Below are 128705 nucleotides of genomic sequence, written 5' to 3'. Positions count from 1 at the left end.
AATAAAGAGGAATTCTCCCATCTAGGAGTAGCAATTTAGCGTTTGTGTGTGTGTGTATTGTTGCAAGTATTTAAAGAGATGTATAGGATCGATGCAATATTCCTTTTCAGTCTACCTAGCACAAAAATGTGAATTTTGAATTTTCAACTACCTCCCAAGACAAAATATAGACATGAGTGTCCACATAGTACGTATTGAATCTTAAGATGTGACAATATGAGGAAACGAGTCAACGACCTCCATGTAGTAGATGCAAAAAGATTGGGCACGACAAAAGCACATACTCATTAACACTTCCTCCGTCGTCATGAAGGGTATAATAAGACGTGCGGGAATGGAAGTAATGAATTTATTTATACAGTTGGGATGTGCTTATTCTGCTCTATTCCTAGATAGCAGCATTGTCATCTTTGTAGATGGCTGTTGTTTATCTCAATTTGCTGTCTCAGTTTGCTGACTCAATTCTATTATCTCTTAAACCGGAAATAAAATTAAACATTAGTCGAGAATGGCAATGATGAGATGGACTACATGTTAAGGAAGGTAAAAGAAAAACGAGAAGATTATGTAGATGGAAAGAATAAGAGGAAGGAAGGAAACAATGATGAGAACAAGAGAGAGGAAGGAGACCAAAACTGCTACGTATCCTATGATGTGGTAATGCCGCATGAGCGACTCAGCGTATACACCCAGAGGATCCCTTCTTTTTTTCTTTCGATCAGAATAAGAGTTGAACAATGTGAACCATATTTAAAAGAATAGGATTAGACATACAAGTCAAGAGAGCAATGAAATATGTCGAAGAGAAAACAAGACATAAAATTTCTAATATAATAATTTTTCCAATATAATTTTATTAATTTTTTAAAAAATTAAGTTTTCATGCAATTTTTTTTTAGTTGATTGGATGAAGTTAGAAGTGACTATAACGTCTTCTTCTTATTGTATTAAGATGGGGTATATAAATGATGAAAGTAATTCGTACCGCACTATTTCAATCAAATACCGCTGGCAGATCCTGGTAATTATTATCATTTAACTGGCACATCTGTTCTTTGCACCTCTCCATATGTATGTGCTTTAGTCCTGATTACATAATTTCATTTATTATAGAATAGAAAGAAAAAGAGATTCATCTTGCTTATTGCTTGTTTAGATTGAAGTGCGTGCTCGATGCTTCTGACCTAACCACTCTTTCTTTCACTAAAGATGCTGTTCTATTCTATTGATTATATAAGGTTCACATTCTTCAGTTCAGGAAACCGCGATTTCGTACCGAATTATACCGAATTAGGCACTATTTAGGTGCTTGTGAATATAAGTAACTCCAGCACAATCAAGTCAAATAAAAATAAAAAACAAGTATAATATTGCAACTATGTAACGAATAAAAATAAACAATAAATATAAAAGTAACATCATTCTATCTCTTTCTAGATATGGCTACTACACTTATTCTTCGGTCTTGAAACTTATTCTGCAACTCTTGGCTAATGCCAATTTGGATTGATGGCCCCCTCTCCCCTCTGTTAGTCTGACTTTTCTCTCCTCATCTCTATCTTTACCTCGGCTGCCGCCTTCTTCTTGTTGGAGATCTCACGCGAGCCATACCCCGGCAATGCCAGCGTCAGCGTCAGCCTTGACGTCAGATTGTCCTCTCGACTCTCATTGGTGGTGTCGGAGACCTTACGCGGATCCGAGCCATATCCCGGCAATGCCGGTGTCAACCTCGTCATAAGATCGTCCTGTCCGCTCTCGCTGGCAGCGGAAGATGATCCAATCGTCGCTGGCGGATGCTGTGATGAGACAAAGAAATCGCTGCAATTCGAGCTATATGCCGGCAACGCTAATGTCAACTTCGTCATAGGATCGTCCTCTCCGTTCTCATTGGCAGTGGAAGAAGATCCAACCGTATGCTGTGATGAGATAAAGAAAAAATTATTGCGATTCAATTCCAATGGGATTGTTCGAGATCTCTTATGGCCATTGTTGGAGAAGGTGGAGGTGCATGCAAGATCTCTTACGACCATTGTTGGAAAAGGTGGAGGAAGAGCAGGCGGAGAGATGGTGATTGTTCATGATGGCGTACTCGGTGCGACGGGAGAGGAGGTGGACGACGGCGGCATGGTTGCGTAAGCGTTTTATAGCGTTCAGATATATATTTTAAAAAAAAAGAAAAACAAAGAAGGAACTGACTTCGTGTAGAACTGGTTGGTGTTCGTACTATATTTGATCTACACGTTAAAACAGGGAAAGAAAATTAAGAGGATTCCTAGCTAATTCTGATAGGAATAGCAGCGACGTAGATAGAAAGAGTACTGAGAGAAAGGAAACAATAACGAGAACCAGAGAGAGGGGAGACCAAAACTGTGACGCGCTCGGGCATAATCTCTTCCGTTTCGTTGCTTATTTGGTAAAGCCATGCAAGCGCATAAGCCTCGCGCATCTTAAGCATAGGCATGGCTGCAGTCTTAGAGATCATGATGCTTTGTATTTTGGCCGAATTACCTAATTTAACCGGCCAAGACCAAGACCTTGGTTAACCTTGGCACCCTCAAAGGAATCCAGAGAAAATTTGGCGTGCTTCGAGCGCTTTTAACACGGGCACGTCATATAGCCCCACCCTTTGATAACCGTTTACATATTAAAATATTATTATTTTGTATAATATTATTATAATATAATATAATATAATATTAAATACTATAACATAATAATATAATATAATATGATATAGTAATCCATCATTAATAGTACAATATTACTAGCTATAATATAATAATAATAATATTATAACTATATTATAATAAAATATAATAATATTATACTATAATATAGCAATATAATATAATATAATGGGTTAGAATCTAATCTAATAATAAATTATATTATATTATAATATAATAATATTATATTGTTATTATATATATATTTAATAACAATATAATATTATTATAATATAATCATATAATATAATATAATATAATATAATCTACTATATTATCTTTTATATAATTAAATATAATAATAATAATAATAATAATAATAATAATAATAATAATAATATAAAATTATGATGGTAATTGCATGTTATATTATGCTTATAATAAATTATGGGAATATATTATATTATAATTATGTATTACTACAATAATATAATAAATTGTACTATTGTAATGTAATAATATAATATATTATTAATTTATTATATTTATAGTATAATAATAATTATGATATAATATGATATAATATAAGATGTAATTATGAGATTTGTTGGTGGGTATTTTGGTCATCAGAAAAATTTCATTAAAATTAAAACTACTTTTGAGGAGAAGCTCCAAAATAGAACTTTTTCTAAGTAAATCTTTTCAAATTTCTGACAAAACGAAAATAGCTTCTTGATTTTTTACAAACACCACTATACATCCAAAAGTGCTGCTTCCTGGTTTCCAAAAACTTTGTTCAACTGGGCCTTAACCAAACTGGGCCTAATTCTTCTTGCACATAGACAGCCAGCTTAGATTCATGTGTAATTTCTCAACTTCATCCTTATTGATTAATACTTTTAACAAACTTTTGATGTATACTTGGGTATGTTTGATGAACAGCCCGAGGAGCAAGCTCGTTCCCCTAATGTGGCATGGGAGGGTTAAATGATATTTCTAGATTTAGACTCAGGCACACAAAAATTCTCTCTGTATTTGTACTGAAGTAAAATTGAGCAATTGCGAGAGCTCTCTCAAGAATTTTCTCAAGTTATTTTTGTGTGGCAGTAAATGGCTTTTTGACATTAGAGCATGTACATGGATAAATTAAGTCCACAGAAACATCAAAATCCATTGTAACAGATTTTATGACGTCACACCAGTTGTTAATGACCTAATTACTATTTCTATTATTTTAATCAAATTTATTTTCACATTGCGTCTGATGGTGCCGTTGCCTATATATATATATATAGCGCCCCTACGCTTGTTTTCGTCCCCTCTCCCACTCTCGACTCCTTGGTATTTTTCGTCCGCTCTCCCACTCTCGACCCCTTCTCTCCCGGCGATCAATCAGAATCCGGCGATCGAGCCGAGGGCCAGAGGACAAGAAGGACGGAAAGGGGCAAGCCATCTGCTATTGTCCTTCGCCACCGCCAGAGGACAAGAACGACGGCAAGGGGCAAGCGATCTGCCGGAAGACGAGAACGACCGCAAGCGGGAAGCAATCTGCCATCGACCTCCGCCACCGCCGGAGGACAAGAACGACCACAAGGGGCAAGCAAAAATCCTAGGGTTTCTCTCTCTTTCCCTACCTTATTCCCCTGGTCCTCCATGGGGGGCTCTCGCAGTCAGGTCAACAACGCTCACAAGAGCCGTTTCGCCTCCAAAGCTTCTCGCCAGGTCCACAAGACCTCAGGGGGCCACATTTGCTTATGTAGCTGCATGCACCACATTCTAAAACCTTGGAAATGGTGCTCGATCCTTTATGGGAATAACGACAGGAGTACTGCCTGTTAGAATTATCCAGGTTAAATACTTGAGAAATTATGCTGCCAAGATTTGAACCGTAAAACCTCCTTCATATGGAGGGGTTTGTTCGTTTTTCAAAAGCATGATTTCCATGTCTTTTAGGATTCAGATTGTACTTTGAAGGGCAAAAATTCACTTTTTCATAAACTGAAAGTGATGTCATTGCTTTGCATTTTCAATTTTTTCTCTTGCGTGTGCAATATGAGCAAATGGTCACAAAATAATAAAGTATAATGAGCAACCCCTAGAATCTTCATTTTGTATGCTTCTGCATTTTGTCCATTGATGTCATTTTTGTTATGGCTTTGTTGCAAGTTAAAGTGTTCTGCTTCTTTTTGTTGTTGCAGTTACCCCCAAAGAGTACTGTCAAAGTCAAGTCAAATACTGCTCTCAGTTTAATAGCATGCATGGTGTTTTGACTGGTGTTTCAAAGTGAGACCATTCTAATATATTTTTCTAATTTCTACAGCCTGTAGATGTCTGGACCAAATGTGGTCGCCATGGTCGGATAAAGGAACCTGTTGGTACTCACGGTAGGGTGCTTTCAATTCGTTGCAACAATAAACCTCAAGTTTTAAGTGCGCACTCTTACTACAACAAAGAAAAGAATAATGTGCAGTGTTTCTTTTTCTTTCTTTTTTTTTCCAGGAGCTATGAAATGCGTCTTTAATGGTGTGATTCAGCAGCATGACAGTACTGTTTGCATGAGCTTGTATAATCGTGCATATCCTAAGTGGCAAGAACAACTTTTCCCGTTATGAGACAGTACGGTGGCGTCGGTCATTCTCTCGTCTCTCACTGAGAATGAAGCGTTGGTTCAGATGTTAGCTTTTATCTGATGGTAGCAACTGCAACCTGGTCTTGTGTGCAGATACTTCTGATGATTTTTGTTTGAAATTTGATATGATGCTCGAAGATTGTCGACCTCCTTTCAGCTATGTGACTTTCTCATCCAGTTTTGTGCCTTAATATCCGCCCATGATTTGTGGGAAGTATAGCGATCATGAACTTGGCTACTTGGTGTTGGCATTGGTGCTGATGCTGAAAATGGCAGATGATTTTTGTGTCAAACTCGTTACATTCAGTATATTTATCAAAAATTTATTTATTGGCCGTGTTTTTGTGCCTGGAATAATTATGGTCTTGGGTGTCTTGATGGCTTTTCTCAAAAATAGTTAAGATTTTTCAGTACTGTTTCTTTATTTTGCTTTATTTTTCATAGATGATGGTTAGGGGAAATATCAGCATCCCTGTGCCCATTCGTGTTTGGGGTCGTACGCAATGTGATGTCTCACCTTTGATAAATGTTAGCTAATGATAACATCATTCCAAAGGAAGCCATGAAATTAAGATTTGTCATTTAAATTCACTGCGATTTGGCAGAGTATCAAGGCTTAGGGTCTTTGAATATATGCCCTCGCCGAGGGTAGCACCTTACAGGCTTTACTGGGGTCGGTCTGGAGAAGATAATGATGCCGCAGAAAAAAAATCAAGGACAATATTAACCTCGAAAAATATTAAACATGGCACATTTTGGCATTTGTTGTTTAGCTAAATAAAGAGAAAAAAAGGAAAAAAATTAGCTCCAAATTAATTAGTTTTTATTTCACAAAGAAATCGCAGTCAAAATTGCTAAGAAATACCATTATAATGTAATAATAGAATATAATATAATATATTATAATGTAATAATATAATATAATATAATATTAATTTATTGTTATATTATATTCTATTTATAGTATAATAATAATCATGATATAATATGATATAATATAAGGTGCAATTATGAGATTTGTTGGTGTGTATTTTAGTCATTAAAAAAATCTCATTAAAATCAAAACAACTTTTGAGGAGAAGCTCGAAAATAAAACTTTTTCTAAATAAACCTTCTCAGCTTTCGGACCAAGATAAATAGCATTCTGATTTTTTACAAATACCACTACATCATCTAAAAGTGTTGCTTTCTGGTCCTTCAAAAACTTTGTTCAACGGGAAGCTTCTTCACTCCTGTGAGCAGTGCCGGCTCGAGCCTTAGGCGACCGCCGGCCCCCGGCTCATGGAAGGCCCCCGCCCCGCTCTGCCCGTGGACTCGTGGAGAGTTTTTTTTTTTCTTTTGAGCTTTCACATCCGAAAGCTGGCAGAGTAGCAGGGTGACGGGCAACGGCTATGCTGCTGACCCGCTACAGTGCGTCCCCAATCCCCATCTCCCCGACGAGGCGACAGCTACGCTGCTGAGACAGGCTACGGCTGGGCGACGGGCATAGCTACAAGCCTACGACAGCTGAGACAGGCAACGGTCCTCCCCCTTCTCTCCGACTCTTCCCCCTTCTCCGCTAATGTTTTTTTTTTGTTCAGAACCCTTCAAAACAAAAAAAAAGAGCGTACCTTCCGTTCTCCTCTCCGGCTCTCCCCCCGGGCCCCCAGTGCTTCTTCACTTCAGTTCTTCAGCCCTTCCCTAGTTCCCTTCTCTACCGGCAGCCGGGAGGCTCGACCGTCGACGGCTTGAGGCTCGACCGCCCCTGCTTCAGACTCCGGAGTCCGGATCTCCTCTCCAACTCTGCTCGCCGTCCTCGGCTCCGCTCTAGCCTCTAAACTTCTAAAGGCCACCGTCCTCCTTGGCTCCTCCTCCGGCTCCAAGAAGGCAAGAACCCAACGACGGTGTCACGGTGGCGAGTGGCGAGCCGCCGGCCGGATCTCCTCTCTAGACTCTAGCTCCGACCTCCGGGCTCCGCCGCTCCGCGGCTCCGGCCTCGTCGGCTCCTCCGTTAGCATCCCCATTCCCAAATCCCAATTCCCAAAGGCCAAAAGCAAATCCCAGGCAGTGTCGCAGACCGCAGTGGTGAGTTTTATATTGAATTATTGACTAATCACTATTCACTAACTATTTCACATAAAAATATTTGTTGATTGTTATTTTATTATCTAATAGTACTGTGATCACCAAACAATTATATATAAAGGGATTTCTTTCATATGCCATCGGTTGTTGTTATTGCCTTATTGGCTTATTGCAATTAATGTTATACAATAATGAAAAAAGCCAAGAGAATATATGGCCAACTGATTAATTTTTTGGTCCAATTAATTTTGATTTAGTCAAGTTAGAGACACCACAATTATTTTTTTGGGTCTAATTATAGGTTGGTTGTGATTTCGGCGGTTCGGCCTCTTCTCCCCATCAAATTCGGCACTGCTTGTCAGAACCTAAGTTTGTTTTTTTTGACACAATCAAATTTTATCATTTTCAACTTTTTTATATCTTAATTTGTTTGTGGTGTTTTTTTAATTACTTTATTTGATAATATTATTTTTAGATTAAAATATCTAATAGAAAATATGAATGTGGGTATGAAAAACTCAAAAAGAAAAGAAAAATCGATAAACTCATTCAATCTCAAAAAGGAGCTCTAGATAGATTTGTTGTCATAAACAAAGAAAAAACCACATCAAATTCAACTCAAGAATTAACAACAGAGCATGCATCTGAAATAGAGTTAGAAAATGACATAAAAAGAACAAAACAAAATAAAATTGACAACCAAATTCATAGTAGTAGTCAAACATCTATTGAAACAATATCTAGTGAAGAGCACAATGAAGAATCAGATGGAGATTGGATAAACAAGGAAAAAGATTGTGAAAGTAGTTATATTCCTACAAATTTATATGATTCTGCTCAATGAAAAAATATTGATACAAAGTTGAGAGACTTAATAGTGGAAAAAGGTCCAATTAGACATTTATGATCTTCATTTTCCTAAGGATGAAAACAATAGACACTTCTCTACGATACATTACATTCGTAAGTTACCTAATGGTGAAAAATATGATAGAAGATGGTTAGTGTATTCGAAGGATTTGGATAGGGTATATTGTTTTTGTTGTAAATTATTTGATTCAAAGCCTAGCTAGCATGAGTCAATTAGTCAATGAAGGAACTAAAGATTGGAAAAATTTAGGTATCAAGCTCAAAAGTCATGAAATAACTAATGAACATATCATTAGCATGAATAGGTGGATTGATTCAGAAGTGAGATTACTAAAAAATAAGACAATTGATAAAAGTCTCCAAGAACAAATAAACCAAGAGAAAGATCATTGGAAAAAAGTTCTATTGAGAATTATTGCTGTCGTGAAAAATCTTTCAAAAAATAATTTAGCATTTCGAGGAAAGAACAAAAATATCTACCAAAACAATAATGGAAATTTTTTAAGTCTTACTGAAATAATTGCAGAATTTGATCCAATTATGCAAAAACATGTTTGACGCATTCAACATGGTGAAATTCACAATCATTATTTAGGTCATAATATTTAAAATGAATTAATTCAAATATTAACATCTGAAATTAAAGCTATAATAATTAAAAAAATTAAAGAAGCAAAATACTTTTCTGTAATACTTGATTGCACTCCTGATGCAAGCCATCGGGAACAAATGACCTTAATTTTAAGATGTGTAGATACTTCAATAAATCCAGTAAAAGTATAAGAATATTTTTTAGAATTTTTAGAAGTAGATAATACATCTGGAAAAGGCCTTTTTAATGAACTTATAAATATAATAGAAAAATATAAACTTGAAATTACTGATATAAGAGGACAAGGGTATGACAATGGGTCTAATATGAAAGAAAAACATCAAGGTGTATAAAAAAGATTATTAGATATAAATCCTAGAGCGTTTTACACACCATGTGGATGTCTTAACTTGAATTTAGTATTATGTGATACTGCTAACTCATGTTCTAAAGCTATATTTTTTTTTGGAGTGATACAACAGATTTATACCTTATTTTCTTCTTCTACAAAACGATGGAAAATTTTTCAAAATAATATATCCACATTGACTCTTGAACCCTTGTCACAGGTATGTTGGGAAAGTTGTATTGAAAGTGTCTAAGCAATTAAAAACCAAGCTCCTAAAATAAGAGATGTTTTAGTTCAAGTAGCGGAAACTAGTGAAGATCCTAAAATAAAGAGTAAAGCCACATGCTTAGCTATATATGAGATTGAAAATTTTGAATTCTTATTAGGCATGAATATTTGACATGATATATTGTTTGATGTTTACTCAGTTAGTAAGATTTTACAATCTGGAGACATGCATATTGATGTTGCTATACATCAATTAAAAGGTCTTCTTTCTTATTTGAAAAGTTATAGAGAAAATGGATTCATGAATGCTTTGAATTCATCTAAAGAAATTGCAAATGAAATGGAAATAGAACCTACATTTCATGAAAAACGTATGATCTGTAGAAAAAAATATTTTGATAAAAATAGTGTTGATGAACAGCAAGATCAGCTGAAGAATCTTTTAGAATTGATTACTTTTTATGTATAGTAGATCAAGCTATTTCTTCAATTCAAAATAGGTTTGAACAATTTACTATATATAAAAATATTTTTGGTTTTTTGTTTAATTTTAGAAAGTTAAAATCTTTGAATGAAGATGATTTGAAAAAGTGTTGTCTTAATCTTGAAAACTTTTTAAAGCATGGTGAATATTCTGATATTGATGGTCTTGATTTGTTTTCAGAGTTAAAAGTTTTAAAAGAAGTTTTACAAACAGAAACTAGTACCCCTATTGATACTTTAAGTTTTATAAAAAAACAGATTCTTTTCTAAATGCATACATTGCTTACAGAATATTGTTAACAATACCTATAACAATTGCTTCTGTTGAAAGAAGTTTTTCAAAATTAAAGTTGATAAAATCTTATTTGCGGTCAACTATGTCACAAGAAAGATTAATATTGTTAACAATTATGTCCAGATGCATCACCTGTGCTTGGCTTGGCTCAAGGATACTGCTCACCGCTGTTCTTGATTTTCTATCTAGGAGTATACTGCTCATCGCTTCCTCCATCATGATACTGCTCATCGCACGAGTTTTCTCGATCGTCTCTCTCTTCCCCTACCTTACTCCCCTAGTCCTCTATGACCATGGGGGGCTTCGTTCTCACCTGAATGTCGTGAGCAAAATGGTACGGCAAAGATGTAATCCGTCCTCTAACGAAAAAAAAAAAAAGTATTTCGTCAAATTTATGTTAGAAAGATATTGAATGATAATGAGAAAAAGATCATTAAAAAAAGTTTGGTTTCTGTTAGTAATCCGGTCCACAAAAGGAACATAGTTTAGAAAAAGGATTCTTAATTTATTCAGTTGAGGTGGCTGTCGAATATATTGTTCAATACATATAGACTTGCACACACAAAAAATGTCATAGAAAAATAATAGTCAAGTACAAAATATCTTTTTTCTGTTTAAAAGGCTCATATCAATTGGTTTGTTTGCTGTTATATAGTTTATTTGGCTAATGAAAATTAGATTGGCTGACACATATGGGTATAGACCAACATTGGTATGATTTAGTAGGGTGTTAATATGTGTTATGTTATTATTTTGTTTAATTAATTTGTGTTACTGGTATGTCTGAAAGTCTTGCATTGGATTTTATCATATCAAGATTTCATCAATATAATCTTAAAACTTGTGATCTATCTTTTATATTGTTATTGACTAAGGTTTAAAAAGTAAGTCAGAAATACCTTTATGTAGGTTGTTTGTTAATATGTTCATCTCAAGTAATCAGGATGATAACTTTTATTTGAATTTTACGCTAATTCACCTTTAATGAATTAGGAGTCCAGGTTTACCACTAACTTTCTTATGTTTCTATTTTGATATAAATGAATCCTATTGTTCATCATCTCCTTTTTAATATGGGATAATTTGTTGCCAAGTCTTAGTTGAGATTGGACATGTTTCAAACAATTGATGACTTTTAAAACTCGTGAACCATGAGATCACTTACTGCCTTACGGACATGATGTCTTTCAACAAGTTCAATAAAAACATTTTTTAATAAACTGATCACCCATTTGACACTACAGTTCTTTAAGTTTTGATTTTTCTAGTAACTTGGTTTTTGGAAAATTAATTGTCACAATCTGGTTTAGCTTAATTCAACTTTAGATTCGGATCTACATTTTGGGTTGATCGATTTTTGATCTATCTTGAATCCAGTCCAATCCATATCTGATTTGACCCAACTCGATTGCCATCTCATGATCTACTTGGATCAGAATCATCTAGTAAATTTAGTTCATAACTTAATTATAGACTAAAAGGTCTATAATTGATCTCCAAAAAGAGAGGCCTCCGACGAGAAACATAGTCCGGATGGTTTATGTACTATAACAAATTTCATAGCCCTTGTTGCAGTGGGATCATTTTTTCTAAGATGATCCTAAGTTACATGTGAAGGTAGGACCACACTTTGTCACTTGGTTCTCCATTTTGGGGCTTCCTATTTTTTTTTCACATTGTCGTCTCCTTAAAACTGGAAGAATGTTGATTATCAAGTAAATAGGTTCTACTCGAATAGAAACAAGTGAGAAAGCTTGTATTCATTGGGTCACTATCAGTTTTGTGCTTCAACAGTTTCATTTTGTAAAGTGATCTTGCACTGACTAAATGTAATTGAATTCTCTTAAAAGCAGATGTAAGAAATCTTTTAAATGGACTTTGTACAATGAAATTATGTCTTCTCATAATTTTGCTTGAATTTTACTCCTATCTCTTTTGTGGATTTAGCTTTGCTAAAGGTAATTTGTCTAAGTGAAAAATAGACCTTGCCACCTAGTTTGCTCCTCTACGAATATGATGAACCTATACGAAGTTATGAAAAAAAAATACCAATAACTAATGCTATATTTTTAAAAATATTAATATATTTTTTCTTAAAAAATATAATATATCAAAACTAAAAATATTTATTGATATGTATTAACTGAGGATTATATATGGATAGGATTCCCTTTGAAAAAAACTGTTTATCTTTACATTCTTTACTTGCTTCTTTGTCAAACCACCCTATAAAATATCTAAAAAATATAAAAATCAATATGACAAACTTTTATCCAATTAGGAGAAGAATGGAGAAGGAAATTAGTGGAACAAATGAAAGATTTCAACTCTATTAATTTTATTTCATAACAAGAAAAAATCAATTAAGATACTGTAAAAAGAACCTATGAAAAATATTTTTAAAAAATAAAGAATAATCTAAAAAACTTACTTCCAAGCATTGGGAAGGAAATTAGGGGAAAAAATGAAAAATAAAAAATTAGCATGCATATTACATATCTGTTTACTCCAACATCTTAACAAACAATTAATAATGACCAATAATATTACATACAACATTCACATTTGTAGTTGAAGCTAGTTATTTTCTAACTGAAGTAAAATAGTCTAAGAAGAATTATAAGTAGGTAGTGCCACAAAAAATGTGTGATGTGTATTCACTGCAATTGCATTAGTCATATTAGTTGCATGTAAATAATTAAGCTTTTTATGTTTAATTAAAACATTGTAGTTTGACTTCTAGTAATAATCTAAAGCCAATTATGGTAATCAAAATTGCATCAATCACATGTGGTGAATGTATAGTGTTTCCAGCTTTCTTTCCTATCATTTTTCTTAATTTATAATTTGTATAGAATATTGTTATAAGCAAACATTTTGAACACCCGAAAAAACTTTCTTAATAGGTGAAAGAGAATTAGCTGAACTTGAAAAGCCTGATCAAACCTAATTTTCTTTTGGGTCAGGCAAGGGCAAGGATTTCTTAGTTTGGGATGGGTATGGGTCAAATTTTTTTGACCTAAATCTTAAAATGGCTAGATATTGGTCAGAAGTTTTGACCCATTTGGGGCATAAGGGTCGAGCCCTTTTCAAATTTGGGTGGTTTAGACATGTTAAGAAGCCATGAGCTCAAAGCACTCCAAGCCTTCCCTGCACAGATCTCAAATCAATCATTGCGCCTGGGTACCAAAGCCAGCCTCTTGATCCATCCTGTCAAAGCCGCAGGTTTTCCCCCCCGAATCCTGCATAGGACCATAACAAGAGAGAGTTGCAACCACTGAAATATTTTATCTCACATTGATATAAATATTTTGCTTCACAGGAGCAGTAGTACTGTGGCCTAAATTTGATCAAGGTCCCCCAAGATATCAATGTCTCCCGGAGTCTTGCACCTTTTGATAGGCCTACTCTTTTCATGCTAAAAAATCCCTGAAATGTTGTTCTATGTTGTTCCATGCAGATACCATACTTTTTCACCTTAATAATTTAAGTCATGCTTGGATATTCCTAAATAATTGGGCTAAAAATTCTTAAAAAATCAAGCCTGTTGGCCCATCTAGCTTATGTTTTCTAAGAGTCTATCTAAACCCAGATCAAATCCCAACTTTTGAGATAGAGGAAGAAAAATAATATATGAAGGCTATTTTTATTTTATTTTATTTTATAGGATTTAGGCTAGGTGGAGTTTGGTTGATACATGGTGATACTTAAAAGCTCAATCTATGAATTCTACAAAATTTTTAGCCTGATCTTGTAGGAATATCCAAATAGACCCTAATTATCTTGAAGGAGGGACCATTTTTGATGGGATAGTAATGTAATGTCATAGAAACCTTGTGCAAGCTAGAAAAGATTAATAGCTATCCAGTTGATCCTGTCAAATGCCGTTGTTACATTTATTTTCATCTAGTCAAGAATGGTGCCAGGTAAATATATAGATGAGAATAGGCAACATCAAACTGCAAACACTCGCATGCGACTTGTTAATCCAATATGAGGACCATGCAATAAGAGAGATTTACTAAGTCTTTTGTTGGTCAAACTTAATAAATTTGGCCTCAATCTTTTACACAATATAAAGGATTATGTTGGTTATATGCATCAACGCAGGTGAAAAAATAAATTTCTTAGCCCCATAAATGACACATTAATTCCATGTTCGGGCTGGCACGTATCTATGTTGTTACAGATTTAATGGCCAATATTGCTATTTCTCCATGGTGATCGGAAATCAATAAATTCATTTTATGCATTAATTAGAAAGATAATCAACATATATTCATCTTGGTATGAGGCACCTTCAGGATAACTAGAGGATCCCTTCTTTTTTTTCTTTCTCTCTCTGAGTCAGAGTTGAATAATGAGAAATGTATTTAAAAGAATAGGATTAGACATAGAAGTCAAGAGAGCAATGAGGATAAAACATATACAATGTCTAATATAAGAATTTTTCTGATATAATTTTATTTATTTTAAAAAATTAAGTTTTCACGCAATTTTCTTTGCAGCCAGACATGCACTTAACTCTCAAAATTATATTAGAAGAATATCACTATTTAGCTGCGTGTGAATACAAGTAACTCCAGCACAATCAAGTCATATACAAATAAAAAAACAAGTATAATATTGCAACTAATAAATAAAAATAAAAATGAAATATAAAAATAGCAGCGTTCTATCTCTTTCTAGATATGGCTACTACACTTATTCTTCGGTCTCGATACTTATTCGGCAACTCTTGGCTATGCCAATTTGGATTGATGGCCCCCTCTCCCCTCCATTAGCCTGACCTTTCTCTCCTCATCACTTCCTGCCGGCCAACTTTTTGGGAGAAGTCGCCTCTATCTTTACCTCGGCTGCCGCCTTCTTCTTGTTGGAGACCTCACGCGAGCCATACCCCGGCAATGCCAGCGTCAGCGTCAGTCTTGGCATCAGATTGTCCTCCCGACTCTCATTGGTGGTGTCGGAGAGCTTACGCGGATCCGAGCCGTATCCCGGCAATGCCAGTGTCAACCCCGTCATAAGATCGTCACTGGCAGCGGAAGATGATCCAATCATCGCTGGCCGATGATTCGAGCTATATGCCGGCAACGCTAGTGTCAACTTCGTCATAGGATCGTCCTCCCCGTTGTAATTGGCAGTGGAAGAAGATCCAACCGCATGCTGTGATGAGATAAAGAAAAAATTACTGCGATTCAATTCTAATGGGGTCGTACAAGATCTCTTACCACCATTGTTGGAGAAGGTGGAGGTACGAGATCTCTTTGGAGAAGGTGGAGGAAGAGCAGGCGGAGAGACGGCGCTTGTTCATGATGGCGTACTCGATGCGACGGGAGAGGAGGTGGACGACGACGGCCTGATTGCCAAGAGTTTTATAGCGTTCAGATATATATTAAAAAAAAGGAGAAAAAAAGAAGAAGGAAGGAACTGACTTCGAGTAGAACTGGTTGGTGTTCGTACTATATTTGACCTACACAAAACGGGGAAAGAAAATTTAGGGAATTCCTAATGCTGATAGGAATAGCAGCGACGTCGATAGAAAGAGTGAGAGAAAGGAAACAATAACGAGAACGAGAGAGAGGAGACCAAAACTGTGATGTGTCAATGCCATCACCCGCATCACGCACGCGCTCGGGCATAATCTCTTCCGTTTCTTCGCTTAATTAAGCGCATAAACCCCGTGCATCTTAAGCGCATGCATGGCTGAGATCTCAGAGCTCTTGATGCTTTTTAGTAGCAGCTTGGCCGGCACTCCACTGAATCTGTGAATGGCTTGAAGGCTGTTGCCTTGCACTGGAGACTCTCGAGTGAAGTGAAGGCATGACATGTAGTTCTCTTGAGGTAGGAAAATGCTGCACGAACATTGATGTTTGCATTTTATTTTGACTGTGGAACAAATTACTCTGTCGCCTCTTTCGCTCTAAATATAACAGCTTTTCATTAGATCATTAAGTTGTGTCTAAGTTTTAGTTTTAAGAGTCATGTCAAGAGCTTAGGAATGACATCCTTAGGAATTATCTTGGGTACGATGCTACATACAACTGGATCGATCGGATTGTTTATCGAGCATTTGGGATATTTTCATAAGTCATAAACTGATAGCTTATCCATGATCCATCGAAATCTCTGGGATAAGACACTGGAAATGCCGTATCAAACCTCTTTTAAATTGCTTCCAAGCTAGGCTTTATAGTCTATCTCACTTTGTCCTCAGCCTATTCCACTTTATCCTTTATATGGATTTAGTGCGTGCACATTAAAGTTACTATACAGGGTGTCAGCAGTACCAATATCCACAAGTAATTGTAAATTTTCTAGTGTAATCAAGATACTAGGCATTGTGGTTTTATTTGAGAACAGCATATTATTTGAGAACAGCATATTATTTGAGATACTTTTAATCATTAACAAAGAAACTTTGAGTATAATCCTTTTTTTTAATTAAGACAAAACATAAAACCACATTAAGACAAACAATAAAGTACAAAATATGCAAAATTGCTTGGAACACTACAAGAAAAAGGAGCTTTGGCAACGCTTTTTGAGGCTTTTATCGACGCTTATAAGCGTCGGTAATTTTCTTCCCGACGCTTTTCAAAGTGTCACTAAAGCGTCGGCTACGTCGGAGTGGAAAAAAAATTGCTGACGCGTTTGAAAAACGTCGCTAAAGGTTATTTTTAGCGACGCTTTTAAGCGTCGCTAAAATTCCTAAACCAGTTCAATTAGCGACGCTTTAAAGCGTCGTCATAAATTTTTTTTATGGAAAAAAAAATATAAAAATACCCAAGAAAACCTTGCTGTCCCCTGAAAAAAAAAAGAAAAAAAAAATTACTGGGCGGCCTCAGCGATGGTGCTGTTGGCACAGAAGTCGTCGCGGGTGGCGCCGTTGCCGCCGGGGATGAGGAAGTGGGCCAGCTGGCCGGTGTTGGCGACGAGATTCTCGTTGCAGAGGAACTCCTCGCTGCACACCCGCTCCACCTCGCGCTCGTAGTCGTGGACCAGCACGTCGGTGGGCCCCGGGCCGGCGGAGCGGGCCATCACCGCTGCCGTGAAGATGGCGGACATCCTCCCGGGGGAGGTGGAGGCGTGGCCGCGGGGCCCGTCCACGAGGATGACGTCCCATGGGATGTCATAGAGGGCGTTGGGGAGGTCGTTGAGGGCGAGGCGGCAGTCGGAGAAGAGGAGGTTCTGGACGGGGCGGCAGTCCCCCCGGCGGCCGCGGCGAGCGGCGGCGATGAGGTCGGGCATCTCTCGGGCCTTGGTGGTGTAGGCGATGTCGTAGGCCTCGAGGCCCGGGAGGCGGCCCTCGAGGTGCGCGATGTAGTACTCGTTCTCGTCGAGAAAGACGGTGCGGCCGCCGTGGTTGAGGGCGCGCCAGAGAGGGGTCTCGTGGCCGAGGCCAAAGACGAGGAATTTGCAGGGAGCGCAGCAGCGGAGCACGGCGGCGATGGTGCGGAGGTCGGCGTCTCCCATCTTGCCGCTGGAATTTGAGGCGGCGGCGTAGTTGACGAGGGCGTCAAAGACGGGGTCGGGGAGACGGGAGTTGTGTCGGAAGGAAGAAAGGGCATGGGCAAATTGGTTAGAGGAGGAGAGGCCGGGGTCTCGAGGGGTGGTGGTAGTGGTGACGAAGGCGAGGAGGGCGGCGAAGGTGAAGAAGGAGGCGAAGGCGATGAGCCAGAGACGGTGATGAGACCCCAGGAGATACAACATGGGCGCCGCCGTGGATCCACCGCCGGCGCCGGCGCCGCCTCCGCCACCTGCCTGCTTGGCGGACTGCAGGAGGATGAGCTTGGCGTTGTTGATTCCCTTCATCTCTTTTGTGCGCTGCTCTAATTTACAATAGGAGGAGGGATCGGGGGCTTGGGTGGCCTGAGAAGGCATGAAGCCGACGCCGGAGAAGAGGGAGGAAGCTCCATCGAACTCCATCGACGCCGGAGAAGAGGGATCAGGGGCCTGGGTGGCCGCTCTCTCTCTCTCTCTCTCTCTCTCGCTTCTTGGAAGGAATCTAATCAAGAATCGGGAGGGGGTTAGAGATTTGTAAGGGAGGGGGTTTGAGGGATCGGGAGAGGGGAGGGGATTTGTAGAGGGGAGGGGGGAGGGGGCGAGCGGCGGAGAGAGAATTTGCAGGGAGGAGGGGAGGGGGGGATAATGGCCTCCGACGATAAGCGTCGTTGGGAGGAAAAAAATAAAAAAAAAAGGATTTTTGCTTCCGCCGACGCTTAAAAGCGTCGGCCCAAGCTATGGGTTGCGACGACGCTTATAAGCGTCGGCGGAAGCCAGACTTCCAAAAAAATTGATGACGCTTCTACTTAGCGTCGGCAGACAAAAGTCGGGAAAGATAGTTTTTCTTGTAGTGGAAGATGATCATGGCTCATCTTATAACCAAGCACATGTCGAGCACCTTTGGCTTCTTTTTTTTTCTCAAAAAATATTTTTTTAATTTAAAAATTGTAAAAGTATTATTTGAGATATACCTGACGAACCCTAGGCTTGAGGTAGGCAACAAACTAATCTACTAATTCCATCTATCATATCAAGCACGAGCAAAGTTGAAACAAAAAATGGTCTACAAACTGCTAAGGCTGCAAATGGGTCGGGTCGATTTGAGACCCGACTCGGCCCAACCCGCGTAGACCCGACCCGATCCGAATTTTAGGACCTGCGGGTCCGGATCGGGTCCTAAAATTAGACTCGAATCATTTTTTGGGTCGGGTCTGGGTTTACCGAACGGATCCGATCCGACCCGAATGGACCCGAAGAGAGAAAGAGAGAGGGAAAAAAAAGCAAAAGAGAGTTTTTTTTTTCTTTTTTTTTGTGTGGGTTGTGGCACTATTGGTCCGTCAAGATCCTCTCTCAATCTATTACACTGTTGATGCCTCTGGTGTCTCCGTAGCTGGCTTCTTTTTTTTTTCCTTCTGTTTTTTTGTTTCTGTTTTTTTTAAGTGAGGGAACGCTGAACTGAATATGGGTCATGTGCCAGTTTTCTGCAATGGAATTGGATTTTGGAAGAAGGTCTGGATTTTTTTTATCCTCGTGAGAGGGGAGCTGGGAGACACCAAGTTCCGTCCAATCAGTCATATGGACAAAAAATAGTGTGATATGAAATTTGGCTTGTAGACCGACTTACTTAGTAAGTTAGGGGTCATCTGTCCTGGCTGGAGGTCAATTGCAAGTCTTTCAGGGTCACCCAGCACCTCATAATTATGATATGACCAAATTAGATTTGCCCAAATTCTTTCTCAAAAGCATAAAAAAATTGGACCCGGTTCGGACCGAACCCGACCCGACTCGAATCCGAACCCGACCCGAACCCGACCCGATCTTCAACCAGGTCGGATCTGGATCCAAAATTAGAACCCGAACAAAAAACCAGATCGGATCGGGGTCACTCAGGATCCGACCCGACCCGGCCCATTTGCACCCCTACAAACTGCAATGCGTGCAAGATAAGTAGAAATAATACTTTTGCTAGATAGCAAAATTAATCTACCATTTTTCTTTAAGATACTAGGTGTGAGTAAAGTTGAAGCATGAAATGATCTATGATGCATGAAAAATTGCAGGTCATAATTGCTTGCTTTGTATGTTTCGTATCATAAAGCACTGTGTATGTTTGATTGATAGATACCATTTCGTCCATCTTGAAAATGAACAGCTGCCGCTCATCTCTTAATTTGTGGTTTTTTGCATCCGAATTGTATTTAGCATGCCAACACCGATGTGCAACATGCATGTACAGCTTACCCATACATGTATAGCCTTTCAGCCATTCAAAATATGCACCGTAGCCGATCCAAACAGAATAAACATTATGCACAACCCTAAAAATCCAATGTGCGAATAATATTCTCCGCTCGCCAACTGCTTCCCTCTATCATATCAGGTGTGAACGGAGTTTAATCAGGAAAAAGGAAACGAAAAAGTCAGGTATGAACACAGTATTTAGAAGAATCACAGAGATCCTGCACTAATCTCTCTCAATTCCCGTTGCCGGACTAATTTGACCGTTGACCAACGAAACTTAAAAGATTACCCCATGATTCTATTTTATGGACGTTGGCAACTTACGGTTTGGAGGTCTTCGCCTCTTACTCTGCCCCTAATTCAACATCAGTGTACTCTCTTATCTCTTTTTATTGCTATTGGCTGGTTTCTACGAGCATGATGACGCTAACTTTAATTTATGTCTCCAAAACAATTTTATATTGTTATTTTGTATCAAAAGAAATATATGTTTTGTTGTAACGTGGCAAACTGACACGTTCAAAGGGAAGGGGCAGCTGCCGCGAAGCTTCATGAAGGTGGGAAAAGGAAAGGTCAGTGGGCTCTCCCGCAACCAGGGCTCTCGTGGATTACGCCCACTGTCCACGTGGAAAGCCCTTATGGTTCCCGATCGACGCTGACCGGGGACCAGTCTTATGCAATCTAGTGGAGATCTGATATCTTGGTCGGAATAGCAGAGTTGCTATGAGGCAAATAAAAGTGGGATGATTAAATTTTTCTGCCGCATGGATGAGAGAAGATGGTAAAAGATAATTATGGAGGTATTTGCTGTCTTTCTCACTGGCCTTTGTCCACCCCTTCCATCATTTTCCATGCGGTTATCGAGTGGATCCAGAAGAGACTGAGGGATGAGAGCACAGACCACCCTCTGATCCAAAATATAGAGATGATGAGAAGAGATAGGATGGCCGTCCAGACCAAACATGTATTTAGAGAAGCCAATAGGGCGGCCGACTGGATGGCTGCCTATGCAGCTCACCATTTAGGGTACATCTTTTGGGCAAGGAAGGAAGAGCTGCTACTGGCACTCCGCGAGTTAGTGTTTTTTGGTTTTATTGAATATATTCGTACACATATACGGAGAACCTATTTTCAGCCCAAAAAAAAAAAATCCTAATGATTACCCTCTGGTTATAAACTAATATATCCCAAAAATATCAGTACATACAAATATTAATATATTATTAGTTGAGAGATATCACAATTACTGCTAAACTATTGCAATACTACATTACCAATTTCTAATACCGACTAAGAAACCACCATTAAAATTTCTTTACATTTCTATTATCAAGAAAAAATATACTCTACACGGCACTCTGCAGTGGTGCACGATATTAATCATAACCACTTATTTCTATAAATTATAATATTTTTATGAAAATATGAGGTTATAATTGGCCGCATATACTTAGGATATAATTATTATTTTTTTGGAGGTTTGTGAGGATTTGGCCCACTAAACTTATTATTTTCTTCTTTACTTTGCTTAGATGGTAGAATTTTTTTATTTCATACATATCTATTTCTCAACTTTTTGGAATAAATAAAATAGCCGGAGTTTTTAACAGGTCTGCTTCTGTTGGTGGGATAGAAGCGTGGAATGGTAGAGAAGACCATACCTTACTTAACGCTGGTTAATTCCCTAATATATACTATATACTGCTGATGTTGACTTTGTCTGTGGATGGAGAGTGACTCCATTGACCGGAGATTTCCAGGGCCAATTTCTTCCTCTTTTTCCTCGTTAATGCCTTCAAACCAGAGAGGGAGGAGAGAGAGAGAGCTGCTTTCTCTTTTCTTCTTATAGATCCGCTATCTCGATTTCTTATCTCGTATACTTTTGAATTCAACTGTCGACCAACGATGGGAGCGGCGCCGGAGTGCCGAGGGCCGAGGGGGAGGAGTGGGGGCGGCGACGGCGTGGAAGACGAGGGCGCTGCGGGGGCGGCGCTGGGGGACCCCAAGTGGTGGCCGCCGGGGTTCCGCTTCCACCCGACGGACGAGGAGCTGGTGCTCTACTACCTCAAGCGCAAGGTCTCCCGCCGCCGCTTCCGCCTCCCCATGATCGGCGACGTCGACGTCTACAAGTGCGAGCCTTGGGAGCTCCCTGGTACTCAAACCCCATCTTGTTCTTCTCTCTTGCTCTTCTTCCATTATTTATTTCTTATTCGATCTCGAATTCTAATTTTTGGTGGACGTTACTCCTTCCAGGGGATAACTGGATGTCCATGATGATTCCTTTCTCCCCTTTCCTTGTTCTGAATCTATTTCCTTTCGTTATCAAGGGAGAAGGGAAAGTGAATCGGAGAGGATAGGATTTCTAATTCTCGGTCATATGCTTCTATTCCCTTTGGTTTGCACAATTCCATCTGGTGCCTTTGTCGATAATTTGGTCATATGCTTCTAATTCTCATGTATTAAACATGATTCTTGCGTTTTAAATTTTGCTTCTTCTTCATCCGCTTCTCATTGTTCTTGGCTACTTTTGCTTCTTTCTTTATTGCCGAGCATCTGAACCAGACTTCTTTGCCCTTAATTCATGACGCAAGCTTGCCGAGTCTGCTTCCTTTTGCACCTACCGTTGTTTATGATTTGTTCAGTACCTATACCTATTTCAGTTAATTCGGTCATTCTGATATGGATATAAGGGCAACTTCTTTAGTTTGATTTTATCGTATTCATTAGCTCGTGTTGCTGACAATTTGAACTACTATTCTTTACCAGGAATCAGTAATTCTCGTAGATGCAGTTGTTAAAGACCTCTTCATTATCAGAACCTAATTTTGTTTCTCCATGTTACGATTCTGAGATATAGATATGATTCTTTTCTTGCAGAAGTAGAAGCATCTGTATCAATATTACTTTTCCCTGCCCCCTTTTTTTTTCTTTTACTTCATTCAGATAATTCAGTCCATTGCCGCATTTTATTTTGATAATTCTACAACGGCTAGTAGTGCGCACTCTTTCTCTTCTCTCTTATCTCTCAGTTATTCTTTGCTGGTCTTGCCAAGCACCTGAATTGTAATCCTTTACCATGAAATAGTGAATTCTTTCCTGATCACTGAAGCTTGCTGAGTTAGCTCTTTCTTGATCTAGGACATTATTTGCAGGATGAGAGTTTATCCTTGATGGCTAACTTGATTCTGAAATATGACTTGTTGATATGTGCAGAGAAATCAGTGTTCAAGAGTGGTGACAAGCAGTGGTACTTCTTCAGTCCAAGAGACAGGAAGTACCCTAATGGATCGAGATCAAATCGAGCTACCAAATATGGCTACTGGAAGACTACAGGAAAGGACCGGGCCATCTCTCAGAAGTCAAAGGCTGTGGGTAACAAGAAAACCCTTGTTTACTACCATGGCCGTGCTCCTAGAGGAGAGCGCACCGATTGGGTCATGCACGAGTATACCTTGGATGAGCAGCTGCTCATGAGCTGCAACAGCGTGCAGGCAAGTCACTGCTAATGCAACATCAGTCTAAATATATTTACTGTCCATTTAACTTAAATCTTCCATAAAGGTTTTGCCAGTTTCTCATCTATTGATCTCCACCTTTGCAGGATTCTTATGCTCTTTATAAGGTCTTTAGGAAGAGTGGACCTGGTCCGAAGAATGGGGAACAGTATGGTGCGCCTTTCATAGAAGAGGAGTGGGAAGATGATGGCGAAAATAATAGCTCCAGAAACCAGAACAGCAAGGAAGACACAGCATCTGAACATCCTTATAGTGTAAGCTCTGCCGGCATGCCGGGTGATGAGGGGAGTAGACTTCCAATGGACTTTCTTGAGGACTTTTCGCTACAATTGTCTAATGAACTGCAACCTTCCAAATGTTCTGCATATGTTTCAGAGGTATGCTGGTCCCTCTTAACTATGATATTGTCCAGATTCAACTGTTTGCTTGGGAAATGCCTTTTGTATTAATATCCGGATTTCCACATGAACCATGATTGTATGATCCCCAAATTCATCTGAGAAATTAATAGACATGGAAACGTCATGCTATCCATTAGCCATTCTGCCCAGCATTTTATCAGTTTATATATTTAGTGAGAAATTCACAACACATGCACACGAGTAGTCTTTATTGCATTTGCAAACAAATTTTAAATATAGAAGTAGCAATGAATATAAAAGATATCGCTAAAAGAAAAGAATAACTATGAATTCCTCTAAGATCGGGCTGATTGGTAAGGAAGGGATTAGAGGGGAAGGAGGCCATATATCTTACTGGGAAAAGGAAATGCGAGACAAAATAGGATTGGGTGAATCCAGCTTGCTTTAGAGTTGGAAATGGATGACAGCAGTGAAAGATAAGCATGGAAGATGTAGTTAAGTAAGTGGATTTTTCCCCCTCATAACTACAGTATTTGCAACATCCATTAGCCCCTTTCCTTTTGGTATAATGTTTTATTTAGAAAATTAATGGCATTTTTGTTAGAAAAATGACAGATCCACAGACCCAATTCACTTGTTTTAACTGAATAAAGTTTGCTTCCATAAGATGTTGGACTCCTGTCCATTGTTGTTGATATGGTTGTCTGATTCCATTGAATTTGTAATTATTGATGCAGATTAATGCTGAAGCAGAAGTTGGAAGCCATACTGCAGTGCCATGTCTTGTAGATGCTAATTTTGGTGAACGAAATCTCAACTGTTGTGAGCTGAGCGGCGAGGAGCAACAATCTGAGATTGACAAGCCAGATCCAGCTTGCATGCAGCCTGCCAAGGATCCTGCGATAACATCCATTTCCATTTGTTCTGAGCAGGACCAATTCAGAGTTGATGAAGAGTTCTTGGAGATCAAAGATTTCAACGACCCAGAGTCTGTAGAGTGGAGAGTAGATGATGTCATCAACACGGACATCATTCAAGATGCTGGTGGATTATATAATTCTTATGATTATTTTGATGCACCCATGTTTTTAGCTGAAGATTTCGATGCTCTTGATGGAGCAGTCCAGAATCCATATTCCTATGAAACCCGAGAATCTGATATCACCAGTGAGCTCTGGACATATGAGCAGGATTTCAGTGCGGCGACTGCTGCCGAGTCAAATGATGTTATTGTTGCACCACCAGCATCAGGTGCTTAATCAGTTTATGCATGCACGCTTCTTCCTGATTCCTGAAAGGTCAGGATGCTGTTACTCTAGCTATCGTTCTCTCATTTATTTGTGCTATTTGAATGATGTAGGTGCTGTATATGCTAGTACTCCATCGAATCCTGGGGATAACACCCAGGGGCAGATTAGTCCTGTTAGAAGTGCCTCAGACTCATGGTTCGGTTCGGCACTCTCTGCTTTGTTAGAGTCTGTACCAAGCAGTCCTGCAATAGCCTCAGAGAATGCTTTGATAAGTAGAGCACTTCGACGCGTTTCAAGCTTCAGAGCAGGGCAGAATGGAGCCCAAGAACCAAATGGAACCACAGGTGGAGGCACTTTGGCTTCTGGGAGGCAGAGAGAGAGCCACAATGGTGGGTTCCTATTTACCTCATTCCTGGTTGGCCTTGTTGCTGTCTTTTGGGTGTTGACAATTGGAGCTGCAGTAAAAATTTTCAAGGGTTTATGGGACAAGTTCGTATTGTCATAGGTACATGATATTACTGGAACAACCTTAATCCATCTATATGCTGTTTGCTTTACTGATCTATCTTTGTCAATCTTTGTCATTTTCTATCTATCATCAAAGAAGTCATATGTTGGCTCGAATATTTACTCGGAAGGAAAGGAGAAATATTAGATATTATAGCGGCGCTCAGGATGGTGGCTGTGCATCATTAGAGGTGAGCAATGCTGCCAACTTCCTGGTCAGCATCATGCTAAGTTTTTTTCTGCAATGCTGATGGAGGATTCGCAGAACGAATTCTTTCCACTGCACCAGTGCTATCGAATGGTTCATGTATTGATCTGCATCTCATTCTCTTTGTTCACAGGAATGTTTATTTGGCAGATCATTTGTCCACAAGATTCTTGTTGGATAATACATGCCAAACGAGATTAGCCTGCAGCATATGCACTAACGGTCATGTTTTACACTTGAATTTTACTATTTTAAGGTACATTTGGTGCCATACACAACCCTTTGCCCATGGAGGCTTGAGTCCTCTCAACCCCATGAATTTTACATTGTTGGCATGGGTTGTGGTGGAGAAGAGCAGTCATCTGACTCACCACTTTAGCATCCGAATTTAGTCACTTTAATTGCCAACATCTTGTCATTTCTTAAATCTCTTTTCGGGTCATTAGGTTGCAAAAATGCTACATTAGTTCGTATATTCCCTACTACAAAAATATTGATCCAGCCTTGCGGTTATAACATGAATGAATGCTTGTGATGGGGAAAAAAATGGAGAATATTGGAGCTTACCATATTTTATGCATTTGAATTTTCAAAAACCATGTGTGTGGTGTCATCAGACTCCATGAAGCCATGGACATCTATACTTTCAATCTTATCAAATAACAGGATCTTTTCAATGAAAAAAATAGTTAAACTGGACTGATTTTATTGAAAATCCAGCTATTGATGTGATGAAAGTTCGGTATAAAAGTTAAACTAAATCCGTTTACATCCTGTAATCAACATGATAAAGGTTGGGTTTGTGTTCTAGAGAGGGAGAGGGGGGGATGTAAAGGGAAAATAAGTAAGGCAGAGGAGTTTTCTATTTCATTATATTTTATTTCATTGCTTAGTTTTATTCTGAAGAGAAATTTTAGTTCTCTGCTTTATGGTGCTTTGTATTGAATGTAGATGGAAAAGTATCAACATTTGGTCATGCTAAATTATCTTTTTCTCTAGTTTTTCTTCTGATTTTTTTAGTTTATATTTATTTAGAGAGAGATGATTAAAATGTTGATATGCTGGTGCAATTTTCTTTTGACCTGTAATTTTCTCCTTTTATTTTTGTTTTTCTCATATATTATTGATGATGAAAAAGCACATTTTGTGTTGGAAATCTAAGGACAAATACAGATGTAAGTTCGAGGCACCTAAAATTGACTTGAAAAAAGAAAATGTTCATCAAATATTATATACATCTGATTCTTTAATTAAAAAAAAATATCTATAAATATTCGAAAACTGATACATCAAAACAGAAATTATGAAATTTATGTTTTCTTATCTAAGCCAAATCTTATTTGGATTTCATCAGAAGAATTATTTTGGTGCTCAGTGATCCTAGTTCGAACTATTGATGGAGATATGGACACAAAAGACATTTTTTTACGATCTTTATCAAATTAAAATGGTACTTGAATGTATGTTTTGCTTGCAAAGTTCTTCAACCATATTGTGCTCCATTTTTTCATTATTGAGATCTCTTAGAGGGTCTAAATGCTCAGCATTCTATGACTCAAATTGGATAGCTACAGCTCAAATTATATGGTAAGTTGAGTTGATCGCTCGGCTGTAGCTTAAGATTATTTTATGGTTAGTGAACTTACAATCGAAATGGCTGTAGGATGAGTTGCAGTCGCTCAAGTATATATCTTAATTTTAAAAAAAAAAAATCTCTCTTTTCTTCTTCTCTTTCCTACTCTGCCTCCTTCGTCGTTGCCCATTCGCATCTGCCCTTTTCTTTCACTTTCTTAGTCTTCAGCCTTCATTGCCACCTTCTCTCTCCCCATGGGTGCCTAGGTCCATGGCATAGCTCGCCACTGATAGCTTCGAAGTCGACCTCTTCAACCAAAAGTGTTCCAATCTGACGCCCTGTTCGCCAATCGCCAATCGTGTTCGAAAGCATGTTTGTCAGAGAATCTTCTATTTTTTCAAGCCTCTTCCTCAAACATTAATCGGTTATATCCCAAATAGATCAAACATTATCAATAACCAGTTTGATTAACCACACATATATAACATCATCATCAACAACATGGATGATTACCTGTACAAAATTATTAAAATGATTTTTAATTTTTTTTTTTAAAGTCAAAGAGGCTTAGAAAAAAAAAATGTTAGATTAATTTTGGGTCACTTAAGCTTCTTTAGAGTAGGTACATGGTAGTCCTATGTAATCCATAGTGGAGTAATTTTCTAAGCCTAGCGTAGTAGGAGTAACTTAAATTCAAATTGAATTGGGTTTATTTAAGGTTAGATATGATCGGTGGTGAGTGAATCCACTCCAGTTGCAACTCTGACCATGAGAAGGCAAGTGATACGCTGACCCAAACAACAATGGAGTTCTATATGTGGAATTCTCCAACACTGTCCTCTATCAGCAAATGTAAACTCGACCAACCATCCATGAACGTAAGCAGATCCACACGAAGGAGGATTTTGCATGATGGCTAGCCAATTCTATATCATGGGAGTGAAGGTTGCATGGGATACATATTTCAATTAATAAATGGGACTCTCCCTCTCTCTCTCTTCCCCTCAAAAAAAAATAAAAAATAAAAAATCCAACACCCATCCAAAGCAAACCGGTGGGGAAAAAACAACATTTTGAAAGAAATAACATTTTAATATATCATAATAAAATGCCTTAATCATAAACCATGTTTCTTCTATAATAATTTTTTTTGGAAAGTATATTATATATTGTGATGCTCCACATCTAGAGTATGACATGGCCGTGCTACCGAGAGATACAACCCACGATAATACGAAGACAAACGTTTCATTTAGTTTCTAAATTCATCTCAAACAAAATAGGATAAATAAGAATCCAATTTCATTATCTATTAAATGTAACCATTATTGGTCCAGAGCTTCTAAATCCAAACATAAATACCAAATACATAATCTTCAAATTTTAGAAAATTATTAAGCTACAAATTCATCATCAACTGAAAAACTAAAATTTCGCCATATAGATCGCCAAGTTTGCTAGCACGAACTCCAAGCCTAGACCATCCTTTGTTCCTATTAATCCATTCATCTGGAGAGAAAAATAAAAATAGAGATTTATGAGCGATGCGGCTTAATAAGTAAACTTTTCACAACCTTACCGGATCAAACATGAGGTTTTGTATAAATCGATGCATCATAATGTAAAAATAATAATTATTGCAAGATAGAACATTACATAGTATCATATGATAAAGTCAGTCATGCATGCAATATCATCAATATGTCATAAACAAGGTTCCAAGTGTATAGCATAAATAAAATTATAAATTATTTACTATTTAACTATATCATTGATCAAATTACTTCTCTCAGACTAAATGTTAAGGTCACTATTATATCCATCATAGAGCTGTAATCGTCAAATACCAACTACTATTATCCATTGGTAGAGTCATATGCCAACTACTACTACCTCCTGATAGGGTCGTATGCCAACTACTACTACTTGCTGACAGAGTCGTATGCCCACTACTACTATCCGCTAGCAATGTCGTATGCCAACTACTTTTACCAGCTGGTAGGGTCATATTGCCAACTACTATTATCTGTTGGCAGGGTCGTATGCCTTCTACCATTACCCACTGGTAGGGTTGTATGGAACTGGATGTTGATCTACCCCACCTTCAAGGACCATATATAGCGATCTAAGAGCTTTTTTGCCATAGTTCTTAAAACAAATTTTCTTAAATCATATTTCTTAAATTATATTTTTTTGAATTATATATGAATAAAACATTAAATGGCTTTATAGAGTTCATAGTCCATAAATAAGCATTTAACCGTAGAATGAATAATTAAAATTATTCTTTTCATAACAAAAATATAATTTTCATAAATATAAAATTCATAGTTTATAAAAAAGTCATCAATATTAAAATATTTATAAAAAAACTATTATTTTGTAAAAAATTATGAGTTTCACAATATCGTATGCTCGATCTTTAATTTTAAGAAAACATGATATCATCAACATTTAGTATTATAAGCATGGAAAATATGCAGAAATTTGAAAACGAATAAGAAGTGTTAGGTTTACTTATAAGTTTGAAAACTAGTAAAAAGTATAAGTTTACTTACCTCTTTTATCTTAGACCGTCAGACTTCGCTAAGGCGACTCCGCTAGACCTATTTAAAATATTAACAACAAAATTAATTTTTTAATTGATGACTTTAATCAAATAATACGAGAAGATTTGACCAGACATACGGTGGTTTCATATGTGTCAGGTTTAAACGATTCGCTCAATAAATTGGACTCAATTAGAGCTAAGATTAATCAACATGTTCATCAATGAAGATTTAAAAAATATTCAACAGGGTCGGGGTGATCGCTCCAGTAGGCAGCCTAGGCACCAGGGCAGATCAGGGCCCTATACAGGGGACAACTCGAGTTCGTAGATCATATCGACAGGACCCAATACTGGATTCCATAGATCTTTTAGAGAGAGAAAGTAGAAAAAGAAATAAAGAGAAGAAAGAGAAAATAAGAGAGAGAAAGATAGGGATGGTTCTCTCTCCTCTTCTTCTTATTTTTTTTTCTTTCTCTTTTTTTCTTCTTTCTTCTTTTTTGGCAAAATAGAAGGGAAAGGGGGCGGCCGGTGGCTTTGACCGTGATGGTCCGGCAAAGTGACAGTGGTGAGTAGCAGAGGGCAGTCGACAGCAGTGGTCGGTCGGTCGAAATTGGTGGAAGAAGACCGAAACAAGGGTGCCCTGTTTCGGAAGAAGTTTCGGTGATTGCCGGCTCAAACCAAAGGGAATGAAGGCCCAAAACATCAAAGAAAGAGGAGGAGAAGATAAAGGACTCTTCCCTCAATCTGGCGAGGTGTTCCGATGACTCTTCTCAGCAGAAATTGGAGGAAGAACCTCAAAAAGAATTCTCGGAATCGACGATGATTTTTGGCAATTCTGGTTGTGAAAATCAAAGAAGAAGAAGACCTTAAGTAGATGATTCCCATAGTTTTTGGCTGGTCTTTGGATCGCTTTAGTACTCCCAGGGCTTGCTTGATCTTAATAGGCCTTGGCCTCTCGGGCCGGCCCATTAGCCTAAAAAAACCTGGCTATTACATATATTATCTGATATTGCCGAATACGAATGATTTATCCCGTATATAAAACTATATTCTCGTATCCAAGATACTTTCCATAGTGATGCGTAGACAAACGCACCTTATATACTATAATTTTTTTGAGAAACAAGTCAAAAACAGAAAAGCTAAAGGAATCCTAGTCTGCTTAAATTTCCGGATTATCCGATAAGAACAGTTCGTTTAGAATTAGAAAAGGAGAGGAGCAAAAGGTAAGAAGCTATTTAAAGAGAGCGATATATAAGAGTGCATCCATTGTGGATTGATATTACGAAACATGGGTTCATCAAGCTCTCGCCCGCGTGCCAAGAACAACCATGGAGGAGAGCAGAGAAGTGCAGCAGGCGCTTCCGAACCGGTTGGACCCCACCATCTTCCTTCTTGTCTTTGCTCTGTTCGTATAATCTTTGTCGTGATTGTTTTCCAAAGCTTATATTTAGATAGATTTTATATGAAAAAAGTATAAAGAAGAAGAGAGATTTTATTCATGTTCGGTTGCTTGAAGAGAATATGTTCGTCTGCTATCTTCTTCTCTCTTATATGGGCAGTGATTTTGTTTGTCTGATTGAAAACAGAGGATCTTGGAAGAAGGACTCTCCACCTTCCTTCTGCTTGTTACAGATACCAATCAAACAAATATTTTGGCAGATTTTCCAGACAAAATCATTGAACAAAGCAATAATAATTTTAATTATGTCTGCAGTGATTTCAGATTTGTGGTGGATCATACTTGATCCATTAGGCCAATCTTACCATAAGTTCTCTTCACTGATCATTGATGACCTAATCCTTTTTCCTTTCCTTAAGGAAAAAGAAAAAAAAGAAGATTAGGACTGATTCTCAATATATGCATGCCATCCTGGTCATGCCTGAAAGACATATTATGAACCATCGTTCAACGTGTATTAATAGTCGCAATCTGTGATTTCACAAGTAGTAAAAATCATTATTAGTATCATTTTGACATGTCTTTAGTTTTTTTAGATTGCACAAAGGAAGATATAATCCATAATGATAGGACTACAGGTGGGTTGCATGAGAACTCTACAACCTCCACAAATGTTTATGGGAGCAATGTAACTTTTTTCTGTGGAGGAGACTGTAAAAGATTCTCCTTTTAAGAATATCACATTGTGGAAAATTAATACTGCAATATACGAAAAAATTTCACATGGTTTGTTAGATGAATAGCTCAGTCTTGCCTTCCTGTTAGGATTAAACATACAGGTATTTGATTTGATACTGAACATATTCTGATTGGTGGAAATCTTGACCGTTGTTATGACAGTATATAGTTACCCTTGTTTTTGTGTAGCACGATAAATGAGCTTACGTTATCCAAGTATTCAATACTTCTCCAATTTGAATAGCTTGATGACTGCTTGCTGATCATAACTAACTTACTTTCTTGCTTTATCTGGATTCGTGTATAGCCTATTCAAAGATCAGGGAATCAGATTTCGTCATCAAATCAAGGTTTGTAGGTTTGCTAGAAAAATTTGATAATTGATGATAAAGGCATTTCCGATCACCTAAAATCATAGCACAAATTGTTTTACAGATAAAACAAATAACGAACAACCATATCAGCAACAGTTGATGAGGTCTGATGAGGCCAATGTAATGGCAGCAGAAAGTTTTTCTGAAATAACAATCAGTGGGAATGCAACTCAAAGGACTGAACCACTGCACACAGAAAGCAAGAATGAGAAAATGGTTTCTTCAACCCACAAGGGTGACACTACACCACAAAAGGAGACTAGGAGAACTGATGCACAGCCTTTATCTGGTGATTTAGATGATAAAGAATGTCCTATCTGTTTGGAAGGTACATTAGCAATATAAGTTTCAAATTTACTTGGTGGATCTACAGCTTCATTAACTGCAAAACAAAGGAAAAAGGAACTCCACCTCTAAATTTCTGTAAAATACACTAACATAAAGTTGCATATGCATATGAACCAGATATAATGATCACCACCATGCAAAGTGACAAATATGACCATACAACTAATAATCTGTGAAGTATGAAAACAAAATTACAAGTAGATGCGGACCACCCAAGAACGCATCAGATCTAAGCTAATATGTGGCAGTTTGTGCTTAATTCTTGAGAATCCAGTATTTAGGATGCTTGATCTACTTTTTAATTCCTTTTCCCATCTTTCTGCCAACCTTTTGCCTTTTTCTCCCTTTAACTTAAAAACTCTCTTATATGTAGGGTGACCTCCTTTCTCCTTAATCGAACAAAACTCCCAGATGCTTCAATTTCTTTTTTTCTAGAAAAGTTACAAAAAACAATATTTAATCTCAAGAGAATATTTCTCAGAGATTAAATCTTTCATCAATGAACAAATATCCCCTCTCTTGTGAAAAAAATAAAATAGAATGATCAAAATTAACACTATTTAGTCTATGTGCTTAAAGAACTGAAGAAATGGCTCAAGAAATGATTTCAGATAAATTCGGTTGAACTACTGAAACTGACCAAAACTGAGTTTCAGGTGTCATTTCAACTGAAACTTCAATCTTGCATGCAATGTTTGTACAGTAGAATCTTAACTGTCTTTCAATTCTATCCACTTAACTGCAAGCATGATCTTTTGGAATTTATATGGTTAATGATCCACACATCTAGGTGTTCCTCATCCCTGACTAAGTAGCTTTGTACAATATTACGGAGTTGCACCATTGTCAGTGAAATGCAGGCACAATATTATGCTTCTGAAACATGCCTAACCAAAATACTATAAAGTTAACTATAATGGTGGCATGCATTTCTGAGCATAGTTAAGCGTAGCCTTTGTAGAAGTTTCATGTTCCCTAATCCTTCCTATGCTTTGTTTCTCTTTACAGATAATATCAACTTGCCATATTTGTTGCGATACAATTAAGCCAATAATACTAATGACCTGTACATCTGACATTGATGAAGCAAGAAGTGAGCTACCTTTGTGTTGACAGATTGTGAGTTTTGCAATCCAAAGCTTGCCAAAGCATGTTCATTTTACCATTGCCCGTAGAAGAGACTAGAACTTCAGGCCATTAATTTTGTTATTAAGTAAATGACTTTGCTCCCAATTGATAAACATATCATAAATCCAACAAACACCCTCAAATGAATTAGAAACTCTTGCACTATAAAATAAAGTCACGAAGATTTCTAGATAACATCTATAGAGTAAGAGGACTTGGAGTGCCACAGCATGTAGAGTGGTTCTTGATGATGACAAGTCAAAACTCCTGCTTTGTGTAGCTGGGACTTGGGAGCATAGGTCAGTGTAGCCAGGTTAATATATAGCCAATATATTGATAGTGAAGTTAGATCATGAGTGATTCTTCATATATTCTCGTGTAACAGCTTAGAAACAGCTTGATTATATTATTAACACTATAATAATAACACTATTATTATAGGTTTAAATTAACACTATGTTATGATCTCACTTTCCTTTTAATGAGAAGATTATACTATTCATGCATTTCCTTTATATGTTTTTCCATGGCAGAATATGATATAGAAAACCCAAAGCTAATTCTCAATTGTAGACATCACTACCACATGCAGTGTATCCTTCAATGGATGGAACGAAGTGCAACTTGCCCTACTTGTAACCGAGTATATGCTGTTCCCCACTTATAAATTACTACTCTATCTTCTTCCCTTCTTGCTTCCGTGTCTGCCATTCTGACAGTTACGATAATCTGATTATTGATATGCTTCTTCTGTATCATTAGGTAATGACTTTCGATGAGATCTTTTACAACCAGCAATACTGACCGATACCAAGGATGTATTTGGCAAGAAAGACGACATCCCTTGCACAAGTAGTGAATGCCAGCAGTAATTCTATCTTGTAAGGACTAAAGTCCAATCTTTGCAGATGTTTGGCTTGAAAAGATCAACAGGGCATCCTTTTTCTTTTTGTTTTTTGTTTTTTGCTTTCCATATTTAATCCTTGATGCAGCTTTATAGTATTGGTTTCCTTTGAAGCAGAGATCAAAAAATATATCATTGGCAAATCATCAAGAAAATGATATATGATTTAAGCACCCAAATAGTCTTGTTCTGCAGCACCAGATAATTGGATAAAATGCAGAGACTGATATGCATATGTCTTAGATCTAGATAAGTATTATATCAAATACTTCCGATATGGCCAAAGTTGCAATGGTTAAATCCTCAGTTCAGCAACTCATCCTATTATATACTTGGCTGCTTGCAAGCTCGATTTAGAAAGATTTACAGTATGATTGAGAACACAAGCACACAACTGAAGATGAAGGAGAAGGTAAAAAAGAAATTTTTTTTTCTATTCTTTTCAGCAACTGTGGCATCCCTTTCCAATCTGGCTAAATAAGAAAAGATCTTACGCAAATATGAGCTTGTGACTCTAGAGAGAGTTACATTAACTGTTAACATATAATGAGCACATAATGCAGCACTATATCGAGCAGCCCAGCATCAAAAATAACCTTACTTTGCCTGAAAAATGGAGAGCAACCCATCAATAAAATGTCACTGAAGAATTGGTGAATGCCGCTGAGAGGTCGCAATCATGAGTCAGAAGCTACGCTGGTAGAGTGCTGCTGGTGAATCTGCTGGAGGAGCAGGGACCGTGCGCGGTTGACGGCGAGGAAGAAGAGGCAGATGTGTTCGTCGAGGTCCCGGAGCTGGTGGAGAAAGCTCGGGTGGTTTATGCGGAGCTGCCGCACCACCCCCTCGATGGGGTGGCGCTGACCCCGCCCCCTCTCCAGCACCAGACGCACCAGCTTCTTGTCGCTCTCCACCGTCTCGTGGAGCCGCGCCACCAGCCTCTCGATCGTATCCAAATCTTTGTCGAGCACATAGGTCCCCCTCGCCGCCGCGTCCAGCTGCGCCATGTGCTCCCTCGCCTGCCGCCTCCGGCCCGCGAGCAGGTCACCCGTCGGCAGGCACACGGCAGCCGCCGCCGCCGCCATCGCCGCCAGCGCATGGGTGGCAAGCGCCAGCCCGGCCACGGCGGCCCCCGTGGCAGCGCCGATCAGGCAGGCGGCCGCGCCGCGGGTGCCGTGGCGCAGCAGGCGGTGGCGGCGGCGGGCCTTGCGGAGGCGGGACTCGAGCTGCTGCCGGAGCTCGGGGAAGCATCGGCGCATGCCCTGGAAGCCGGCGGAGGGGGCGGGGAAGGGGTTGTCGGGGCGGTCAAATTCGAGGAAGGTGTCGAAGGCCAGGTCGCACTGTACCGGGGTGAGGAAGGAGCCAGGGGAAGAGGGGGAGGTGGAGGTGGAAGGGAGAAGATCGAGGAGGGTGGTGATGGGGGCGTAGATTCTGCGGGCGCGATCGACGGCGCGGTGGAGAGAGAAGCAGAGGGCGGAGGTGCTCTCGCTGCTGTCGAAGTAGTGGGAGACGAGGCGAGCAAGGTGGGTGGGCGTGGCGGCGCCGAGGGCCTCCTGGATGGCCGCGCGGTCCGGCTGTAGGACCCGCGCGACCCATCGGGCCGGCGATGACTCCACGGTTTCCGGCCCGTCACCCGGGTGGATTTTCGCCCAGATTTCGCTGTAGGAGTTGGTTTGCATCGCGAGGGTGTACTCGCGGCTGAGGTTGATGGTGGAGCCGGAGGAGGTGGTGGGCGTCTGGGAGGTGCTCGACGTCGGGCTCTGGTGCCGCCTTCGCCGCCGGTCATTCCGTCCGGCGTCCTCGTCGTCGGTCTCCGTCTCGGTTGGTGAGGAGTGAAGCCCGGGCGAGGATGATGGGTGGGTTTGAAATTTGGAAAGAGGAATGCTTTGCTTTTGTTTCATTGAGTGCCGTTAACTTTCTCTATTTAGTCGAGGGGGGAAAAAACGAGAAGGCGTTAAAAAGGGATGTCGGTGATGGTGATGTTGGGGACCCTCCGGCTGGTCTCCACTGAAGCAGTTGAATCGATTGGAAGAGGTGGCGGTGGTTAGTACAACCACTCAGCTAAGTATCCAATTTGGCTGGTAATGTTGGATCCGTTTTGGATTTTTGGAAGTCCGGGACTCAAATGAGAAGGAGAGGGTCGGCCGTCGGCCATCTCTCTCTTTGCATGCGACACGAGAGAGGAGGGTCTTTGAATCCCGCCGCAAGAACAAGTGAGGCAGTGCAAGATAAAATGGCCATCGGATTAGGCTTCAAGGTAGTTGTTATAGTCTGATTTTATTGCAAGTGTGCCAGAGAAGACATTTTTGGTTATAAGCTAGCTTGGTTGCGAAGCAATTCCAACTGGAGCCAGAGAATGCGCAGAAATGTTGAAGAAACTAATCAGAAAGCAGAAAGCAAATGAAGATACAAATCAGGCGAGAAAAGCTACACTTTGGACTTGCCAGTCTTGTCTCATTGTGCGAAAATACATTCAGACTTTACCCAAGCTCAACCCAAGAACGACTGCAAATGTCGAGCCAGAATGGCTATAAATGTTTGAGTATTCAAGCTTGATTGAGTAATTACTGAATGAGCTGGAACAGCATACCGTCATGCAATACCGCTGCTACTTTTGTTCAGAGAGCCCATACTGTTTTTGAGTCATTAGCTTGCGATGAGGCTTGAGGTTGGCATTTTGACTTTAACAAGCTCAAACGATGACAAAGGCAATGCTCGAGCAGCATCATTACTAGAGCGAGAAAAAGCAACAGAGCTTACATCAACCTTCAAGAGGTCAAACAGGGGCTGGGAAATCACTATACTAAAATCCCAGCTCCCTCTCGAAGAACAAAGTCTGTCATTTCGCAGCACTCGAGCTATTCATGAAGAGCTTGGCTTGTTTGTTGTCTCAGAAACAAGTGGATTGAGGGAAAAGCCACTTCATGATGTACATAATTAAACTAAAATGCGTTCCCATTGCATCTCCCCTGAAATGCAATTCGGCATTGCCATCCATGAAAGAATAATAAGAAAAACAGAATATTCACCAAAAGTTTGTTTCCAGATACAAACACAAACACAGTATAACATGAGTAACAAACGCCTCATAGGCACCATCTACAAAACAGAGTAGTATAAACAGTAGTTTACCTTATACAGAGAACAATTCCATCCTTCAAATACAATCCGAACCACGCCTTTCACACTAACACATCTTATAATGGAGCAGTAGGACGACGTCCATTTATTTGTGACATCCTCTATGAGGATCCGATGAAGATGGCCAACTTCATCCTTCGCAGATTAAGAAGAAGCAGATTTGCCAGATGGGTTGAGAGCCTTCTGTTCAGCACAGTCAAGATTTTCTCCAGAGGACTCGCGCCCGACCCCCATCAGGTCCAGGTAATATTGGTAGTGGGATATGATGGTGTTCATGGAATCAACGAAGCCCTGACCGCAGACAAGATCCCCATACAGAATGTTCATGGTCATCCCGAAGCCAGGTAGCCTCTTCTCCAAGGTATCATTCTTCGATGGCTTCCAGTTGCCCACAAACACATCATGGGCCGAAGGCTGCTTCTTCTTCATCGGGGTCATCCACCTCCACATGGCAGCTTGGAAAGCCAGGGTAGCATTCTGCTCTAGGTATTCTGGATGATCCAACAGAGCGATCTTGAGTGCCTCCCCAACAAGTCCATAATTGTAGTTCCTGAAAGTCATCCAGCAAAGTATAAGGCGAGGTTCCGTTAAACTTATTATTAGAGCTCATGAAAGATGGAAAGATGATATTTGCATACCAGTACACAGGAAGAGCACCGCGACCATAGTACTCAGCACCCGGGGTGCAAGGGTACTTGTAGTCATCTGCACAATAGGACTGGCTTGGGCTCATTTCATGGTTATAGCAAAGTCCCCATGCAAGGGGGCCGCCGGTGGCAACACCATACCCACCTGCAAAAGGCAAATCAGGAATCAGAAGACAAATGGTAATTGCGCCGCCGATGGCGGTGACCATCAAAAATTTCTTCAGCCTGCATACATCATGGAATAAGTTCAGTTATGTAAGGTTTGATAGAAATTTTCCTAAGAAGTTCATTAAACCAACGGGTAACATCTCGCGAACAAATTTGGTTATAAAGATGAGAAAAGTTGCATCATATTTAGGATATGCTATGGCCTCAGGACTCCAAGAGGCACCGATAATTCTAATGTTGGCATGATGTCTCAAGAGTATTTTCTCGAAGCAATCGTCGCTAGATCTGGTCAAATTTCTTCATCACATGGAAGAATATACAATCATAAGAACCCTGCATCAAATTCAATAACCTAACAGCAATAACACCTTTGGTCTGCATCAGACTCTTTTTTATTCAGACTCCAATATCCATCATGAATACTTGACAAAGATGAACACCTGTTTTAATCAATATGAAGAAGGAAGCCACCTAATAAACACACATATACGATGCGGATCTGGCGCAGAATTGCAATGCAGATCCAATCTATCAAGACTCTGCGAATGCGCATGTTGGCACCAAAGAATGCAAAGAAATGCAAGTCCAGTTCTTGAATTTCTCTTCATTCTCTTGGCAATTCCAGCTGCATGTATTTCCATCTCCCCCAAATAATCCTTGCCTTTTAAACAAGACAGCAATCCTCAACAATAATCATTTATTAAAACCTTTCCATAAATCTAAGGATGCATATCTAGATCTATTTTAATCGACACCCCTCCCCAAAGTTCGCTCCAATCTATTCCCCCTTCCCTCTGTAAGAAAAGAGAAATTAGGTTTCCCAAAATTGGAAAGGGAAAACTATCAGATCCATCGATCCCAAGCCATCAGCCTCCAAATTAACAATCTACCACCAAGAATAGAAGCAATAGGGTAGGTGCATTGCATTCATCGGAAGAGAAATCTTACAGGAGGTCTTGCTGCCGACATGGCCGAGGAAGGCGGCGACCTCCTTCATCCCCATCTGCTTGCCGCCGGTGGTTCCGAAGCCGAGGGGCTCGTACACGGAGGCCGCCGTGATGAAGGAGTGGTAATCCCAGAACCCGACCGCATGGGCGACGGGCGCATTCCTCTTGCTGAATAGATTCTCGAACTGATACACCTGGAAGTAGTCGGTGATCGTCTCGTTGCAGCAGTATTTACTCCCACTGCACTCCCACCCCTTATTGCACACCTTCTCCTTCGACTTTTTCTTCCCCTCCCCCACGCTCACCACCACCAGCAGCACCACCATCGCCACCACCACCGCCGACAACCTCCCCATCCCTGCCGACGACCCTCTTCTACTCGTTCGACGCAATGCCTGAGAGAAAAATAAAGAGAGAAAAGAAGAAGGCAGCGTAGATCTATCAAAAGGAAGCCAAACTACGGAGAGAGGAGGAGTCGTGGACGCGAGGAGAGAGAGCGGGGTGGGTGGAGGTGAAATAGAGGGAGAATACCTTCGGATGGAGTCGGTGGCGAGGGTGGGGCTTTTGGAAGCTGCCGTCGTTGTTAGGTGGCAAGAGTTTTCTCGAAGAGAAACGCTTGCTCAAGAAAAAAGCCACAAGGTGACACGAGACACCCTGGAAACGTGACACATCAGCTTTGTTGCCCGCTGTGAGGTGTCTTTGTTGCATCATCCGTAGTAGCTTTGTATTTTTTTTTTTTTTTTTTTTTTGTGCAGATTAGAAGGCAATTCCAAGGTTGAGATTCTTTCCCACTCTTTTTTTTTTTTAACATGACTCACTATTTCTTATATGTATTCCCCAAAAATTCACTGGAGTCCTAATACTGTGTGGTCCTCGACACATGCAAGCTTGGGAGGGTTTAGATTTTTAAATGGTGAGGACAGGTTGGAGACAGCAACCTCTGACCCACCATCCTTTTCCGGGTCCTTTTCTTTTTCTTAATCACAAGAATAAGGAATTGTATTCCATTCTTTTTTTCCTCTAGTACTGCAACTGCAGACCAGTTTTAGGTATTCTAATAACATTTTTCCTCAAGTTATTGAAAACTGATAATATACAAGAATTTTTTTTATTATTATCTAAGTTTTAAATGTTCTTAGAAATATATATCTTCACTTCATCAGAAAAAAGAAAAAAAAAGTTGCCCATAATCTAAATGTTATGCACTTTTAAGGTCTTTATTTGATATAAAACATCATCATCAACTCACCTTTTCTTCTACTATTATTATTAATTAGAGAAAGTTTTTACATTGGTTGGCACTCTCTCATTCTCAAGTGGAGGGGATGTCCCAACCTACCATCGTCTCTCTTGTTCGTTGAGAATGGCGGATCTGCTATCTCTACACCAAGAGGAGCGGTGGAAATCAATTATCGAGTGTCGGCAGGGTTGTCATCCCACCGTCCTCCTCAAACACCGACACTGATTGTTCCTTTATGGTTTTTTTGTAAAGTCCGTCAGCTTATACTTCAAGTTAAATTATAATAAATGAACAGTCTAATTGACGTTACTTTGTTGTTTTACAAATTGTTTTTTACTGAAAAGATTTCGTGGTCACGAAACACGTGTACACGCTTGTACATACATCCAGACACGATGGAGTCTGCGTATCTCCCATTGTTACCAAAATTTCCATCTTGGATAATTTACACAGTCATTATAATTATATATATATTGGAAAAATAGCGGCCTGGAAAAAAGAAATAATGTGTTTTTATGAAATGAATAGTGCTGTTACTTTTATTTTTCATTGTAATATTATTATAATAGTAGTTTTTTAAATGCTAAGGAAGCTTGAATACTACCCTTGAGAAGGAATAACTGCCAAAACAGTCAGCATGACCATTATGCCACCATAATGCCATTATAGAAACCTTAGTAGAACCCTGCATTCCACATACATGGAGGTCCTGATTTAAGGAGCTGGATTTGGTTCATCCCTTCATGCTTCACAGCTGCAGCTTTATTTTTTCTTTATAATTGCCAAATTGCATGCAATGGAATATTTGCTCACACCCCTGTGGGGTGGCTATGGGGAAAGACCTTCCAAATCACAGGGGGTAAGAAAAAAGCAAAAGAAACAAAAGAAACTGCATAATTTTATAGCTTTTCTGTGCATTCCATCAACTAATCACTCTTGAATCAGCCACACGCGTCCCATGTGGGATGGAGGCGTTGAAGAATTCTGTTTATTTGTAATTAATTTCAAGGCCACTTGCTGTGGAGCACGCATGCTTTCATCTTTGCATCATTTATGTTCTAATATTTCCTTCTTAATGAGTAAACCCTGTTCGGTTGACTCCAGCATCAGATCCCAATGGTCAACATCTTGATCGATCGCTCTAATCTTCCCGACGACTTAAAACCTAAGCCAAAACTTGTGCATCTGATTCATTTCTCATCATAAGCTTGTCCGCTTTGCCCATGATGCCCATTCATTGGAAGCATTCGGTTCTAAACATTCATCTGAAATCCATGACAATGCTGCCTCCAAACGAATAGGCCTTATTTTAAGCCCCTAAATTCACAACTTTACCTGAATTCACCAAACAAGCCCATCTGATGAAGCCATGATCAAGCACTTCGATCATATCATACTCATCTACCAAACTCTAATTCCCATTATATCACATATATTGCACCTACCATCTACCAATCACTGGTTGCTTCACAACCATTCACCAGAATCAGACATGATGAGCTATAGTATGTACAAGCACTAATCCACCGCAATGCAGCATAAGGCGATACGCTTAGTGCCAAATATATCTGCACTTCCTGCTAACAGATCTGCACTTCCTGAAAAACAACTGACAGCAATACAAAGCCAAACAAACATTTCTGAAGAACCAGTGGCAAAATGCTGTATCCTGGCAAGCCATCATCATTTTGCCAAATGATCCTGCACCAAGGGAAAAAATAAAGAAAAAAGTACCAGAAACATGGCTTAGTTTGGTAAAGCTTCTAAAACAAGCAAGATTTATGCAATCATGCAACATTTCTTGCACAAAGTAACAAGAGATGCTAAATCATGAACCAGGAACGATCCAACTATATACATACAATGACCTCTTCCTTCTATAGCATTATAAAAAAAAGGGGGAAGCCACACAAAGAAACCTCTGATGTACAATGCAAGTCTCGGTGTTGCTGGCCTAGTATGACATGGGATGTAGAACAAAACCCACCCATATAAAAAGCACAGAAGGGGGGGTTGCACGCTGAACGGACCCACGGCCAGCTCCCTTTGTATAAATAATGCACATTGATGACAACAATATAGGAGCAAGGGCAATCCAACTACCAAACTACTAACACAAGCAAAGCACCCAATGAATGAGCTTTTCTGATACCAGAAATGATAAAATACAAGACGATCATATGGCTGGCCGGCTTCTCCACTACTGCCTGCTGATCAAGGATGCCTATGCGCACCAGGAGGTGCAGTAGGCATTGGGAAGTTATAGGTGTACCGAGCACCAGCAAACTGCGGGGCCTCCACATATGGGCTCTGGCAAATAAAGAGAATTTTTTTCAATCATCTACTCACTAATTTTTTTCTTGAGCATGGGAAGATTAAAAAAATGCAGAGAACCAAGGCTCCCACTCAATGATGGCCCAAACTGTAGATATAGAAAACGGAGGCCAACTAAATTATAAAGATTTCCAATCAACAACCAAGCATCTCGAGCGGGACCAGTTCTTTCGCACATATTGAAATGATAATGGATGAGAATGGCTACATATGCATACCTGCGGAGCAGGCGGAGTTGCATAAGGTAGCTGCTCGATGGGAGCTTTTGGTGATGCATCAGAACTACCACCGTTGGACTGGTCATTTCCATTTAACTGGTTTGGTACTCCACTTCTCAGTGATGCTTCGCTCTCACTTGCACTGACAGACTTAACCCTCTATACAATAGAATGCATACATAATTAATTATATATAGGAAATAAGTAACTAAGTAATTCATGGTATGGAATCATGAAAGATACCTGAAATATTTTTCCAAGAGTTTTCAACCCTTTGGCTCGAGCTCGGAGTTCCTCTCTCTTGACACTGTTGTCTTGGAGAACCTGAAATAAGTTTATCACCATAAATTCAACCCAAAAGGTTAAGGTGAAAAAAGACAAGATCTTAAAAAGGAAGGAGAAGGCAGACCATCTGACAGACTCGGGATAGGGTAGCTTCAATATCAGCAACATTTAGCTTCCACAAGGAATCCACCATTAACTTTTTGTGAGTCTGCATATAGTCCTCAAGTTCTTCCTCTGTAAAATTGCCCTCAGCACTTAGTTGCTTCTTCAGGTCCTCTTGCAGCTGCATTAGAGCAATGGCACCTGCAAATCCAAAAATCAACCACTACTTTCAAAATCTGTCATATATTATATGTTCAATCAGGACTCTGAAGAGCATAAATACATGCTCTGAACACATGAATGCACAAATACCAAGCGCTTGCTAAATGAAAGCAGACAGAAGAAGAATCATAAAGGCCGAGAATTAAGTAAAATGTGCATTTTCGATGAGCCAATTTAGTTGTTCACCTGTCACAGCTGTTACTTGGGACTTGATAAAGTGGCCTTTGTTTCTGAACCATTCAGCAACAAATGGCACACCTAAATATATAGCTTTTTTTCCAAGCTCTTTTGCTGCCTGTCTTGCATAGATGTAACCAATAGTACTTAACATATCCGCTCCATAAGCTGTAGCAATCATTAGATGGAATTAATTAGAAAGAAATCACCAGAAAGAAATTATATGGAACCAACATTTCAAATGCAAATCTAGAGAAGGTAGGCACACAATATGGGGAAAAAATTCAAGTGTGCACCATAAAGATGCCTATATTTTTAACCATTGACACATATAGAGATGGTCAAATAATAGAGGTCTGGCATATAGTCCTTTGTCATGAACAAATATCTAGAAGGGAAACTAGATGGTGTCATAAGACCATGAGAAGCTGCTGAGCAATCCAGGCAAATTGCATCTAGTTGACCAGGTGATGTGCCATACAGGTAATGCAATTCGTGCATGTTTCATTGAGTTATACTTTATATCCACCTCTGGAGACTCCTGAGACAACAACCTCTAACTGACATGTAGCGCCATTGTGTGCTGGGCCATATGTGCCAATGGAAAGGGGAAGCATTTAGTGTTCTCAGAAGTCAGTGTATAAGGCATCTTTTTCCAATCTAGTTCCCTGATTTTAACGGCTATGCTCATTTACTTTCCTAATCAATCTAAATTTTAAGAAATTTCTCAGAACATAATATAATAAAAATGGGATCCAGGCATGTGTTTGTGCTCATGGCTTATGTCCCTGAAAATAGAAGGATGAAATGCATTTATAGCTACATGCTAGAAAAAAGATAAGGATTTTATAATATCAAAATTAATAATTATCTGTAATTTTTAGGAATACATTAAGACTTGCATGTTTGTTTATGCTCATGTCAGGAAGTTACATTAAAAAAAATAAAAAAGGATTTTAAAAGTTCACTATAAATATACATATACATATATATATAATATATATATATATATATATAGAGAGAGAGAGAGGCAATCTATTACCTCTAAACTGCTTACACACCAAAAATTGTATAATTTGGAGATTCCTAACCTATATCAAATAGTCAAAAAATAAAAAAAAAGTTTTGCATTATTTAAACTATCCCATTTTTTTGACTACCTAGGGGTCTCTAAAACACATGATTTTTGATATGTAAGAGATGAAAGGCCAAAGGAACATGAAAAAGAATTCATGAAATGAGGAGTCCTGCTAAGAATAATAGATGGTGAGAAAAGGACAATGAAAAAGTTGCATGGAAGTCTATTTAAAGAACGTCATGGTTGGGGATTAGATGCACTTAAATGACTTGAGTTGGATCACATGGAGTCAATTCTGGAAAAGGAGGGAGACATGAATTGTGGTCCTTCAGAAGGAAAGTAATTACAAACAGATAAGATGGGTTTAGTAAAAAATCTAATGGCTCCAAAGTCACAACAGCTCTAGGTAGACATGAAATTGGTGCTATCATATAGTAGCTTTAAATGATGCAAGGCCTCTTGCCTACTATAATCAGGATACGTAGCAAATGAGCAGCAAAGTGTCATAATAATCTAAGATGTTTCTGGAAAAATTCAATGATTCTGTTCCCACATTCTTTATAGTTAATGATAAATTGAATTTTGAGATTTTTTCAAAGAGAAAACAGAGAAACCAACAATATACATTATTACCTGCATTAGAAAGTCTCACCGCCTCAGCCTCAGCATGACTAATAAATTCATCTTTGTGTCCTTGAACGTAAAGGTTAAGCCGGTCTTTCAGTATCTGTGCAAGTTTGTCCTCTCTTTCTTTTTGAACAACCTGTAGTTGGGGAAGCAAAATATCATTAGCAAATTTTATAAGATAAATATAATACTGAATGGTAGAATCTTATTTTGACCATCAAACAACTAATTAAAAGAGAAAAATTGTATGAACTTTAAAAATTAATAAGTAGAAAAGTAAATTAAGACATAAAAAAATGGACCAAAAAAAAAATGTCAGTATAACATCTTAAACTTGCATAAATGAACCCAAAGCATGCAATCAGGTTTGAACCATGACTAGACAGATGTAAACACAGAAATGCTGGAGTGCTAATATATGTAACTCGATATTCATTAAGAGTTGCATGTAAAAACCCCGAGTTATTTCATGTAAAATATACATACATATATATGCAAACCCCAAGTTAAATATCAAGCCTTGTCCCCAATAAATCCTATAATGGTCTACCTCCCTTATCACATATCTGAATTTCCATATTTCCATATCCATTATTTCCATATCTGAACTTCTTTGCCTGCTTTATTACATTATCACTTATTATGGTTGGTCATAACTATCTTATTCCACAAATCTTCACACTAGCCAACAAAATAAATGACCTACACCTATGGGGTATTATCACCAGAAAAATCCAGGAGGCTCCTAATACATATGGCACAATATTTCATGGAAGGATTCCACCTCCATCTGTTTGCCATATCTTCTAGAAGCCCATTGGTGAAAGCGAGAAACAAAAACAAAAAATAAAAAATTATAGACTAACTGAAGGATTATGCAACAGGAGATCACTAGTTGAAAACAATACCCTCATCTTCTCTTGTAACATTTTGGCATCAACCTGTTCCCCTTCAGTGAACATATCAAGTGAAGCCATTGATGCCATGGCAAGTTGACCAATGTAATCCTCAAAAAGCTCACTACCAAATAGCATAGCAAAGATTGCAGCAGGATCGATAATTTTTTCCCTACAATGTCAGCAAAAAACGAAATATTAGCACATAGTATTCCCAATGATTATTTAAACATAACAAAAAGATGAAAGATTGAAAGTGGTGAACCCTTTTTCCTTTGGAACTGCATATAAACTAAAAAAAGAGCATTTCATTTCCCCAAATATTCAGTTTTTCCCCTTTTCTTAAAGGGTACATGCTTAAACAGAGAGCATACGTTGAAATGCCTGATTTTCCATAAGTGTCATAAGCTTGGCGCTGTGCTGGATCACTAAGCACCTGGTAAGCCTCCCCTAAAACCTGAATCACAATAGCACTAAGAGTGAGTAGCGAATACGTTAAATGAAAAACTGATGGTTAAAACTAAAAGTTCCCAATAGGCAAATATAGTACAGCAGCATCAAGCAAATCCATTACAAAATTTAAAGACAATTACTAAGCTTTTAACACACAAGAGGTTGATTCGTGTTTTGAACCAATAACACCCAGGTCACAGTGGAGCAACCTTAAGTTAAACCAATGCTCGTCCTCTAACCAAGATCTATGATGTTTACATTAAATCTTCTTCTTCTATCTACTTGATGTTTCCTTTTGAGGAAACATGACTGATGTTTTCCCATTCTTTCTTTTTTTCTAGAACCTTTTCGCTTCTTTCAGAAGTTAACCATAGGTTGAATTTCCATTTTTTTAAAAAATTCTTCCTATAAATATAATTGTAGCATAAAAGAGACAATGTCGCTTGCTGGGAATTTAAAATATTATCCTAATTACCTATAAAATGTCTGCAGGTGAATGGAAAAGAATTCTAAGAATATATCAAGCAACGACTATAGGTAAGGAACAGATAACTGCAATCATCAGTCAGAGAAACACCAAGTGAGCCAAACAGCTACTCCATTATATTGCTCAAGCATGATATACAATGATCGTCAGGTAATTTTTATAAGGGGTCTGTTGGATGCTTCCCTATTGATGAGTTGGAAGGGATCCCTATTGATGAGTTGGAAGGGATGGAAAGACGAGACTGCACGAGGCAAAAAAAAGGGGGAAGTTTTAAATCAAGTAATGCCAATACATTAAGGATATTATCATCTTTTTAAAAGGTAGGTTGCAGAATCCCAAGATTTCCAGGATTGTGGAATCTAGTGGTCTCCTTTGATTTGCTTGTTCTCCCCTTTCCCCCTGCACAGATTTCTACTTCCTACCAATGTGAGGGATATAAAATGAATAGGTGTCATCCAAACAGGCCCAGCTTTACTTGGCTGTGGAGTACGTGAAAGAATGGGAAGTTAGAGAAGAATCTATTGCCCATTGTTTCATATGCTAAAGAAATTTCAGAGAGAAAAACAAATAGATAATAAAGAATCAAAATTTTGTCGGCCAGATGTAAAAGTTTTTCCTACAAAAGCTAGAGATTTTGAAAGAAACTAACAAATAGCCAAGTGGTTAAAGATAATCGTATCACAACCAAACTCTACAATTTTCTTAGTTTAACTAACCAAGAAAATTCTCCATATTCTTTTCTTTTACTTTCTTCTGCTGATTTGCTTTTCGTTTCTTCAATTATATTGGCAACCAAAGAGAGTCTGAAGGAATTCTTCAAAAAAGCATATATGGCTAAGAGGAGCAAAGTCAATGAACAAGAACTTTCCCCACTGTCTCAACCCTCAACTAACTAACAATAGCTTAACGGACGAGTGAATGAATATTGCTGAACACCAGCAAACATAGCCTGACCATTCCAGAAGCTGAAGTGAAATATCATATAAATATTAGACTAAGAAAAATATAGGACTTGCCTGAAAATTTTGTGCTGCAAGGGGATCATTTGGATTTTTATCTGGATGGACCTGCCTAGCCTACAAGTAGCAAAGAAAGCATATAATACAAAGTTAGTACGTCTAGCTTGAATAATTTATTCAGCTGCAAGAACAAAAGCATTCTAAATACATACAACAGGAAAAGTAAATGAGCACTATACAAACAAAAAACTGCAAACGACAAGGCTGTTAGAGGCAGCCATCTAGATGCCTGCTGGGTTGTTAGAGGAGTGCACCCTTTAATTAGTGGAAGGGTTGATCAATGCATTTTACTCTTACTGCTTTCTTTTATCTTTGCTCCATAGATTCTTTTGAGAGCTTCCGTTAAGAGCTTGGCCTATCAAAAATAACCCTTTGCCCCCTTCTCATGGCTACAATAGCATAGCATCTAGGAATGATTCCACCATGCCATTTGCACTTCCCATTTAACTTGTACTTGGCACATGCCATGCATAGGGAAGGACTTAAGTCTTCTGCATGTAGGGTCAGGTATATCTGCTTTATGTCCTTAAAATTTATTTTTGTAAAAAATAATATTTCATGGAATTCACCTTCTCCTTGAAGAACTGTAAATCCAAGATAATTCCTATATTAGTAGAATATATGATAAAAAGCTACACGTGAAAGGTCTTGGAATTTGGCATGGCGCTACACTCCAAGCCTTTAATATTACATATAAAGAGAAGTCAATATTAGCAATTTCTTGTTTTCCATTTAAATTTGCATGTCAGTGGTAGCTACTACCAATTGAAAAATGATTTGAAGAAGATAATGGCTTGCTAGGAATAAAGATTATGCTAAACAAATTTGACTTCAAAAGGAAGAAAAAAAGAATTTAAATTATAAAGAGCAGCAGTAGAAAAGGTCATCAATCTTTAGTTACAGGAGCCTTTCTCATATTGAAATTAAATAAAAAAAAATGTTATTCATATCAATGGCATGCCCTCATCAAAACTGTGATCATGGAGTATAAGGTAGATTGAACTTACCAGTACAGTGTTTAGCATGCAAGAAATTTTCAGAAAGATGTATGTAAAAAATGAAAAAGGGAAGATTCTCTACAACAGGGAATATTGATCCGGTGGATCCTTAAAATTTTCGCTTTCAGCCAATATGTTGGAGTCTTTAGTACATATCTTGATAGCCACATGTCCAAATTGGAGTCTTTTCCATTAAATACCAGACCATACAACACGGATACCAGATTATCAGCCTATCCATGCATTTAGCCTATCTATGCATTTCAATCAAATACACGCAAGCAAACACACCTCACAAGCATAGATAATACATTATTGCTGTCTTTTTATTATTTCAGCCAAATTCAAATTATTGTAATGCCCCCTCTACTGATTTACTTCCAATCATTACGTCCATCAAATGTTGAGCGAGTCTCCTAATTAAGGTCAAGAGGAAAAATGAAGATACAGATTAAAAATTAATCACATCTGGTAACTGATTTTTTTTTCAATAAATGGTAACTGAATTTTTTAAAAAGTTTGCGAGTGAAGCTAATAGCATATGGCTCTGACTTCCATCCCGAGGACCTGCAGCACTACAAAGCAACTTCATGCACAAGATTTTTGAAAGTTCAGAACAGACTGACAAAAATCAAGCAATTAAAAATGCTGACGTGGCCACCATCACAATAACTAGGAATTCTTACACAATCGAATGGACTTCAAATTAAGCACATATTTTGAAAAGATCACAGTCTAAGTGGCCACAGCCGAGGTAGTCGCTCTAAATCTCCGGGAAAAATTTGAGGACACTAGATATCAGTCCCATCATCATAGCAGAGCCACGATCGCATGTAACTTGCATGATTTCCATGAAATTCTTTAAATTTAATGGAAGCGGATGGGTTTTTATCGATGTCCCTGTCTAGTTCCCAAATAACCAGGACAGAGAGTGGAAGGTACAAAGTGGAATTTAAAGGAGATCTGGCTCCAAAGCCTATCATCATCAGATCTGGCTCGCCGATCACAACCCTCGCGATGACTTTCTGCCTCGACTCAGTTAGGGAAGATAAAATGGATACTCATTGCATGCAAAGAAATCGACAAACATCCTTGTTCCAATGCAGTTTTCACTATTTTCTTAAGTGCAAATCTAAACCCCGATCGTGGAGCATCCGACCGCCATTAAATGTAAGAATTGAGCGAAAGAGAAAGGAACCGACGAAGGGCACGCCCTCCGATATCAAAAGCGCCCGTACTGCCCCAATTGAAGAGAATCGGAATGCCAACAATGTTGCCCAACTGCTAGACCTAGCCAACAGATAGGGACAAAGGAACGCAAACCAAAAAAAAACAATTTTTTATAGCAACAAGAGGAAGATGAGAGAGAAGAAACAGCCACACTTATCTCTCTTCTGGATCTATAGATAACCCACAAAAAAAAAAAAAAATTCACGGAAACAGTACCGATGAGAAGCAACACCAGAATCGGAAGACTGAAAAGCCCTAATTCAATCGCATATGGAAAAAAGAAATTACCTTGACGTAGTAGGCCTTCTTGATCTCTGCCTCCGTAGCCGTAGGGCTGATGCCCAGGACGTCGTAGTAGTCCGTCTCCTTCACCATCTCCTCCTCCTCCCCTTCCTCTACTTCTCTCTCGCAAAAGAGATCAGATCGAGCCCAAAGAGACGAGAGCGATGACAAAAGGCAAGGAACAAAGAAGATCGGATTCGGCCTGAAACGTTATTCCCCGTGGGAGGACGGAGGAGAACTCTCTTTTTTTTCCCTATTCTCGGAAAAGTCGAAGTGAGACGCAGTGGCCTTGGTCTCGAGTCTTCCTTTTGACGACCCACACGGCGGACAAGGGGCAGGCGGCGGAGAGAAAGAGATGGAAGGAGAGAGAAGCAAGTCGAATCGATTCCTCTTCAACAAAAAGCGCGTCTGATTTCATTGGAGAGAGAAGAAGAGAAAAGTTTGGTTTTTATTTATTTTTTATTCGTTGGGGGTTGCTGACCTCGGAGGCTCTGACACGACCCTCGCGGAGAGATTATTGCCCGCGCTGCATGCTTTTTGGCGATGCAATCAAAATAATCCGCGGTTGTTATTGGCTGCGCGCACGGCCACGTGGTGCACGCGGTGTACGCAATAATTTCACCCCGCGTTGCTTGCGCGTGCGTGCGTGCGTGGTGCTGGGGCGGCCTTCGTGACTTCCTCTGCCTTTCCGCCCCACTTTCACACGTCCCTTGTCCTCTAGCCTTTTGACCTCTTTCTTCCCGTCCGCGGAGTTGGTATCAACTGCCTTCGTATATCTTCTGTATACTTATTTCCGCCTGTTCCTTCGCATGAATGACATCAACTTGAATGGACGGCGGATTTTGAGTTTTTGACACGGTGAATTAACAATTTTTTTTTTATACACTAAAATGGTAGTGCGGTGGGAACGGAGATTTAATTTTACTAAAGTGGCTCAGAATCGAAACGCGCGGACCTCGATTAAATGCGAGGATCGAATGTCTTCCTGGTCTACCAGTACTTAGATGGTGCTGGTGTGACGTACTCACATGGAGATATGACTGCCATGCTAGTAGGGCTCTGCCACAGATGGGGAGGGTATGAGTAAAAAATATTCTATCTGCATCGAACACTCTCCAGCAGGAAGAGGGCCCAGTAGGGGTTGCTATGCACGTGAGGTTCTCCTCATCCTCCTCTTCCCTTTCCCCAAGCAAAATAATAATAATAATAATATTTTTTTGGTACAACAGGCAACGAATATGAGCGCAGCCAACTGAATTAAAAAAAGATGAAACAGTATTAAAGAACAGATACCAATGCAGTATAGTGGGCTGCGAAGAAAGCCACCCAATCAGCAGCGTTATTTGCCTCTCTGAAGATGTGCGAAGCTTGTGATAGTCGACACTTGGCTAAGAGTCTACGGATGTCCTAAAACAACAGTCTGAAATCAGCACCACGTCTTCGACCTCGTATCTACTCGATCACTATGGCCGAATCATCCTCAAGAAAGATGTGGTCCGCCTCCGGTCTCACATAGATAATACCCTCCTATGCAGCTCTGAGCTCGACGAAAAGTTAAGGCCCAAAAGATTTCCGCGTGTGTTATTTGAAAACAAATAAGTTAATAATTGCTATTTTTAAATTATTTGTCGAAAAGTTATGTTTACCAGAAAAATCATTATTTTTTACATAATTTTTTATTTCTTTAACATATTTGTGATTGAGCCCAGAGATTTATTTTTTAATAAATTAGAAAATAAAATATTTCAGAGAGAGAGAGAGAGAGAGAGAGAGAGAGAGAGAAGCATATTCGCACGTCTACAATCCCTCGTCAAATGCTTAGCCATAAAGATACAACCTAATCCACTAAGAATGTAATTTAATCCGTCGTTTTGTTGGCTTTTCAATAAATATGACTAGCTTGGAAAGTGATATACTTCCCATCATACCGCCAAATAACTTAAAACAGGGAGGGCAGAGGTTAATAGTTTTTAAAAATAAGTTTCATGACGTAGCTTTTAGCAATCTTCTATTCTTTATTTTTTAACATATAAAACACGGTTTGCTGGTGTCAGATTTTGAGTGGAAATCGAATTCTACTTGGTAGTCTCGTTCCATGTTGAATACGGCCGAGTTATACTCATTTGTTTGAACAAGCTTTCTTGCTATTAGATTTTCGTTCATGAAGAACGGTGTATGCAAACAAGCTTATATTTTGGAGGAGTCGCCAACAAACTTGTCTACATTCTTTCAAAGGAGTATATGATGCAGGGGAACTGCAGAAAAGAGAGAAAAGAAGGAAGAAGAAGAAAAGAGGAGAGAAAGAAGAAGATCCAAGGGCTCGGGTTACAAAATAACAAAAAAACCTCTAAAAAAAATAATTTAATAAAGATTCTAAAATGACAATATGCAAACAAAGCCAATTAATATAAAATAAAATAAATTAATTCACTCACAACGAAAGTTGTTAGACCGTTCTTTTGTGACGATCGTGGCCCTATATATCAGATGGTCTGGTACTGATGTCGGCACGAGTACATGATTAGTAAGCTAGGTTCAAATCCATCAGCCTTCAAGTTATATTAGAAAATAAGAATCATCGGCATAAAAACCATTGATGGCAGATCTGACCCATCATTTCACCTCCGTGTGAAAAATAGAGTGCATTGTTGACTAAATGTAACCATTATCTATTTATCTACCATATATGATCAGGTTTATGAATCTCAAAAGAGTACAAAGTTCCAATTCCCCATCATATGCTCATCACAAGGATTTTTTTTTTTTAAAAAAAAAAAACCATACAAATACATTCATAAAAAAAGTAAGGAAAATAGTGCAACCCAAAAAAAATTTCGAGATAATTGTACATGCTTAGTCAACGGCTTTAGTTGTAGAGGCGAAAAAACTTTATGTTGCATGTTCCAATGCCGTGCACATGCATTTTAGGTATCCAACATACAATCTTAATAATTTATTTGGTTGTTGAGAATGTGAATGAATTTTGAAAGAGAGTGTGTCCCAAAGGATATAAGATCTACAAGCAATATTGTTATATGGATCTAAAGATCAAGGATGCACCATTCCATAATTGAACATCAATCTTTGGTTGCTAAATATATAGAGTGTGCGACCGCTAAGACGAACACCAATTTACATAAATTTGTTAGCGAGAGAATGGAAGAAATTTCTTTTTCTGATGTTCAAGGGTAAGAAGAAAGTTCAAAGAGAAAAATCCAAAGAAAAATACATGGTAAAAAAATTCCTTAAGAAGTTTGTTTTTTTATTCAAAACATTGCAATTTAGAAAAAAAAATAATAAGAAGGTGAGCAGTTCAAAATAACTTAATAATCATATACCTTAACCATTTTCTTAACGACTTTCAATACAATTTTTTTAAACTAAACAAAAGAAAATACTCAATTTTCTTTTGTCTTCTCTTCTTTTCTTTTATTCCACCGATTTATCTTTCGTTTCTTCTATTTGATTAGTGATCAAACAAAGCTTTAAATTTAAGCCATGGCAATTTGCGTATGGCCACAATCCAAATAGCTCATTTCTCTGGAACTCATGCTTCGATTTTTGCTTGTTTTCAGCACATAAATTTTATCAACATCCAAAAACCATCTCTTTCTCCCCTTCCACAATCCAATGCACACCCTTTTTTGTTATGGCTGCTGTTATAAAGCATGATAAAGCTAGATGGGACCAACTTCGAAAATAGGCAGTATAATGCTCACGGATGAGAGGCCATACAAGCTGACAGCCTAGTGCCTATTTTTCATCTTTTCCGGTGCCTAACCGCTAATACCAAACAACAAGGATTACAATTTCAATAATTCTAAATTACTCTAAAAAAATCTACCAAGTTCCATTTGGCAGAGCTTTTAGTGGGCCAGAAAGTACTTTCTGACCTTCTAAAAGTACTTTTGGATGAAATAAGGACGTTTGGTAAAAAAATCGAAAATTATCTTTGCTATAAAACTAAAACATCTTCTTGGGAGAAGTTCCAAAAATGGTGCTTCTTCAGAAAAACACTTTTAGCATACATCGAAAATCTGTTTTGATTTATAAAATTTTTTCTTTATAGATCAAAATATGCATAATAAAATATTATAACTACAAAAAATTAGTTCTTAAAAATATTATACTAATAAAATATTAATATATAATAATAATAATTATTATAATATTTTGTATCTTAATTATTGTATTATACTATAAATATTATATTATATTATATTATATCATTGATATGTTATGTTATATAATATCAAGTTATGTTATATTGCCTATACAATATCATATAACTATATTAAAATAATATAATATTATATTGTATCATATATTTATATATTAATATATATTATATTTTATTATGCTCTAATATATAATACTATGCAATATTTTTGATGATTATTTTATTATATTAAAAATATTTTTAAATTTATTTATCAAGCATTCTACGTTATTTTTAAAAATATAATTACAAAACAGTGAATATTTTTTTTTTATAAAAGTTCTACTCTTTAAAAAAAAAAAAAAATCTACACTTAACACTTCTACCATCAACGGTCTGCCAAACGGGGCTTAATTCATTCGTACCTTTTTAATTAGATGTAGCTGGCAATAAATGCTAAGGACAAAGGAGATAAAAAGTAGGTGACGAGCAACGGACGAGCCAGCTCTTTCCCAACTCCCAACTTCTTGGTCTGGCGTGTGGACGGCGGCGTAGATGCGTGGTTGTCGCGGAAGCCGTTTCATATAACTCCCATCGCACCGCGCCGACACCGCCGACGCCGGAGGAGGATCGGAATCCATCATGTCCAACGCTTTGGCCAATGGCTTCGCCGGTGCCGGCGGAGGCATCATCGCCCAGATCATCACTTATCCCCTCCAAACCGTAACAAGCCCCCCTTTCTCTCTCTCTCTCTCTCTCTCTCTCTCTCGGTGTTTCTCATGCGCTCCCTCTCTTCCGTCGCTCTCCCTGACTTCATTTCGTTCTCGCAGGTAAACACTCGGCAGCAGACTGAGAGGACCGCCAAGAAGATCGCCGCCGACGGCGCCGCCACCGCCCCGCCGGGCGGTGGAACTCTCTTCCAAATCCTCCAGGTCATCAGAACGGAAGGCTGGGGAGGACTTTACAGCGGTCTCAAGCCATCTCTCGTCGGCACAGCCGCATCGCAGGTGTATTTCCTTTTTCCCCACCTTCGATTCAGAGAATTCAATTGCAATTGCGACCCCTATTTCTTGAAAGGAAAATCTTTAAGCTTCCGCTGTCGCTGCTGCGCAGTAGACTGATTTTTACCCAGTTTGTGGTCTTTTATGGCGATGTCCAGGGCATATATTATTACTTCTACCAGGTGTTTAAGAACAGGGCGGAGGCGAGAGCGGTCGCCCGCAAGAAGAAAGGTCTCGGCGATGGCACTGTCGGCATGTTCTCCTGGCTTATTGTTGCAGCGGTTGCAGGGTGAGATCATCCTTGTCTACTGCTTTGTTATACAAGCTGCTGCTAGTTGTTTAGCTTCTCACGGGAATGCAGAATTCCGGGATGATTCAAATTGCAACAATGGGGCATATATGATAATCGATACAAGTCCTGAGATACTTAGGTGCCGATTTTTTTTTTTCACCATAAAGGAGGCAGTACTTTCCCTTTGGTTTAGGGATCGAACACAACCCATGGATCTTACCTCAGAAATTAGTGAAGTTCCTGATAGCAGAATCTCACCTGCTTGTCCTTGTCTAGGGCATTATGGAGAGTTAACACCTCATGGTTATGCGCAGTCCCTGATCTTAAGCAAACTGCTTTCCATGTTTTTCAACACCAATTCAGGCAATATATATGTGCTTTCCAAGTTTTTCGACACCAATTCGGAAATGTCTATGTCAGGTGGACTTACAACCTAAAATGTCTTAAAATTTGATGGAACATACTTAGGCATCTTAAGCAGACTGGCTGACCCCACAATCCATGGAGATACAAGGCTTGTCGGTTGAGGCTGATATACAAACTGATCCCTTTTTGATCTCCTCTTGTGAGATCCATGTGGGCGTGTGTTTGGTCCCACATTGGCTATGCACTAGTAAGATCTTGGGTACCTATACGTGGCTAAGGAATCCAAATAATACCTTTGATTAGCCTTTTTGGGAGAGATCTTGGGTTGTTACAAATGATGCCAGAGCAAACCTAGCTCATAGCCATATGGACTAGGGGATACTGCAACATGAGTCCATTTGGATTGACCATGGTTTGATCGTGGTTTTTGTGATTGGATTTGTTATACTTGTGATGAGATTTGAATAGATTTGGACTCTTAGCCCGACGAGAACATTGAAATTTAAACAAGAGGAGGATGTGAGGACCCATGAGGGTGTATATTTAGTTCCACATTGGCTATGTACTAGGTAGATCTTGGGTATTTATATAGAGCTAAGGAATCTAAATAATACCTTTCGGCTAATCTTTTTTGGTGAGATCCTAGGTTATTACACCTCTTCTGAGGATATATCGTTCTTCTTGTTTAACTTTGGAGTTAGTGCTCTTATTCTGGGAGGGGGAGTAAGCCAAGATCCTTTATGGGATTGGTCAAAATAATTTTAACATAGCTATATTCCCTAAAAGGAGAATCTATTTGTTTATTGCTGACTATTGGTCTCTGTTTATGGTTTTACAGGTCAGTGAATGTCCTACTGACTATTCCGATATGGGTTCTTGTGACTCGTATGCAGGTACGTCAGGAACTAAGTTCATGTATGATCTACGATCATGTGTATTCTCCATGGGCGCCAACCCAAAAACAATGCTACCATATTGGCATAGCGATGTGGATCACCGTAGACAACTAATATTTTTTAACATACTTTCTAGTGTCTATAACCAATTTTCCCTCCAATGTTGAAATATTATACATAATCATGCCTGGAAAGCATCATCTTAGGGTCATCTAAGCCATAACCAAATTGAACTTCAAGGAATAAGACTATTTCGGAGAATATTGTTGAAGATTTGTTTGCTGTGTTTGCTAAGTCAACAGCTACTTTAGGTTTCCATTCAAAGTGGGTGCTTGCCCTGATGGATTACACAATGCTGAAGCAATCAGCTGTAAGTGGTTTTTACATGCTGAATTCTTCTGTTATTAGGGGAATTCAGCAAATCTAAAATCTGATCGCCATCTTCAGGTTTGAAATCAAATTTTGAGATCTTTCAAATCACTAACTCTATTCCAAATGAGTGTAAATATTTGACACTCTCGATTTTTTTGTAACATGCTCTCTATTGCCCATATGGATCTCATCATGCATTATGTTTTCTCTATTACCATGTGGTATTCACTTATGCTTTTATATTTCATTTAAGGCTGTCATAATCTCATGGGATTTTGTTCATGGTTAGTTCCAAATATGTTGTATGAATATACCGACTGGTCTAAGTGATGAACAGCCAAATGCAAGTCAATCTTAAGTCAATATCCATTCCTTCTGTTACTAATAATCATAGCTTTAAAATCAACATAGTAAGATATAATTGTCATACTTCTTTGTTTCTGTCAGACTCATACACAAGCAGAAAGAAAAATCATGGAGGCTAAGAGGGAGGCTATTCTGATGGAAGCATCTGATGCTGATGCCACTGATATTGAAACTCTTAAGGAAAAGTTGTCTGAACTTGATTCAGTCAAACCTCGTCCCTATGGAACCTGTCATGCGGTTGGTATATCATACATATTAATATGTGTCTGTATACTTCTAGACATCTTTTGTATGTATTTAAGTTAGAATCATTACCCTTTCTATATTGCATGGAATTTGTCAATGCTTTATTACTTAATGTAAGCTCTAGAAGTAATAGAGACTATGCATGGAATCCATACCTTGATATCACTATTGGCCTTCGAACATGAATACACACATTTAGAATAATCCTTGACTATTCAAATTCTTATCAGCCTTACAGATCTTCCAATCACCTTCCAAGGACCAAGTTTTCCAAAACTGAGAGTTATATAGATACATTGTTGTTGTTTCGCACTTTTATTTGGCTTTAACTTACATGGGAGACCTTATTGGGGTCCTACGCTACACATGCCTTTAGCAAATTTTCTCTTCCAATCTCTAGTAAGCTGCTTCTCAAGCTTCAAACTCTTGGTTGCACTCCAAGTCCATGTATTTCATGTATTTCATGTTTTGCAACTGGTAACATACCTGTTGCATCTCAGAGATATGCTAGCCCAAAACCGTGTATTATATGCAAGTTCAGTGTCCAAGGGAAAGCAATATTTTATGTCTAATGATCCTTAAAGCAATAGAAAATTATCGATACTACAAACTCAGATTACATAAGTACAGGTTTACTGGTTTACATGCTTCTGAGACCTCAGTAAACAGAATGCACCAACTATTCATATCATTTATTTGGTTAAAAAAAGAAACGTTATAGAGAGCTTGTCTTGCTCTACAACATCATCCTGCAAAGTTGTTGTTTTTTTTTTTTTTTTTTTTTGGTTGACATCAAAATGGGGTCGGCTATGGACCAAAACACTAAGTTGCGAAGGATTTATGGAATGATTGGGTAGATCTTTTGACCAATTATCACAAGACGTCAACCCTTAAAGGACATGTGCCAATATCTTGACCAATGCAACTTTAGGTGGGACAGGAGCCTGCCATCAAGACTTAGAAGACTAGTTGAGATATGAGGAAATCTACCTTATTGGTTGCATATAGTACTCATGCAGCTTAGGAGCAATCCTTTTTAATATCCTTTCAAAGAGCTTGATAAAGAGGAAAGGTGGTCTGATCAATATGGAAATACTTTCCTCTCCGAGGCACAAAATATAAGAATATGGTAAAATTGAAACACAATCCCTTTTGCAATAGAGAAGCTGGTCGACAGCATAACCTTTCCTTATCACCCTATTCGCTTTCATAATCTTTCCCTTTTGCAAGAGGGAAGCTGGTCAGCAGCAAAACCTTTCCTGATCACTCTATACACTATCATAATCTTGTACCTCCATTCACAAGGTTGCAAGGACCAAAAAAAAAAAAAACATTTTATGGATTTACCAAATAGAAACCTCCTGAATTGTTTTGCTAGATTCTCTGACTCTATTACAAGTGGCCCTGTTTTGGGAGTCCTTGGGATAATACTTTGAAACTTCCCTTTGCTTTCAATTAATGTTCTTTCTTCAGCTAGCTAACTTGGTCAATCAATTGGACAGGCATGGGAGGTTTACAATGAAGCAGGCATAAAAGGATTCTGGAAAGGACTCATGCCAACACTTATCATGGTCAGCGTCCTTAATTGACTGATGGCACAGAATCTAAATCTAAATCTCATGTTTTATGGAAGTGTTAATTCTAAATAAGAGTTATCATAAGCAGCTAACTATTTTGAAGCATATTGTATTGATAGGTATGCAATCCATCAATCCAATTTATGATTTATGAAACCTCATTAAAGCGCCTTCAGTCAAAGCATTCTGAAAACAAGCGTGGGATGAAAAATATCACTCCCTTGGAGGTATATCTAACTGTTTGAACCACCAGTTGGCTGGATTCTATGATTGATGAAGGGCTTGATCTCTTCCCCCTTGTAGTCATCTTTGTATTAAACTAGACAGGCAATGTAATTATTCAAAAAAGTCGCTTTGGGAGCAGGTATTCTTGTTGGGGGCACTGGCGAAATTGGGAGCAACAGTTTCAACATATCCTTTGTTAGTTGTGAAGGTATACTTAGATCTTTGGTCATTTTATATATTTATTTGAAGTATTAAGAATAGTGCAGTACTTGAAAGTTTTATATGCATTTAATGTCATAGTGTAAGGAGTAGTACAGCATCCAAATCTAAATTTGTGAATTAGGTAGGGAGTTGCCAAAACTCAATCAAAGCAAAAGAGAACTTTGGGAGCTTTCCATTACTGTTGACATGTTACATGATCTATAAGGTCCAATCAAACCAATAATCATGATAAATTTCTGTCAGTTTTTGTTTCTTGTAAGCTTCACTTCATTTTTTACTGATTCAAGTGAATATGTGATTCAAGCGAGTGAAGTTGCAAGATCCATGTGAAAGTAATAGAGAAATAAAAAAAATTAAAGAATGTAGGAGATCTTGGAAAAATATCATATATATATATATATATATAGTATCATAATATTGTTATTGGCAATCTCTCTTATTAGGGATTAGAGTAATGGATTTCAATGTTTTTATCTCTTCTTTTTTTCTAATGGACTCCTACTCCAAAAAAAGGGGAAAAAAGAGAGAAAGAAGAAGAAATAATGCCAGCTATTTTAATTCAATAATGATTTTTTACTTTTTTAAGAAGTGGTAAAAACCAAAAGAGAGGCGCTAGAGATTTCAAAGGAAAAGAAAGGAAGGGCCAAACTAACTCTAGTCTTCAGCAGTGGTTAAACAGTTCTCTCATTATTGGAACAATAGGATCAAGGACAGTCTCACCTTTTGTTAAAGAATTAGAATAATATTTATGCCATATATTATATAAAACACGCATATATACTCTGACCTGTGAATTGCTTCCGATGGAGGTTGTTTGCACCTTAAGGTTTATAGCTAAAGACCAAGAAATAGTGTGATATTGGAAAAAATATATTATTTATGGGCATAATGTTAGCCATTTAGTGATGTGGAGTGATGAAAGGTGAGTGTTCTTGGAGTCTTCGTGGAAATTATTTAATGTCTTAGCTTTATGTATTGGTTCTGGTTCAGAAATTGTATTAACTATATTGTTTTTTGCATGTCTTGCTTTTCTTATTTCTCAATTTCTTGTGTAAATGATTTTTATAATTTTAATCTCAATGCAGTCCAGGCTACAAGCAAAACAAGAAATCGGCAGGAATGTCATGTTAAGATATACAGGTAAGTTTTCTGTTTATTCGATGAGCAAGCCAGTCAACTGTCATAGAATTCTCCTGTTTGTTGCATTATCCTGAAGTGGATAACTTGAGACTTTTATATTATCTTTGAGCATTAGCCTTCTTGGTTTCATGTTGAGTTTGTCTGACATTAGCAGGGACGTTGTGACTGCACATGTGCAGGATATGGGCTTGTTGCTTGTCAATTAATGATATAATTACGAGACCTAACCACATTCTTGGAAGGCCAGATTTGCCATGTGCTAAAACTCTGTTGGTAGATCTATGAAACTTACTCTCAAATTGCCATATCTTAGAACAGAAGTGCTAATAATTGTGCCTAAAATCTCGGGCAGTCAAGTCTGGGCTGTTACATGCGTTTGGACCTCTGATTCAATTCAGTTAATGTGCAATGCTTGCCCAGTTCATTATTTGTTCCTGGCTTCCTAATTCTTGATTGTTCTCATGAATTAAATGAATGTAATCAATACAAGTTCACTGAGTTGGTGGTTTAAAGCAGGCATTAAACCTAACTGCAAGCCATCAAGTAGGAGACCTGGACTACCTCATTGCATGTCATAGTGTTTGCTTTTATATGATGCTATAGCTGCATTGTTTCCGTAAGAACTGTACTGAAGTATGAGATTTCTCACAAAATTGTACTCTGATTCTTGTCAATGAAATAATGTCTGCTTTAGAATAACAGATAAGCAGTGAACTTTCTTCATTTTGTCTTGCCATGGGGGAAACAATAATAAGCTTTCTCTACTACAAAAATAATAAGTTTTCTCTACTACAGGTACTCTGGATGCAATAATAAAGATGATCCAGTATGAAGGACTGTATGGATTTTATAAAGGGATGGGCACAAAGATTGTACAGAGTGTTTTTGCAGCATCAGTTCTTTTCATGGTAAAGGAAGAGTTGGTCAAGGCAATTCTTTTCCTTACTGATGAGAGCAGGAAAATCCTGTTAACTTTTGGGAAGCGATAAACAGTCAGTAGGAAACATGTTGCTTCCATCTTGGGTCGTCTCATGGCTGACGTTCTGATTGGTAGTAAAAAAAAAGGATGATAAAAGATGGTGCATTTCTATTATGTGTTCTAGGATATATTGCCATTATTACACTCATAAAATAAACGTACATTTTGAATTTATCTGCTTATAAGCATGTTTGTTGCTTTGAAGTGTAATTTATCAAGGCTTATACACAGTTATTTTTTAATCCTTTTGAGGATGAAACATATCATATTGCAGGTGTTATTTAGTAAGTTTGCCTCCAACTTTAAGAATCAGTTGGTGTACATAATGATTTGTGTTAGAATCAAGCAGGGATTTTAAAGCAATTAATCTCAATGCCTAGTAAATGTACTATTAACACCTCTATGGTTGAATTCTTAAACCATCCTCTTATACCAGTGGTGCATGCACATACACATTCTTAAACCAACCTCTATTGTTGATTTGGAGTTTTTTTGCCTCTATATAACATTGACATGATAAGGCTTGCCATATTTTGAAGGATATTGCCAATTAGGAATGATGAGCTGACTTCTTAGATCCAGTGCTTGTTTGGGTTACTTAGTTTCTGATAAACTTGACCGCTATTGAGTGACTAAATCTCTTGCATCGATTTTTGGAGCCATATCCAGTATCTGTCTGTGATTTCCACCTGATGAACGCATTCCAGGTGCCAAGGTTTTTAACATTTTGGTGCAACCTTTTGCATTAACTTCCAGATCTACGAGTACTTTCCTGACAGATATGTTAAGCTTGTAAGGTTTCATTGCCCAGTCACATTTTCAGATGACTTTATGTTGAGAAATTGTTTTAAAATCATTCATCATTTGTTTGCATTATGCACCAGCAAATAACCACTGAGGGGCTTGCACACAGGAAAAGTCAATTAGGTGCTTGTAGTAATTTATAAACTATGTAAGTAATCGCAAGATTAGACAACTAACTTGCCTAAAGTTCCAACTTCTGAGGATAATTGCTTAAATCTCTCACTGTCGTATACAAACAATAAGAGGTTAGTGTGTTAATGTTTTTGTACCATTGTGTTTACACCTAAAAATTAATTGATCATCGACCAATTATAATAAGTGACCAATAAGAGGCTTGTATTGACCAATGATTTAATTAATTATTTGTGTTTTGACACATGGAAAGCTCAAGGTTGGCCACTTTTTACTTATATAAGAGGCTACATTTGGGTGGTTGATTGCTGGAACTTTTCAATTTTGAGGAGGGTTTGGCACTGCATTTTCTTTTATAAAGTTGTGCCCTAGAGTCTATACATTGGCTTTGGAGAGCTGGCTGATTATATCGTGTTGAAATCCTCGATCTCATTGTCTTATTCTACGTTTGGAAGAGAACTGTTTGGTGCTGAGATTGAGAATTTTGTTTTGATCCTACAGAGAGTGGTTTGTTTGTATTAACTTCGAAAGGGCAGCTGTTGTTGCTTGGATTGTGTGGTCGTACTCCATATAATGTTCCATGACTTATCCTTTATTCTCTCCATTTTTTTGCCCTAAGCTTGATGCTAATGATGGAGTCTTACTACTGATCCAAGACAATTGCTTTCTTAGTTGCTTGATTGGTACCATAACTATTATCATAACCATCTGGCATTTTCCAAATTATTTGGGGTTGGCTTTGCGGATACTCATTCACCATGTTTCCTATTTAGGGTTATGGTATATAGTGTAATTGGAAGAATGTCAGCATAGATGACACCTGCAACTCGCAAGTGTATGTTCTATGTGCCTTTGAAGTTTGAATCACACCATGATTCCTCATTTCTCTGCTAGCTACATATGAACCAATTTATCATTATGTTTAGGCTGGTGGCATTCAAGTTGATATTCCTCTTTCTTTCTCTTGTTGATTATGGATGCCTGCCATCTTATGCTGATGGAAAGTTTCTTTGACTTTTGGACCAGTGCTGATGGCATTGATTCCAGCTTATTTACTTGTTGAACTAACTACCAAGTTATCATGGATGCCTATCTTCCTAAAAGTTTTTGAGCTCTCTCTTAAACTGATTACAAGTCATTGATGCAATGATGTGACTGATAAGCAATATGTGTTGTCTTTACTTACAAACTGGCTTTGAACTTTTAATATCATCATATTGTTTACATTTTATAATATGTGATGTTATTTTAAGAAAACAAGCATATATTCTAAAAAATTGACCTGTTTTTACTTTGAAAAAAGTAAATCCATTATGGCCATTCAATAACAGATTTGTTTTTTGTTCCCTCTTATCTTAGCTCTTATTAGCAGGACACTGACACTTATGGTGGCTCATCCATTTCAGAATCTCTTAGGAAACTTGTTGATGCACCCACTTCCTACGTATTTCCTTGTTCATTTTTTTAAGAATTCAGTTTCCCCATACCCGCAACCTAATCCGCTCCTGCACCTGCACCTGCTTGTGGTAACTAAAATCTGTCAGCAATCTGATGTTCCATTTCTGTAAGCCCTTATAAGCTGGCGGTTAAGGATCTTCTGCCGTGCATTACATGTAACCACATGTTTCTGTTCCTGGTTATTTCTTTTAAGTCATTGATGTTTTGGTTTGCCTCATGATGATTAATTCTATAAGATTGTCATAAGTTAGTATTATAATTTGGGATTCATGTGGAGAGTTTAGGCACCATTTACACTTTTCTGCTTTTATTGTTAAACTGACATCCATTTTTGATCTAAACTCAAGTTTATATATTTTGCATTTGAATCAACGTACATAACTGCTTAACAAGACACTGCAAGATTCAATTAACATGCTCAGCATTCAATAAGACACTGCAACTATAGGAGCTGCATGGCTGGATTTTGTGTTATGATGAAGAATGTGATGAAGTTGGAGGAGTCTTCCTTGGATACTTTTGGGCCTTTTTAGCTTTGTTGTTTGTAATGCTGGGATCTTTGCATGGATTAATCCATTTGCGCATATGCCTATTAGTTGTGAACCCCCTTATGCTGTTGTTCACCTTCAGTTTCCACAGCAGAATTTGTATATCAGGAGCAAGTTTCTAGCTTAGTTAATTTATAGCTGCAAAATGAGATCTTACCATTGTTTCACCCCTGCAAAACCTCTCAGTGCAACTCCAAAAGTGATTCAGATCCCTGCGCAAAAGACAATGGCTGCTTTAGTATTCTTATGCAATTTTGAGAAATATGGTGGTCATGTACCACCACTGTGAATCGAATCTGAGACCTCTTCCAAAGGGGAGAGGATGCCTACCAGCTGCATAGGTTGTGTTGACATTCTTATGTAATTCTTACTTATGACATCTCAAAAATGCCCATTACTTACATGTATTTCATGCTGTTGCTTTGTTGTTTCAGCTTTAAAAGGTCCTTGTAGAGCTTTGAATTCTTTGCATGCATCTGTATATCTGCTTTTGCTTCCTCAAACAACAAATCCTGGCTGTATGGCTCAACGCTTGCATCTCCCTGTTGTATTGATGATATCGACAGCCATCTCTGCTTATAGGAGGCCATTTCAGGATCTTTGATGAGACTATCTCCACATCCTTCAGTCAAGTGACCAGAGATATGAGGTATCTCTGGACTCCAGGCTATGCTTTCTCTGATTATTCTGCTAATATGTTTTTCTTTGTGGGCTTGCATTTGCCTGCTGTTCTGCAGTTTTGTGGACCTCCAATTACTGTTCAATGTACACCCAGAATTCTGGCTCATGCTTCGTTTCAGAACAAGCCCTCTGCCATCCAGGCTACTGGATGGTCTGGATATTTGAAGAAATTGTGTTCTCTGTTTTTGGGTACAATCTGGGGCTTGCTTTTCATTGTAAGTTGTGGATTTTGTACTCACAAATTCTAGCTGTGTTGGTTCATGACTGATATTCACAGTGACCGGGCATCCAAGAGCAGCTTTAAGGGCATTTGAGATGGATTCTTCAGACTTTTCAGCTGCTAGTTTATCTTCTGAGTTCTTGAACATTAAGTGCAATATGGCTTCGCCTGTCAAGAGTGGTGTACAAATAACTGATAAGTGAGAAGTCCCATAGGAGATTATGGAGTTGCTTCAGTTTGGCAGAAGTGCATTACCTCTTGAGACAGTTAGTGATACAAGCTTCCCTTTCTGGTTCAAGAATTCTGCTAGGACTTTATCCTGGATCCTCTCTAGGATGCTGTGCCATACTTCCTCCACATCAATTCTTTTGAAACTTTCTTTCAGGTTATCAGCATTAGTACTTTGTTCTGGCACTGAATTAGGGGCATGATGCCTGACCGCATTGCTGTCAATGTGATCAGAGGGTCCAGGCTTGTTGATATCTGTCCCATCCGACATGCATGCTGTGTCAGAACTGTCTCCTGCAAGCATGTTGAATGTTGGACACCCATTCACTACATGTAGCAAATTATATGGTATTTGCCTCGAAACTTTCTTTGGAATGAGTGTACAAGCTTAAGAGGACCAGTGATCTTCCACATGATTTGTTAATGTGAAGAGAATACCTGCTAGGGTTGTCTCTTTAGGCAGTATGATATCTGAAGAACTGCCACTGAAGCTGTCCCCCGATGCAATCTGCAGTAGAGCAGCAGTAGCCCAGGTGGTGTGGTTGCATGGAGAGATAATCAGCTGCTTCTCAGTTTCCGTAAGTATTTTCAAAGCTCGACACAATCTCTCTGGTTGGTTATCCCCTGCAACAAAGTGTAGTTTGTGAACCGGAGATATCCAGTGACTGAAAAGGAAAATATAGGTAACTAGTTGTGACTGAGTTTGCATTTTTCTCTTATCCTGTGATGTTGCCAATGGAGAAGTACCAGCTAGAATTTCCATTACAAGAGAAGCTAACTGAGACACAAGATCCTGTGGTTCAACGCCGAGTGCGATCAGATCCCTAGTGCATCTCATTGTCTCCAGGGAATTGCCAACAAGTGCTGCCTCAAGTAAGTGACTTAGCTGGTCATGTGAAACCAGACCCACCTATGAATAGACAATTTCAGATAAGAATGGAACAGTTAAACAAATAAGCAGCAGCATTGGGATAATTCGCTAATAGCAGCTTGACAATAGATGATAGAAAGTGGCTAAGGGTACAAACTAGTTTTTGAACCATAGAAGTGGTGATGCATTGTCCAAGAAGTGCTAGCTGATCCAGCAAGATCTCAGCTTCCCTGAGACTTCCATCAGCTTTTATGGCCACTAGTTGCAGAGCATCCTTGCTGATTTTAATTCCCTCATGAGATGCGATTGTTGCCAGTTTCTGTGCGATGTCACTGTCTCTGAGCTTGGCAAAAGCAAATTTCTGACATCGAGATGAGACTGTTCTAGGAATGGCTTTTGCATCCTCTGTTATCAAAATTACAACTAGGGAACCATCACAATTCTCCTCTTCTATCATTTCCAGCAGTTCTCGCCAGGAATATTCTGCCAGAGAATGACACTCATTGATGATGAAAACCTTGAAGCCAGGAAATGTCTGCACGAATGTGGTGCCCTCAAGTAGGGTTCTTATGTTTTCAAGAGCAGAATTTTTATTTCCAGAGCGCAGCTCTGCTGTATACAGGCTTCGGGAACAACTGGTGCATTTCCAGCATGGCTTGGAAGGAGAAAGAGACTCACAGTTCAAAGCTATGCTAAAAATCTTGGCGGTGGATGTTTTGCCGGTCCCACTGGGTCCATGGAAGATATAGAGAGGTGAGACCCTTTTCGTCTGGATGGCATTTGAGAGTGCTTTGACCACCATCTCATTGCCAATGATCTCCTCAAATACCTTGGGCTGGTACTTGTGGCTTAGGCCTGGATTGCACACCTTGCTAGGACCTCTGCTGTCTCCATCAACAGAGGCCCTGTGACCTTCTTGGTTTTTGCTTGGCAAGGCCTGTGGGACGCTGGAGTCCGTCATGGTATCGCCTCTAATAATGTGATCGATATCTTTGCCTGAACAGACTGGTCTATCAAAGGAAATGAATCGGCTCTCCTCTTTGGTTGAGATGCTCTGCTGCTCTGCAATTTTTGCTGCTGACTTATGATGGCATTGCTGGCTCAATTCATCAGTAGATGATCTTCCTTTCAGATCTGCGGGCACCTCCTTTCTGCTGATGATCGCCATCGGCATCCCTGACCACTGCTTCATTGGATGTTTACTGCAGCAGGCTCCTTCATTTCGTGGTGACCTGTGGCCATTGCTCACAGAATACTCCTGCCCTGCTTGCAAGGAATGCAAGACATCCACCTGCTGTGATGCAAAGTGTTTAGAGAGGGATGGGTGGTGGCAGCTGTGGCTATTGTTGGATTTGGAGTGGTGTCTCCCAGTTGAGCTGCTCCGAGATCGACGTGGCAGGCCGATCCTTTCCGACCATTCTGCTCTATCATTTGTCTTCTGCTGCCGCTTGACAATTTGTTGTTCAGCAGCCATTGATACCCTGCAGGTTATAAGTACCAATCCTATATTTGTTTCTACCCTTTTTCTCCTATATCACAGTAGTGACTAGCAGAGATTGGGAATGAGAAAAGATCGGCTAAGTTCCGACTGTGTTGAAGGGTAGAAGGAGCATGATTCTCAATGAAGGTTGAGCTGCTGAGATAAATGTCTCTGCCGGCCAGCCTAAATGATCAAATTCCAACTGAGCAATGCATCAAGGTGTCCACTGAGGAGAGGATGGGCGAGTTTGTTAGTTTTTTTTGGCCGGCAGAAACATTGTTTACCAATCCAGCAATCGGTGTCAACTTCCCTACTCATCCTATTATCACCGTCATCTTTATATTATAGTAGTCTCAATCATCACAGCAGTCTTCCGTCAGACCACAGTAGTTTCTTACAATATGACCGGGTTGGTTTGTTCCCAAAAAGATAGACGATCATTTTGTTTGTTCCGCCATGGGTGTGTTTTAAACGATGGATAGCATCCATTGCTCATTGTGTCTATTAGTATTGCTGATGATGATTCCAGCAATATCCCCATTAAAATGGACGGTAGCAAAGGAGAAGGCATTTAAAACTGGGAAGTCAATGGATGTGTATGTTGAAAGAGAGGTGTCTACCGTTCCTCCTCCACTGAGTTGTCTTCTTTCTTTTGACTCTATTAGCTGTGTTCATACAAAATTAGTATGAGCGGCTGTTGTACCAAAAAGGAGAAAGACAGAGGTGGGGCGGGCCGAGGTCGCACGGTGACCAGGAACCACCAGTGAATAAATGATTCAGAAACTCACCATTGAGAGCCGCGAGGGGTTGGTGAGACTGCAGTTTTGGAACCTTTTGTTTTCCTTCGTCCAAATGGTGGAGGGGGGTGTAGAACCTATGCCATCTTTTTCTGTTTCCGTGTGTCTTCTTTACATCTGGGAGAGTTTTTGTGGAACATTATTGAGGCCTCTCTTCATTTAGGTTAGCCTCTCTGCTTCTTATTAGGAGGGAACATTAAATGACTTGGTAGGAACTCAAGCTGTTAAATGAATGGATGGTTGTTTCCTTCTTGCCATATTGCCATGGGAGCATGCAGACGACACTCTTTTTAATCGCTTGGTGCTCTGGTGTAGAACTTACAATCAATCAGTTATGCATGAGATGTATGATAATTTGCATATCGCTTCGGCACAAGCATCAACTATCGGACCCTGTAACTTATGTTAATAACATGTGACTTTATGTTGCTTCAATGGATTGTTAAAATGGTTTGATCAGTGTTGGATTTCTCATTCATTGGATTGTTAAAATGGTCTGAGGAGTGTCGGATCTCCCATTTGAGAACAGCTAATGGAGAGGACATCTTATCATTGTTATCCAAGTTACACCATTATGATGGATCGTCGCCACCTGGTTAGCAAGTGTTTCAAATCCCTCTCTAGGGCTCCTGGGTTCTTGTTTAATTATCTTAAATTTAAAAACAAACTCCAGATAGATGCCAGGTAAAAATTTTATATATTGCATACTATCGTTTTATGATACAATATCTTTTATGATATAATTAGATAGTTGATTTGTATATCTTTATGATATAATTAGATAGTTGATTTGTGTTAGAATTATTGTTGACCTGAAAAATCTAATGGATGATAATTAATACTCTATCTAATTCGATCCAACTTGAATAGAATTGGATTAGGTTTAGATTCGTTGTTTTTTTAACTAGATTCATTCCTCATCCAACCCAACTCACTTTATAGCCTTAGCAGTGAGGCTGCAGCACTTTTAGTTGGTCATCAGAGGGATTTCACTCTTCCGAATTCTGAAATAGTTAGCCTCCAGCGATTTGTTTCTTCTTTGTTCAGCTAAGCAGAATTTGCAACTATTTTGATTTATTTCAGGTTTTTATTGAAACAGAATACTATATATATTTGCCTTGAAAAAGAATAAAATGGAATATTTTACTATTATACAAGTTTCACCTTCATGAGGGGTTGTAGGCTTGTGGCCTTCCGGGTGGTAGTGAAACTCCTTCTCGGTGCATGAGTGCTGCATTCAGATTTCTGGGGATTTCTGGGAATTAGAGCATTGCATGCTGGTGTCCGCTGCCCGTTTTATTAAAGATAAGTGCAATTTTGAACAGCTAAATGATTATAGCCTCTTAGAAAGTTAAATATTATTATACTAAAATTTTTGAAAACTAATTGACACCATAACCAGAACTTTTAAATCTTTCATTGAGAAATTATGATGAAGATTAGAAAAATTGCAAAGTGATTAGCGGACAATTTCGTTGGAAAGACACCACCCAAAACTCACATTCACAACCATATTTTTAATTTCCATTTTCCTTCCCGGTTATGGTGTACTTCTACAACAGCTAGGTAACAGGAAATGCAGATAAGATCCCATGCTTTACGTATGCTTCATATAAGGTTTAGGCCAATCAGAAACCAAGATGGTGGGCTTTGAGTTTGGACATAATTCTCTGAAGATTTTTAGTGAACGCTTAACATATATGATATATCATTTTTCAAACAACACTTTTTTCTGATGTAAAAAATAAACCTTGAAGGATAATTATTCAAGTCACGAAAAGTTCGGAGAAGAAGCAACACCTTTTTCCAACTAATCATCTGCACTAAAAAATGCTTTAGGGTTCGTTTGGTTCGAGAAAATCATTTTTTCTTCTAGAAATATGATTCTTGGGAAGCAGATTTTTAGAAAGAAAATGCATGGAAAAGTACTTTTGGCATGTTTGGTTGACTATGAAAAAATGACAGATTTTCAGAGTGCTTATATTTGGTTGACCATCCACTTTTCTGAAAATGTTATGTGTAATTTCTATTATAACCTTAATAAAAATTAGGTCTTTAATACATTTTTAATGCTGAAGGATCTTTTTGAGAAAAAATAAAAATGGAATGATTCTCGACTCATGAAAAAGTAACTTTCTCATGTTTCTCATGAAAAAAAAATTTTCATAAAATATGAAAATCATGTTTTCATGGAAATATAACTTTTTCATTTTTTCTTTTAAAAATCCTAACTAAATAAGTGGTTTCTTATTACTTTTTCGTTAACCATATTTTTTTTCTCCGCAATAAAAAATGGAATCCCAGCAGCTCTTTTTTTTTTTTTTTATAAACATCATTTACGATATCATTAGTGAACTGCATTAATTAACACATGATTCTGTCTCTGACCCAACTCTTTTCCGTGGTCCGAATCAATTAAAGCTTAACTCCCCCACCTGTGCTCAGCCATGCTCGAATAAGAACCATGAAGTTTAACGCTGCCTTTTTGGCATTTTGCAGCGAGTACGAATGTGCAATAAATGTGGTTCGCATGGCAGCACTGGCCAGCAACAACTTCGTAAACCCCAAAAAAAGAATCTGCCGAAGAGCACGAATATTTATTTGTTATGTGGATTTGGACTTATCATCTAAAATTTGCTGATAAATAAATCTCGAATTCGATACTTCTTTCAAAAGCTCAAGATCTGTTCATGGTGCGGCACTTTTTTTTCTTCTCTTTCAAAAAAAGGCACTGAAACTTGGATCGAGCTCATTTATATCTATCGAAGCTTATTTTATTGATGGAGTAGCTGCATCCCACTGCATACATTCAGAATATTATTGGAGCTTACTGATTAAGATATAATACATATTAGAGAGAGAGAGAGATGTGAGTGAATTCCAGAAGGCAGACAGAATAAGAGATAATTAATCTACTAGCAAGTGAGAATTTTCAGGGCCCATGAACGTTAAGCAGAGCGGAGTAGCTCGGGTAGCGGGACGCCGGAGCCGTATCCCAGCCTCCGTCCACCGCCGGCAGCATCGCCGTGGCGGAAGGGACGCCGCCGCCGTGCATCCACGGGATGTAGCAAGGAATGTAAGGCAAGACGGGACAGTATTTTGGTTGCTTTAAAAACCAGGCGCATTCCTCCGGCGACCTCTGGTCCGGCAAGCCCGGGATGCAGTTGTGCCGGACGTCGAGAATTCCCCTGTCTATCAGCTCCCAGCAGCTGAACCCCAGCCGGGTGAAGTAGTTGCTGGAGAGAGACAGGTTGGCGAGGTGACCGTAATCGGCCAGGCGGCACACGACGTCCGGCACCTTCCCGTAGAGCAGATTCCGGGCCAAGTTCAGCTGCTCCACCTTCAGCAAGCAGCCGAAGGAGAGCGGTATCGGGCCGGTGATCTGGTTGGTGCCGGCGTCGAACACCGTGGCCTTCTTCAGCAGCCCAACTTGGTAGGGGAGGCAGCCGGAGAGGCTGTTGTTGAGCAAGAGCACTTCCATGAGCGTATTGCAGGCTTTGCCGATGGAGGCCGGAATCGGGCCGGTGAAGCCGTTGTTGGCGAGGGTGAGGTAAGAGGCGTTGGTGCTGCCGAGGTCGTCCGGGAGGGCCTGGGTGAAGTTGTTGTTGTTGATGAAGAGGACGTCGAGTTTGATGCCGAAGACAGAGGGCGGGACGGTGCCGAAGAACTGGTTGAAGCGGAGGTCGAGGAAGGAGATGTTGGCGAGCAGGGGGAGGACGTTGATGGGGAAGGAGCCCGTCAACTTGTTGTTGCTGAAGTCGAGCTCGTAGAGGAAGCGGAGCTTGGAGAGGTCCGGGACGGTGCCGGAGAAGTTGTTGGAATTGGCGTGGAAGATGGCAAGATCCGGCATCCGGTCGATGAAGCCCTGGAGGGTCCCGGCGCCGAGATTGTAGCCGTTGAAGTCGATGGAGGCGACGTTGCGCATCGTCTTCCGAGTTGGAGGGATGCCGCAGAAGAAGCCTTTGTAAGTATCCTGAGTGTACTTGTGACAGATATCGTACCCTCTCCAGCTCTTGCTGATTCCTTTGGGGTCGTCTGTGATCGTTTTCCTGAAGCGTTGGATGACAAAGTAGGCTTTGTACAGCAGGATGTTTTCGAAGTCCGATGGCCGCGGCCCCACTGGCTTCGGCGGCGGCGGCGGAGGCGGAGGAAGTGGGGGAGGTGCGCAAGGAGGAGGAGGAGGAGGAGGAGGTGGACAGATGGGCTCGGATTCTGGAGGGGGACTGCCGCCGCCGCCGATGCCGATGCCGATGCCGATGCCGATTTCGATGGCTTCCCGGCTGTTGCTGTGAAGTAATGTCGGCAGGCTGTTATTGGACAAACTTAGGACACTGGCCGCCGCCGGCGGCGGCAGCAGCAGCAGCAGCAGCAGTGATGTGAAGAGTGTAGATGAATAGCTGCTTCTGCTGCCTCCCATACCTCAGTCAGTACTCGCGCTGGCAATTAAACAAGAGTCCAAGTCGAATGAGAGAAGCGAACTATTCCAGGAAAAAATCTTAATACTGCGCTTTAATAGGGAGAATCTGTCTAATACCGGGCCATAGATGTATATGGAGAGAGTGTGTGCGTGTGACAGAGAATGCAGTCAGAAATGTGATATATTGGCAGATAGTCTCGGAATGCATGCGCGAGCATGTGTGATAGGAGAATGCAACGACGATCACTGCTTGCAGAGGTTTTATAAACAGTATTTGTGTCCTTTTTTCTGGGTCCTCCCATCTTTTTGTTAGGACCGTAGGCACTGCCATCTCACTAAAACCCGCAGGTGATAGTGAAGGCTTAACCATGGTCTTTAAACCGACCATCCCAAATGCCCCTCCGGCGTTCGATTGTGACTTGTCCCACACCGGTCTCTGCCGCGGGCAAGCCTTGCTGATCACTTGGCCCACACCAGCCTCCACCAACACTTTTGGTCATCTCAAAGTTAACTTCGATGGCGGCATGTCGATAGATGGAGCATATGGAGAAGCAGAATTTGTGATCATATACCACCAAGGCAAACTGATGACGGCAGGTGGTTGGCGTACTCTCGGTCGGACTGTTATTGAGGCAGAGCTTCAGGCATCATAGGAGAGCATCTCCTATACGAGGAGGGTACTGGGTGCAGACAGGATGTCTCGAGAAGGACTCCACTACGGTGATCGATTGGATATGGGGACAGTCATCCACTAATTCGTAAGGTACTCGTACGTAGATTGGTCAAGAGTTTGGCTTCTTTTCAGACAGTGCGCGTGTATCGAAAGACTAACAGAGCTACGGATTGAGTCGCCTCATATATGGCTCGGCACATTGGAGAGATTTTTTAGACTAGTATTAATAAGATCTCCTCTTCTTTGTATCAATTTATTGCTTTTGGCTTGGCAGGTTGTATAAGAGTTACATGATTGCCGTTTTTACCCAAAAAAAAAAAAAAAAAAAACATAAACAGTATTTGTCGGTGCTGACCAGCAGTAGCAATCGCTGACGGCTAAGACGGGAAGACCTGCGAAGAAAAAGTTTGAAGGGAAAATGAAGTTTGACCGGGGAGAAGCTCCCACTTCGACTACTCACGGGCTTGCTGCTCCGCCGGCTCCCTTTCCCGGTACGGCCCGTTTGGACGCTCACGGACGTAAAACGGTTGGTGGCGCGGCCACGTCTCGTCGGATGGCGTCAGCCCGCGCTGGTGCGCTCCTCGTGTTCCTCCTCATCTTTTTTATTGATACCAGTTCACGGGAGTCGCACGAGGGGAAATTATTGATGCGAGTTCACGGGAGTCGCACGAGGGAACAGCAATCACATGGCGGGCACCCATAAAAATTACGCATGCGAGAAGAGACAATTCACACACACAAAAGAAAAAGAAAAAAAAAAATCATTCTCATCACCTTTCTTTTGTGTTGAGGCTGTTCTTCTATCATCTTTCTCATCAAGCCGTCTCTTCTATCTGTGAGATCTTTTTTTTTTTTCCGAGTCATTTTTTTTTTTAAAATTATGTATCAATAATTTATCTAAATATATGTATTGAAATATTGGATGATTATTTTACTAGGTGTGCATTACCTGATCTATAGTATGTGCTAGTGAATTTTATGTTTTAGAAACAATATATCGATTTACATAAAGATATGTATTAGGTTGTTGCGAAGCATGTATCAGAAAACTAATGAGTATATATTATTTGACTATGTAGTGTATATTAGTGAGCATCATATTATGAAAATTGTATATCAATTTATCTCGAGGTATGAATTAGGATGTTGAATGACTATATTGCTACACTTTACCAACTAATCATATACTATTACGCTAGTGAATACCATATTCTAAAAAGTATGTATTGATTTACCTAAAGATACGTATTGAGTTGCTACTAGGTATATATTAAAGAAGTTTATAGCATGTATCAGGAAGCCGATGAATGTATATCATTTGATGAGAAAAAGAGAGAGAGGATGTAATAGTGTCTTTATTGGCTTGTCGTTCTTTGAATAGAAAAGTTTTATTTTTATTTGATTTTTAAGTTTTTTCCTTAAGATGTGCATAGGAGAAAATGCTGTAAGCTGGAGAAAAAAAAAAAGGCTTTACCCCATATGAATTATGTTCCGCGCAAGGTAGTTCTTGGCCCCGATCCCAGGCCCAATTCATTAGGTTGCAGGGAGCACGAAAGAATTAAAGTCAGAAATGTTGTAGCCTTTAAGGCATGAAGCAATGCTTTCTTTAAGATGTCAGCTGCTCCCATTTTGAGATATCCCAAGTTCGTTGATGGGCTCCAAATAATGCAATGCACCCATGGAATACAGCAGTCTGCTAGTAATTAACAATCTTGAAAATTATTTGAAACTTGTCTCTCTCGTACGGATAATTAAAAAATAATAGCCATAATGATGATGCAATTGTGTATGGAATCTAAATTGCATGCTGAAATGGGCTCCACTGCGTTTATGGAAGCCAACCGTTGCAAAAAAGACAGAAGCATGGCGTCGAAGGAGGATTCTGGGGGCTCTCAAACGATGAATGGGGTCCCTCATGAATAGGTAATCGTATGTGACCCGGAATGAACCAACGGAAGAGTCGGTGACATTTATTATGTTTAAATATCCAACAGTAGATGAATATGACAGCTGCCAGCTTTCATCCTCTCTCTCTCTCTCTTTTTTTTTTTTTTTTTTCTTTTTGGTGAAAGCTTTCATCCTCTCAAATAGATCGCCGTTCCACTAAACATACGGTTGCTGTCCCATCCAAGATAAATAGAAGTCAGCATTAGAGGTCCGGATTCCGAAGTAATTATAGCCGACATCTGCCAAATCTTTGATATATCGGTCTCAGAGTTGAGGACAACCTAACTTGGCTTAAGGTATACCCAATGCTGCTGCTTGTCTGCTTGCACTCTAGTGTTGCAGGACGACTTAGCGACGGTTGTTAGCTAGATCCAGCTGGATAGTGCGGACGATAACCAGCCGCTACTCAAGGACATTCGAACTATGGTACGTAGGAGAGCCGTTCAGGCTATATACCGAGAGGCCAGTGAAATAGTAGACTGGGTAGCCTTTTATGTGGCTAACTATTTTGAAGAGATTCTCTGGCTAGAAGAGAAAGATTTATCCGGAGCACTCCGGAATTTATTATCTTTTGATTTTTTTTGATATATTCATACTCGTCAAGTATGATATATTCGTTTTAGGAAAAAAAAAAGAGGAGAGAGAGAGAGAAAGAAAGAAGAAGAAGAAAGACAAATAGAAGGTACCGTGGGTAAAGCAAGAAGTTGGCAGTACATTGTTGATTTGTCGCATAGATCAAATTTTTTTAACTCCAGCCACCAGTAGTTAATTTTGGACCCAACAAACTATACCACAAGACCTCTATCAAAAAAAACCCATACCACAAGATAATTTCTGTGCAAGTTCATCCCCCATTGGTAAGATTGCGTCGTCTCGAAGCCTAATAAAACCTTGTGAAAGTTATATTTATTTAGTTATTCACTGAGGCAGTACTGCCAAAGCTCTCGCTGGTCCCCGGACTAGAGGATTTGAAGCTCAATTATTTGAAGGTTAGATGACACTGACCTTTCAAACATAGTAGATATTTAATTTTCCTGCAGCAGCTAGCGTGTACCAATATACACCACCAGTGAAACTCAAAGTTTCACTCTCCTCTTTTTTTGTTTATTTTTTGTTACACCACCACGGTCTCATGCTTCACTGTACCAAGTACTGTGAAAAATAAAGTGGGAAGGATGATGGCATTTTTGTTAGTGAACTTGGATATTTAAGATAAAAACAGGCTCTAATCCAGTGGTTGCGTCCCTTTTTTATCAAAGGAAATTTCACATTCATATCCAAGGAGTTCTTGGATCATGGCATTGTTGGATGTCAGATCATTTGATCCACGGCACGAAGGTCCAACTTGAATCTTTATTTAATTTTTGAATCTATTAATGTTAATTCAAATTTGAACCAAACTTAACTCAATCAAGCTTTGATTCGAGCTCGATCCTTGAACTGATGCCTAGCTTGATTTAAGCTTTCAAGTTGATTTTTTCTCAAAAAAAAAAAAAAAAGCCAAGCAATTAAGCTACACATACGCGCGCGCACAATAGTGTGTGCATATATATATATATATATAAGGCATTTTGGCCCACAAATCAAAAGGATTAATAGTTTAATTTGATCTGACTCCATTGGAACAAGAAGAGGGGGTTTTCAGTACGCTAACAATTGAATGCAGGTAGGCCAATATAAACAGACATCATTAGAATAAACGAAGAATGGCAGCCAGCCTGCAAACGAAAAGGCATCATAACCTCTAGGCATCACAGGGTTACATTATTCTATAGAGACCGAAATCCTGCTTCTCAATTGCCCCACCACCACTACTTTTTTTGGATTCATCAGCTGCAGTTCAGATTCCACATAATATTTTACTTGTAGCCTCATATGGTCGGCCCTACAAAAGAATGCTGTTATGTAAGAAGAATGCTAGAAGAAGACAAGACTGTAAAATTTCCAGTCCAATGCAAATACATCAGAACAATCATTTGTGCCATCATTTATGGGATGGATGGATTCAATCAAAGCTTCCAGACTAGGAAGCGTAGAGATACACAAGGAGATTATAAAGATGTAAGGATACAGAAAACATTATTCAATTAAATGGACAAAAACTCAAGCATCGTAACTCATTAATATACAAATCTCAGTATTTTAACGTTTGAAGACCACTACATGACGAAGTTGGTGATGACCTTTTGAACTAAATGCTCTCCATAAATAGACTTCTCATACTTTGCGATTCCACCTGTCTTTTGCTTACAAAAATCTGCCGGTTCTATGCATGTATCAAAATTTGGCTGTTCATGTAACAAGCACGCATTAGGAAGTGAACATGAGGAAAAAAAAGAAGCCAATAGATTGATTGCCATACCTCATAAAAGAATGCAACAGAAACACGATACTTCGGAGAGTTGTTAACCACCCTATGTAGAGTTGACTCATATAATCCATTAGACCAGATCTAGAAACCATGAAAGCAATGAATCTTTTTCTTTAATGAAATTAAAGAAGAATATTGAACATGTTTGATAGAAGGCAAACCTTTAGCATATCACCGATGTTACAAACAAAAGTACCAGGGATAGGAACAGCACATATCCACTCACCAGATCGGTTTCTCACCTGCAATCGAGCTCATCAACCAAGTAATAATATCTTGTCTAAAATAGTCAGAAGCTGATCTACTGGCAACAAAATTCCACTCAGTATGTTGGCTTCTCAGGCACAATCCATTAAAAAGTGTACTTATTCATGGAAGTTAAAATAAGAGTTAAGCCATCAGCAACAGGGGGCATATGATAGTATTATATCCTGATATTAAATTGAGTTTAAATAAAACTCAAACATGTGAATTTCAATCCAAACAACCCAATCAAATCCAGGAAAAGGTTAAAAAAGCATATTTATTTCATTTTTCAAAATATTTCTGTTGACCTTCACTTCCCCTGCTTATACCCATAAGTCAAAATGGTAAAAATATTATCTTATTTTTGAAAATTAAACCAATCTAGAAATTAAACTATTTTAATAGTCATAATATCTGAAAAAAACTGGTTCCTAACCAATCATGTTCCCTTAATAAGAAAACTATTCTAAAATATTGGACTCTTATACAACAAATCTAGTTTTCACCAATATGGTCCCATATATTGCATGCCTAATGAGACAAATATTTTGTTTAGTTATCCAAGAAATTTACACACTATCTATCAATTTAATTATTCTTTCAGGTAGAACATTTTAAAAGAAACAAGGACAAGATTTGAACATATGTTGTAAAAACACAAAAACTTACAACTTGTTTTTAACTCTATAAATTACATAGTTGCTAATTTTACTTCTCAAGACTAGTTGTTGATAAGTAATTTAAAAGCCACATAATCACATAAATTATAGAAAATGGACCCCCTTATGATCTACTATGTAATTAGCATAATCAACTTGGATCTCATGATGCAGAGGAATGTAATATCCATCATATTGATCTAAATCTTGTGAACCTCCACTGATCCTGATCTACGGAAAGGGTCCAGATCATTTAGTACCAATTTGATCCAGATCGTGAACTGTAAGATCTTAACAACATTGACATCAGCTACTAAAGAAAAAAAGATATTTGCATAAGAAGTGATCAACTATATGATTTATCTTTATCCAATTCTATGTTGTCTTTTCTAAAATTGAGAAACTAATAGAAGCATCAGTTGCCTAACCAATCACTCTTGGTTTGGTGTTACTAAAGTAGTGAATTAAACTATGTAGAGATATTGAATGTCAAAACATACAAGCCAGTGCTGGTTACATGATTATTTACACCAGAGAATCAGCATTCAACAAAAATTATGAAAACTTCAGCAGAAGTGGCATTAAAAAAAAAAGACAACCTTAGCTTCTTATGTGGGCGCTCATGGTAGGTGGATATATGTGGTCCATGGTGGCCAAACATATCAGCATTAGGTGACTCACATGGCTGCCGAACTATGTGTTTTTTTTAAAATCCATAAAAAAGAATGTTGGATTTAATATTGTAGACAAGCTTTACCACGATCTTTTACTTTGTAAGAGTTATACCAAGCAATGTGTTGCCGATTTGTCAGGATCAAGCGCTACCATTACATCAAAACCGACCGGTGTTAGTGAAGGCGCAACTCTATTTCCTTAAACCCCACCAAAGGCAGCGCCACGAGTCGACTCCGACCAAGGCCTCGCCCAACCCCGGACTTCGACCTGGCCTCGCATGGGTTCAGGGACCCTCGGTATGACCCACCTACTAACCAGGCCATCGCCGTTGGCAGGCGGCAGGACATGCTGACAGTGACCCTCCCTGTGCTGCTCAGGGACCCCGCGGGTATGGCCCGCACAGCGGCCGAGTATGTCCAACATCCCCCCCCCAACGTGATGCCTGGGTTTCGAACTCGAGACCTCTGGCTCTGATACCAATTGTCAGGATCAAGCGCTACCATTACACCAAAACCGACCGGTGTTAGTGAAGGCGCAACTCTATTTCCTTAAACCCCACCAAAGGCAGCGCCATGAGTCGACTCCGACCAAGGCCTCGCCCAACCCCGGACTCCGACCTGGCCTCGCCATGGATTCAGGGACCCTCGGTATGACCCACCTACTAACCAGGCCATCGCCGTTGGCAGGCGGCAAGACATGCTGACAGTGACCCTCCCTGTGCTGCTCAGGGACCCCGCGGGTATGGCCCGCACAGCGGCCGAGTATGTCCAACATCCCCCCCCCCCAACGCGATGCCTGGGTTTCGAACTCGAGACCTCTGGCTCTGATACCAATTGTCAGGATCAAGCGCTACCATTACACCAAAACCGACCGGTGTTAGTGAAGGCGCAACTCTATTTCCTTAAACCCCACCAAAAGCAGTGCCACGAGTCGACTCCGACCAAGGCCTCGCCCAACCCCGGACTCCGACCTGGCCTCGCCATGGGTTCAAGGACCCTCGGTATAACCCACCTACTAACCAGGCCATCGCCGTTGGCAGGCGGCAGGACATGCTGACAGTGACCCTTCCTGTGCTGCTCAGGGACTCCGCGAGTATGGCCCGCACAGCGGCCGAGTATGTCCAACATTGCTTCTGGTGTTTGAAGAATTTTTCTTTTTGAGTGCATTTGGTGTTTGAAGAATTACTTGAAGTTCTAGGAAATTAAAGTGGAAGCACTAATTGTTTGAATCCACTTTGATTAATAGACAGACTTGTGAGAAAAATCATATACCACAATTATGAATAAGTCTGGTTTTGCTTCAAAGAATAATATTTTTTTAGTTGAGCTCAATATGCATATGCATACGCATGTGCAGTTTTACTATATATAACATAACATTACAAAACAAACACCATAGAAGAACAAACAAAAGTGTTAATAATCTAGTTCCCCTGTAAATTAACTATTCATTCCGACATGCGTTTCAATTTATTTTTTTTATAGTGAAGCATAATAGTTACTACATACTGTGTATCTAATATAAAATTTTATGGTACGACTTTCTAAGCACTAGCATCTTCTATGATAGCATGAGTTAAATCTGAAATTGTAACATAACTTCCATAATATCTACTGTCCCTATGCAGATAAATGCATTCATTCTTTCTAAAAAATTATTCTGATTACTTGGGCAAAACAGTGCACTTTCCTAGGACTGCAAAATTATTTTGAATAGAAAAAATGTCAAAATAAAGATTACATCGCCAAATATACACGGTGCTGCTAATATTGAATGTAATAGTAAAGATAATTAGTATCTAGGATACCATTATACAGTGGAAAACCTTTCAATGAAATTCAATGGCAGTGGAAAACCTCTCAATGAAACTCAGTGATATCTTTGAAGTTGTCAAGATTTATTGGCTAGACATTCAGCTAAACACTGAGGTTTACAGGACAAAGTAATACCTCAAGAGCATGAATGTCATCATCTTGGTTAACCAATGTGAGAAGACCTGTGAATTGCAAAAAATTACAATGAGAATGTAGATTAACTTAATAGAATAAACAAGGAGACATTTACATGATCTTCAAAACTCAAGTACACAGAATACTGAGAAATGCCACCTTAGTACAAGACTAAACATAAATGTAATCTAAAAAAAAAAGGAGTACTTATTTCAAGAACCCTTAACCATTAATCTATGAGAAGATACTATCTTACCATAATCTGTGTGAGCTCCACTGTGTTTGTTTATTTTACATATGCAGCAGAAAACAGAAAAAAACGTCATAAGAAACTTAATGATCAAGAGGTCTGATTCTTTCAGAACATTTTGACCAAGCATCTAATAAACAGTATGTCAGTACCATCCTGTATCTGTACGTTGCGTCTCTGGGATATTGGATGAGACTGGATATCCAATTAGTCGCATTACCCAAAAAGGATCTCCTGCTACTTGACCTTCAAATGCATCTGCTGTCCCACCCAAGGCTAAAGCAATTCCACGCATTATCTTTCTTGAAAGATCTGTAATAATGAAATAATAGTATTACTGGAATACATAAACCTAGACATGCTAAGTATAGAAATAAGCAAATAACAAGGTGATGAAGAAAAGTAAACCTCTGAGAAGGCAGATATATTCTTCCATCAGTTCTTTGAAGTGTGAAGGATAATCTGGCCTGCAGTAGAAAAACTTAAAATCCTATTCCACAGTTTAGAAAGTTTTCTCAATTTCTAGTCAATATCTCCTATTAGCAAACATCCCAAAAGTTAGAATTTCCAACAGTATCTCTAAGCTTGGATTCACAATTGATAGTTGCGATTAACTCAAATTTCTATTGATAGTCTTTGCTACTATATATATGTGTGTGTGTGTGTGTGTGTGTGTGTGTGTGGCATAAGATAACCTACATCATTAATCTCAACATACAACATCTACAATATTTTATAACCAAAAATTGACATTTTAGAATTTTATAATGCATCAAATAGAAACAAAATGGATAACATTGATAGTGCATCAGTGCCAAAAATATATTTTGGGCTTTTAAATGGAAAATCCACCCACTCAATGATTCATACATATTCAAAGACATATGGGTCAAATTGCAAAGTTCAGTCATTTTGGATGCTTCCATTAAGGCCATGTTTGTTTCTAGATAAGTGTTAGAAGTGAGAATTAGTACTGAGAAGTTGAGTTCTGCTATTCATTTTTGCAGGATATTGGCGAATAGGAAGTGCAATATTTAGGTGCTATATCACTCAATCATTATGAATAATAATTATCGTTTAAATATTAAGGGAATGAGTGGGAAAGTGTTAAAGTAGCATAAACACCCCCCCCCCCCCAAAAAAAAAAAAAAAAAAAAATAATCAAGATCAATGGTTTTGGATGAAATGACAACTTAGGTTCCTCACTTTAGGATCAGTTATAAGGAGACAATGGTCAAATGAGGGCACTTGTAATTGAACTTGAGTTCAGGACCCTGAGTTACCGGGATATATACACGGTCTTGACACTTTAAATCGAAACATTTATCTTAACATCTAAAAATAAATATTCATTTTGTGACTGCCCAATTTGGTGGTATTTAGGAGCAAATGAGGAAAGTGAATCATCAAACAGTGGTTTTTTAAAAAAAGAAGAAAAGAAAGAAGCTTCAACCAATGGTTAGTGCAAGTTCAACTATTTAGCCACTGTACTTGTAGTCAAAGAACATATACTTCTGAGAAACCACATACCATAAATTGGATCCTTCCAAAGGTTTACCAAGAGTTCCATATGTTCCAGGATCAATTGCCCTATAGCACTACAAAAGCGACAATCCATTCACAAATTCATAAGAGGTTCTACACATAAAGAATAAGTAAAATCAAAATGAATGTATTTATAGATATAAATGAATAAATGGTGCCAATAGTGACACAAATAATGCGAAGCCCTACTTACATCAATAGCTTCATGCATGTCAGGCTTTCCCTTGGTTATATTTTCCCCAATTCTTTGATATCCTCTGATTATAAAAATCAGATAACCAGTTTAAGGTGGAGCTGTGAAATGGTGAAAATGTGCTTATTTCAAGAAAATACAAAATAATAAATGAATTCAACTGTACCTGTATCCACTTGCTGGTCTCATCTTAATCTTTAATTTATCCTCACAAGAAAGACCAAAGAATTTGTGCGTGATATCTCTAACTTCTTTAACCAGTGAATCAGGCATACCATGACCCTTCTGTTCAAGATAAAACAAGTATACAAATGGACAGAAGAATAAGTATGAACTCCAGTGACAAATATCCACTATCATTTGGAAAAATTAATGACTGATTTTCCACATTTCTAGTCAATATTTCATAGTAGAAATGAACTACTTTGCAGTATAAGCACAATTTACCACTTTGATCTACAGAAGAATGTATTTTAAATTCCTGTGATGATGCACCAATATGGGAAAGAAAAATAGAAAATGAATTAAAAGTAGTTTCTTTTATTTTTGGTTGATTGAAAGGGAGGCGATGCCACCCATGATTGAACTAAAATTAGCTTCAGTACCATTTGATTGACCTTGTGGAAACACAAAAGAGGATCTTCAGGAGAGTAAGAATATTAGAAATGATATGTAATGACAGAAGAGTGCATGCAAATTTCACCTGCATAATTGTTACCAGAGTTTGCAAAAATGTTTACCAATGTCTTTATAGTTTCAACTCAGTATCATCTCTTACTTATGCATTACAAGATTAAAACACCCAAGAGCAACATATGAAAAAATTTTGCTGGACTCAGTAACATTTAGTTTAAACTCAAGTCTACAATAGAGGTGCTGAAGCTTATGTCAGAATATAAAGATATAGTTTATACAAACTCAAATATGTGGAAAATTTTAATACGGGATAGAAGTAGATAATGAGATTCAATTAGTTCAGCTTCCACTAAATGAACATGATACTAGAGAAGTGTAGCTGCATACCATTGGATTAGCTGTTTGTTCTATTCTATATTTGATTCAATATTTATCATATCTTTTCTTTTTCTTTTTTTCTTAGTGTTATTTATTAGTTATTCCAATTTGGAACATTAACACTATACAAAGTAAATTCCTTCATGCAGACACAAGACTTCATGTGTTTCCACAGTCCATGCCTTCATAGATACTCTTATCTTTAATAAAGTACACACCTTGGTTCAGTTCATGATCCCTCTCCAGAGAGCAACAAGAAAAGTGAACCAGCCAAAAGTGGGAGTGCATTAATCAGATGACCAACGTATAAAATTTTATACTCATAAATACGTAAAAGATATTCTCCAGTAGTTTGTCCGAATATGTTTTTCTAAGTTTTACTAACCACGACAACCTACAATCCTACCATACGACTCGGAAGGTAAGTCACCTAGCCCTTGTTTCGTGCTTTTCTGTTGTTTTATCGCTAAAATGACATCAATGGTGCTGAGCAATTATGCACGTATCCTCCTAAGCTGTTCTTAGTGTATCTGCTGATCGCCTTCGCATCTTTTCTTATTCTACCATATTTCAGCAAAATTACATTATTCTCACTCATATTACACCTAATTTGATATATAAGTCGAGTTTTGTCTCCTCATCTAAGCTACGATGTAGGTTTCCTTTTTGACTGCTTCAAAGCTAACCTTTAATAGAGAAAGATTTTTCAAGACTTTCAGAAAGGGAAGGGCATTTTCATATACATAGAAATTCCAATAACTCAGCTGATAGATTAGCAAGTGCAGGCCAGCAATTTGAAGCAAAGGACTATCAAGGCGCACTGTATGCTAATCTATATTTATCCAAAAAAAACATGATGGAGAAATTTTATGATGAATAACAGGTACCATAAAGCTAATTTTGAGCAATGACAAAGAATTACCACCAAAATAAGGCCAGATTAATGATGATAGACAAACTACCCAAGAAGAAACTTAATCCAATCATGAAAATAGCTCCCTTATAGTGGGATTTCCAACAATGTATAACTGAAGTTGAATATTATGATATCAAAAAAAAAAAATGAAGATTAAGGGTCAAATAGAGAACAATATTAGGCAAAATCTAAGAGCTAAGATTTAAGGAAGATTTGTTACTCGTAAGTAAGCTGACTAACTGGTGCATGTGGAAAAGCATTAACAGGACTGATTCGTATAGTCTGTACAAACACAAACGAAGAATAAAAAGAGAATATATAGGGTAGCATCATCAAATACATGCTTATCGGATGTGACTCAAGTAGAGAACTGTATAAGGTTTAGTAAGTTGCTTTCGACATGAAATAAATACAAAAGCATGTCAATAGGAGTTACCACATAGAAGAATCCCGCATCTTTACAAGCCTTGTCCAGCATTCTAATAACTTCCCTCATTTCTGCGTCATTGGTCATCTTTGGATCATCGATCTTTTCCACAAGAGGGCCAATATCTGAATAAAAAGAAAAAAAGGTTAATAAAATGTTAAAATTATTGTAGGACCATTGATTGATTTGTGATTGATTGTGCCAAACTTAGTCGGCCCTACCGAACTTCATCTTGATTGATTTGTGATTGATTGTGCCAAACATAGTCGGCCTTACCAAATTTCGTCAGCCTCCTAGTATTATATAAAGGCTGTTCTTATACATTGTAATTGATAGACAGAAATACAACTCTCTCTCTTATTCTTTTTTTTCAACAACAATAATAATAAGAAAAAGATATCGAACAACATAAGAACATCAATAAAACAGAAAGTGTGAGAATCTACATGATGATAACAATAAAATATTAGGAAAATTTCAGACTGCCGTATTTTTCCCCAACTAATTCCTTTTCTTTTCTCGATAGAAGAACTAGCCTCAACGCAATCAAACCTCAAATATATAAAATATGGTGCAAGATATTTGCCGAAGCAAAACCCTAGCAATAAATAAATAAATAAATAAATAAAGTTCTTGTTCTTCCGTTCTAATTCCATATTCCGAGTTCAAATTCTGCCACACATCCACTTTCTTGAATTCAAGAAATTCCAATCGAAAAGTTCAGCTTAATCATTATTAGATCTAACACTCAAAAGCCTCGATCGAAGATTGTTAGGAAACCAAAAGTCTAAATTTGATGACAAAGAGTGGAAGTGAGTCGGAATCAATTTAGAGAGGGAAGGGAAGGGATCTGTCCACACCTATCACGGGGATGGTTTGGAAGTCGGATCCCATCGGCGACGATAGATGGGTAGAGAGTCGCCCTTTCGGATCTTTTCCGATGGAAAGGAGCAGGAGCAGGAGCTGGAGATCTGCGTGATGGTGAAGGAGGGATTAGAATCGAGAAAGGGAGGAGTTATCGTTTTGTTTTGTAGCGGGGGAGAGAGCGTTTGCAGAAGCGTGCCGGTCTCGTATCTTTCCACAGCCTTCACGTGTTCCCAAAATAAAGAATCCTCACAGATTCCTAGGCCAACCAGGGAGCGACGAAAACTGGCTCGACCAGAGAATCCAATCTGACCCAACCACGTCTAAATTTAGAGTCTGATTCAGGTTGGATATCGGTTAGAGTTCTTGACCTAGATTTTGAGTGGGTGTGGGACTGGTCACAGGTCAGACAAAACTTGGTTAATAACGGTAGAATTTTTGTATGAATCCGATTATTAGAAGTACAACCAGGATCCTATGTGTTGAGCTGGCATACTGCAAAGTACTGTGCTTTGTTGGCCGCCGTCAAAAAATAGGCAGCTATAATATGGTATATATTTATAAACTGTCTTATTTGATGGTCGTTCATCTCTTGATGACAGCTATCCATAATATTCTGCAGCACTGCATGTTCTCTATAGAGATTTCATGTTCTCCATAGAGATTTCATATTTGGCTCATCTTTTTCTAAGGCGAAGATAAAGGGTTGTGTTTAGTTGCTTTTCTCTCACTTTTGTAAGGTAATTCATAATTAGGTAGGTTATGATAGGGGTTGGGCCATGTAAAGTGGAACAACTTTCATGGAAAGCAAGGCTTGATTAGATCATGGGAGTTCATGCTTGAGTGGGAATGGATCAGAAAGTCTCGACCATGTGCTCGATTTGGTCGGGTGTGATCAGGGTTGCTTAGGTTCTGGCTCGGGCTTGAATCAAGTCAAGCTTGACCCAACCCCACTTTGAAATGCAAAGCCAAGGCAGGATATCATTCACTCCAACCGCGAGTGGAGAATAACCAAATGTATTCTGTTCAGAGTCCAAAGCCTTCTTTTGATTCATTGAGCTGCATTGATATTTGGTAGATTGATGTGCCACACTAATTTGTGGAAGGTTGTCAATTTCAAGGACCCCATGAATGCATATGGCTTGAAGTAGTTCAGCGTGGAATCAGGTGGATCCTAGAGTGGGAGGTATGTCTTATAGTACGATTCGTATTTATTTTATCGTGCAATATTTTACACATTGTTTCATCAATATATATATATATATATATATATATATATATATATATATATATATATATATATAGATATATATATATATATATATATATAGATATATATTAGACATTGTTCCATACAGGTCCACGTTCACAGGGTTACCAATGCAATCAAGGAATTCACATAAGAGGAAATAAGAGGAAGGAGATGGACAATTTTGGGGTCACCTCTCGTTTTCCTTAGGGAGAAATATTTTGTCTACACCAAAATAATCATACTTAATACTACACCAAAATTTATAACTGTTCTTTATAATTGGTTATCTTTCTTGTTGTTTGTTTTTGAATGACCCACGTAGATATCTTTAACCCCTTAGTAGACTAATTTGAAGTAGTTATTACTGTATTTGTTAATCTTTGGGAAAATTACAGAATCATCCCTTGTGCAGTTCCATTTAGATCCCAAACATTTAAAAAATTTCACTTAGCCACCAAACTTCATTTTTGTTCCAATATGACCCTGTCTGGATCCTTGCGCCATTAATGGAGCGAGAAAGAAAAGACCAAAATAACCATTATTCAAAGAGGCCGAATCATGGCTTTTATGCGGTCTCAAAGTGTTTCATCATTTATGATTCATCCATCTGCACAAATTTTAAAGCACTTCGTTCTCTATCATTAATTCATCTGCATGGATCTCAAAGCGCTCTATTCTTTATCATCCATCCATCTGCGCAGATTTCAAAGCACTACATCCTATCATCCATCCGCTGCACAAATCTCAAAATGCTTCATCCTCTATCATTCATCCACCTGAATCGATCTCAAAACGCTCTATTTGTCATCTATTCGCTGCACAAATCTCAAAGCGCTCCATCCTCTATTATTTATAGGTTTTCATAGATCTGAAAGTACTCTATCTTCTATCATTCATGCATCTGCGCAGATCTTAAAGCGCTTCATCCTTTATCATCCATACACTTGCATAAATTTCGAAGCGTTCCATCCTCTCTCATCCACCCACCTATATATCTCAAAGCACTTTGTCCTCTATCATGCATCCACTTGCATAGATCTCAAATACTCCCTCTATCATCTATCCACCTTATAGGTCTCAAAGTACTCCATCTATTATCATTCATCCGCTTGCACAAATCTCAAAGTGCTACATCCTGCTATCCATCCACTTGCATAGATCTTAAAGTACTTCATCTTTCGTCATCCATTTTTCTGCACAAATCTTAAAGCACTCAATCCTCTATCAACTATATGCTTGCACAGATCTCAAAGTACTTCATCATGTTTTCATGAAAAAACTCTGAGCACTTTGCACATGGTTTAATGTTTTTTCTTTTTCCCTTTTTTCTTTTTTTTTTGAGGAAAGCACATGGATTAATGTGGGTTTTCATCTCTCTGTTTACAATTGGTTTTGGCATACCATCAATAAGGTTTAATCTCCCTAGCTCTAATTTAGGGTGTAGAAAGTTTGGTGCACATGAGAGGTTCCACAGGTGGATATGAACTTCTAATGTCATGTATTACTTGGATAATGTGATAACTTCATCTTCTTTTTCCTAGCATATATTTCTCTCCAACCCTTCACCCAGAGTAACTACTAAATTAAGGTATACTAGCATATAATTAGAGTGGTTTCCGCATTGTGGAGTTGGACAATTACAATAGATGGAGCCACACAAAAAACACACTTGGGAGTTCAACCAGAGTGTGGCCATGGAAATCCAAAAATATGAAGGCAGAGCTTCATTCCTCTCCTGATTTTGGATGTTGCATAAATTAGAATAGAGAGAGAATAGATATTGTTGAACTAAGGAACCTAATTTAATGGAGTTCTTCATCATTCCATCCACCAACTTCCCAAGAGACAAACCACCCCGTCTATGAGTACATGGTGTCTTCTTCCCCAATCTATGATGTTGTCCTCGCTAAAGGTAGGAGGACCACACAAGCCTTCAAGCCAATAAGATGGATATTCTCCTCCTGAAAGAACTATCTCATGGAACATATTTTCCTTCATGTATTCGCTGTCGGTATTCAAAGATTTGCTTTGTCCATTCAACGGCTCGTACAGTCAGCACCAACCAAATTCAATTATTGCCATACTATCGTTACAACCCAGGGCTAATGTCCCATGCTTTCCGCAGCAAGTGGTGAATCGAAAGCTCACCAATAGGTAATAAACCAACAAACTATGAGGTCCTTAGCAACAGGATTTTCTGAATTATCAAGATTTTCTAAATTTTTCTCACTCACTGCTGTCCAAATTATATTCAGATGATTCATAGCCATCAAAAAATGATTCGCAAATCTTTCTTGGATTTCAAATTAGCAATGCTATATATTATTGTTGGCACTGTTGCTTTTGCTATTATCGAATCCTTTGTGCTCGCAGGTACAAAGACATTGTAATAATTTTATATTTATTATTTTGTTATTTTTCAAAAATTTTATTATTTAAATTTTTGCTGAACTTTTGACGTTTCTATCATGTATTTTCTAAGTTCCAAATCCTTTTCTGAAGCCAAAATATCCCCACGCACCCAAACTGCGAGGATCCATGTGGGTATGTGTTTAGCCTCACATTAGTTATTCGTTGAAAAAAATTTTAGGTACTTATACATAATTAAGAAACCAAAAAAATATCTTCCGACTAGCTATTTTGAGTGAGGTCCTGAATTGTTACAAATGGTATAGACTAGGAGAATACGGGCTCATTAAAGCTGACACAGACCAATTATAGTACTCGTCATTAGATTTGAATAAATTTGAATTCTTAGTCTGCTGAAAATGTTGGAGCTTAAACGAAGAAAGTATGTAAGGATTCGTATGGATATGTATTTAATTTGATATTGGTTATTAGTCAGGAACAATTTTGGCAAACTAAAAATTTTTTTAAAAAAAAATCAACTAGCTATTTGGATAAGGCTTTGAGCCGTTGCAGAAACTGGGACCATGTTGCCTATTTATAGTTCTTTTCTGTGCGGAAGCTCTCACCTCCATAGGAGAGGAGAAGAGGTAACGGTTGGGAAGGGGGAAGCCGGGAGCGATTTGTTTTAAAACTAGAAAACAGGGAAGTGCTACTCTTTGTCCCACCCCTACTTGTAAGAGAGCCTTCAGACGAGCTGAGAGCTTACACTCTCCTTTTTTTAATCTCTGTCATGGAAGGTGGGCTTCCTTTGCTTAATTGTCTATGGCAGCAAGCTCTTAGAAGTTTTTGTTCTTCGGAAAATCCTCCTAACTCTTCCAAGTGGGTGTATGCTGTCTTCTGGAGAATCCTCCCTCGAAACTTTCCTCCACCAAGGTAAGAGCTTAAAACCAAAGAAATGGAATTAGGCTCTCTTCTTCTTCTTCTTCTTCTTCTCGTAGTATGTGAGTCAGATATAAGGTGTTAAACTGGTGGCAGATGGGATGATGGACAAGGGATCTTGGATCGATCCACTGGAAACAAAAGAAATTGGTAAATATGAAATGGAATGTTTTTGCAATATATACAAAGCAAACTTCTCCTTCGTTCTCTCCATTCTCCTTTACTTTTTTTCCGTGAGACTTTTGGCATGATCTTTTGTTCAGGATTCTAGTGTGGGAAGATGGGTTCTGTGATTTTTACGAGGGCGAGCGAGTCGGAAATGCTTCAGGAAATGGCAGCTTTGCACCAGAGATCTTCTTTAAGATGTCGCATGAGGTCTACAATTATGGAGAAGGGTGAGAATGTTATGAACTACGATCTTGCCCCTGCATACCATTTAATCATGAAAATTTGAAAGAATAATGTCGACTAAATGCATGGATGAAGGAGGTGTTTCTTTTTCATGTTTAATTTCTTCAGATTAATGGGGAAGGTGGCAGCTGATAACAGCCACAAGTGGGTGTTCAGGGAATTGCACACAGAAACCGATCCCCACTTCTTTTCTTCATGGAATGCATCACTTGATGCAGTAAGTAGATATCCCTAGCTACTTCTCACGAAATTGTCTTTCTTTTCTTTTTCTTTCCCACTTTTAATGTATGCTCTTCTGTAATGCTGTAAACAGCAACCAAAGGCTTGGGAATTGCAGTTCAATTCAGGCATCCAGGTATGACTTTTAAATGGCAAATAACTGGAACACAACTTTTTTTTTTTTTTTTTTTTTGAGAGAGAGAGAGAGAGGAAGTGCAGTTTTTTTTCAGAACTTAGATCTTTAGCTATATGCTCCACTGCTTCACAGACTATTGCAATTGTTGCTGTAAAGGAAGGTGTGATTCAACTGGGTTCACTAGATAAGGTCATTCCTCAAATTCTCAGTATAAATTCTAAATATTAAATTATAGAATGAGATTTGGACAAGAACAAGAATAAATGGAGTTCTCCTGGATTTTCTTGATCTATAGTTTTTTTTATATATAATAAATTTGTTGAACTATTAGTTCTATTTGAATAACCGGTATCTCCTTGGCTGCTAAAGGTTGCAGAAGATCTTAACTTGGTGATCAATATACAAAGAAAATTTAATTACCTTCAGAGCATTCCTGGCGTCTTCGCCATGCAACGACCTCACCCAGTTTCTTCCGAGCATTGTATCAATATGCTCAAACATAACCTGCAGATTAGCAAGATATCGGGGAGTAGGACAAGTCTTGGTTGCGAGGAGGGAGAGGAATTTGCAAGAAAATCAGTTACTTTTGATGGAAATAGCACCATGAAGGACTCCATTTTCCAGTCTATCCCTCCCCTTCTCCCATCGATGTCTCACAGTCTCGGGATGCTTCTATCTAGATTACCTTCTGTCACTCCAAACAGCCATGCTCAATCTCTAAGTTCTGCTAGAAATGATGCGTTTCAAGTACCGAATTTAACTTGCAGTTATAGTCAGAACTGTAATGTGAGACTCAACATGTCTGAAGTGCCAGAAAGCAAAACCCAGCTCATCAGCCCTTACTCAAGCAATCCATGCGAGGAGACTGCATTTGTGCAAGAATTCAATGTTCAAGGTGAAGAACCAAGCAGCATTTCTCCTGTGCTTTAACAGTGCCATTCATTACAATTATGTTATCTGAAGCAAATTGGGTCCCCAATGCCTGTCAATTGCTTCAGTCATTATATTCACATGGAGGGAACTCATATGGGACAATACTTTTTTTATGTGATAAATATTTATTCTCTGATGATGTGGCCATTAGCTGTCTCTTTGACTCCATCAGCATTGGTTCTTGTCCAGCTTGAGTTATCAACAAACAAGTGCTTTTCACTAAAGAAGCAGATAAATTCTGCAGTTGGTTTGGGATCATTCCATTAGACAATTTTTCAAACACCTTTTCGCATTCGTAGAGAAAAAAGATGGTGTAGCCATCGAAGGAATAATTATGCTTTGCTGTAATTGTTGAGGCATTGGACAGAGAAAAAAATAAGTGACATCAAGACCTCAAATATTATGTAGTATATAGCAAAAACAGTATAGCTCCACATCTGAACAGACAGTGTTGTAGGACTGAGGATGAACAAAATAGACAGGCAAGATAATAGCTATTGGTTATAGTTTGATGTAGTTAAATGCTCAGCTTAAAAATATATTCTGGTATGAAGTTTCTACCTGGCTATCATCTGTCTGGCTGGAATTGGGGTGGCTGATCAAATCTCTAGATCATCCCTCTTAATAGTTTTTGTTTTCTGAGCTTAATGGAGGTGGTAATCCACCATCTTTTGCTCAAGAAGGCAAATAGAAAAAAAAAAAATATACCTGGATTAAGCAGAATTTTCTCTGACTAGATATTGAATTAACTGGCATCATATATCAATAATGCCTTTTATATTAATATTAAGATTTCAATTTTAGCATTTACCCTAAGAGTAAGATTAACCTAAATTAATATTGAACCAGTTGTTCGACATCAAACTGACAGCCAAATCATACAACACCTGAACTTTGATGAGTTATAACTTCAAGAAGCAGACCTCTAGTAGTTAATGTAAGAGCTATAAATTGATGTTAAGGTAATCACAATTTAGTTCAACCAGAGTAATTCCAACTTTTTAAAACAAGAATTATACCAAATATTTTGGCTGCTCAAACCTTATATAAGATTCAACAGTTAAAGTTATAATCAGGAGGACATAACGGTTGCGGGATATTGAAATCATTTGTGATCCCCCTCAACATGCCACCATTTGTTGAGATTCATCATCACCATTCTGAAGATCATTTCTACTTTGTTCTATATGTATGACTACATGGATATGCCTATCTTCTAGAAGTGGAATAACATTTAGGGTCATTGCTGGTTTGTGAAAATTCAAAAACTTAATGGTAGTTAATAGTCCTGCAAGTTTATGTAACCTGAGAGAATTCAAAATAATGTTTTTCACGTATGGTGGTAGCATTGGCAGCAAATCATTTATTGACGCTGACTCTTCAACTTGTTTATTCTCTTCACATTTTCATCTGCCTATACTGAGCATTATTACTTTAGTATTTGAATGAGAATAGGTGGTAAAAAGTAGGCTAATATCTGAGTTGCTATTGTGGAACTCTATAACTTTATTTCTGATTTCTTTGGAGGAATTGCTTCCGATTTCTTGACTTCTAGCATACAAGTGAAGAGATATGTTTATCTATGCATATAGGATAGAGTCATTTCAACCACTTAATTAATGACAATACTACTAAAGCTCTCATAATTTATCATGACTTCCTGAATTCCTAACATGTTTTGGCTTCCTGCACTTCATTATTCAGGACTCTCTTATTCTTCCTAGTAGTTTGAAGTTTGTTTCATTCACCTTCTAGAAACTACATGCCATCAAAACTAGTTTTGAGATATCACATTACTTTCAGTGGATGTTTAGATGGATTAAGATTTGGAGAACTCGTCATTTCTTTTCATTTGACGTTATTTCCCAAATCCAGATGGTTGGTGTTGAAATATTTGGAGAAGAAGAGAAAAACAAAGAAAGAGAGAGAGAGAGAGAGAAAGTAATTTTATTTCTCTGTTCCTTCCTCTCGTCTATTCGGTACATCTCGGAAGTTATATATACTCGTGTACAGACTTCATATATGAAAAATAATATAGGCAATACAAGTTATCATGTGATCCCTAAAATCACTCTAACAAATTTATGCTAACAAAGAAAACTAATAGAGGTTGACGCAGAATCACGCTGATAAAGAAAAATATTATGAGTGATGCAGTTTCTTACGTAATCCCTAAAATTATTCGAATATCTCCCCTCAAACTCAAGATGATACTATAGGTACCAACTTAAGTTTGAAAACTGGATCACGAATGTACCAAAAAACTAACGTACTAGATGAAGAATTAGAGTAGTAGCTCAAAAGCTAATGTAGCAAGAAGATACAAAGAAGATGATACTTGCAGCGAGGATAGATCTCAGAGAGAAGGCAACTGAAGCTCGACGATGCTCGTAGATGAAAGCAGCATAGAAGAAGAGCAAGAGATCTCGAATTGGATGAATAAAATCAGAGATTAAGGATTGGGGGTTGAGGACTGGGGCGACGCCATGCATATGTACACCTCTATGATCGAGTTCGGGACTGCGCCTATCGAGTTCACCTTCGCCAAGCTTCTAATGGTACGATGTAGTGAGTTACTCCATGCTCACCTGGTCCTCTAAGGTTTGTAGTGGGACCTCGCCTACCAAGTTTACCTTCGCCAAGATTCTGACGGTACGGTGTGGTGCGTTGCTCTATGCTCACCTAGTCCTCTAGGGTTAGGAGCAGGACAACGCCTACCAAGTTTACCTTTGCCAATCTTCTGACAGTACGGTGTGGCGCGTGCTGCCACCGCCTCCATGGAGAAATAGGAGCACGAGAAGCGGGTGCTTAAGAAGCTTAACTCCCTCATCTCCGGAGGAACAGGAGCACCAGAAGCGGGTGCTTAAGGAGCTTAACTCTCTCATCTCCGGAGGAATAGGAGCATCGAAAGCGGGTGCTCAGGGAGCTCAACTCCATCATCTCCGAAGGAACAGGAGGTGGCGGTGTAGACAGAGACAACGTTGGGTCTGAAGCCGCTCATGATAGTGCGGGCCATGCTAAGGCCCATCAAGTGGGCATACTGGGCGAAGCTGAAAATTTGCTTGCGGATGGCCTGGAAAGAGGGGCAAGGGTCCAAGTCCATGAAGATGACGTCGTTCGAGATGAAGATATTTGAGGAGTCCGAGATGGAGGTGTTGAGGTGGTTGGACTCGCGGCCGGTGAGGCTGTCGATGTCCGGGTGGGAGGACTTAGCGGTGAGCCAGCCGGGCATGTGGTCGAAGGAGCGGTTCTCCATCACCACCACCACCATCTTGGAGAATAAGAGAAAAACAAAGAAAAAGAGAGAGAGAGAGAGAGAGAGAGAGAGAGAGAGAGAGAGAGAGAAGTAATTTTATTTTTCTGTTCCTTCCTCCCGTCTATTCGGTACATCTCAGGGGTTATATATACTCGACTCCATCCATGGAAAATAATATAGGCGATATAGGTTATCATGTGATCCCTAAAATCACTCTAACAAGATTATGCTAACAAAAAAAACTAATATAGGTTGACATAGAATCATGATGATCAAGAAAAATATTATGAGTGATGTAGATTACTATGTGAGCCGTAAAATTATTCTAACAATTGGAAGTAAATTTCAGAACATGATCATTTTAATTCTAACCAAACTAATTAAATAATTAACTTTATCCTTGGGAATAAGAGTCTCATTTTGTGCATCCCTCCCTTCTCCCACCAATGTTTTGCATTCTTAGGATGCTTCTGTCACTCGACCAAGGCGCTCAGTCTGTAAGTTCTGCTGGAAATAATCAGTTTCATGCAGTTCTCTCTAACAACAACTATAACAGTTTGATGCAATGAATTTATCTTGCAGTTACAATCAGAACTCTGCTGTGAAGTAAACATATCTGCAGTGAGACAAAGCAAACCCAAGCTCATCAGCCCCTAGTCAAGCCAGCCTTGAGAGGAGACTGCATTAGTTCAAGAAAGATATTCAAGATGAAAAACAAAAGATTTCACTCCTTTGCTTCAACAGTGTTGTTCATTAAGTTTATGCCATCTGAAGCAAATTGGGTCCCCTATGCTTGTCAATTACTTCATTCATTAAATGAACATGGAGGCAACTCATATGGCCCAGTGTTTTTTTTAATCATCACAAATATTAAATCTCTGCTTAGGTGAACATTAGCTGTCTCTTTGACTCCACTGCCAAAGGTTCTTGTCGAGGTTGAGTTATCAGAAAACAGAACTGAGTGCTATTAATTGAGGGAGTGGGCAAAAGTTGTGCATTTTTGTTCAGACCATTCCAATAGAATTTTTTTTTCCAACAACTTTTCTCATTGGTGCAGGAAATAGAAGAGCCATCAATGAAACAGTAATGATTCGCTATCGTTTTTTTTAAAAAAAACAAAATGAGGCAAAAATTTAAAGGATTTGCTTATCTGAAAGAAAGAGAATATATGCCTGAGAAGTATTATGTACTGCATAGGGGAACCAACAAAGCACTAAACATACTAGGAGGCAGGAGAAGGGACAATCCAAAATAGCCAGTCAAGATAATGCCTGTTGGTTATAGACTAATGGTATTAAAAATCTCAGCTTACCAATAAGTTACACCACAAAGTTTCTATATGGTCCTTTTCAATTGAAGTTATCAGCAAAATTGACATAGTTGACAGTGAATTTCCAGCATCTGATCATTTGTTTTATGTCCTTACAAACGGATCGGATAATTAACTAAACATAATCTGTCATTAGCCTAATAGATTTAGGAGGTGAAGAATGAGATCTCGCTGATATGATTCAACTTCTCTTTGTGGCAGTATGTGAAATATAAAGCAAATGAATTATTAATTCTAACAAGATGCCCCAGCTTAGAAGTAATATACTAATGGCAGGGAGTTACAGGGAAACAAATGATGTGGCTTCCCGAAAACTAGCTAGTATTTGCTTCTTCAACAACTTGTTGATCTGTTGATTTAATTAGGGAATGGCTTTTCAGTTAATGACAGCTTCCGTATCTAGCAGTGGATGTAACAAGTCAGGAACAGGGAGAAATGGGAAGTAAAGCCACCTTTGTTAAAAGTTGCTAGCCTCATATACTCATCCACTCTCAAAAAGAAAACTAACAGATAAAAAAAAATGAGGAGGAGGACACGAAAGTTAAGAAGACAGGGTCAAGGGAAACAAGAGTACGCCAGTTCAGCAACCATCAAAAGGCCTGACACCCTTCCAGGAGCTCATAATCAAGCAACCAGTGCTGACATTTGGACAAGAAGCATCGAATATTTTCATTATATCAATAACTAATGGCGTTGGAGAGGTCACTATTTGGTGATATTGTTGTTATCACCCTAAAAAAATAATATTGCTGTCACCATGGACTTGTTTGGCCCGCAGAAAAAGCAAGAAAAAATGCAGTCGATTAGTTCAAAGAAGTGAGATAAAAAAGTTCGGTGACTGATGGAGCTTGCCTCCTTAGTCTCTAATTTTTTTTTAAAAAAACAATTTTTTCATAGAAATAAGATTCTCACATAAATTTTTTTTCAAAAATACTTCTAAGTTTTTAAATAGAATGGGACAATTTTTCTTTTCTTTATTTAGCGTATAACAGGCATTTTACATAACTTTCTGAAAAAAAAGTAGATACTCTACCAAACATAAGCGACTCTATAATATGTTATTTTCTCATGGTTAACCAAATATGTAAAAATTATCTTTCTAGACATTATATACTCAAGCATCCGCTTCTCAAGAAAAAGACATTCTAGTAAAAAAAGAATTCTGCAAATCAAATGAGTCCTAATATCTTGCCTGGTATTTCTTATGAGATTCATCTATTAGGTAAATAAATCCCTCTTAAGTCCCTCAAAGACAAAGCCTAATTTATAGAAGCTGTTATTTCTGATTCGTTTTATTGGTGTCCTAATTTATAGAAGCTTAGCTGCTACTCAAATCTCAAATTGATGAGATAGAGAAATTTCCTTGAGGCTTTAGATCAGATAATTATCAGAAAAGAACTCGATAAGCATGCGCAGCAGCAACGGAAATACTAGGAGCACTTCCTCTTTTAGCTTTTAGTTTACCTTAAGCTTGTCAAATGGTGATACTATACTATACTCTGCTGACTTGATAAACATTTCCCATATTCATCGCAAAGCTCCACCTTTCTGGTTGTTGTGCAGTCAATATTCAACCTTTCTGAGCCTGCAGTCCTACAGAAGAGAAATCAGGGCTTGCGAGATGCTTTCGCCAGAAAATTATTTATTCAAGCGAAGAGTTGGTCGAAGCATATCTATTTCCACTTTGTGAGTTAATAATTTAAATGGTCTTCTATTCTTTGGTCGATGCTTTATCCATGATTCCAGTTGGTATCTTTTTATTATCATATTAATATTGTATTATCGCACTACACCATACTATACTTAAAGGCTGCAAATGGGTCGAATTGACCCGTTTGGACCCGATCCGATCCGTTTGGAGGACCCGTTCCATTTTCCGAGTGGGTTCAGGTTTACTGAATTTAGACCCAACGCGACCTGAGCCGAACCGAACCTGATAACTCTAAGTTATGCCTTATGACCGATGTGCATGTCCTGTATGTGAGCAGTATTTTGCATCTTGAGTTTATAACTCCAATTCAAATCGTAGAATTTCATGTAATTTCTTTGCTTGGTTTTGAAAGCCAATTAAAGATAATGAGTACTTTTAGCAACAAAGTAATAACTAGGTCTTGAGAAGGCTTGAGTATGAAGACATGGGCTATTCTCCAAATAATCTGATTTGATGAGCACTACATGTTGTTTTTTTTTAGCTAATCAACTTTATCTGGTTTGTAGTTTTTTGTCCTTCAATATCCAAAAGGAAAGTCATTGAGGCTGCTTTCTGCTTCACAGATAGTCATACTCTTTCATATTCATTTGGTTCTGATCTAGACCCAAATCGGATTCAAATTTTTTGAGTTAGGATCAGATTATACATGAATCCGACCTGATCTGGATGACCTGTTAGGTCAAAAATTATAGCAATAGGCCCGACCCGACCCAATCTTAATGACATGTTAGGTCAAAAATTGTAGCAATAGGCCCGACCCGACCCAATCTTAATGACCTGTTAGGTCAAAAATTGTAGCAATAGGCCCGACCCGACCCAATCTTTTATTAGATTGGGTTTGGGTCCAACATTAGAACCCGAATAAGAAATCGAGTTGGGGCGGGGTTTTTCATGACTCGATTCAACCCGACCCATTTGCACCACTAACCATACTATACTATACTATATTATTATATCCATTATGATATTTTATAGATTAAAATATCAAAATAAATAATTTATAAAATAAGAATATTTTACAATAATAGTTGTTTATCGTAGACAATTAAAAGTACTATACTATGCTATGCTATGCTATACTAAGCTATGCTATACCATGCTACTATGATATTCTATACTTTGCTATGCTACATTATGCTATACTGTATTATGCTATGTTATACTATAATATACTATTCTATGCTATACTATCCTATGTTATGCTATTCTAGCATATGCCATGCTATGCTATACTATACCATGCTATACTATATTATGCTATAATATGCATACCATGCTATGATATTCTATCCTATACTATATTACACTATATTATGTTATGTTATACCATACTATATTATACTAGGCTATACTATCCTATATTATGCTATACTATACTATGCTATGCTATACTACACTATGCTATACTATGTTATGCTATACCATGCTATACCATACTATGCTATGCTATTCATTGCTTTGCTTTACCGGGACTGTGAGCTATCTATCAAAGCAATCTTATTGCTTATTGTTACGTACTATAGTTATCGCTAATTAGAAGGAATTGTTTCAAAACGCAAGCATGCACCTGCCTGATCCAACTTCAGCCCACCACAGTTGAAGTCGGTCCGGCGCTTTTGAGAGAGTAATAAGTCTGGAGCCCCACAGTGCTGCTGCCACCATCTCCAAACCAAGCATATGAAAGTGGTAATTTCTGCTACAGTCCAAGTTCCAGCTTGTCACCTTCTCGTAATCAAATACGTCGATTTTGATTAGGAAAGAGTAAAAATTCTTAAACATTTTTCATTAATATTGGACTAACTAATGGAGACTTTTAATTTTCTTGGATCCTTGCTTTTAGCTTTGTTTGTGTTGTGGTGATTGGAGGTGCGACACAGTTGCTGATAGGACTTACTTGAAATGTTTCTGCTGCTCTTGGATCCTTGCTTTTAGCTCTGCCTGGTTTGCTTCATTTGATTGTTTTTTGTATTAAGATTGGATCATCTGCTAATTGTTCTTTCTTTTCATTTTTGTTTTTTTTCTTTTCTTTTAGTATTTTCCTTATCTACCTCTTGACTAGAGATATTATCTTTTTTATACTCTCTTTTGCATACAGTTAACAGAAATCATGTTTCTTAAAATAAAAATTCTCGAAATTGCGTAAACAGGATAAGCATCAAGACGTCAAGGTCCATCTTGTTGTCTTAATTCAGAATTTGTTGTTTAATAATGATGTGATAGTCTTCATTTGCGGAAGGTGCAGGGAGGGAGTTGGTGTTTCAAGGCATGAAATAATTCTTTTATGGATACTTCTAGTTCAATTATAGTACAGTTATCAATTGTATGAAACGCTGGTTTGCTGTATGTGCAAATCCATATCTGATATCAACATATGTAGCTGTACCTTATGAAATGAAACCTAAATGCTGATATAGTTGGTGGCTGAAAGGGTTATAGATCGAGCAAACATTGGAAGATCATTGGAGAGTTTCAAGTAGCAAACTAGCGTTGTTTACTCTCTCCTCCTCTACAACCTAAAATGCTGCTGGATTTCCAGCAGAAAACATTCCAACATAGATAAATACTCTCTCTTTGATGTGCCCAGCCCTAATCATCCTCTCCCTTGCATCCTGGGCTCTCTTTTCAAACAAATGCTCGTGGCCCTAGAAAATCTTTTTAAGACAATTCATGCATGTATCCCCTGTGCCTGATGCTAGTTTTTACAATGCAACTGACTTATATTACTGTTTCCACAATACCAGTTCCATTTTACTAGTGTCGATCTCTCAAGTTTCGTTTCTTTTTCTTATAAATTTCTTTCTTATTGAGTTAATTTAAGTTTAAAAACAATGAAACCAAATGTTAGAATAATTTGAGAGTGTTTAGAGTTGTAGTTAAATTTAAAAGCTTTCTCAAAAAGTTTCTGAACTTAAAGAGAAAAATAAATGATGCTACTGATTTTATTTTTATCTTCAGGCATAGTATTAATTCAAAGGGCATTGGAACCGTATAATAGGTGCAACAACAATTCCTGTATTTGTTGAAAAGCACCTCTTCAGGAGGAGAAAGGGTAGCATCTTGATGCCACAAATGGATGATCTTAATAGCATTCATGACTTCAAATATAAATAAGTTATGGATACAAAAACTTGTACAGAATTCCACATGGAACCTTCTTATAAAATTGGACATTTAATCCCCTATGGTAATTGGTGATACAGCTTGAAACAACTTCAGATTTTCTTCCCATTTTCTTTCTTCCTTGACATGAGGGTGAAGCTTCCCACTTGGAAGGTCTCATGCCGAGTGCCACATCCTTGCCTTTAGGCAGCATTACTAGAATGCAAAGAAGTCCCTGACTACATAGATTTGAAATAGCAAAGATCATATGATGACATACACTAACCTGATGAGAACAAAAATGCCTCAGAAAGGCTATAAATTGGAACCAAATATCATAAGATCGTGCAAGGCAAAAGAAAAAAAGAATCAGTATCTTCTAGCCACAAAAAAAAAAAAAAATAAGTGGAGATATTTGGTGCAAGTTTTTTCCCTTCATAAAGATATAGGGATGACAGAGAGTCTTGCAAGTAATTTTGAATTTTGAAAACTTTGGGTTGGTAAAAAAACCTCTGTAGTTAACAATATCGGGGTGATCTTGAGTTCCCACAATGTAGAGAAGCAGTATGATGACATGATCCTAGCAATCAGAAATGTAACTTGTGATGACCTGTGATCTCAAAAAAGTTTAACCATTCCATTCAACTCTAAGGTACCCTTCAGTGAATCAAGCAAGCAATTGCAGGAATAAACAATCCAGTGACTTTCAGGATAGCATAGGTCATCCTTTTTTACTTTGAATATGAAATTCCAAAATTATTGAAAAAAGGTAGTGAGTGATTCTTGTCCCTTTCTCTCTCAACCAGAAGCAATATATCAGCTCAAGGCTAAAGCTTCTGGACCACCTTTCACCAATTATTACCACACTCATCTTAGGGCAAATATTAGGTTCCCATGTGTCCCACATCCTTCATGCCCAAAATAAGGCTGCAAACCTCTTCTAACTTTGCCACACAAGCAGCTAGCAAAAGCAATTTTCTGGCAGAAATGATGTGCAACATTGGTGAGCTTTCGCTTTGGTCTAAGAACAAATAAGAACAACTTTGAGCTCATGTAGGTGATAAATAAACATGTAAATGAATGGTTCTGACAAATGACTTGAAGAAGTGCATTCCATAATAAGCTTCATCAGAAGAAGCACCAAAATTCATATGAGATGTCTAGATGTACTTCTCCCTGAAAACTTCCTAACCTCCCCCTGTATCAGATCTCCCAAAAATTTTATGTTGCTTGCTAACCTGTTCTGTTGGGTAATCATCCATTACTGATGATATAAAGATTTATTTTTTGAGGAAAATGGTGATACAAAGATCAAAGCCGACAATTTGGTGGTTATCCGTCATCATCTATCGCCTCATAAGAACCAGAAGGAAGGTCCTGCCACAAACATAAAATTTGTTAGGAAGCAAATGCCTTTTCCGGGAACCTCAGGATAAACCAGAACAGGGTAGACAATGATATCCAGCGGACCTGAAAGTTGGTGCACAACAATGGCACTCTCAACAGCCCCAAAAGAACTCAAAAAAAGAGAGAGCTAAATTTGCTCTTATTAGATGCTATAGAATGCTATAAATAACATAAAGAGGATGATCGGAAACAATATAACCAATTAAAACTACATGTGAATCCAGTTGAATTAATCTACACGATTACAAAAGCAAACTATTATAAAAATGTCCTTTAATTAATCCGACAACTGACAGATATATCTACAAGAGCTTATGATTATCATCAAATAGGCCAGGAACAGCTATCTTTAATTCGGGACGAGCTTACGAGTGCTGAGCACCAATTCCATCACTTTCATGCTTGTACGTGCACAATAAACCAATGCACTTCTCAAGCACTGCTAAACCAATGCACTTCTCAAGCGCTGCTCCACTTGCCTTCAGCGCCAGAGTAAGCCCAATATGGCTTTGCAGGAGTGCGTTTCATGGCCTTCACTCCCAGTGGGTTGTTCTTGCTCTGTTTGTCAAACCAAATGACATTATTAGAAAAACAAGGGTCAGTGTGAAAAAGGCTGCCTCGACAAAAAAATATACATAGATTTGCATCAAGGTTGAAAGTTTCACAGTATCAATGTAATAGTCAGGAAAAAGGTATCATGCATGCAAAATAGGACCGATAAGTTGTAATTTCTCAAAATAAGGACGGATTTATTGTCAGTGAAGAATAACTTCCAATTGGTTGGTTATCTGGAAATTAAATTATGAGCAGACAGTCTAGTAGTGGTTGTCAACCAGAAGAAAATAAAGAATTGAGGCTGCAAGAATGGAAATGGGAAGCTCTGATCTATTTAGCGCTACTTTTATAATCCATTGGCATGCCTAATTTTGCGCTGATTTCCACCTATTTTCCACTCAGCCTGACTGTGGATCAGGCCTCAGATGATTTCACCAAGAAATCATCCAAATTATCAGCAAGGGATTTAAATTTCACTCTGCTGATGAGGGTGATTTCAGGCTAGGATGCATGATGAGTATAAAGCATGAAAACTTATTTTCCAAAGGTAGGGAGTTACCACTAGGCAAGTTCCTTCCTGAACATTGCAAATGGGATAGTCCTGAGGGCAGCAGCTATAGTGGTCTTCGCAGCAGGTCGCACCCTCAAGCGGGCAGCATCCCCATGCAAAGCAGTAGTTGCCAAATTCATAGACACAGCAGCATGTCGTGCTCTCCGGGCAGGAATAGTAGTTATCGCAAACAGTCGGAGGCTTCACAGGGGAAGGAGGTGACGGACCAGGATTGGGTGGGTTCTGGCCCTTCTTTATGGGATATGATGCCTCCATTGCAATACCACACTTGCCTGTGGCTGCATTAACATTGCGCTCCATCCTGATGTACCCAGACTCTCCCCACTCCGAGCCCCATGAGTTCTTCACGATCCAGTAGCCCTGGCCATTCTCACTGCCATAGCCTACCGCAGTTACACCATGATCCAGCTCAGTCCCACAGTATCCGGTGAATATTCCCTGAGTTCAAAGGAAAATAAATAAAAGATTAGGGGAGAAATGCGTTTTAAGTCACAAACAAGCAACCAGAGAATCGTATGTTCAATAATCCAGTTGTCTTTTATGTAATTCAGATGTCATCTTATATGTAATTTAGATGTCTCATTATAATAAACAATTTGACATGATCTACTAAGTGTACAAAATAATTATGCAATCAGTCCGTACTAAGGTGTTCTGCATCCACTAATGGATCACATAAGCTTGTTGATATAGATAATGACTCTTGACCAATTCTAGATAAGCTAAACTTACAAGTAATACGAATACATTAGCAAGAAAAACATAAAGGCATGGGGTCTCTGTTTGCTGATGAGAAAACTTTGTTGACGATGAAAAGCTCAAGGACAAGTTTGGGCTTTCTTAAGGTTCAAGATGCCATGTGATTATAATGCAAGCTTGGATGGAATGGACAGCCAAATTTGACCATTAAGCAACAGCCAGATAGCTGCAGCCACAATGTGCAAATCACAACACCGCACACCAAAAGAAAAGAGAGCCTATTACGGCATACTGAAAGCCTAAAATATACATCTTAAAATAAGAAATAGCTCCAAGAGGAATCCCTTTGACCAAACTGCAAAATCCAAATGCAAAATTTGCTGCCTCTAGTGTTAATTTTGAAGTTTATAGGCCATAAAGCAAAGACGGAATACACCATATTAGACCAATCACCTACTATTACTAGGCAGCATGCCTCTATAATCCTAACTATCATTATATTTTTTCAGAAAAACAAACAAACCAATTCCAATATACTACTTAATTACCTAATAATTGGGCATTTATAAATCGGTGTTGATGATATATCAATGATCAAAGTTGTACCCGTACATCTAGTTGAACTTTAACATGATTAGGGTTTTCATGTACAAGAAATTCTTTGCTCCATTATTCTCTATGGAAATATATAGCAGACAACTCAGAAATCATTAATAACGATCGCTAGTAGTTAGTAATCTTATGGACACAGAGGAGGGTAAAACATGTCAGCTGAAACCCACAAGCATCACGTTAGCAACCAGCAAAGGCATGGACCAATATACTTGCAGAAAAGCTGACACATCGCAAATTCCAGATAAGATACTGACATGATAAACTGCCTAACATGAAGAGAAAAAAAGGTAAAGAAGATTCCACCCATGCTTATATTTCAAGGATCCGTGTGATGTAATATATGGTAATTTTACATACGGTTGTTCCAGCAAGCAATGGATCATATTAAATAAGCTAAAATCAAAATGCTACAATGATCCTGGCAAGGAATTGATTATTTTCAGAAGCCACATCCATTGCACTAAATTGTAATCACGCAAGAGTTCTTCCCTAGCATCATCATGGACGGTCTACGCAGCAATTCATATATAAGGGGCATAATTCACAACTAAATTATCGCTTTTGATAAACTATATGACAGAAAACGTTATTGAAATCCATCAACTTATTGTTACGATGCAAGCTTAGAACCTTACGGATTGATAAAGTTGGAATGCCCTGCCACCAGCTTCAATAGCGACACTAACAGGTTGGTTTGCTACTGCTTTCTGCAGAGATTGCTCATCATTAATCGGAACATCCTCGTATGAATCGATCGTAACAACATGCGCGTTCTTCTGCAGCACCGTAAAAGAAAATACCCCATCAAAATTATAACCAAGAAGGAAATAGCAGAGGCCGAATGGCTGACATGTCGGAAGAAGAATCAGCAAGTTACCCTGTACTGGTCGCATGTATCATCCTGGCCGGTATAAGGGTAGTCCTCTTCGGTATCAATCCCACCGTTGTTGATGATGAACTCGAAGGCGTAATCCATGAGCCCGCCATTGCAGCCCTGGTTATAGTAGGTGTCGCAGTCGACCAGCTCTTGCTCCGACAGCGATATCAGATCGCCGGTCACGATCTGGTTGATCCCCTCCACCGCTGCAACCGTCGAGAAAGCCCAGCAGCTCCCTGCAACACCATGACAGAACACAGAAACACCATCAGATCTTCAATTCTTCTTCACTTCTTTCACTGATACGATAATTTTGTCCTTTAAATTCTCATTCATACACAGTTAGCAGCTTAGTAGAGATTATCGAATCTAAAAACATGAGTAGGCAAGCTTATGACTGATCGGAATCAGCTGACGGAATGACTTTCCGGTGGACCAAAGGACCAAAACACCCTTCTATAGAAGAAGGTGGATCGAGCAATCTAACCGTCAACTGCGAGGGTAAAATAGTAATAATGTTGCCGGGCTAAGAAAAAGGAAAGAAGATACTGACCGCAACTGCCCTGGTCTTTGACCTCCGCGACCGCGCCCTTGTCCCTCCAATCGATGGAGTCCGGCAGGTCGTCGCCGGAGCGGAACCGGTACCGGTTGCTGTCGACGGTGGAGTTCCGGCTGCGGCGGGAGCCGGCGGTCCGGACGCCGAGGTAGGTGGAGCGGTACTCCTCGTTGGTGAGATCCGCGAAGCGGGTGAGGCCGAGGCGGAAGGAGTACTCTCCGGCATCGGCGGCGGCGTTGTGCTGGTCGATGTAGCGGAGGTTGTCGCGGAAGATCTCGAAGCGCCGCTCGTCCTCGTCGAGCGCGTTGTAGGACCGCGCGCGCCGCGCTTTCCAGGCCTGGTAGAGACCGCGGACCTCCTCCTCGCTCCTCTCGCCGTAGCTCATGATGGACATGCCGGCGGCGGAGGCGGTGGAGGCCACGGCCAGGAGGAGGAGGAGGAGGACGGTGGAGGAAGTGGTACCCATGGCGCTGGATTTGGATGGGGAGGGGGAGAAGCTGTGGGGATAAAGATAGGATTTTTGGGGGTTGGGAGAAGAAGAAAAGGTGTCTCCTTTATTTCTTTCTTCCTCTTCCGGGGGGGGTGGCTCCACTGTTTATATAGAGGAAGGGGGGTGGGGAATTTATTAATTAATAATGATAATACCAATAATAATACAGAGGATTACGACTGCAGGCGTGATTTTTTTTCGTTTAATAGTAATTATTATCGTATAAATAATGGTGGTTGACAGCTTGGGGCTTTTTTTGTACACTTTTGAAATAATGGAGTTTTTTTTCTTTCGATTGATTGAGAGAGAGAGAAGAAATGGCGAAGAAAGGATAAGATGAGAGAAAGGGGAGGAGAGAGTGAGAGAGCCAGAGGTGGAGACAGATTAGCCAATCAAACCTAACCCTCTGAAAGGCGAAGCGCCGGTAGGAAGGGGTCAGAACTCAGAAGCTTCACCCGTCAAAAGGAATTTAGGAGGCTAATCCGAGAGGACGCATAAAAATGCGTGTGCGGGAGTTGAATGCATGAACAAGGTTTAGCTAATGGTGATTATAATTGTTGGGAAGATACTTCTCTTGGGTTGCATATCAATGATAGAATTTTAAGAATTAATCATTTTCTACTGGTTATTTTGTTACATGGCAATTATGCCATGAATATGACTTTTGAAAGATTATAGGTTCATTGTTTTCGACTCCTAGTGAAATGTTGATAGAAAGATGAATATATTCATGAAGCTAATAAAAAGCAGATGTAGAGAACTTTATTAGATATTGTTGGAATATAGTGTACCACGTTGTGAGATTTTTGCTCAAAAATTTTTCTTTCTGTAATTAGCTATGATAATCCATGTTTATCCATAATTATCAAAAAATTCTAATAATATAACCTTTATGATAAAAAATCTCTCGGAAATAATAAAAATTAGATTGTTCGGTATTAAAAAGAGTATTCTCTTTCTGAAGAGAATGAACCTGGACAGCGAGAGGTATAGAAGCAAAATAGTTTCTATAGTAACAACAGTTAAGCAACCTAATTGCATTTTGAGCATTAGCTGATTTATTTCTTAACTATCTAGAAATAAATATTGGTAACCAATGTTACTATTCTATCGTTGCTTACCGGTTTCTATTATAACAATCAAGAAAGATAATTTTTATGCTTATTTCATTTTATATCTTCAAGAGCTAAAATATGCATTATGGGTGCAAACTGCCTTCACATTGAAGGGGACTCGATTATGGTGATCGAGTGGATTCGATACTGGTACAGCGATGTTGGCGCGCAGTCGCTGCTCCAGGACATATACAAGCTATCAAAAAGTTGTAGCTTCTTTTGGATTACTTATGTCTATTGAGAGGCGAACAATGCTGCTGAATAAGTCGTCTTCTTTGCGGCTCATTATTTTGGAGAAATTCTTTAAGAAAACTAAGCATTTGTTCTTTTCGCCAATTTCTTCTTTTTAACTTTGTTGACTGTACCCATGCACGTTTAGTATGAAGCACAGTTGTATAAAAAAATTATTATTTCATTCATAACCATAGCATAGGACAGTCATCTGGTACCTTTTTTATTTCAATTAGGCATCTCTTTTTCAAATATTTTCAGGACATCAGTGTGGCCTCAAAACCTGGCGTATGAGAGCAGATCGAACGGTCCCCTTGGAGCTTAGATGCATCACCCGCATAGATATTTTATGTGTACACAATTTTGTCCGGGAGATACTAACGTGTTCCGACCTTTTACCTTTTTACCTCCCATAATTCCCAACGGCTACCTCCCCAGGATTCTTGAAAGCTGGAATCTTCCCGGGGCCATCGCGTAGCGCACGTGGCGCTCAACCATTGGCTCCCGAAAAGGCCTGGGCCCTCCTAAGGCAACAAGAGGGGAGATCCCATGGGATCGTGGCGGTGGGCCCCACCTGCCCACGTCATGCTTTGGAGCTTCCACACCGAACTCACCGATTCTCTCCACCACGGTTGCTTACGTGATGCGAAAGAATCTACCATCGAAAGATCTTGACGGCCGTGATCTTCTGAAGTCCCGGGGCTCCAATTTTTGAACGGTGGAGATTCGTTGTGTGACATGGAGATCGGACAAAGATATCCTGATCACCCACAAGTGGGGAGGAATACTGTTCTCAGGTTTAACTGTACCGTGTGGCCCCTCGCGAGGCCACTCATGCTTCCTCGGATCACAATAAAAGATAAAAATTATTATGCACCAAAAAATAAAAATAAAAATAAAAATAAAAAAACAATAATTTTTTTATATAATAAAATAATTTTCAAAATTATTATTCGAAGTCCATGTTCGGCACTCATACCACACAAATATATCTCCCAATATCATTTTGTCTCATATCGATTTTAGGTTATAATTATTGTAAATTACGAAAGCTTCCAAATCATAATACTTATCTTACAAAAATATTCAATAATTTTAGGTTTTTAGCACATGTTATATCGTGGATATAATTGTTTATGGTACTATTTTATTTTGAAAACCTCAAACTGCAAATGATATCTTTGAAGGATCTATTAGCATTTCATTTGCTTTCTTTCCTAAGATGCAGCCAAAGAAAATATAATAAACCAGCTTCTTATCTCACAAAAAAAGTACAAGCATAAGAATAAACAATCCTCGCAGCATTGCAGAACTTTGTCTTCCATGGGAATCAATCTCTTTTGTAAAATTTTAAATATTTAAAAGGTACCAATTATGTGACAGCTGAGAGATCATTCAAAGGGCTCATGTGCTTCTAGATCTAACAATAATATATTTGAATTAATGGACTTCTTTTATTATATAGGTCTTTCCTAGAAATTCTATGAAAGCCTTTGTGCACCAAAGAAAAGTTTTATAAGGAGACTATATTTTTTATTATTGGAAAAAAAGCAACAAATAAAGTGTTAAAGGGTTCATTTGTAAGATTGCTTAAATTCCTGTGAAACATTCCTAAAGTTGGTTCATTTCATCTGGGGTTTAGTCGAGATGAGGCCTACCATACTTTATCACCACATGATTGTTCATGATCAATTGATGATTAATTGATGCGATCTGTTTTTGCCTTTGCCAAAGCAAAAAGCTTCAAGACTTTTCTGGGTTGCAACTTTTCGACCGTAGTTGATATGAGCACGCATGGTGTAGGAATCTGAATAAAAAAGAAGAAAAAGAGAGATTGGCTACGTGTGGCCATCCTAAAGCTCCTTTTTGATCTACAATTTCACATGTTGCCAATTAAAGTGCAATAAAGTATATATGAGTCAGCTATGTAATTTATTATTAATAAATTTTTAATTTTCAAAAAATAATTTTTTTTAATAAAAATAATAAATATTTAATTTATATTGTGTTTTTTTTGGTACATCGACTACTCAAACTAATCATGCATAAATGCAGCCAACCGCGTCAAAGAAACTATGCTCATTTTTTTTAAGACTACATATCCAAATTTATGATACGACCAGCAAGAATGTTAATCATGCATCAATCCACTTGAAGTTGTGGATGACTTAATAGCAGGCAAATTTTTCAAAATAGGGCTAATCATAGGTTGAATTTGAGAAGAAAAAATATCAAATTTTAAATAAATTCGATCGGATGCCTGGCTAAAAATAAATATAATTTAGCTCCAACTAGGGCGGCAATACATGGATCTCGATTAAGGCTGCAAATGGGTCGGATTAACCTGTGATCCGATCCTCCGATCCGATCCGAATTTTAGAATTCATAGGGCCAGGTCGGGTCCACCCAATCTCGACCCGGATGCAAACCGATCCGACCGAATGACCTGTTAAGTCAAAATTTGTAGGCATGAATCCGACCTGATCCGATCTGATTTTCAACCGGATCTGCTCTGGGTCTAAAATTAGAATTCGAATAAAAAATCGGATCGAATCGGGGTCACTCAGGATCCGATCCGATCCGATCCGACCTATTTGCGGTCCTAATCTTGATAGTCTTCATAATAATATTTCTATAAAAATATATAATATTAATTGATGTGACGCGACTATGGGTGACTTCGATTCGATCCGGCAGTCCTAATCTTGATCGTGTTAATAATAATAATTCTATAAAAATATATAATATTAATTGATGTGATGCAACTCTATGTCACCCATCAACAATATACGATAGGGACAGCAAGGCAATCATTTCCCAAGAGTCGTGGGCTCCCTCCATTTAGATATTTTATGAATCAATGTACTAGTGTCAGAAAATGTGTCCCATTGCCATTAACCAGACCTTTTAAATCCATTAATGTTTCTCTCCTCCCCTTTAGATGCCATGACCCATTTGCCATAAAAAATTTACAAAGCCAAAAGTGAGAAAGATTCTTACAATCCAATAATAAAAATTCTTACAATTTTATTATATAAGTTTTATATGGGTTCTGAATCTACTACTACGTCATATAGATACCATGACCCGTAGCCCACCATTTGCAAGAGGTATCTCCACTTGTATTAGGGTTCTCCGGAGGACAGGCTTACGTACAGAACGGCCAAGGGACCACAACAACCCCTTAGCTTTCGTCCCCAAGTTATTTTGGCCATTTTCTCCTGAACTTGTTTTCATCCCTCCAACAACCCACGTCCAAATCAAGAGGAGATCGGTTTAACTTTTGATGAGCTTTAAATGCTTTCCTGCCATGCTGCAGTTTGGAGCCCCACAAGTTGGGTTTGTTCATATGGAAGGCTTGGAGGATGACCTGAAAAAGGTTTTCAACAGCAGTTATAATAGTTTAAAAAGTGTTTGTTATGTTATAAAAATACATAAAAAACTTTTTACATCAGTCATTGTTCAACAATTATCTCACTACAATGCTCATATGTTATTTTACTGTTCACCTGCTTCAAAAAAAAAATTTTCTTTTGAGAATTATTATTTTGTTAGCTAAGAAAATATACTTACGTATTACTCTGTTATTTATGATTGCTATGGTGGTGGTGGCGGGGTTTTCCACCGGATATTTAGTTCCGAGATAATGTGGGGCAATGTGTGGCTCGGCAACAGTTTGTAACTTTGAGGACTTGTTTGGTTCCTAGGAAAAGCAGAAAAAAAATATATAAAATAAAAAAAGTTAAAAATATCTTATATTTAGTTAGTGTTATAAAATGAGGGATAAAAAAGTATTTTTAAAAAAAATAAGGTTCTCACATTTCATAAAAATAAAAAATTTATCACTAAAAAATTAGAATAATTTTTTTTTCCAATATATTTTTAAGCTTTTAGATAGAATGGAATAAAATTTTTCTCTTTATTACAAATATAACAGATATTTTACATAATTTTTTCAGCTTAACCAAATATAGGATGTTTTTAAAAAAATAAAATTTTTTGGTATAACATTTACTATTTTTTCTTGATCAACTAAATATGTGATACATTTTTAGGGATCATATATTCAGATATCAACATTTTAGATAAAACATTTCAGTGAACAAAATTTTTTCTACAAACCAAACTAGTCCTAGACGAGCTAAGAGAGAAAAAAGCTCGGCTGTGGAGACGTGTTGGAGTAGCTAACCTTAGAGTATGTGCCTCTAACGAAGCCAAATCTGACCATCGGACCGAAGGGCGCCATGAGTGCACGCCAAAAGCATGCGATATTGGCTTGACAATTTGCTCTTCAAGTATCCCATCAATTTTTGAACATTAGACTAATTTACTTGTATCCACAGGTATGACATAACCTTTCATGTGCATGGAAAAGATACCCCTAGGCTTACCCCACAGGTACATGGCCATGCACTACTAGTCATTGTGGTTTTCTTGTTTCTAGACTATGAAAGAAAGGGATTGGTATAATAGTTTGGAAACATAAAGTCTACAGTCATCGAGAAGGAGACAAATGCAAACTAACATTTGTGTACGAGAGAGAGAGAGAGAGAGCGAGAGCGAGAGAGAAAATTCAGTCTTTGAGAGGCTAGGACAGACGACGTATCCAAACAACCATTGCAGCTGCACTTTGGGCTTCGATTTTGTATTCATTTTCTAAAATTTAGAAGCGAAGCAAATTCATTTACCTGAAGGTCAAGTTGGATATGAGTAGATCATTGTTCATGTCTCCTCTGAATTGAATAAATGTTGCAGCAAATTCTATAACTTCGAACAACTTCCAAAAGAATTTTAATTGCAACAGGAAAGTGATTTGATTCAATCAGGATTCAGGAGGGTAAGATTTGTTTCGAGGAATTCTGAAGTATAGATCTTATGGTGTAATGTATTTCCTGTCAGGTATAATAATTTGGAGTCTGTAATGCAATTATGTGTCCATATTCTCCATTCTATATTTTTTTTTCCTGTATTTGTGATAGCAGTCCGTAAGTCATAGAATGCAATTCAAATCTTCCGGTAATTGATTCAAAATAAAAGATGTTACATTTCCAATCATAATAATTCACTATAAATCAAACCAAAAACTTTTGACAAAGACCCCACTAGTAAATTTTCATTAGCCAAAATTTCTTTTTTTTTTTGTCTAGTATATTTGTCAACTCTGATCTAAGAACTTACTTTGCAGAGGTGTTATCATGTAAACAAATGTCTTATCTAGATGGCCATGAGATCATATGATCAAATTTTCATTCAATTTATTCAACTTGAAAATCTCTTATTAGAAAACAGCATTAACCAACATGTTAAGAAATACTAAATTTGCCATGTAATACTTTGAACAGTTAGTAATACTCCTTGGCCAAAGACCCCTACCACATCAGAGCCAAGCCATCTGACTCATGCTCCCTTCCATCACTACAATCTCCATGACAAGTTGAAGCTTGAAAGCGTGGAAAAAGTCTTTGTACTACAACGGTAGTTTGTAGGTCATTTTACAACCCCCAACCCACCCCCCCACCCCCCACCAAAAGAAACAAAAGAAAACTCAATCTAAATCAGGTCGAAGTCATATCAAATATTCACCCAACCAATCACATGAGCAACACATAAAGAACTTCTGAAGATTCCATCAAAGAGTGAAAAAAAAAACCAACAACTTTGCATGAGACAAACCAAGCCATATCAAACAAGCAAGAGGTTTCTTCTCAGAAAAAAAAGAAGGAAAGAGCTCAAAAAATTACCCAATCATCAAACAAGGTAACAAAAATCAAAAAATTGACCAGGAGTCATTTCCACCAACCCCATTTGCACAGCAGGATGATATTAAAAAACCAGAAGGGTCTGACCACCATCTCACACCATGGCAATGCAGTCAAGTATCAAGTATTGCATCGATAAAAAATAGATCAGCCAGCTAATATCAGCTGGTTGGTACCCCACTCCTCGGTCTAGCTCCTAAGTTCGACTCAGATGGTTGCCCTCCCACCATATTCTCCAGAAAGGAAGAAAGAATAGCATCGCTTGGCTTGAAATTGGAAAGTCTCCAGCTTGTCAGACAGAGGTCATGCTGCAGTCCCACCAAATTCACAAAATCCTTGCTGCATGCATAAATATGATCGCCAAATAAAATGAAATCACATCTCAGTCCTTTGGCATCCATCTCCATAGCACCTCATTGGGAGAAGTCCTGGTTTGAACCATTCAAAAGTTAAAATAGCATAAATGCCTGATCTCAGACATCCGGTCAATATTTATATTCTTATGCATAGATGGAGGTCATATCATAACCTAAACGGCTAAACCACAAAAAATTTACCTGGGGTAATGATTTAATGAAAGTTCACAACATCACATTGTGAGGAGAGACCCCACGCTAAGCTAGAACCATGCTGAGAGCTAAACCTTCAGGTATATTGTGCATGGGTATTGCTAAAGTAACCAGAAGACCTTGAGAAAGCCCTTTTGAACCAGCAAAGAATACCCCAACACCTGAACCATCCTTAAAAAGGTGAAGGTTCATTATTCCAATGACAAGTATACCTTTAGTTGCATCACCACCTTTTATGTCTAACATGCTTACTTCCCCATATTGTTCAAGAAACTGCAGAGAAAGAAATGTTATTATTTATCACAAATATCAATATACAATCCAGATCTAACAGCAAATAGAGAGCCTGCCTTGAGAAAATAATGTATTATAACAACAGAGGTCCAAATTCTAATAAATGTGATGTAGGTGACACTGGCTTGAAAACATGATGACAAATGACAGGCACTATGAAAAGAAATTTGAACATAACCGCATGTAATTAGTACATGCAAGGCAACTGGCAACTTACTGAAATGGAAGCTTCATGGTATGCTTGACAAAGGAATACTACCTAGGATGTAACTATGTTATTTTATGAGACATTCCATGCACATTACCTCCTTCCCAGAATGTATAGAACTTTTTGAATCAGGCAAATTTGTGATATCTTAATCTTGTCATAAGTTGGTGCTCCCCATGCTTGTTTCATTAACTGAGTTTTCTGCAGGTTTAGATGTACTCGGAAGGCTTCGAAGTGCAGCAATACTCAGAAACATGCTAAAGTTGAGCACCAATGTTACCCTTTTTAAGTCAACCATTTGTTCTCCACTTAAATTGATTGATTTAGAGAACCCTTTTGAGATGGAAGAAAGCAAAACAGTCTTACTTTTCCCCCTTCTAACATACTTAAGTTATATAAAGTTTCAAGGACCTGTTAAATGTTAGTCCTTTGACACTTATCATTAGTGGACCTTCTGAACAAAAAATCAGCAAGGTACATGCTGGCAAAGATTTTTCAACCAGTCTATATCTTTCCCATTCATCTTCTAACAAGCATGTACATCATAGTAATAACAATAACATAACAGAAGCTGGCCTCATGGACAAAGTGGAACCATCAGTCCACTAAGAACTTCTCGTTGTTTATGACAAGTTGAAAGCATCAACATTGACAGGAATAGAGTGGCACAACAACAATAATATTTAGAGGCATAATTTTAATTTCCGTTCCTCAAGAGATTGTAATTCCATCCTTGTCAGGAACCAATAAGGCATATTTGACATGAGATTTTAATTCTTGTTATGTGATGCAAGCCTACTAGTTATGATAAGATAAAGGATATTAAGCTTAATGATCATCAACACTGAGTAACAAAAAATCCAATAGTTGTTCAGCTACGCAATGTTGAAGACATCTAATCCAATAAGATGAATATTTACAGTCATGCCCTTTGAGCATAATGAGCAGATATTTTCAGATCTTCTTTGCTTATTTAGCATATTCTTTTATTCATGTTTATTTTTAACATAATCCTATGGATCTCAAGTCCCAACAAGAAAAACTGAAAAGTTTGATTCCGTTGTCATAAGTCTCTCAAGTTATGAAACAAAAATTAATTGTCAAACTAATGATAACACACTTTATGTAAGAATTGAGCTGCTAATTGATCTCTCTATCATGAGAGCAAGGTTTGCCTTAACAATCACCACTAGTGAGCAAGATTAGGTTGCATCCTTTAAGTTTAAGTGCCATGCCACAGCTTAGACAGAATGAGATTGAAAATATGTGAGGATTTAACACCATATATTTTAAATGGTCTGTCATAACAACATCAAATTGTAGGGACACGAAAAGCAATGCTACATCCAACAATACAAGGGTGTAGGAGAAGAATAGTTGCACGAGAAGCAGGTTTGATTTACCACTAGGAATGGCGGTATTTTGACAAGAATGTTAGCAATCTAACAACTACAATTATGGGAGAGTCATATTACTTGCTACAAGAAGCAAAACAAAAAGGAGACAAATATAAGGAGTTAGATAAATACAAACTTATATATAACAAAGGATAGCCGAAGATTCAAATGATAAGAATAAATCATTACTATTAAACTAGTAGAAGAATTGAATAAAGATATTATTCAAAGAAAATGGATGCATTAAACCAAAGGTATAACAAAGTAAAATAGATGCTTATAGATGGTGAATATGTCAAAGAATGTGGTAGCAAAATATGTGCAAAGATACATGGGGGACAAGGATATGGATATAATAAAAAGGCCAACCTTACTATTGTGCTAAGGCCCAAAAGTAAAATATCGTACCAAGTAGGGGCCGAACCTACGACTTTCTGCTTAGGAAACAAACGCTCTATCCACTGAGCTACAGGTGCGGTGTGGACAAGGGTATGGATGTTACAAGAAAATGGATCCGATTCTTAGTTTGCATCAACATATGGTCCAATGATAGTAAACATAGATTTCCGAAAGGAAGACATATATTGACTTATGAGAGTGGATTTAATCAGTCAAAAAATTTTCCTTCAAATAATGAATGAGAGCTACACATGCAAAGATTGCACAGTGATATCACTTGGAAGTTGGTCCATGGAAGCAAGAAGGGAAGTGATGAGAGAGAGAATTTAGAAGGGGAAGCATGGCAAGCATGGCATAGAAATGTTGCAAAATAAGTTCCAGAGAAATCTAGATGTAAGCTACAAAGAAGGCAAGTGATGGAAAGAACAGTACAAAAAGGTGACAAAACAAAAGAAGTCTACATCAGTGATGCTGAAAAATAACATAGAAGTCATTATAATATACTTAAAATAATTAAGGAGTCAAAACGAACTGGTTGGGCTAGGTATACTGCTTATGATGATCTAGGTATACTGCTTATGGTGATCTAGGTTAACAATTTATGAATCAAGTATGATGAGACAAAAAGGAAATAAAGATAGCGACCAAATTAGGTAAAATATAAGTGATTACATTAAAAAGGCACAACAGAATCATGGAAAATATAAGGAAGTCAAACCAGTAAAAAGCAATAAAAATGCCCAAAGCACTCACTTCTGAAACAACTTACAAAAAATTATAAAGCCATGAAACTGTTCCGATGTTAAATTTTATTCATGAAAAACTATGTGATATCATTTAGTAGTGCAAGAAGGAAAAACAGGAAGGAAAGCACAAGATCAGATACCTTCTTAGTTCCCAAATGACAATCCAGTTTCCACTGCCATAGATCTGTCCTTCTTGCACTAGGTCAAAGCTTGCAGCCAACATCAGTCCAGCAGCCAAACCATTGCAAGAGTAAGCCATGCAACTGTGGAAACTGAAGCTCTGCTAGTAGTAACATTCCTTTCACCAAACCCTTGAAACCTAGCCATGGAGATATCAAATCCAATCTCTGTGCTAGTTCCATCTATAACTGCATTAAGTTCCTATGAGGAGCTGTCCTTGACCTCTGGATGATTTCCTTCTCAGACTCTGCTATGGTGGAACCATGCAGCAAAACAATAAACATAAGCAAAATAGTAGGACAATTCTCAACCTTGAGGCCATCTATTCAAATAATGTTCGACATCAACACACTCTACCCTGTTTTCTTCTGAAACAGATTAAATATGCCAGTCCATATATAGCTACTAAACTGAACATGATTGTTCTTATATCCTAAACTTTAGGGATGCAGTGGACTATATATGAATCATAAAAAAAGGTCTTCACCTTGTGTTACAGTTCAAAATTGCAGTGATGATATGGGCATATCCTCCCTCTGATTTTTTAAGTTTTCCCATGTTAACTGCAGATTCACAATGATATTCACAGAATTCGATATTTCAAAATCAAAAGGTTCCAAAAAACTTGCGATATGTGATGCAATTGATCCTTTCACTCCGGAAAATATTCCATATCCAATGAGATATTTGAGCATCCCATCAAGTACAGAATCAGGATCGATGAGCGCGGAACTATTGAATTGAGTAAATAGTAATCAAATTATACCTACATCGATAGAACTTCAGAAAATCATATAAAAAATTTACATAGAAGATGAATGACTATTATGATCCAGAAAAAACATACTTCCGAACTAGGAAACTCCTCATATCAGTTCCTGCAGCTAAATTAAGTGGCGCATAACCGAAGTTTCAACACTATGAAAGGAGTACAATAAAATAGATCATAAGAACTATAAATTTCAACGGATAATACTCCAATGTTGGGAATTTAACAGGAATAGAAGTTGAGGTTTGTTGAATCGTAATAAAAATAAAACCAAACCAAAAATTAACATCAAAATCCGATCTTTCCCTTCACACCGTTCATGGAGATGTCCTTTCCAATCAAATTCAAATTTCCCAGTAGAATGCAATAAAAAAGGAGGGGTTCTGACCACACATTCAACGACAAAGAGAACTTTTTTCAGGCAAAAGAAGATTCATAAGAACCCCCTGAAGCAAAGATAAAAATTCCCAAAGCCGTCATCTCGAAAATTACCTCGAATGGGAGCTTCAAAATTCCCAAAAAATCCAAGACAATCCAAGCCATTGCTGCGACACTGGGGCAGCTGACGTTTAGTGCTCGGGGGTGGAGACTTGCCGGACGGCCGTCGGTGGAGGGTGACGGTCGGTGGACGGATGGACGAAAACTTGGGGCACGGATGAACTTGGTTGCCGATCTCTTTTTTTTTAATTAAAAATTAATTATCATGCATCCAAATCAAAAATTAATTAAAAATTAATTATTTTTGAATAGTCCCTAACTTATACATTAACGAATATAAAAATATATATTTTTTATTATACTAGTATACTAAAAGACCAAGAACAAGGGAAGAGGTAACAGGAGGCCTCCCCCTCCGAAAGAAATTCTTAGGCGGCGTCTTTTTTAAAAAACAGACCCTAAACAAAAAGAAAACATGGCACTCAAAAGCCACACTGCTTCATAAAAAGAAAGGAGCAGAACAAATCATAGTTATAATTGCAAGAGATTATTGAATATATATCCTTTAAATATTAAAATTTAAGTAAATATTTTTTGAAAATTGATATTTATATATATATATATATTTATAAAATATTTATTTTGTATTATATATTTTTTTTGTATATGTACATATGCCGTTAAAAAGTTAGTAGTTAAAAATTGAAATGATAAAAATATATTTAATATATAAATATAAGAAAAAGCTTATAAGGTTATAAATTTAAATAATAATTTTAGAGGCTATTCATATAATTTCACATATGAGGAGAGTATACATACAACTTTGCATAAATACCCTCCTAAATATAGAAATTTGCATGACTATCCTTTCAAATTGATATTTGTGTGCATACCTTCACAAAATACTATCTTTATATGAATACCTTCAACATAGCGATTCAACTAGGGGTAAAAGTAGATCGGATAATATCCGTCTGGATCCATTTTCGTATCCGAAACTATCTAGATATGGATAAAAATTTGAGCATCCGACTAATATTCGTCTATGTATCCATATCCGTTAAGAAAAAATAAATATGGATATGGATAAACAACTATTCGATCTGTTTCCGAATATCCGATTCCATTTATAATCCCATTTAATTTTATATAGTACTTATGAACTTTTAAAAAAATAAATGACCACATTAACATGTTATTAACTTGATTTATTATTTACTCAGTAATATTTTTGATTATGTGGTCATAAAGTTTAATTGTCCGATTTATATCCATACTTTCGATATCCGATTTGTATCTGTATCTATTTAAAAAAAATATAAATATAAATTTTTGCATCCAACTAACATCCGTATCCGTATCTATATTCGTCAAAAAAAATAAATATGGATATGGATATACTAGTATCTGATCCGTATTCGATCCAATTTTAGCCCTAGATTCAGTCGATGTAATTAGCCAAAATTATATTTATTGAAATTAAAAATTAATTAAAATTATTAAATTATCTTTTTATCCCTGAAGTTTGTAATGTTAATAGGCATCGTTGGAAACTAATATCTTTACCTCTTTTGAAATTTTTTTTATTTTTTTATTCCTCCATCCGAAATCAAAATCATTTTTTTTGACTCTCTTCTCCACCATAAACAACCCTTCTCTCTTTCTTATGTTTGTTGGAGTTCTTAGCACCGAAATTTGAGTCCCTCTTATTGTCATTGAAGTTCTTCTTTCATTGTATCTTTTTTACATAAAGATGATCATATCCTATCTTAAACTTTATGAATTATTTAAAAAAAAAGTGATATGGGAGATTTGCAATATTTATTTTTTAGTGTATAAGATTTGCAATATTTATCTTTTAGAGTTAGAAAATTTTTTATGTGCAGGCTGGTGGCTAATTTAAAATTATCGTAACAAAACGAGCCCTAAACACTAGATTTTTTTTTCTTTTTGTAAAAAATTGAAGCTTCAAAGGAAAGTGGCTTAAAATACACAACATAAGGAGTGACCTTCTACCACATGGGCGTTGTTAATAAGTCTGAAGAGTTCTAAAGTATTTCAAGAATTTTGCTTGAAGATAATTGATGTTATTCTTCCACCCACGAGCACAACAGTAGCAAGTAGACATAGTCATTACAATCCATCGTATGTCTTTAAGAGATTATAATTTCTTTATATATTCTTATATATGTCCTTATATATGCATCTATAACAATAAATATTACAAGCTACATTTCGATGAAATAAGATACAATGGCTATTATAAATAAAGAAGAATAATCTTACTTTTAGTGAAAGAACTTTCATAACTCTTTTTGTTATCTAATTGTCAAGTCAATTTTTTCTTGAACAATATTTTTACAGAAAAAAAACACTAGAGAAATCCAAGTATTAAAACAAATTGAGATAGACAAAAATAAAATTAAAATTTTTTATATGTAAACCCTTCTAAATATGTGAAATTGCATAAATATCTTCAAAAAGTTGTTATTTGTATGTATACCCTTATCAATATATTTTTTTTTATATCTCTCCATTAAATATATTTTAATTTTTTTCAACTTTCAACTGCTAATTTTTTAATAATGTTAGATGGTGTGGGCATATATCTCCCAACATAACACATAACCTCCTATCATTATTTTTCTATTAAAACAAGCTAATGGCCTAACTGATATCATCACTCTCTAACCTATTTGAATCTTATAATATTTTCTATTCTTTATTTTTTTAATTTCTTTTGTTATTTATTTATTTTTTTCAAACTTCAAATTCTTATGTTTGATCAAATTATTCTTAAATATCGAACTTGTAATAATGATTAGAACTCAGCACAACCGAGTATTCTTATTAAAATCCAAGATATTTATCAGATTGGGCTTTAAAAGAATTTAAAGGATGTATTGGTTTCTTTCAGCGAATTATTTTTTTCCCATTGATTACTGTTGCCCAGATAGACAACCCAAGAGGGGGGGGTGAATTGGGTTTTTAAATTAACTTAGCTAATTAAAACTTTGTGGATGATTAACTAAATACTATAGCCAGTTATTTAATTAAAGCTAAGTGCTGTGAGTAATGTGTGGGGAAGAAGATGAGAGACAATGCACTACAAACACAAAGTTTTATAGTGGTTCGGAGCTAACCCTTGCTCCTACGTCCACTCCCCAAGTCTCACTTGGGAATTTCACTATAACCCCCTTGGATTACAGCCGGTTGTTTTGCAAGCTCACAACCGAACTTGTTGTTTTACGAGCTCACAACGAACTCGGTCGGTTTTCCCAGGCTCACCGACTAGAACCAACCCCGATTGTTTTCCCGGGCTCACAATCAAACCCTTACACTCGTTGGTTTTAAACCGGCTCACCAACCAACCTTAATCCCCTTGATTCAATCCCCCGATTGAATCAAGTAAATACACGAGATAGAAGAAAACAGAAGATAGCTTCTCAAAAAGCAGATTTAAAACAATATAGTCGTAAAGGAGTTAGAAGCCCTCAAACGCTTTTAAGATGGTGAAGAGGTGTGGCTTCTGGAACTCCAGTCTCCTCTTGAAAGAGTGATCGACTTGAAAGCAGGAGGAGGAAGCTTTGAATGCTGGGAAGATGCTGGTGGAGCAGTAAATGCAGATCTTCCCTTTTTCTCGTTGAAGAGCACTTAGAGAGCTTGAAGACTTGAATGCTAGGAGTGGAATGCGTGTTCTCTACCTTGCTACAGTCTTCTGTGGCTATTTAAGCCAACCCCCACGGAAACTAGCCGTTACTCTGCTTTTTCTGGCCGTTCTGCACACTCTGCGCAGCCTGACAATGTGACCGTTGGTGGGTTGGAGTCGACTCGCGCGATCAGGAGTCGACTCGGCTGTAGCAGGAGTCGACTCGAGCTTTTCCGGAGTCGACTCAGCAACTATTCCCAGTTTGAATTAAAGTTGCCGTCTTGACTGGGAGTCGACTCGTCTTGACCCGGAGTCGACTCGCCAACTTCTGGCGCTGACCTGGCAATTTTGGAGTCGGCTCATCCTCTGTAGTCCGTGGATCCAAATTTGAATTTTGTCCACTCGAGTCGACTCGACTGTCCTGGGAGTCGACTCGAATCTCAGAGCCCGAACTCCCGATTCTCTGTCTTTTGGCTCATCCAGTCTTGGAGTCGACTCGAACTTCCTTGGAGTCGACTCGGCTCTCAGTTTCCGAAAGTTGGTCTTCTGCCTTTTGACGTGAAGCTTGTCTTGGAGTCGACTCGAGCTGTCTGTGAGTCGACTCGAATCTCAGAGGTAGTAACATGGTCTTCTGTCTGTCGATGGTCGCACAGTCTTGGAGTCGACTCGCGTACTGCGGGAGTCGACTCGAATTTCAGAGTCCATAAAATGCTCTCTGACTTTTTCTTTGTGTACCGCTGGGAGTCGACTCGCGTTCCACTGGAGTCGACTCGAATCTCAGAGTCCATAAAACGCTCTCTGACTTTTTCTGTGTGTACCGCTGGGAGTCGACTCGCATTCCACTGGAGTCGACTCGAATCTCAGACCTGAAAAACTGCTCTTCTGTCCTTCTGTCTGTTTTCAGTCGGAGTCGACTCGTACTGATCAGGAGTCGACTCGAGCTCGTGCCAGTGACCTTGATACGCTTGGAGTCGACTCGTGATACTCGGGAGTCGACTCGAGTCTCAGACATTGGTTCATGCAGACTTCTTAACTTATCCAAAATACTATGAACCAAGTCTAGAAACACTTGGACAGGATTTTCACTGAAACACTCAATTGAATTCATTAGTAATCACAAGATATACTCAATTGCTTTGAGCTCATCAAAATCAAATGGGGTTTTAATCAATCACTCCACAATCTCCCCCTTTTTGATGATGACAAAACTTTGAGTATATGTAAAATGAATTGCTCATAAAACAATGAAGTAAAATCCATAAATGAATTCAAATGTCTGATAATTTAATTTATCCAAGTTTGAAAGGAGTGAAACATTAAATTTCGGAGTTAAAGCTCCCCCTTTCATTTGGAATTATATAAGCCTTCATATTATGCAATCAATTGTTTGGCTTATATGTCATTAATGTTTTAGCTTGATTAAAATTCAGATTCTCCCCCTCAACATATGCATTCAACTATATTTTGATTTTCTGAATTTCCTCTTCATGCTTTGAAGTTTTTTTTTGAACTGAATTTTATCTTTAGAGGGAAAATCTGTCAATTTGTTCTTGAGTAGGATTCAGCTAATCTCCGAATATCCCTTGAATAGATTCTGGAGATTACTCCATTAGGAGCCCCAAAAGAGAGATAATGAGCCTCGAGGTACCGAATCCACTTAGAACAAATTTATGTGTGTTTTTAAGAGTTTATCGTTTTATTTATTTCCATTGATTTCTTTTACATATTTTTTAATATTTCTCCCCTTTTACATATTTTATACTTACACATTTCTCCTCCTTTTTGTCATCATATCAAAAGGAGGTAATCACACACAATCAATGACACAAATGGCACAGTCAATCATCAAATGGCACAGAAATGAAGATAAGATGTCTACTCATTGTATTGATATGAAGGTGAATACATTTGAGCATACAATAGGTAAAGCAAGAACAATACAAAAGAAGACAAAACACAACTCAAAATCATCTATGACCTCCTCGAGGATGTGGCTCCCCCTCTCGAGGATACATCTCCTCCTCTGGAGGATGTAGCTCCCCCTCTCGAGGATACATCTCCTCCTCTGGAGGATGTAGCTCCTCCTCTCGAGGATGTGACTCCTCCTCTCAATCGGCTCTGCTCCATGAGGAGGGCGACTGCCTCTGTAACATGGCCCAGCTGCGTGATAATAGACGTGGTGGCTCTGCTATGTGTAGTGGAGAGCTCAGTCACCGACGTCTGAAGCCCAGTCACCGAGGTCTGAAGTGCATCCAGCTTGTCGATGAGCACATTCGACAAGCGCTCGGCCCCCTCGGTGGTGGTGTGCATGTCACGGCGGATGTCATCCCGCATCCTCCTCGTGGTGCTCGTGACCTCGCTCATGCTGTGGAACTGGGCCTGCACCAGGGTCCTAATGTTGTAGATCTCCTGCCGCACCTCAGCCGTCATGTCTGTCACGGCTGTCAAAGATGGGACCAATGCTGAGGATGGAGTGGGTGCAGGAGTGGGAGCTGGCACGGAACCTCGGAGCTCCCGGAGCAGCTCGTCCCTCAAATCTCGGACGATCTCCTGCCGCAGCTCCCGGAGCTGCTCTGGATCAATACGGACCTCCATAGATGGTGGAGCTGAGGAGGAAGGTCCGGCAGAGGTGGTAGGAGCAGGAGGAGTGGATGGAAGGTCTGGATGGTCTGGAAACTCTGGGTAGTCAGAATCTGGCTCAGGACTGGGTGATGGTCTGGTGGTCTGAGCGGTGAGAGTGGACTTCCTAACCCAGATCCCTTCTCTCTTCCGAAATCCCATCCTGTGCATGGTCCCCGTACCCAAGCGATCAGTCCATCGCAAGGCACGAGGGTTCCTTCTCAGGAATGGAAATTTCGTACTGCCTAAAGAGAAGAGTGAATATCATTCCGTATGGGAGGGAGAGCCTAGGCCTATCCAGGGGCTCACACATATACCTATAAATGAGCTTGGGGAAGTTGACCGGGGTGTCCTGAAGAATGTAAGACATAACAGCTAGGTCCCTCTCAT

The 128705-nt window shown here is 38.4% G+C and overlaps 10 protein-coding genes, 1 long non-coding RNA gene and 2 pseudogenes across 19 annotated transcripts; 4 read left to right on the top strand and 9 right to left on the bottom strand.

The window, feature by feature from the left end:
• Positions 1 to 16977: 16977 nt before the first annotated feature.
• Positions 16978 to 18290, bottom strand: LOC120111826 (protein IRX15-LIKE pseudogene; annotated as a pseudogene).
• Positions 18291 to 21680: 3390 nt separating this feature from the next.
• On the top strand, positions 21681 to 25706 carry LOC103711919 (NAC domain-containing protein 17-like). The gene is made up of 6 exons (XM_089928374.1): positions 21681 to 22072; positions 23134 to 23411; positions 23522 to 23812; positions 24535 to 25048; positions 25158 to 25552; positions 25655 to 25706. Exons 1-5 carry the CDS (start codon positions 21826 to 21828, stop codon positions 25550 to 25552), a joined length of 1725 nt encoding a protein of 574 aa, XP_089784500.1. The 5' UTR covers positions 21681 to 21825; the 3' UTR covers positions 25655 to 25706.
• A 15-nt stretch (positions 25707 to 25721) lies between these two features.
• Positions 25722 to 35057, top strand: LOC113463038 (uncharacterized). 2 transcript variants are annotated; one of them, XM_089928375.1, is made up of 6 exons: positions 25722 to 25745; positions 25896 to 31258; positions 32334 to 32376; positions 32462 to 32728; positions 34410 to 34519; positions 34639 to 35057. In XM_089928375.1, exons 2-6 carry the CDS (start codon positions 31178 to 31180, stop codon positions 34678 to 34680), a joined length of 543 nt encoding a protein of 180 aa, XP_089784501.1. In that variant the 5' UTR covers positions 25722 to 25745; positions 25896 to 31177; the 3' UTR covers positions 34681 to 35057. The 2 variants fall into 2 exon arrangements, with proteins under 2 accessions (XP_089784501.1, XP_089784502.1); XM_089928376.1 differs by lacking the exon at positions 34410 to 34519.
• Positions 35058 to 35193: 136 nt separating this feature from the next.
• Positions 35194 to 37643, bottom strand: LOC103711956 (UPF0496 protein At3g19330-like). Its single transcript, XM_039131386.3, has one exon. The coding sequence runs from the start codon at positions 36676 to 36678 to the stop codon at positions 35458 to 35460; it is 1221 nt and encodes a 406-aa protein (XP_038987314.3). The 5' UTR covers positions 36679 to 37643; the 3' UTR covers positions 35194 to 35457.
• Positions 37644 to 37785: 142 nt separating this feature from the next.
• LOC103711921 (chitinase-like protein 1) lies at positions 37786 to 40555 on the bottom strand. The gene is made up of 4 exons (XM_008798240.6): positions 40212 to 40555; positions 39682 to 40075; positions 38557 to 38710; positions 37786 to 38468 (listed from the first exon to the last, which is right to left on the bottom strand). Exons 1-4 carry the CDS (start codon positions 40389 to 40391, stop codon positions 38063 to 38065), a joined length of 1134 nt encoding a protein of 377 aa, XP_008796462.4. The 5' UTR covers positions 40392 to 40555; the 3' UTR covers positions 37786 to 38062.
• Positions 40556 to 42666: 2111 nt separating this feature from the next.
• On the bottom strand, positions 42667 to 51835 carry LOC103711922 (chaperone protein dnaJ 10-like). The gene is made up of 10 exons (XM_008798241.6): positions 51335 to 51835; positions 48816 to 48875; positions 47234 to 47316; positions 46872 to 47031; positions 45970 to 46099; positions 44268 to 44426; positions 43882 to 44060; positions 43716 to 43796; positions 43473 to 43631; positions 42667 to 43230 (listed from the first exon to the last, which is right to left on the bottom strand). Exons 1-10 carry the CDS (start codon positions 51419 to 51421, stop codon positions 43135 to 43137), a joined length of 1194 nt encoding a protein of 397 aa, XP_008796463.3. The 5' UTR covers positions 51422 to 51835; the 3' UTR covers positions 42667 to 43134.
• A 4116-nt stretch (positions 51836 to 55951) lies between these two features.
• LOC103711924 (peroxisomal nicotinamide adenine dinucleotide carrier-like) lies at positions 55952 to 63457 on the top strand. Of its 4 annotated transcripts, none has more exons than XM_088714645.2 (10): positions 55952 to 56210; positions 56318 to 56494; positions 56647 to 56777; positions 57985 to 58039; positions 58862 to 59017; positions 60529 to 60597; positions 60723 to 60830; positions 60968 to 61036; positions 62141 to 62190; positions 62986 to 63457. In XM_088714645.2, exons 1-10 carry the CDS (start codon positions 56130 to 56132, stop codon positions 63020 to 63022), a joined length of 933 nt encoding a protein of 310 aa, XP_088570771.2. In that variant the 5' UTR covers positions 55952 to 56129; the 3' UTR covers positions 63023 to 63457. The 4 variants fall into 4 exon arrangements, with proteins under 4 accessions (XP_088570771.2, XP_026662326.4, XP_026662325.4 ...); XM_026806525.4 differs by having other exon boundaries at positions 62136 to 62190; XM_026806524.4 differs by having other exon boundaries at positions 55968 to 56210; positions 56620 to 56777; positions 62136 to 62190.
• A 2444-nt stretch (positions 63458 to 65901) lies between these two features.
• LOC103711923 (uncharacterized) lies at positions 65902 to 67544 on the bottom strand. Its single transcript, XM_026806531.3, has 4 exons — positions 67268 to 67544; positions 66514 to 67180; positions 66269 to 66323; positions 65902 to 66187 (listed from the first exon to the last, which is right to left on the bottom strand). The coding sequence occupies exons 1-4, from the start codon at positions 67542 to 67544 to the stop codon at positions 66035 to 66037; spliced, it is 1152 nt and encodes a 383-aa protein (XP_026662332.3). The 3' UTR covers positions 65902 to 66034.
• Positions 67545 to 73140: 5596 nt separating this feature from the next.
• On the bottom strand, positions 73141 to 75801 carry LOC103711957 (uncharacterized protein At4g06744 pseudogene; annotated as a pseudogene). The gene has a single exon (XR_015974779.2). The product of XR_015974779.2 is annotated as an uncharacterized protein At4g06744 pseudogene (transcript).
• A 3205-nt stretch (positions 75802 to 79006) lies between these two features.
• Positions 79007 to 88769, bottom strand: LOC103711926 (homoarginine-6-hydroxylase 2-ODD-233-like). Of its 2 annotated transcripts, XM_008798247.6 has the most exons (13): positions 88531 to 88745; positions 87680 to 87795; positions 85480 to 85598; positions 85314 to 85377; positions 85106 to 85173; positions 83984 to 84042; positions 83728 to 83887; positions 83582 to 83601; positions 83326 to 83372; positions 79958 to 80038; positions 79788 to 79877; positions 79609 to 79713; positions 79007 to 79310 (listed from the first exon to the last, which is right to left on the bottom strand). In XM_008798247.6, exons 1-13 carry the CDS (start codon positions 88562 to 88564, stop codon positions 79266 to 79268), a joined length of 1008 nt encoding a protein of 335 aa, XP_008796469.4. In that variant the 5' UTR covers positions 88565 to 88745; the 3' UTR covers positions 79007 to 79265. The 2 variants fall into 2 exon arrangements, with proteins under 2 accessions (XP_008796469.4, XP_088570333.2); XM_088714207.2 differs by lacking the exon at positions 79007 to 79310 and having other exon boundaries at positions 79344 to 79713; positions 88531 to 88769.
• Positions 88770 to 92759: 3990 nt separating this feature from the next.
• LOC103711925 (uncharacterized) lies at positions 92760 to 94909 on the top strand. The gene is made up of 7 exons (XM_008798246.6): positions 92760 to 93068; positions 93171 to 93224; positions 93338 to 93469; positions 93594 to 93702; positions 93799 to 93840; positions 93973 to 94029; positions 94210 to 94909. The coding sequence occupies exons 1-7, from the start codon at positions 92926 to 92928 to the stop codon at positions 94768 to 94770; spliced, it is 1098 nt and encodes a 365-aa protein (XP_008796468.4). The 5' UTR covers positions 92760 to 92925; the 3' UTR covers positions 94771 to 94909.
• A 10847-nt stretch (positions 94910 to 105756) lies between these two features.
• LOC103711928 (oryzain alpha chain-like) lies at positions 105757 to 110383 on the bottom strand. The gene is made up of 5 exons (XM_008798248.6): positions 109447 to 110383; positions 108894 to 109129; positions 108652 to 108792; positions 106691 to 107140; positions 105757 to 106134 (listed from the first exon to the last, which is right to left on the bottom strand). The coding sequence occupies exons 1-5, from the start codon at positions 109913 to 109915 to the stop codon at positions 106036 to 106038; spliced, it is 1395 nt and encodes a 464-aa protein (XP_008796470.4). The 5' UTR covers positions 109916 to 110383; the 3' UTR covers positions 105757 to 106035.
• Positions 110384 to 116892: 6509 nt separating this feature from the next.
• On the bottom strand, positions 116893 to 122413 carry LOC103711929 (uncharacterized). Of its 3 annotated transcripts, XR_003386607.4 has the most exons (5): positions 122099 to 122413; positions 121325 to 121400; positions 120798 to 121084; positions 117602 to 117886; positions 116893 to 117472 (listed from the first exon to the last, which is right to left on the bottom strand). It is a non-coding gene; the product is annotated as an uncharacterized LOC103711929 (long non-coding RNA). The 3 variants fall into 3 exon arrangements; XR_604863.6 differs by having other exon boundaries at positions 121325 to 122413; XR_003386608.4 differs by lacking the exon at positions 121325 to 121400.
• Between the last annotated feature and the right edge of the window lie 6292 nt (positions 122414 to 128705).

The sequence above is a fragment of the Phoenix dactylifera genome, chromosome 18 (assembly GCF_051530095.1).
Source record: "Phoenix dactylifera cultivar Ajwa chromosome 18, Ajwa_hap1_PhDact_Kaust_v1.1, whole genome shotgun sequence".
Taxonomy (NCBI): Eukaryota; Viridiplantae; Streptophyta; class Magnoliopsida; order Arecales; family Arecaceae; genus Phoenix; species Phoenix dactylifera.
Note: the sequence above shows the minus strand (reverse complement) of the source record. Positions and strands in the feature narration are given on the sequence as shown.

What these genes read in the sequence shown, in the direction of transcription:
- LOC103711928 (XM_008798248.6), bottom strand. Translation starts at nt 109,915, where the DNA reads ATGGGTACCACTTCCTCCACCGTCCTCCTCCTCCTCCTCCTGGCCGTG. An exon ending in CATTCCAACTTTATCAATCC is followed by an intron (nt 107,141 to 108,651) that starts GTAAGGTTCTAA and finishes CTTTGAACTCAG; the next exon opens with GGAATATTCACCGGATACTG. An exon ending in AGGAAGGAACTTGCCTAGTG is followed by an intron (nt 106,135 to 106,690) that starts GTAACTCCCTAC and finishes TTTGACAAACAG; the next exon opens with AGCAAGAACAACCCACTGGG.
- LOC103711956 (XM_039131386.3), bottom strand. Translation starts at nt 36,678, where the DNA reads ATGAAACAAAAGCAAAGCATTCCTCTTTCCAAATTTCAAACCCACCCA.
- LOC113463038 (XM_089928375.1), top strand. Translation starts at nt 31,178, where the DNA reads ATGGGTTCATCAAGCTCTCGCCCGCGTGCCAAGAACAACCATGGAGGA. An exon ending in CAGCAGGCGCTTCCGAACCG is followed by an intron (nt 31,259 to 32,333) that starts GTTGGACCCCAC and finishes ATTCGTGTATAG; the next exon opens with CCTATTCAAAGATCAGGGAA. An exon ending in GATTTCGTCATCAAATCAAG is followed by an intron (nt 32,377 to 32,461) that starts GTTTGTAGGTTT and finishes ATTGTTTTACAG; the next exon opens with ATAAAACAAATAACGAACAA.
- LOC103711919 (XM_089928374.1), top strand. Translation starts at nt 21,826, where the DNA reads ATGGGAGCGGCGCCGGAGTGCCGAGGGCCGAGGGGGAGGAGTGGGGGC. An exon ending in TGAGCTGCAACAGCGTGCAG is followed by an intron (nt 23,412 to 23,521) that starts GCAAGTCACTGC and finishes CCACCTTTGCAG; the next exon opens with GATTCTTATGCTCTTTATAA. An exon ending in TGTTGCACCACCAGCATCAG is followed by an intron (nt 25,049 to 25,157) that starts GTGCTTAATCAG and finishes TGAATGATGTAG; the next exon opens with GTGCTGTATATGCTAGTACT.
- LOC103711926 (XM_008798247.6), bottom strand. Translation starts at nt 88,564, where the DNA reads ATGGGATCCGACTTCCAAACCATCCCCGTGATAG. An exon ending in ATGCGGGATTCTTCTATGTG is followed by an intron (nt 85,599 to 87,679) that starts GTAACTCCTATT and finishes TATCTTGAACAG; the next exon opens with AAGGGTCATGGTATGCCTGA. An exon ending in GAGAGCATTTAGTTCAAAAG is followed by an intron (nt 79,311 to 79,608) that starts GTCATCACCAAC and finishes ATTCTTTTGTAG; the next exon opens with GGCCGACCATATGAGGCTAC.
- LOC103711925 (XM_008798246.6), top strand. Translation starts at nt 92,926, where the DNA reads ATGGAAGGTGGGCTTCCTTTGCTTAATTGTCTATGGCAGCAAGCTCTT. An exon ending in GTCTACAATTATGGAGAAGG is followed by an intron (nt 93,470 to 93,593) that starts GTGAGAATGTTA and finishes TAATTTCTTCAG; the next exon opens with ATTAATGGGGAAGGTGGCAG. An exon ending in AACTGGGTTCACTAGATAAG is followed by an intron (nt 94,030 to 94,209) that starts GTCATTCCTCAA and finishes TGGCTGCTAAAG; the next exon opens with GTTGCAGAAGATCTTAACTT.
- LOC103711924 (XM_026806524.4), top strand. Translation starts at nt 56,130, where the DNA reads ATGTCCAACGCTTTGGCCAATGGCTTCGCCGGTGCCGGCGGAGGCATC. An exon ending in AAAATATCACTCCCTTGGAG is followed by an intron (nt 60,831 to 60,967) that starts GTATATCTAACT and finishes CTTTGGGAGCAG; the next exon opens with GTATTCTTGTTGGGGGCACT. An exon ending in TGTCATGTTAAGATATACAG is followed by an intron (nt 62,191 to 62,985) that starts GTAAGTTTTCTG and finishes TCTCTACTACAG; the next exon opens with GTACTCTGGATGCAATAATA.
- LOC103711921 (XM_008798240.6), bottom strand. Translation starts at nt 40,391, where the DNA reads ATGATGCAACAAAGACACCTCACAGCGGGCAACAAAGCTGATGTGTCA. An exon ending in GCCACCGACTCCATCCGAAG is followed by an intron (nt 40,076 to 40,211) that starts GTATTCTCCCTC and finishes TTTTTCTCTCAG; the next exon opens with GCATTGCGTCGAACGAGTAG. An exon ending in TGTCGGCAGCAAGACCTCCT is followed by an intron (nt 38,711 to 39,681) that starts GTAAGATTTCTC and finishes TGCCTTTTGCAG; the next exon opens with GTGGGTATGGTGTTGCCACC.
- LOC103711922 (XM_008798241.6), bottom strand. Translation starts at nt 51,421, where the DNA reads ATGGTGAAGGAGACGGACTACTACGACGTCCTGGGCATCAGCCCTACG. An exon ending in GGTGAGACTTTCTAATGCAG is followed by an intron (nt 44,427 to 45,969) that starts GTAATAATGTAT and finishes TGATTGCTACAG; the next exon opens with CTTATGGAGCGGATATGTTA. An exon ending in CTCTTGGAAAAATATTTCAG is followed by an intron (nt 43,632 to 43,715) that starts GTATCTTTCATG and finishes TCTATTGTATAG; the next exon opens with AGGGTTAAGTCTGTCAGTGC.
- LOC103711923 (XM_026806531.3), bottom strand. Translation starts at nt 67,544, where the DNA reads ATGCTTGCAGGAGACAGTTCTGACACAGCATGCATGTCGGATGGGACA. An exon ending in ATCACTAACTGTCTCAAGAG is followed by an intron (nt 67,181 to 67,267) that starts GTAATGCACTTC and finishes CACTCTTGACAG; the next exon opens with GCGAAGCCATATTGCACTTA. An exon ending in TTTGCAGGGGTGAAACAATG is followed by an intron (nt 66,188 to 66,268) that starts GTAAGATCTCAT and finishes TGGAAACTGAAG; the next exon opens with GTGAACAACAGCATAAGGGG.